Consider the following 139243-nt stretch of genomic DNA (forward strand, 5'->3'; position numbering starts at 1 on the left):
TACTGGTACTGTCATTCCAGGTTACTGTTGCCAATGAATGGGCATATGATGATGGTGCATTCCGTGTAAGTTTTCGCCATATGGGTCGTGTACATTCAACTTCATCTGGATCTATGGGTGTATCCCCGTTATTTGGCTTGATGTGATAGATCATTTCTACGATGGCTGATTCCCTCAGAGACTGGATGCTTTTGTCTATAGTAGTCCACTTGGCCGAATGACTCGTAACATCGTCCTTGTACGGAAACCTTTCTTTCACAGCTGCCAAGAGCCGCCTCCAAAGACTGAGGGACTTTTTCTCTCTTGCAATTGCTTTGTCAATTCCCCCTTCTCTAGCAAGTGATCCCAGCTGCTTGGCTTCTGTACCTTCTAGTTCGTGACCATCGGCCCCATTGTCCCAGCATCAGAGTAACCAGGTGATGATGTGCTCCCCTGGTTGACAGGTAAAATCTTTTCGCATATTTCGTAGCTCGGTTGAGGTTCGAGGTCGAGAAGTTACCTCTTCTTCTTCTTCTTCATCATGTGATGATGACTCCTGATCAGATGCTAGACCTGGTGGTGAACACATTGTTTTTTCATCTTGCTTCACCCTTCTTGCCTCTTTTTTGCTTTTTCTCTTGCGTACAGGGGTAACCGATATTTGTATGAATTGGTCCTCTGGTTTGGCTGCAGTGATTATCACTGTGGTTTGAGTAGCGACTGTACTTGTTGCTGGGGGTGGTGTAGCTGCTGTGCTTGGAGCTGGGGTAACTGCGCTGTCTGTTGCAGTCGAAGTTTGAGCAGCTGCTGTACTTGCCACTGGGGTAGCTGTGCTGTTCATTGCAGCCAAAGTTTGAGTAGCGACTGTACTTGTCACTGGGGGTGGTGAAGCTGCTGTGCTTGGAGCTGGAGTAGCTGCGCTGACTGCTGCTTTGCCCTCAGATCCACTGACATTCTTTTCCTTTTGAAGGTGCTGGATAGTGTTGAACAAGGCCCTGTAAGCATAGGCCAAGCCCCAGCACGTTGCCATGATTTGTCCATCTCTGGTATGGCCAGAATGACCACACACCTCATTTAAGTGTTTTACTAATTCTTCTGGATTTTGCAGTTGTTTGGTGGTGAAATTCCAAAGTACTGGAGGGGCCCACTGACCTAGATACTTGCCCATACTATCCCACACACCCTGCCACTCATGGCTGTCCAGCCTCAGGGAAAATCTCTTGGTCCTCCTACATTGACGTTTGACCCCAGACAAGACCCAAACCTGACTCTGCTTAATTCTTGAAATCAGTCGTGGGCAAAACACACTCTGTACGCTTGCTAGCATGGTGATCCCCATCACGATCAGCAAACAAGTCTCAACAGCATTAAAAGGCCATTCAAAAACTTCAAAACTCTCAAATGTAAATGGTCTGGGGGGAGGACTGGGAGGGTAAAAGAATGTCTCCTTCACAGGTTGAGCTCCTGAGAAGGAGAAAAAAGATGTGTAATTGCTAAGCACTTCTATTACATACCTCCCAAAGTATAAAGGTGGTGACCACACTGGGAACATAAGCCAGATCAGTTTCATGATCAATGATTCTATTGTATTACAAGTCATTACCATAAAGTACAATGACTCAAGAACCTTAGCCCAAGCCCCACACTTGAAAAACACTAATACAGCAAATACCGGCGAAGTAAGATACGATATACTGAAACTGTGAGATCAAGAGGAACAACCTTGAGAGCCAATAAATCAGAATTGTGACGAGTGACTATTAATCTGGACAGATCTGTTGTTATATCAAACCCTCGAGCCCTACGTTGGGTGCCAAAAGAACTGTCGTGGTTTAAACCCTAGCCAGACAGCTTGTTCACTCACTCCCAGTGAGTGGTGCTGGGCTGAGAGAAATCAAGCCCCCCCCCCCCGCCCCGGGGCTCTCCCCTTCCCCGCTCCCAGAGGAACAGGGAGGGGGATCAAAAGAGTGCAACTCCCACGGGTTGAGACAAGAACAGTCCAGCAACCAATGTACAATACAAATCACCACCACCGACAACAATGACAATAAAAAATAACAAGGGAAGAGAATACAATACCACCGGCCAATAAACGAGTACGACCCAGAAGCCCGTGTCCTTCCGGGTAACTCCCAGCTACCCCTCATCCCGGGCATGACGTGCTGTGGTATGGAATACCTCCCTGGCCAGCCCGGGCCAGGCGCCCCGTCCCTGCTTCCTCCCGGCTTCCCCCCCTCCCTGGCAGAGCATGAGCCTCACAAAGTCCTTGGTCAGGGTAAACACCACTTAGCAACAACCGAAAACATCGGTATCACCAGCACTGTTCCCAGGCTGGAAGCCAAAACACAACACTGCACCAGCTACCACGAAGGAGAAAAATGACTGCTACTGCTGAACCCAGCACACTCACCATAGTAGACGAGCAGAACACAAACATACAATAATTGCCTGGGTCACAACAAATCAAGACAAATGCTTGCTGCATATTCCTAATCTACTTTCTTGTAGAGCAACCCCTTTCTGAGGACACCTCTGAAAGGAACGCAGCCTTCACATTCTAGTTATCTTAGAGGAACTAAAAACCATATGTGACCACTTTTAGAGAAACCAGAACATACACATGGGCACCCTCCTTCCAGGGACCTCCTCCTCCCCTGCCACAGACCTGCCAGGGCCGTACCAAGGTCAGTGACTATTAAGGTAGGTTTTTTCAGTTTAGCCTTCTTCCTTAAATGTAAAACCTACCCCAGTGGTGTTTGTCACTTCAAGTGCCTTCAGACAGAAATCCTTCAAGTTGGCGTACGGATCGGTCAAGAGCTCTTTGAACTGCACATCATAGAACAAGTTAGATCTGAAGCAAGGGGTCTTAAATGTGGAAAGTGGCTGCTTTAGCTTGAGCACTGCCACAATGTCCTCCTGGACCTGCTTGGTGGCAGTAGCTGTCAAGGCAACACATGGCGTATTGGGTATGCGAGTGCGCAAGGTGCCCAGACGGAGGTAGTCAGGTCGGAAATTATGTCCCCACTGGGAAACGCAGTGTGCTTCGTCAATTACCAAGTAGGACAAGAGCTTTCGGGACACCAGAGAGTTCAGTGTAGGTTGGAAGGAGGAGGCAGCTGCCATCTCTGGGGTGATGTACAGGAGCTTTACTTGAGGCTTCTCACTTGTTAAGTCAGCCAGGATGGTCTTCTTTTCCTGGGCAGAAAGCTTGGAGTTCAGAGAGCAGGCTTTGATCTTCAGAGCCAGCAGGTGATCCACTTGATCCTAGAGTAAATATAAAATGAAAATTAAATTAAAAGCAAATGGAAATAAAGAGTCATCAGCACAAGAAAGACTACCATGGACACCCAGGTGAGGTCCCAGCTTTCACCTCCAGGATCAAGTCTCACGACAACATACACCTACAGTCTGGGTATTTATAACTTTAACTCTAGATGCCTTTATCTGCAGCTGTGAGCATATCCATCCAACTGCAGTTTTGTGCCTCCATTCCCTTTAAGACAGCCTTTTTGCTGTTAGGGAACACCAGGAGGGATCTATGCAAAATAACTCATTACAACCCGAAGCATGCTGAAACAAGCTACCAGTACAAACAAGTTGTCGGAGGTGGAAAATGAATGTGACCACCCTACAATAACAGAGTGCATTTCACACCAAAGTAACAACAGGATGTCATAAAAACAGCTGAGATAGGACAAAATACAAGGATCACACAAATCACTGCAACAGAACCAAGTTTGCTGATGAGAATCATGCCAGGAAAAACAGTAAGAAAACACGGCATCACATCGAAACACTGGGCATACAAATTCACCTCCTCATCCCTACACTAAGCTGTTTACTCACACTTGACCAGCACATAACATTTCAGAACATATGAATAGTCCTGAAAAACAGGGACCTTATTATTTCACTCAATAACTGGTTTCAGTGATCGATTTCACATACACTGTTCACAAAGTCAGCTCTCAGGCTAATATGAACTTCCCAGACTAAGCTCTTGAAGTCTGGCTACACTGAAATATATCATCATCATTTCAGGCATAGCCACCCTATCTTGATGAGAAGACCTCTGAAGGTTCATCCAGCTCTGTTCCATAACTCACTGTGCTCATCTCAACCTGTTTATCACTGTGACACATTTGGCTTCACCTGCAAATCTTACCAACAGCAATTCTTTTAACCTCCATTTCACTAATAAAATATTGCCTGTGCTAGAGTTTAATCAGAAATCCTCACACTTGGAGGAAATTCACTATTTATAACACCTTCTGAGATGTATCTCTAAGCCTGCTTTTAATGTGCTAATGCACATTGAGACTGCAAAGGAGTTAAAAAAAAAAAAAATCCACAAAACACAGACCAGCAGCCCACCACACCAGGTTATCATGCAATGCTAACAGATGCTTTACAGAAGTCTAAGCAATGCTACAGCTGCTATTATAGGGAAGTGTGTCTCCCAACAGGTGATGAAAAAGTAGAAAAGGTAAAATACAGGTTAAAAAAGATCCACAGATGTGAGCGCTCAAGGAGCAGCTCTGCTAAACCAGCTTCTTCCCACAACAGAAAGACTGTCTGCAACAGAAAGACATTTTGGTGAAGAATAAATTGTGCCTTCAAAGGCAACTTCATCATTCCTGGAGTTTTTACTTTATAAGTAAAACAGCAGTTCTCTTCTGGGGAAAGATCCAGTTTGGTCAGTTTGAGGTACTCTGCTGCTTCTGTATAGCACAGCAGAGGTAAAAGACAACTGGAGAAAATGAAGAAAGCCTCAGTTATAAAAACTACTAGATTATTAAAGAAGAGAAACATCCATTTAGAAAATTGCATATTATCATACCAGAGTTACTCTGCTCTGCAGCTAAGTTGCAGTCTCTTCACCTATCACCAGGGTAAGGAAACATCAAGAGATATTTCAAGACATCAAGAGAATCTGGAGGAAGGCCTACAGCAGAGACTCGTGGACAGAAAGACAAGAGGTAGCTGTGCCTCCAGTCTCCCGACCCCATTCACTGGCATTTTTCTGCAGCTAACAGGAGACAGTTACCTGAATCAGTGCAATCAGAGGTGAAATGACAATGGTGATGCCCACTGCCAGAACTGCAGGAAGTTGGTAGCACAATGATTTCCCTGCCCCTGTGGGCATGCATACAAAGACATCCTTCTCACCTGCAAAGAAAACAGAAGAAAGCTCAAGGCTACTGAGTGGTGGTAAGCTCCCAGGACTCTGACTGGAGGGGTGGGCAGAAGGGCTTTTAATCTGAGAAACAGCATATGTATGCATGTACCATACCAAAAAAAAAATTTAATTTCACTTAATTTTCTAAAAGCACAGCAATAATTTGCATGCCTGCAATGGTTTCCTTCAAAGAATCTCTGATTGCTTTGCAAACATTTAGAAACAGCCTTAGAAAAGTAACAGAAGATATACAGAAACCAAGATAAGGAGAAGTTAAACAAGTTATTCATGTTAATTCTCTTCCAGACGAGCTGCTTTGACTCATCTTACAGACCTGCAGTTATCTAATTACCAGTCCCATGACAGATCTTTACCACATCCTCTTAAAGCTTATCCCAGAAACATACCACATAAGGAAATAAAGGCTGGAAATTTCAACCATGTAGATAATATAATGTGGCTAGTAACTGTCACTGTGCTAAGCAGTATCCACCTGAAATCACAAAGATGCCAGCACATGCAACATTAATAGGCAGGGACACACTGCTGACAGAGCACCGCTTTTGGGCAGGCTGCTGTCAACAGCATGTCTGCAGAGCTGCTGGCAATAGATGAAAACTAAGTATATCCTGAGTTCTGAGTTTAACACTGTTCTGATTTGCACTGTGGGACCTGCCAGGGGAGCTGAGGGTTGGCAGCAGGGTTGGCACATATGAGCTGCCTGTCCAACCAGCAGTGGTATTGTCCTGGGTTTAGCAGTAGCAGTCAAATCTTCTTCTTGGTAGCTGGTGTAGTGTTGTGTTTTGACTTTCAGCCTGGGAACAGTGCCAATAACACCGATGTTTTTAGTTGTTGCTAAGTAATGTTTACCCTGACCAAGGACTTTGTGAGGCTCATGCTCTGCTAGGGAGGAGGGGAAGCCGGGAGGAAGCAGAGACAGGACACCTGACCCAAGCTGGCCAGGGAGGTATTCCATACCACAGCATGTCATGCCCGGGGTGAGGGGTAGCTGGGAGTTACCTGGAAGGACACGGGGTTTTCGGGGTCAGACTCATTTTTCGGCGGGTGGTATCATATTCTCTTCCCTTGTTATTTTCTCTTATCGTTGTTGTCGTTGGTGGTAGCGGTGGTGATTTGTGTTGTACATTGGTTGCTGGACTGCTCTTGTCTCAACCCGTGGGAGTTGCATTCTTTCGATTCTCCTCCCCATCCTTCCAGGAGCAGGGAAGGGGGGGGAAGGAAAGAAAGAGGGAGGAAAAGGGGGGGGGAGTGAGTGAATGAGCTGTCTGGCTGGGTTTAAACCACGACAGTTCTTTTAAAAAAAGAACTGGACTGAGAGGGTAAAAGAATGTCTCTTTCACAGGCTGACCACGCGAGAAGGAGAAAAAAGATGCGTAATTGCTAAGCACTTCTATTATATACTTCCCAAAGTATAAAGGTGGTGACCACACTGGGAACATAAGCCAGATCAGTTTCACGATCAATGATTCTATTGTATTACAAGTCATTACCATAAAGTACAATGAGACAAGAACCTTAGCCCAAGCCCCACACTTGAAAAACACTAATACAGCAAATACCGGCTTGAACTAAGGTATGACATACTGAAACTGTGAGATCAAGAGGAACAGCTTTGAGAGCCAATAAATCAGCATTGTGACGAGTGACTATTAATCCGGACAGATCTGTCGTTATCTCAACCCTTCGTGCCCCATTTTGGGCACCAAAAAGAACTGTCATGGTTTAAACCCAGCCAGATAGCCCGTTCACTCATTCCCCTCCCTTTTCCTCCCTCTTTCTTTCCTTCCCCCTCCCCCCCCTTCCTCACTCCCGGAGGTATGGTGAGGAGAATTGAAAGAATGCAACTCCCACGGGTTGGGACAAGAACAGTCCAGCAACCAATGTACAACACAAATCACCACCGCTACCACCACCAACAACAATGACAATAGAAAATAACAAGGGAAGAGAACACAATACCACCTGCCGAAAAATGAGTCTGACCCCGAAGACCCCATGTCCTTCCAGGTAACTCCCAGCTACCCCTCACCCCGGGCATGACATGCTGTGGTATGGAATACCTCCCTGGCCAGCTTGGGTCAGGTGTCCTGTCTCTGCTTCCTCCTGGCTTCCCCTCCTCCCTAGCAGAGCATGAGCCTCACAAAGTCCTTGGTCAGGGTAAACATTACTTAGCAACAATTAAAAACATCGGTGTTATCGCCACTGTTCCCAGGCTGAAAGTCAAAACACAATGCTGCACCAGCTTACCAAGAAGGAGAAAAATTGACTGCTACTGCTAAACCCAGGACAGGTACATAGGTTGGTACATCAACACCAGCAAAATCATGTTTCTGATAATCACAGGCTAGTTGGGGTTGGAAGGGACCTTAAAGTTCCTCCAGCTCCAACCCCCTGCCATGGACAGGGACACCTTTCACTCAAACAGGTTGCTCCAATCCCAATCCAATCCGGCCTTCAGCACTGCCAGGGATGGGGCAGCCACAGCTTCACCGGGCATCCTGTGCCAGGGCCTCAGCACCCTCACAGGGAAGAACTTCTGCTTAAGAGCTCATATCAATCTCCCCTCTGGCAGTTTAAAACCATTCTCCCTTGTCCTGTCCCTTGCCAAAAGGCCACGATTCAGAGAACAATCATAAACTCTGCCAGGAAATAAAGTTTTCTACTGGTATCATCTCTAACACAAGGACAGGTTGACTCTGAAAATGTGCACATGTAAATAGTTTTGACCTATAAATTTAAACAGTTTTAACCTTATCTGACCACAAGCATGCTGGCAGATGCCTCCAGAGGAAATGTCAACAATAGCACTTTAGCACTTCACATTTCCGGGTTGATGCACTAGTGGTGTTACAAATGCGAGGGAAAACAGGCAGTGCAGAGCCATGGTTGGAGAGCTGATGGGCAGCACAGGCTTGTGCTCTGTGCCACTGAAATGATTTCAGAGCAGAGGAGTGCTTGGAGGTCCTGCACAGTCCAGGTGATGTGTCTCCTCAAAACAAGCACGATACCAACTCTTGCAGGATCACCCCCCCAAGAAGATGAAAAGGCAGACATGTTCCACATCTTTCTGATGCTGGGCCTCACCTCTCGCCACAGTCATAGTTGCGCTTTCCTGCAGGGAAGTCTTGAAGGACTCAAACCCGAAGACTCTTTGCAGTGTTTTTCGAACCCTGCCTTCCAGGCCTGGGGGAGCCTCACCACTCATCCTGGAGAAGCTGTGAACGGTGACAGAAACCAGAGCTAAAGCCCAGCACTGCCACCCTCCTGCGCCCACAGCCTGCCCCATCTGCAGCCGTTTGCATGACTTCCCCCATGTTTGCCCTGCCAGGCTCCTCTCTGCTTTGGAGGCCTCTCCCAAGAATGTCATCTAGGCCCCGCCAATAGAGGAAACCCCAATATGGTTTATTGTGGGACAACCACCCCGACAAGGTACCATGAGGTACAGCTGCAGGGCCATAGTGGTGGTGGGGCCTCACTGCCCCCCACACCCGCCCGCACCCGCAGCTACGGGGGGGGGGTGAGGGCTGGTGTCGGAGAACAACACCTCCTCTTTGCTGGCCTCCCACCTCCTTTTCCCAAGGGAATCCTTCCGCCCCCTCACAACCAGACACCCCCACCCGCGCCCCAACCCCGCACACTTGATCAGGATCCGACAGCTGCTGTAGCGGCGCCGTGCGATGACGTCAGCCACTCCTTAAAGGGCCAGAGCTCACCTTTCCCCCTCCTCTCCCTGCCCTACCGCAGCCCCGCCGCCGCGCCCACCGGTTTGCGCCTCCCGCCGCGAGCGGACGCCGGAGCTCTCCCAGCTGAACATGAGGCCGCCTCAGGCGGAAGGAGGGCGGCGGTGCTACGAGAGCGCGCCATCTCCGCCCGCCGGAAGTACGGCCTCGGAGGGGGGGGGAAGATGGCGGCGGCTAAGCGGAGCGTCTTGTCGTCGTTGGCGGTTTACGCTGAGGATTCGGACCCAGAGTCGGACAGCGAGGCTGGGACGGCGGGAAGCGATGGGGGAGCGGCTACGGGTGAGGGCGGGGAGGGGGCTGGGGAAGGCGCCGGCCCGCCCCATTCCGCTGTAAAGTGAAGGCCTCGCTCGTTGCCCCTTGCCGCCTGCTCATTCCTCATGGTTTAACTTTTTCTCCGTAGGAGAGAAAGGAGGGCTGGTCTCAGTTGGGTACGGAGATGATGACTTCACCCGCCTGGATGGTGATGAGGACGGATATGAAGAAGAGGATGATGAGAACAGCAGGCAGTCAGTAAGTACCTGTGTGCTTCGAGAGCTTGCCCTGATGCCTTTCGTGCGTTGCAGAGGTTTATTTCTTTCTAAAGAAAGCCCCCGAGTTGCAACCCATAATGGAACCTCGAATACCTGACAGTGCGGGTGGGTTTCAGCACTGTCCAAATACTTTGTTCACTTTGCTTTCAAATAGAAAGCATTTGCTTTGAAACCTACCAGCAGCTTGGTGCAGTCTTTGTTGCTTGTTACTAACTGTGTTGATGACATTTGTCTCTTATGGGGAAAAAAGGCTGGAAAGAGTCAACAGCCACACCAAAATAAAATTGCTCAATAAGTGCAGTTAACATAGTATATGTCATATAGTATGATCTTTTAAGAGGAACACACTGGTGCATGGTTAGCTGGAGGATTGAAAAGAATAAAGTTCTGTGATTTTTTTTAAAGATATTCTTTGGTGTGTAACTCAACCCACCCACTACATCAGGTTACCCTGATGTAACAGCATCCCATCTGGGTGTATGGCATGTGTTTAACATCACCTAAATACTGAGATAACTGATGTATTGTGAGACAGGGCATGTACCTCTGCCTGCGAGTGCAGCAGTAACACATAAAAAGGTATATAATTCTGTCATGTGTCTGTAACAGCAAAACAGTAAGTCTGGGGAGGGTTCTTTTTTCCTTTCATTATCATTAAATTTTTGCTTACCACCACATTAAGAATGTGTTATCTTGCCCCTGCTCTAGTTCTTTCCCCTACCATGTAGCTAGAAAATAACAGGTCTGTGGTATGATAACCTTTCCTCATTGAAATTTACTTCATTAGGTCGAAATTTACTTCATTAGGTTGGTCTCTTATGAGACACTCACTGTTTCTTCAGTCTGTTTTCCAAAGTAGCAGACAAGAAGTTTGTCTCTTGTTCTTGCTTTTGGCTTTGTTCTGTTCCTAACTGGAGAAGGTGCAAGTGATAGCATTTGGGGGCTGCCCCTGGCATCTGGCTTAGCAAAGTAGTAAAACTTCTTTACGTCCTTAGAGATTTTTTTTTTACATCCCAAATTTCTAGACCCTTCTTCAATGAGACCACTTTAAAGAAAGTGGTAGGTGTGCTCAAGATCAGCTGTGTTTAGTTAGCATCGACAAATGGGCATGTAAATAGAGTAGCCTTTACTGCACACACAATTTTGAGTGCGAGTTGCAGTGTCCATTATCTAGGAGGTACAAGTTGCTGTTCAAGTAATGGCAGTCAATCGAGTCACTCGTTTTAGGCAGTGGATCTTACGTGTATTTGTGGTTACTGTACAAATCTGTGAAGGTTACATGGAGTGCCCTCCCTCTGGCTTGTTGCAGGAGAGCGAAGTTTGGTTTTTTTGCATTAAGTTTTCTTTGACCAGAATTGAGACCTTCCTTGATACTGCTTGTGCTGGTTGCTAATACTGGTTATGAGTTGTTTTTGGAAAGCAGTGGAAGTTGCACTCAGGTTGTCCTGGGCTTTTATCTAAACAACTGTATGTTTATATTATTTACCTTAACAGTGATTGAAAAGCCTGTCTTTTTCAGAGGCAGTTCTCAGCAATGTCTCTTTGTTGATAGTTGTTTCAGTGATATCCCTGCTAGGTTAGGAGGCCTGGGGAGCTGGTTTAGTTACCTGTCTATAACATGTATGGTTTGACCTATTGTTGCTTTGTTGAAAATTACTTTTATGTTTATAATATAGGTGGGACTGTGGAAGGGAGGGAAATCTCATTTCTGATAAGCACCAAGTTACTTGATTCTGTGGTTCTTTTCTAATTATAAGCTTATTGTTATTAAACTTTGACAGTTAAGTCTAAATTATTGGCGTAAGTGCATCTTTCAGAAAGGTAAGCTGTATAGTAGCTGAAGTGAAGGAGTTTGTCTCAGTGAGATAGGCATGTTAATTAGGGCAATTAAAACTTACCGGCATTGTGTGGTTAATCTGTAGCTTGCCTTGGCAGAACTTGCTCGTGGTCACATGAGCACATTTCATTGTAAACTGTTCCTTTCAGTTGCATGTAATCATCACATTCTTCAAAAAGGGGGGGGGGGGGGGGTAGGAAAAAAAGCTGTAATGCCAAGTTCTTGTTTTGGAGACAAAGTTGAAATTTGTGGCAAAGTTTGGAAGAAAAACTGTTCTGCTGAGTTGTGTGAGCATGAAAAATGTTTTCTGCTCCTCAGACTTGTTTTGAACCCAGAGTATGTATTCCTAGAAACACAGGTAGCTCTAGGTTTCCCAGTGAAGTAGCTCCTAGGGTAGTGGAACAGTAGGCTTAGCTAATATGTGGGACCAAAGCTGGAGCTTGCTTCTCATGTGGTGTAGAATTTGACACAAGGCTGCATTCAGTATTTCAAGCTCTCACAGGGCAGAAATTTCTTGGTAGAAATAAAAATTGAGGTCTGTTACCCGAAACCAATAATGTTTGTCAGTGGTTCCCTTCTGTGCGAGCTCACATCATCTGCAAAGGAGGCTACAAGGGCACTATACAAAAGCCAAAGATGTGTTGTCTGCTGGCAGCACCCGATCCTTGGAACGTGGTGCTATGCCAGACCCTTGCCAAGCCTGCATGTTTGGAGTGGCAGGCCAGCTGTGTCCTGTGTGTCTTGCTGCTGTGTGCTTGGGAGTATAATAGGTCTTGCAAATGCTGTTTTATCTGTAAGTACTACTAAATGGTGGGGACAAGCGGAAGAGACAGCATTATCAGATAATCAGATATGTTTTTCAACAGTTCTGTTGCTTCCTACTGTCTAGTTCTGAGCATTCAGGAGCAGCATGAGTTTTGCAGGGGACACCTGTTACTGATGCTTTTGCCTAAAAAAACCCAAACAAAAACCAGCCCACAACCCAAACAAACACTTCTTTCCTTGGCTGTAGGACATGTTTTCTGGTCATGAGTGGGTGGGGTAAGACTGCCTTCTGTGGAAAGGGTCTTGGACTGCTGCTGGGCTGCTGAATGCCAGCCCTTTGCTGTAAGTGCAGTTACTTGCAAAGCCTGCTCTTTAAGCTTAATCCTGTAAATTCTTGTCTTGTAGGAAGATGACGATTCAGAGACTGAAAAACCTGAGGCTGGTGACCTAAAGGTATTTCAAAGTGTGGTGGTGTTGGGGGGGGGAAGTTCAGTACAAGAAGACTAAGGCTTATCAGCATGGCTTGGTGTTCATTTGTGATCTTCTGTAGCTAGTTTCATAATTTCCTTTTTGTAGTTGTAATGTGTTTTTTTTGACTTCTGGCTTCTGCCAAAGGTAGTTAAGTAGTCAGGCTATGGGCTGAATCATGGTAAAGATCTGCATTCGTGAACTTGGTCATCCTGTGCATTAGATCTGAGGTATGTTTTCTGACAGTATCTCATCTATTTTGCAGTGACCTGGGAGATGTAGTGTTCTGTACAGAATGCTCTTAGAGCCAGTGTTTAGCCAGAATACTTTCTTTGTTTAGAACAACTTAATAAATGACGTTATGCTCCTAAAGGTCATGAAATGTGTCAGAATTGATTCATTTGTCTCCAGCTGCCTTTGTGTCATTCTGAATGAAGCAATTTTCTAAAGGTGGTGTTTAAAGTTAAGAAAGTGAAATAAGATCCGTGGATGGTAGCTGTCATAAACAGTTGAAGTCATCTTTGTCTTGGGATTACGTCTTGTTTCTGCTGAACAACAGGTTTAACAGCACAGAGGAACATAACATCAGGCTAAAAAAGCTGGAAGACAGACACAGACCAAAGCCATTTGAGACTTCATATAAAGACCTGTGCCCAAATTGTTCTGCTGGTTCAATTACCCATGCAGTATAAGTATAAGCAGTCTTGTGGGATACTGAGTGAAGGACACGTGCAAGGGCCTTTATTTTATCCAGCAGCTTCCTCAAGATTGCAGAGAGTAAGCTCTACTGAGGAAACAGAGGACTGTGCTGCAAACTGAAATTCTGTGGAGCATTTAAATTAACATAGGGTTTTGATAGGACAAGATGAAGTCAAATGAATCTGTTGAGCTATTCTGCTAAAATTAGTTTTATAGCAGGACTTCTTCCAGTTTCCACAATGGTTTTAAGGGTTTATAATGATACATACTTGAGAATCTTGGCAGCTGTACTGCAGCTGGTAAATTCTCTTGCATCAGTGTGTGAAATATCATGAATGCCTTTGGTATACAGATAAAAGGCACTTGGAAATGGAATGCACTGTCTCCTTTCCTTGTTGCAAGAACAATAAATTATACCTTTCTTGGAAATGAGGAAGAGGCAGTCACTTCTATCCTTTTTCCACCTCTCTGGGCAGCCTGTTCCAGCGCCTCACTACCTTCACAGGGAGGAACTTCTTCCTTCTATCTAACCTGACCTTCCCCTGTTTTAGTTTGACCCATTACTTCTTGTCCTATCACTGCAGTCCCTGGTGAAGAGTCCCTCTCCAGCATCCTTGTAGGCCCCCTTCAGATACTGGAAGGCTGCTATGAGGTCTTCATGCAGCCTTTTCTTCTCCAGGCTGAACAGCTCCAACTTTCTCAGCCTGTCTTCATATGGGAGGTGCTCCAGCCCTCTGATCATCCTTGTGGCCTCCTCTGGACTTGCTCCTGTTAACAGCTCTATGTCCTTTTTATGTTGAGGACAGCAGAACTGCACACAATACTTCAAGTGAGGTCTCATGAGCAGAGTAGAGGGGCAGGATCACCTCCTTTGACCTGCTGGTTACGCTCCTTTGATGCAGCCCAGGACATGGTTGGTTTTTGGGCTCAAGTGCACGCTGAAGCCGGCTCATGTTCATTTTCTCATTGACCAACACCCCCAAGTCCTTCTCTGCAGGGCTGCTCTGAATCTCTTCTCTGCCCAACCTGTAGCTGTGCCTGGGATTGCCCCATCCCAGGTGTAAGGACCTTGCACTTGACGTGGTTGAACTTCATGAGGCTGGCATTATCCCACCTCTCAACTGTGTCAAGATCCCTCTGGATCCCATTCCTTCCCTCCACCTATGAACCGAACCACACAGCTTGGTATCATCAGCATATTTGCTGAGGACGCATCAATCCCACTGTCCATGTCGTCGACAAAGATGTTGAACAGAATCAGTCCTAACACCGACCCCTGAGGGGCACCACTTGTTACTGCTCTCCTGTTGAGCACTGAGATGTTGACCACAACTTTCTGCATGCAGCCATCCAGCCAGTTCTTTATCCACCGAGTGGTCCATCTGTCAAACTGGTGTCCCTCCAGTTTAGAGACAAGGATGTCGTGTGGGACAGTGTTGAACAGTTTGCACAAGTCCAGGTAGATGACACCAACTGCTCTGCCCTGTCCATCAGTTCCGTAGCCCCATCATAGATGGCCACCAAATTGGTCAGACAGGACTTCCCCTCAGTGAGGCCATGTTGGCTGTCATCAGCTACCTCGTCGTTTTTCATGTGCCTTAGTATGCCTTCCAGGAGAATCCGCTCCAAGATTTTGCCAGGCACAGAGGTGAGACTGGCTGGTCTGTAGTTTTCTGGGTCTTCCATTTTCCCCTTCTTAGAAACGAGAATTATATTTCCCTTTTTCCAGGGCAATGTAGAAAAGATCTGACTGCAAGAACAGAATCAGACTATAATAGAATAGTACTTGTCTGAGTAGGGATGTGCTACAGAAATCTTACCACTGAACTGTGTGGTTGCTGCTTTAACATGTTGCTGACATGTTGCTGTTTCATGCTGCTTGTTTAAAAAGTCTCTTGATTTCGGCTAGTTCTGTGTGCTGCTGTTTAACCCTTCTGAGGAAGAGCTACAGGTGGCTATGGAACAGTGTTTCAGCTTCAGCTCGGAAGCAAAGAAACAACGAATGTATCAAAATGATTTGTTGTCTTGGGTACACACTGCAGTAGGAGCTCTGCAAGAACTGAAAATGTAAATTTAAAGTTGCTTATTTTTTTTTCTTTAAGTTTAAAATGTAATTCCTGGCATGGGATGAAAGATGAGGATTTGAGAAGAATAGCAGGGAGGCAAATCTGAACTTCAGTTTGACTTCCATGATATCCTTAATGGATGTCTTCATACACAACTGAAAAAGGGAGTAGCTTTCTCTTGCCTTTTGGCTTTTATGGAATTCTAGGTAGGTAGCAAGGTGGCACTTGAGGGAGAGGAAGAAGCACACCTTTGCTGCGCAGCATGCTGCAAGGCAGCCCTGTGCTGTGCTGGTCAGAGAGAGGGCATGTTCTGTACAGCATTCTCTGTGGCGCTGACGGAGTTGCCCTAGCCATGATGCTAGGAAATTCCCTTGGGATGGGGTAAATGAAACGTTGTAGAAAGTTTTACTTGGAACAGTTACAAATGTTTCCTATCCTTTTTTTTCCACCAAGGGGCAGTGTTCTCCTTGTTCTTCCTCATTGCTTTGAGCTTGCAGTATCTGACAAGTGAGGAAGGGTTGTAGTTACTGTAAAAACCGAAGTGTGGCACTTGATTATAACTTGCTAACACTTTTGGACAACTTTTCTGTCTCAGCTGAGTGCTGCTGTAGTTCTTGCTCTATTGTAAGACATCACAGACCTGGAAATGTGTTTAAGTAGATATCATAGGCCCCTTATATATGGCGAGGGCTTTTCTAGGATCTGAGCCTGTCTGTAAACAGAAGGTAGATCCTTAAATGCATGAATGCGATAAAGCCATTGCAATTCATCAGGTAATTATAGTAATTTCAAGCCCTGAATATACATTTAAAATTTTTTCTGCTGTTCTGCCTCTTTGTACATACAGTAAAGGAACTACTTTGAGATTTTATCTTGAATAATTGACCAGTTGAGCTAGGCTGTGTGCAGAAGTAGTTCCCTTGTTGCTGGTGCATCCTGCATTTTGGCCTCATTCTTCACTTGGATAGTACCAGACACAAAACCTCCAGAAGGTTCAGCTGGTATCTGTTGCGGGTGCAGACTGAAGACACTGAAAGCCACGAATGATGTAAAAGACTGTCTGCTGAAGTGATGATGGGGAGAAAGGAATTTGGAGCCTGCCTTAAAGAACCACAGTGGGGAGATATTTTTCTACCCCACCTATGGGATTTATATTTTATCTCTGTTTTTTATCATGGTTCCAGGGAGTGTGCTCTTGTTGATTTGATGAAGGTATGTCTGTGTCCGTACAGCCCTTCTTCCTCACTAAAGGTGAAGTCAATATAAAGTGCTAGATGGGACTGCAGCTTACGTGTGTTTTTTGTGCTGAGCAGCAAGTAGCAAAAAGCTGTTCAGGTTCAAACATGCGGATGTCAAACTGCTGTTTTCTGTCTACCCTCAGAGGCATACATGGAGACTTCTTTAACATATCTTTGGGGAAGAGGGTGTGCCAGGAGTAGAAGAATATTTAATCTTCATCAGTCATCTGAAAGAGTTCTCCCAGAAGAGATTTCTGGCCGATTGGATTCACTGTTACTGAGCACCTGTGAACCAGTTCTGAACACTGTGTGCTTGCAGCAAAAAGTAGAATCTTCCTTTTTTTAAGTAGCAAAGTCAGATATGCCACATCCTGTAACTGTATTTGGAAGTGTTTCAAGCGCAGATGGAAAACTAGAGATTCACATCTAGGTAAAACTAGTCCTTTTTCCAGATTTCACTCTGGATGGATGTCCTTAGGCTCTGGAACAGGACATGTTTGTTAGTGACCAAAATCACTGTAAGGGTCCCTGCTTTTAAGTGAGACGACATTAACTGTAAACAACCATATGTCCCAAAGGCACTTTGCAAACAAGGCCTTCTGCTGAGAAGGGAAAAGAAATGGTCAACAGAAACTTTGGCAAAGGCATGGTGTTAAGATGGAATCTCACAGCCTGCATGGGTTCCTTGTGTCTTTTCCTCAAATGATAAAACCATGGATACAAAACAAAGGCTGTGGAAATGGGTCTGAACTTTGGTGCTTTGCTAGCAGTGTTGGTTTGGGATGACAAGGGTTAATGGGCTGTGCAGTGAGTGCAAGGTGCTTGGGCTTTAGCCAGCAGCTAGCTATGGTCACAGCCTTGATGCAGTAACAAGATACAGGCCTTCAGAGCTCACTAAATAGACTGGCCCTGCAGGAAGGAGGAAAACTAATCTTAAATGCAATACTGACCTTGTGCTCCAAGTCCCACGTGAGGGATTCTTTCCTTCAGCTTATAGGGCTGGATGAGTAACAAGCTGCAAGTGTTGATCAAGGATGGAGTCCAGCCCTGCAGCTTGGCTAGCTGGAGTTTTCACCGGGGAAATCATTAACTCTTGAGCCTTGATTGTGGTATCAGGAGCAGCCAGTGCAGGAAAGCTAATAAATTTGCCACTCCCTTAGCAAGTGAATGGCTGGCACATGGCAACAGTTTTTCAAAGCAGGTGGCTACTTTGATGTTTTCTGGTTTTAAGAGTCCCCCTCTGCATCTTGAGGCATTGTATGAAGGGGCAGCCAAACTGGGATAGAGTAGAAGGGTGCCTGATTTTCAGAGGAATATTGTGTTTCTCAGCATGTACCACATCAACTCTTTGTTAAGTTTGGCTTTTATAGATACAGCATGCTTGTGGAGTAATTCTACTGTGTTACAATGTGTAGGTGTGTACTAATGCTTAGATAGAGACTTTTGATTGCAAGGTTTTATTCTTACCTTGCCTGCTTTTAACCTGTTTGTTTAAATACCAAGATTATCTTGATTTAAAGTAAATGAGGTAAAGTGCTAAGTACCAGTAAATGGGGGTCTGTGAATTAATGTAATCCCTGTAATTAACTCTTAGTTTGATAAGACCTGTTAACTTTTCTGAATTCAAGAAACATTCATGAAGCCAGATTCTCAAAATGTGCCTGAACCTAATCAATAAATTTCACCTCAAGTGTAACTGCTTTGGTCTGAAGAAGGGGAAGAAGTGTTTGGGAAAAGTTGTGCTCCAGCACGAGATGGATGTGGACCTGCATGAGTGAGTCCAGAGGAGGCCATGGAGATGCTATGAGGGCTGGAGCAGCTCTGCTCTGGAGCCAGGCTGAGGGATCTGGGCTTGTTCAGCCTGGAGAAGAGAAGGCTTAGGGGAGACCATAGGGCAGCTCCCAGTGCCTAAAGAGGCTACAAGAAACCTAGAGAGGGGCTTTGGACAAGGGCCTGGAGGGACAGGCCAAGGGGAATGGCTTTAACCTGCCAGAGGGGAGACTGAGATGAGCTCTTAGGCAGAAGCTCTTCCCTGGGAGGGTGCTGAGGCGCTGGCACAGGGTGCCCAGAGAAGCTGTGGCTGCCCCATCCCTGCCAGTGTTCAAGGCCAGGTTGGACACAGGGGCTTGGAGCAAGCTGCTCTAGTGGAAGGTGTCCCTGTCTGTGGCAGGGGTTGGGACTGGATGAGCTGTTCTATGATTAAAGCACTGCTGTTCCATTTAGGTGTTCCACAGCAAGCTGTGTAAAAGGAGCTGGCATTAGTAAGCTTTAGAAAGGAATTTTAATCTTTGGTGGTGGCAAATAATGAAGGTTGCTCAGGAAATACCAGCCCTTCATGCTTTCAGTTGTTGAGAGGTACTCTTAAAAATTCTTAGAATATGTTAAAGATGATAGATGTGGAGAACACCTTAAAACTGCAGTACCACCCAAAAACAGTGCACTCTGCAATGGCTGAGGTGGCTAGATCTGGTAGGATAGGACTGGTTTGTGTGTTGTGGAAAGGCACTCCCAATGTCTCACCAGAAACAAAAGAAAAATACTTCATCATGTTCTCTCCTTTTTCTTTTCTTTTTTTTTTTTTTTTTCCATCAAAAGCCCCTTGGCTTTTTGCTGCTCTCTGGGTTAGTATTGGCCTCTAATGGGAGAACTGGCAAAAAAGCAGCTGTGTTTTAAAGATGTGTATGGCTGTGCTGTGTACCTCTTGGTAAGCACCTTTAAAGTGTGGATTGTGCAATTTCTAGGTTTGGGGCTAAGGTTAGATCTCCAGTGGTTTGTTTTCCCACTCATACCTGTGCCTATGAGCACAACCTGAAGCTGCTGGCAATAAGCACTGCAATCTCAGAGGCACTTTTTCTGTATTCTTCCTTCTTTTAAATATAATGGTGGACAATGCTGTCTGCGCTTCCAACTCTATGGGTTTGGGTTTTTCCTTTGTTCTAGGTTTGGCACATGGTTTTCCGTGGCTCTGTGAAGGGAACCAGTTGAGCAGCAGCAATTGCATGCAGAGAGCCTTTAGGGGGAAGTAGTGTCAGCTCAGCTTCTGAAGCTGTCCTCTGTTGGTGTGCCCAGACACTAAACCAGCTGATAACTGGTTACCATTTTTTAACTAGGTGGTTGACCTTAGTTATTGCCAGAGAATATTAGTGGTGGTTAAACAGTTTTACATGCAGGAAACAAAATGGCATTGGCAGCTTAGGCATTTTGCCCTTTGTCCCATGTACTTCTGAGAGGGAGATAGATCACAGTGTTGCTGGTTGCTGAAGCTGGGTTACCTATGTTAGAGCTGCTGGCTTCAGTCCAGCTCTTGAGCTGTTTGGAAGATGAGACATGTCCATGGACATGCTTGTTCCTTCCTCCCCGCAAGGCATACAAGTTGGGGCAGACTCTTCATTCCCTGCAGTACTAAATACCATGGATTATTGACACAGGTGTGGCTTGCCTTTCTCCAAAGGAAGAACCAGGCTTTTTCTGTTTGTCTTTAAACTTGAAGAAAAGTCCTTTCTGGAGCTGCTTCCCCTTGCATATTTCACCTGATAAAGGTCTAAGTTCTTCAAGTCCAGTTCTGTGGTTGCAGTTATTTCTCTTCTGAACTGAAGTAAGCTGTTCTGATTTCACCTGTTGGTGTGTGTCAGAGTGGCTGAGCAGTCAGTACATATGGAGGATTGCCTCAAGCGCCAACAAATAGCTTCTTCCAGCCTCCCTGTTTTGAGTACAGAAGAACCAAAATCTGCAAAAGCTGTGGGATCCATTCATGAGGAGTGCATATCCCTGGGGGGACACATGGCTGTACACCTTGCCTCTACCCCAAAACATGAAGAAGGGTTTTATCCTATGTACTAGGGAGGAAGTGCAAGAAGTTTTTGTCAGCTGTTCAGAGCCTTGCTGCTGTGAGGCTCAAGGTTTCTCGCAGCCCAACTTCACCTTCTACTTCATTCTGCACTGCAACAATCTGAAAAAAGAATAAAACCATCGAAGTCACTTTGGCACCTCCAGCCCTGTCATGTGGTCCTGATTTTTTTTACCTCTGAATTCCTGTTTACTGTAGGAAGCAAAAGTGACTCGAAAGGAGATTTTATGGGCTCTGCAGGGCAAGACATTCCTCTGCAGACCACGGGGGCTTCAGGTGGAGACTGCTAGGAGCTCAGCTACTGCCTGCACTCAAGAGCAGCGGCTCTGAGTTGCTGGTGTGTGCCCACGGACTGTGCAATATTACTTGCATGCTGTTTTGCACATTTACACCACTGTGCCCTGGTTGGTGTCTGCGCTTTGTGGTATCTGTAAAGCACATGCACAGGGTGATCTGCAGATGTTAAACTTGGAGGACCCGTAGTATCAGAGATGGAGAAGGAGAGAGGCAGCAGCCAGCAGAGGCAGGTAGCTCTGGGACCAGGATGCAGGTGTTATTAACTGTACCTCCACTTGGAAAGGGAGAGTTCTGGCACACAGTTCCTTTACTGGAAATTACTCCTAACAAATAATCTTTGTCAAATGTTGAGGTAGCATATGTCAGGTGAGCGGAATCAAGTTTCAAAGAAGCTATTTAAAGGCTTTTATGCCATGAATGCTTCCTTTCTAAAACATTTTTCCACTGAAATGTTTTGCCAGATGTTGGTTGGGTTTCCTGATACTTCTTTCTTTTTCAATGAAATGAAATGAAGGTGGATTTTTAGACTTAATTTAGCTGAAAAAGTAAAAGGTACTGTCAGCTACACATGTTCTTTGTTTTGATAAAATGCTTCAGGAGTGCCTCAGGAGTTGACTCTTTCCTGACTTGTTCTTCCTTCCCTCTTTGCCTGAGTTGATAGTATCTCAATATAGGCTTGTACAGTCTTTATGAAGACTGTACATAAGTGTCACTGAAGGCTGGATGTATTGGGGGTTTTCCTATGGGTGTCTTATTTCTGAACTGCTGTGCTTCTCTGAGTATCTGGATTTGTTATTTCTTAGTTAAATTTCTTATCTTATACTGGGCACTTTGCCTGGGGCTGTGTATCAGAGCTGGCAAACAGGATATGGCTGTAGGAAATGGGCTTGTTTCAACCTTTCTCTTGGGATTCTTCTCTCACAATTCAAGAAAAGGAGGGGTGGAGGGGGGAAATATAAGCACTGTACTTCTGTTCCCTTGCTTTTTCTTCCCTAGATTCTGAATACTCTTGACCCACACTCTGTTTGCTGCCCTCTGTGTGATAGCAGACCAGCATCGGGCAGATCAGGTGAGCAAGAAATGAAATAGTTTGCCATGAACTTTAGATATTAAATGAGAAGTTTCTGGTGTTCTCTTTCCATAAGCACTTCTGATGTTTGTAGAAAAGCAAGAACACAACTGCTGGCATGTTTCTTTAATAAAAAAACCCAAGCACGCGATCCATGGTTTGGAGAGGTCTTCCTTTTGCTGCCTGCATATAAACATTTCACCCACTTCCTCTGACAAGGCCATCTTCACTATCACCTCAGATAACTCTTCTAACAACTTAAGCTAAGTTACAGAGTTTCTTTCCATCATACTCAGCCAAATGAGGCTGTTGATACCTTAGTACTACAGGAGATAGTCTGAAGCATAGAGAGGACGAAGAATTATAAAATCTTCTACTGGCACTTGCTCATATGAGAGAAATCCTTGTAACGACAACTGCAGCAGCAGGGCCACTGGCTCCTGGTGGAAGGACTGCACTGACTTTCTCTGTGTTAGTATCTTTATCACAGGCATGACAGCAGTGTGACTGACCTATACACTTTGTGGCTGTCAGTTTAAATTGCTGTTAAATTTCTTTAGGTGCAAGCAATCAGGTGAAATAGTTGGGGGAGAGAAGAAATTCTGCAATGCAAGAGCAGTCTCTTGGGTGGGGGGGGAGGAAGAGCAGATGCTGAGGGTGCTGTGAAAGCTTCCTAGCTACTGGGTTTTAATACTAACTGGAAGTTGGGAGAAAAATGGAACTGTGGGACAAAGTCTGGGGACACAACTGAGCAGTGGCAAATCCCAGAACCTTTAGGGCTGGAAAGGACCTCTGGAGATCATCCAGTCCAACTCCCTGCCACGGCAGGGCTACCCAGAGCAGGTTACACAGGAATGTGTCCAGACAGGTTTGAAATGTCCCTAGGGAGGGAGACTTCACAACCTCCCTGGGCAGCCTGTTCCAGTGCTCTGCCACCCTCAATGGAAAGTTCTTCCTCATGTTGAGGTGAAACTTCTTGTGTGTCAGTTCATGGCTATTGCTCCTCTTCCTGTTGCTGCGCACCATTCTCCTGGTGGGTGGATGGTACTCAAAGGAGTACCTGGTTTTGAGATATCTATATGCATTGATGAGATCCCCTCTCAGTCTGCTCTTCTCTAAACTAAACAGCCCCAGCTCCCACAGTCTCTCCTCATAAGAGAGATGCCTCCAGACCCCTGATGATCCATATGGCCCTGCACTGGACTCTCTGCTTTTCTGTCATATACTGGGAAGCCCAGAACTGGACACAGTATTCCAGATGCAGCCTTACCACAGTCAATAGAGGGGGAGGATCACCTCCTTTGACTGCTGACCACATTCCTCCCCATGCACCCCAGGAACCTCTTGCCCCTCCTGGCCGCCTGGGCACGCTGCCGGCTTGTAAGCAACTTGGCAACTCTGGCATCAACTCCTCCACTTCTTACAATTTTAATCTTACTCAAAGGAATCAGGTTTTGGGTTTGTATCTTTTCTGCCTCCCTGTTCAACCATTTCTTGTAACTTGACGTGCACCTGCACTAACACACAACTAATTAACCATCTTCTATGAGAAATTGATGATTGAATTGTACCTTTTGGTGGCAGTTAATGCCAACAGTTATGTTGCATGTGAGCTTTGTACTGGAGTTATGGATCTTGTTTCAGGAAGGATTTGGCATGCATTGTTGTAAGTCCATTCTTTCCATTAAATAAAGCTGTTCTGGGCTAGCCTTTCCAAACTTGAATTCGTCAGTCTCAGATGCATATTTTTGCTTCCTTCCTTTAATCTATTCAACATTGAGTACTGTGTTTGTTTGTTTTAATTTCCATGGAACTTGAACAGAGGGTGGTTGTTTTGGTTTGGTTTGGTTTTGTGTAATTGAATGGAAATACTCTGTGCCTGAAAATATGATCTATATTTCACCTTAGCAACATAAAGTATTAAGCCAATATGCAGCACTTACGCATGTACCCTCCCTCCCCTCACTGCTCTTCTTCTTAACTGATTATGATACATGAAAACAGAACCATCAAGCTGGTTCATATCAACCAGGCTCTTACACACAGTGTTGTCCTACCTAGGGCTTAAGGAAAATGAGGAAAGCATTTGTCCCGGGGAAAGAGAAAAAATGGAAACCCTTCTCTTGAATACATACATGAATAAGTAACAGAATAACTGGTTTTTGCTGTTGGTGAGCTGATGTGCAGAATTGTTCTTAGAAGCACAGAAATTGTGACTCATGTTAGTGGTGCAGCTAGGTGTTAAAAAGGTGAGGTTTCTCATTGTTTTTCTTGTTGGCTGGTTTTTGTTTGGTTGTTTTTTTTTAATGCTGTCTCTGCCTGTAGTTTGAACTCTCCAGAGGCTGCTCTTTGTTAGTCTCCAGATCAGGGGAAAAGAGTCTGCCTCCTGCTTGTATTGCTGTCTCAGTCAGCTTGGCTTTGAACCACCCCAGCATCCCTTCACTTCTTTCAGTGCGTCTGTTGGAGCAATGCTGTCTGGCTTTAGGCCCTTAGCAGTGATCTTGTGCAGTCTGGGCTGCAAAGTAGATAGCAGCCAGAAAATCAACTTGCCGAGTGCAAGAGAGAAATAAAGTACAGTAGTGCTTGCTTTAAACTCAGTTTAGCCATTTTTAGAGGTCATCATATAATACAAGATCAGACAAAATGGCTAGAGAAAAAGAATGAAGGTGGGATACATTTTATTGTGCCGCCATTCCTCCCCCCCCCCCCGGTTTTGTATTTCCATGATGGTGTAGAGAATTTTCAGCATAACTAATGTGTCCTGGCTGACTTTGTGCAAGTAGCAAGAGACTGGCTGCAAAAGTGAATTCAGAGCTGCTCCTGTAGAGACTTTGAGGTGGGGCTTGTGAAAACTGTGAGCTATTGGAAGGTGCCACTAGTGAAGTCTTTACCTTGTTACTTTTTGGAATCAGGTTCCAAATGGAAATAAACCCATTATACGACGCCTGTAGCTCTGGGGTACTTGAGGGTTCTAACAGCTTTCATGTACCTACTCTGATAGGGAGATTCAATGTAGAATCCCCTCTGCTTGGCACTGCTTGTGCTTGGTTTTGTGCTCTTCATGTGCGATAATGATACATAGCACGGTGGGATTTGATGATGTAATAATCTACAAAAAGATCACCTTTCCCTGAGTGGATTTAGATAACTTCCCTTCTTAAAATGCAGTTACCTTCCAAATTTTCCATTGTTTAAATGCCTTGGAATTCCTTCAGAAATCTCTCATCCATTATTAAGTATTTCTTCCCTTTCACACCCAAACACTAGAAAATGTGCAGTATTTGTTGCGCTTGTTTCTCCACTTGATGTTTCTCCATTTCATTTAACTTCATATTAGATTAGATCTGCAGAATTTTTTTTTAGATGCTGTGTTGTATTCAACCTGTGTTCCAGGCTTAAATTAGCCTAAGGGAGTGTAGGACAGTTCTTGTTGGGTGATTACTCCACTGAAGGTTTTTAGACTGTCCTTAAGTTGTAGATCTTCAGTAGATGCTCAGAGGTTTGAACAAGACTTCTTAAGTCTCTCATCTGCTAAACTGTACATCTTTGGTCACATTGTTGATACTTGCCTCCTCATAATGTTTGACAGTAGACCGAGTGAATATGAACAAGTACTGTAGGAGGAATTGGTCATCCCTTTGTTTTCTGAAGGCATGTAAGAGCCTTGAAAATAGTCCCATTTAATGAAAAGCTGTGTTGATGTCTTCAGCTTGTTAATAACAGAGCAGTGGGTGTAGGTACCCAGTAATTCATCAGTAAGCAGAATTCATATCCTCTGGGCAGTGAGGTGTGGCTCTAATATGTTAGTGAACTTGTTTTCATTTGCTTGTAGCTGTGGGGTTTCTGATGTCTTAGCTATGGCCTAGGTATGTGGAGACTAGACTTGCTAGAGCAAGTGTGGGCAACCAGGCCAGGTAGATACACAGTGCTTACCTGATAGGACTGGCATTATTTAGTGTAAGTGGGCCACATTTGTCCTGTAGCTTGAGGATTAAGGGATTATTAAGATTGTTAAAGACAGACTTCTGGTGAAACAAACTTACTGATGATTCTGGAAATTCGTAAAATATACTATTTAACACCTCTGACATTTTAGAGGTATTCCTCTAATGGAAGTAACAGGAGAAGTTTTTCTCTCAGAATATTAGTTCATGTTTCGTGAGAATTGTGTGCTCATGGTTGGTGCTGGCTCCAAACGGTTACAGGAGACTTGAAAATGATTTTCTGAGAACTTCACAAATACAGCAGATACCTGTTAACTGGCCAGACAAGACGGTGGCCTTCTTGATGGCATTTAGTACCTATCTAAAGCATATGAATTTGACTGTGCCACTGGGCTGCTTAAGTGCCTGCTTCACAATATTGTTCATTTGGAGCAGGTTTCCCCTTGATTTTGTACTCTCGGGTGGTGAGAGAACAAGTAGGTAGAAGAAGGTGGGAAGGGTAGTGGAATAATAAAGACGGTGCTTGGTAAGAGGAAAGATCAAGAGATGCTCAGGGATGTAGCCTGTCTCTTCCTCTTCCCTCTCAGTCCACTTAAAATAAAACTTTAAAAGATAAGAGAGCAGAATGTAATTCAGTCAAGGTTGGAACAAAGCAAGTTCCTTCGTTTCACCTCAAAAAACATTTGCTTGTTGTCTCAAACCAAGACAAATACTTTTAATTACAGATCTAGCAAGTTCTCCCCTAAAGGGAATAAAGCAGCCTCCTGACCACATACATTCCCTGCCCTGTGAGTCACTGCGTGCTGCGGGGACCTCTGCTTACCTTGAGGCTGTTGCTCTGATCCTCTCCAGCCTTCATACTAATGTGAATTGTCCCCACAACCCGTTAGTTGCCACAGAACTGCCCTCGCTTCTCTGGTGGCAGGCTGAGGCTTGCCACGTTAACACCATGTCAGTGTGGTTGAGCCTCACCACTTTAGTGCTGTGTCTGTGTAGGTTTGTGGGGAACACCACCTAGATTCCCTGGATTCCTGGCTTGCCAGAGAGGGCTCATTCTCTTGGCAGAACTCTTCTGCTATGAAATGTTGTGCTTCTGTTCAAATTTTCTTAGGCTTGTCCTGTTCCTTCTGAACACCCTGGGAGAAGAGGTGTTAATGTGCTGCACCAACTGCAACAGCTTAGAGGATTGGAGCTGTTACTCTACAGTCCCATTTCACAAAGGTGCCTTCGGGCCTCCCAGCTGGCTGTTGAGAAGATGCATGTTCCTTTGAGTACTGCTCGGTTTTGACTGAAATAGCTTTAGCCTTGTATTTCTGTGATCCAAATGTACTTACTTTTTTTTTTTTTTCTTTTTCCATGGATGGCTATAAAAAGTACAGCTGGTGCCACATAAAGAATTCAGTTTTCTGCTTCCAGAGAGCTATGGCTTCTCTGGAAGTTGGTGGTGGGTTTTCATAGAGAATTTGGCACAGCCTGTTTCCAGATCTGCCTTGGTGATCTTTCTGCTTTCTCCTCACCTTATGCATCTCTCACCTGATTGAAAATGGAGTCAAGGAGGAGTTTTAGGGAGCAGATACTGAGCAGGAAGGAGGCAGCATTATGTCTGTGTCAGGTTGAATGAATAGCTTCAGTGTTTAGAGCCACTGAGGAATTTTGGACACACAGTCCAATGAGTCACAAAAGGGCTTTGGGGGGAGGCAGAGGGAAGAGGGCAGTGTTTGCATACAGCTGATACTGTTCCAGAAACTTTATTGGTATTGAACTTGATATCACTTGTGACTATCCTGGGGTCTCTCAGAAGCACCAAAATATTTGAATATTGGTTTTAATATAGTGAAAATGTGTTTTAGAGTTTCTTATCCTACATAGCATCTGCTGCTCAGCAGACTGGTGCAAACATCTGCTGTGCTCCCACAGCTGAAGCAGCCTTAATTTGTATAACTGAGGAGGAATTAGCTGTGTTGAGATCTCCAGGCAGAGCACAGGCCAGGAGAGGTTGCCCTTGAGTTTCTGGTAAAGCAGATCCTGGAAAGCAGGAGCCAAGAGAGAATTGACAGTGGGGTCGTTCTTCCAAAATGGGAATACAGGATCTGCATCACCCTCATGCTCCCTGGCATATTGGTTTGTAGAGGCTTTATGATCCAAAACCCTCAATAGTGCAGTTACAGAAGGGAATCCTGGCACTGTCACACTGGGTGAATCCTTTGGTGTCACCCTGAGGCTCTGCAGGGCCTGGAGTGTGTGCAGGGAGGCCGATCCATGCTCCCCTCAAGTGTAACACTGCCACTCACTCTGGGAGCATTTCAGCTGCTTCCATGTTCCTCTGGGGAATGCATCCTGCTGACCCTACTTAGAGGACTGCCAGTTGCACAGGGCTGTGCTTAGGCATTCCCGGCGCTTCAGCAGTTTTCTGTGGGCTGGATCCAGCTTGTGTTTAGCTAGCTATGCTCTAAAACATTGCGGTGCCCAGGGCAGTCACCAAAAATGAAGGATCTATGGTTTGATCCGTTATGAAAAAATGTCTTCAAGTACAGCTGGTTTTGTGGCATTCAAAAAGAGTGGAGTGTCCAGGAGTCATTGAAACAAAGCCTTCATTCTCTCATTAGACTCTTAACTTTGTTAGGAAACAGCATCCTATTAGGTTTTGACTTTCCATGGTACAAACATTGCCCTATTTTCTAATAACTTGCATTTTATTCCTAATTTTTATTCTGTCTCAGAAGTAATGTGTACATTCCTAAACAAATGAACACTATAGCTATTTAGGCCAGAAGTATACCTTGACTAAAACCCCATCTTTCTTTCCTCTTCTTCCCAGGAACTCTCAGAACTGGAGAAAAGAGATCCTCAGGAGCTAGTTGGTAAGTTCACACAGATGTATTAATTCCTGTGTTTTTTTCAAACTAAACCTTCTAGTATTCCCCTTTGTAAGAAGCATCTTCACCTTGTCCCGACAATGCTGCAGCTGGAATTACTGCCCTGCAATGTTTGATTTCCAGGGAATATTTTCAGTGAAGTCTTCTTCTGGGAGAAAGGTACCGTGCCCAAAAATACAGACTGGGGCTGCTTCACACACGCACACGCACACACACACGCACACGCACACGCACACGCACACACACACATACACGCACACACACACATACACTGAGCTGGGGCTGCTTCCCCCCACACACACAGTGGGCTGGGGCTGCTTCCCTCACTCTTAGCCTCCCCCCCGCCTTTTCTTCTTCCCCTCCCCTTTTTTCTTCCTCCCTCTCTTTCTCTCCCCCCCCTTCTGCATTGCTCAGCCCACAGCAGAAGGAGAACTAGTGTCCTTCCATAGATGGGTGATTCACTGGCATGTTGTTGCCTCCAGTTCTTCCCTCTGATTTGGCTGCTCTGGTGCCAGGAAATCAGAAACCCCCGCGCCCTGGTTTATGCCAAGCAGACTTGATGAGCGTGCCAAAGAATGCAGCTTTAGAGACGAGCACCACTGGTTTATTGTCTCCAGGGGGAAACCATGTCCCTCTGCTCACCCTTTCCAGGTCTTCCCTTGTTTGTTTGGTTTTTTTTTTTTTGCATTGTGCGACCATTATAGACAAAGTGGCACCTTATGCTGCCTGTATCCCTTGTGATTGCTAAAGATGCAGCATACAAGTGAACCTTGAAAGGGACAGGAATTCTTCATCCTGTCTGGTGAGCAGTGTTACTCCCTCAGAGCCCTGCAGCACAATGCTTTACCTTGCCTCAGCTGATGCACACCTCAGTCTGTCTGGGTACAGCCAGCTCTCTGTTCCTATGCTCCCTATTCTTTTGGTTTTTCTCTTCACTAAGAAGATGTGTCTACCCATCTGTAGGAAATAAAACTATGTGTCCTCCATCCATGTCTCCAGCATAGGCTTTGGACTAAGAGCACACAGTTTGCCTTGTGGCACTTCCTGTCATGCTCTGCACTGGTTTTGTACTCTTGGATATGCCGGTCAAATAACCCATCTGTCTTAAACTGAAGCAGGTTAAATGTAGCATTTCCACTTAGTTATTTGCCTCACCAAGAACTGGCAAGTAGATATTCTCCAGTGACTGCTGAGATGATGAATCTTTCCTAGTTCTATCCTAATACAGGCCTCCTACAGGGCCCAAGAACAACTGAACATCTCAGCTTGCTCAGTGCATACGCTGCCTGTACAAAAAACTCCAAGCACCTAGTGCTTGTGCTGATAACATTTTTAACTTTTAGATAGCTTTGGAGGAGAACACACAGGCTGAGCACCAGTGGCAGTGCTATTCAGCAGCAGGGTGCTTGAGCTACAGACCTGACAGTGCATTGGCTCCTACTGTCTTGAAGCTGTGGGATCTGCTTTCTGGCCTTCATGCTTTCTGGACTGCGAATCTGATTAGGGAAGATATTTACTTACTGTGAGCCAGAGCCTGGGTGTGCCTGTAGTGATTAATCGTGCCAACAGCCGACTTCCTGAGGTCTCCACATGGAGATCCTCTGGGCCATGAGCCAGAAAGCACAGGCCCCATCAGAGGCTGCAGCCAGTGTCACTGCCGCTGACTCAACGAAAAGTAAAACTTTGATCTTGGCAGAAATAACAGGATGCACAAAGCAGTTGGATGTTTCCTGCGAGGACACACCTTGTTAACTGTCCATCTGCATTTACTGCTCTATACATGGTAGAAAGTGCTGCTTGGGACTTTGAAAGCACAAAATCTATATAGGAGCCTGTAGCCATATTTGCAAATTCCAGGATTATTTTAATGATAATCTCAGTTGCCCCTTCCTCTAGGGAAAAAGCTGGTGGGAAGAGGCTGTTCTGCTGTCTGTTGGAAAGGAAGCTTGAGGGCATGGATAATTTGTACTTCCTTACTGTAAATAAACCCGAAGGGGTTGAGCTCATAGTTTTGTTCCTACTGATGTGGCATTTCAGTCTGGCTGCAATGTGATGAAATAACTGAGTAATGATGAATGTTAGTGCTCAGCTTGCGAGGTGCACGTAGCCTCATTGCTGACCCAGACTTGAGTGTAGTTATGGGGGGGTTGCAGTAGACAAAGATGTTTTAGTTCTGGTTCCTTGTAAGCCACTAAGAGATGCTTTCCGCCATCAGCATACTGTTGATGATAAATGATTGCTTTCACATGGCTCAAACAAAAGAGCAGATGAGCACCAAGACCTGAAAGTCACATGTCAGAATATTTCATTGGAAGCTCTTGCTCTGCCTCCAATGGTATTTTTGTTTCAAAGGAGCATGAATTGATTGCTGAACATACTCTTACGATTTTGACTTCTTTGCTGGCTAGATGAAGTTCCTGAGTTTATATGAGGCCACAGTTCCCCTCCCCATACGTGTTTTGTTTCTCTGTAGCTCTGTGGGTGATCTGCAAAGATAGAGAGCCTGAGGAATGTCTAGTCTGGAGCTAGGCTTGATTTTTTTGGTTGGTGGTTTTTTTTTTTTAGGTCCTTTCTTTGCCTCATGAAGTCTGAATTTTGTGCTCTTTTTTCCTTTTTTAATGCTTCTGCGGATGCTGTGAGTCTCTTGAGCCATTAATCGGCTTTCCTTTTCCAGAAAGCCTGGTGTGCTGTCTGTTGTGCACACTTCTGCCTATTTGCTACTGTCTTTCTGGATTCCTGAAACTCTAATTAAACCGAAGGCTTCCCTGCCCCATCAGCAGCTGTAACCTTTAACAAGTGTCTGCCTTGTTCTCAGGGAGCTCCAGTTTGCCTGCCTGTCTGCAGGGGCTCTGGCAAGCTTTCCTTCTTCCATAGAGCCACCCGCTTAGTAAATGCCAAAGGACACTTTTTGTTCATTACCAGTAACTGCTGAAGAATTTAACCCCTCAGCAACATTTTGATCAACTAGAATGAGTGGTCGCTCGCAAGCTTTGCATCTCTAAATGATACCATCCTTAGTGCATTTCATTTCAACAAAAGAAATGGGAACTGTAGTAGCACTGGACTTGTGTAGTGTGGATTATCTGTAACCTCAGCTGTGGTGCCCTGTGCTGGAAGGCAGGAGAGTACGCTCTGCTCAAATGCTCTATCTGTCCTTTGGGCCCTTCTGGGCTTTAGTCAAAGGAGCTGAACCTGGGCATCCTGGAACTGCAGGTCAGGCAGCTTTTACAAAGGAATGTATAATGGAGGAGCTGCAAATGTGAATGGCTTGGTTGAAATTGCTCCTCTGCTGGCATCGGGTCTCTTTCATCCTCTACAGACTTGTGACTTTGGGATGTGTTCTCTGTACAAGTTATGGTTAAAAACAATCTCAGCTGATTAAAAGTGGTACAAATCTCTGCTCCAAGATTTGGCTAGAAAACTGCCCTGGTTTTCTCATAATAGCAGGAAAGTAGCTAGCAGTAGGGGGAATGTGATCGTTTCTTTTGCTGGTAACTGTAACCTTTACAGGGCAATCAGGTACTCTTGTTAGTATGTTCCAGCACAAACTGCTGTAGAAATCTGGCAATCTGTGCTGGTCCGTTCTCAGTCCTGCAGAACAAGTTGTTCTTTCTAGTATCAGACTCAACCTTGCTGACACTGTAAACAAAGATCAAAGTGCCTGTTAAGAAGTGTGAATCTAAAGATGAAATGTAATTTCTTGTGGTTAACTCCTGACAGCCTTGGGGAGCCTTCAAGGACCAAGCCTTGAACCATTTTGATTCATGTAGGCAGGTCTTGAAGTAAATAGTACTCAGAGTGATTACCTCAGAAATGGCAATGGGACAGGCTGCTTTAGATTGATCCTGTGATCATCCACGTACACAGCCTGATTCTCCCTGAGAGAGTATCCTGGCACAAGTTTTGTCAGAGATTCCAGGTTATCTGTGCTGTTCAGAGCAGGACTTTAAAGTGCATGTGGAAGACCTGGAATAGTGGAGGGCTCAGTATGTGGTGAATAGTGGAGGGTTTAGAGGTACATTCCAGAAACCAACCTTTGTTCCTCTGAAGATGGTTTGCCTTTGAGGATCTTATCAACAATTGCAGCTCAAGCAGGAAGTAGCTTAGCTTTTCACATTTCTGTTCTGGGGGGAAGAGACCCCTGAAAATAAATCTTTAAGAATGTGTGCCACAGAGCTGCAGTATGAGGTAGATATGAAGCAAGCAAGCAAGCATCCTATGCTTCTTCTGATAATACATGATCTAAGGTTAATTGCTTCTTGCTCAGCACTTTGAGAACACCACAAGTACCAGTTGACAGCATTCCATTCTCTCCTTTCCCCAGCTGCTTTCAAAAATAGAGTAGCACTAGCAAGGATATAAAACAAGTTTAATGATTTGCATGGCTTAAATTCCCTTCAGGATGGCCAGAACTCATGCTCACTTTGTTCTCTATAGCTTCTTTTTCAGAGAGGGTGCGGAACATGTCACCAGATGAGATCAAAATCCCTCCTGAGCCTCCTGGCAGATGTTCTAACCACTTGCAGGTTGGTATAAGTCCACTTTTTTTTTTTTAAAGGCTTGGAGTTCAATACGGGGGGGGGGGGGGGGGGGGTGTTGGGGAACTCTGCCCAGTGTTTTATACAAATAAAAATCCAGCATCAAAGCTGGGTTTTACTATGCTGAGTTTGAGTGCACCATGTTAATGCTTTAGACTTTACAGCATTTCTAGTTCAGGAATCTGAGAAGCTTAAAGCTGTTTTCCAGTCTCTGTGGGTAACTTCTTTAAAATGGCTTGTGATCCCACCAGTAGCTTGAAAGTGATGTTTACTGTGAAGGCTGCTGTCTTGTTACCACAGCGCATTCAGCTCTGTAGGAAAGAACAAATCATTGCTTTTTCTATACGGGCCCACGAATCCCCAAACTGGAATAGTTAAGGCAGCATTGACAGGATTCCTTTTCCACCTACATATCTCTAGATGATAAACATTGAGGGGGAAGGTCAGTAACTTAGAAGCAGCAAAAGAAAACAAATGTGTTTTCTCTCTGATGCACACTCAAATAATGGCAGTATCCAACTTTGTAATAACCTTCTGCTCTGTTCTCTTCCTCCTGATGGGAGGACAAACAAAACATCAGGGGCTGCTGTTTCCTGCCACCCATTTGAATTTTAATTGCAGTTATCTGCCCAGTAGAAATACATGTAAATAATTACTTCTGGAATGCTCTCTAAAGTAAGCCCTTAATGTACAGTGATGATTCAGAAGGACTCACCATCCAAGTTAAGCTTTCTTCTTCACACATGGCACACCCATTTCTCCTCCTGGGCTGTAAGAGGATTTTACTGTTCTGACATCAATGAATTGGAGTGGGTTAGATCTGAGGAATGCACAGATCTTCAGAGAGTAGAAAAAAATCCAATTTTCTTTCTTTTTGACAGCAGTTTACTGTGTTAAATCAAAGGAGAACTTGTCCTCTGTTAGCGGGTCAAACCACTATTAGAGCATTTGGAGCATGGAGATGGGATTGTTCTTTGGAGATGCACAATGTTCTAGGCTGCTCACTGTTTATTTGCTCTTTCCTTTTGTCAGATTCTTTCTCTAATAAACTGTATCTTGAGCTATGCCAAAGGGAGCATTTCTTATTATAAAGTTGACTGCATAAGTCCCCATCTGTGGACTTTATGAACCATATTGCTACCTCCATGGGGAGAGCACAAAAGGCAATACCAATTGTTTCTACTCCCCAAATTCACCTTTTGCAGTTGTTCTTTCAAACCTCATGATGTTTGTGCTGGATGTGGAGATTGTGTAATTTCTTCTTGCTGATTTTATGAGGACCAGATGAAAATTTGTCTTATAAAGCTTTTTTTTAAGGTTGATGAAATAGCAGTTGCATGTCAGCTCTTAACAGTCCTCTTTTATTCACCCATCAGCAAACACCTGTGTGACTCATCTGCAAAGAGAAGCTGATTCCATCTAACTGGTCACGTGTGCCAAAGCAGGGATATACAAGTGCATTGTTCCTAAGAGCTGTTGGCTGCCAGAATCATGGAATGGTTGGAAGGGACCTTAAAGCTCATCCAGCTCCAACCCCTGCCACGGGCAGGGACACCTTCCACTAGAGCAGCTTGCTCCAAGCCCCTGTGTCCAACCTGCCCTTGAACACTGCCAGGGATGGGGCAGCCACAGCTTCTCTGGGCACCCTGTGCCAGCACCTCAGCACCCTCACAGGGGAGAGCTTCTGCCTAAGAGCTCATCTCAGTCTCCCCTCTGGCAGGTTAAAGCCATTCCCCTTGTGCTGTCCCTACAGGCCCTTGTCCCAAGCCCCTCTCCAGGTTTCCTGTAGCCCTTTCAGGCACTGGAGCTGCTCTCAGGTCTCCCCTTCAGGAGCCTTCTCTTCTCCAGGCTGAACCAGCCCAGTTCTCAGCCTGGCTCCAGAGCAGAGCTGCTCCAATCCTTGCAGCATATCCATGGCCTCCTCTGGGCTCCCTCAAGCAGGTTCATGTCCTCCTCATGTTGGTGGCCCCAGAGCTGGGCACAGGACTGCGGGTCTACTCCAGTAGACACCAGCAGCAATACCTAATGATCACACTTGGTCACTGGCCTAACGATCACTGGCTCTCCAGTAGAACTTGGCTCTGCTGATGTTACCCAGGTGTAGCCATGACCCTTGCCTTCTGTGCAGTGTAGCCCAGCAGCGTTTTTTCAGGTGAACGCTTGAGTCTGGAGGTGGGTGTAGTGGTCGCTCTAAGTTGTCAGCAGCCTTTGTGGATTTTACCTGTCTCTGGGCTGGTTTCTACGTCTCTGCAGTCATGGCTATAAAGGGGAACAACAGACTGGGCAGAAAGGATGTGAGCTACTGCCTCATATGTGAATCTTTGATCCCTGAAGCCTTCAGAAAGTGCAAAGATCAATTCCCTTACCCATCCAGACAGTTCATGAAGATACTTTCAGACCTTAAAGAAGGGAGTGGCTATACTAATCAGCTTGCGTGGCCTTAGGGGAGAGGTGGAATCCTTGCTCCATGCAAGGAGGTCACCGATTCAGTTGGTTTGTTTCCACATGTACACTTTTGAAAGTCAGCTGAAATGAGCCACGTTTTCATAAAGGCTCACCCTATAATCTTTCTCCCTTAGGATAAAATTCAAAAGCTATATGAGAGGAAAATAAAAGAGGGCATGGATATGAACTACATCATTCAGAGGAAAAAGGAGTTCCGTAACCCCAGGTCAGTGGCCATCTTCTACTGTGTGACCAAAGCACCACAGAACAAATTCCCATAATTTTGCTCTTTACTGGAGTTATAGCAGAAACAGGATCCCGAGCAAGAAGTACTACTGCTTACGAAAACAAGACAGACATAATATGATGGTAACTGGAAAAATAAAACTTATTTGTGTTCTTTGAGGCAGCAATTAGAGTTGGTGTGGTGGTTAGCTTTCAAATGTACAGGCTTTGGCTGAAGTGTGTTAGAATATGTCTGTTCAGGGAGCTTGATTTTGGGGAAGTGGGAAAAATGTGGTTAATGGCATGCCACATCCATCATAGCAAGTGTAGTTTCCCAGGTTCTGATTTTCCTCTTGCAGTCTGAAGAGGTGACAACCTCTTTCTACTAGCAAATGTGAAACGCTTCTGTTTATTTCTGGTTCACTGGCTCTGTTCTGACTCTTGTCTTTCCTTTGCAGCATCTATGAAAAGCTGATCCAGTTTTGTTCAATTGATGAACTGGGTACAAATTATCCAAAGGTGAGGTGCCATACTTTTGACTGGCAAAGAAATGGTTAAAAGGTAATATACAGGTGTAAGGTTTTACTGAGCCTGCTTGTTTAGAGGTCCTTTAGAGGAATTTTACTCTGATCCTCTGCATAGAAGTGAACATTTTTCTACGGTACTGAGCCTCAGTTCCTTCAACTTTGCTACAGTGATTCTGAACAAAAACTGCTGAAGTGTGGAGATTTATGTGAAATGCTGTGGGGAGAGATAGAAGCTGAGCAGCAGACAAATGCATGACTTTCCCCAGCATCCTTTTGGCTTCAATGCTCTTTTTTCATTCACAACAGAACACGGTCCTATAAAAGGTCTGATGTAGTCTTTGTGTCATTGGGGTACAAGAAGACAGTAGTGAATATCATCAGTGAACAGAAATCCATAAAACATTTTTGAACTGGGCTCTGTGTGTGTGGAAATAGCCCTAATCTGACTGGTTTGGCTTTTTTTTTTCCTCTTTAGGACATGTTTGATCCTCATGGCTGGTCAGAGGATTCCTATTATGAGGCATTAGGTAATTAAAGGAAGTCTTTTTTGTCCTAACTTGGCTCTTTGTGTTTTGTAGTTAATTAACTGCACTGGAGTCTTCACTTCTTTTATAAATAAGAAGTCATCACATGCTTCTCTAATTACTTAATTCTTGTTGGATGTGCCTGAATGTTATTGATGCTGCAACAGGCTGAAAAGCCGTTTCATTTAAATTGGTTTTTCAAGGTTTTCATGTCTTAAATCATTAATTTAGTGCAGTAATGCTTTGATTAAAAAACAGTAGTTAGTTTCTTGGTAGTTTAATTTTCTGTACACAAGGTTTTTATTGTTTATGATGGGAAGTGAGTGAGTTTTTTACTGTTTCTAGTGCTTCTTTTAACTTCTGATCTTCCTCAGCTAAAGCCCAGAAGATTGAAATGGATAAATTGGAGAAGGCCAAGAAAGAACGCACAAAGGTAAATATTCAAAACCAAAAGAGGCAGAGATGCAGGAGTTTTGTTTCTGTCCCTGCTGAGTTTCATTTTATTGCTTTGCTCTTATGAACTGTGCTTATACTTCTTGTTTTTTCCTGATTCTCTCCTTTCTTCTTGCATGTCCTTTTCCAAGCTGCACAGATCAAAGTTCCCTTCCTTACAGGTCCAGTTATCCAGATTTATTCCACTGGATTTCCTTCTGCTTTGTCAGTATTTCGAAACCAGAGGTGTTAAAATGGTGCTCAGTAAGCCAAAAGCAGACAAGATAATGCATAAAAAAAAGCTTGCTTTTTTTGTTTTGTTTCTTAATCTATAATATTTTGCTTGGTGGCATAGCCCAGTTATAGCTTAATTTCCTCACCATATCTCATTGTGAGAGAGTATCTGCTTTATTTGCTTTCTGTTCTCCTTGATATTACTATTTTGCATCTAATTTCTGGAAATGTTTGGCCTATTTTAACTTCAGCTGGGCTTTTCACAAAATGTAAATTCTTATATGCCCCCCCAAAACAACACAGACAAGCTTTGGAAGATTTTATTCCTGTCCTTCAGTGATGTTGCCTTTAAGCCAGTGGCTGGTATTAGAAAACTGTTTAAGGTTAGAGAATGTCATCCCACCTTGCAGAAGACTTTTTCCGTATGCAGTACGTGGAGGTACTTTTTTTTCCTTGCAGTGCATGCTCCGTCTTGTTTCAGTTTTTGCACAGTAACCCAGGTATCTATTACATCCTTGCTCTTATCTGCAGTATTGAAAGTATGAGGGTTCATGCTGCTGTAGCTCTTGTTGCCAGGCTTCCTGTGATGATGCAGTCACAGTGAATCAGGCATGGACTTGTCTTGCATAGAATCATAGAACCATGGAAAAGTAGGGTTGGAAAAGACCTTAAGATCAGCTAGTTCCAAACCCCTGCCATGGGCAGGGACATCTCACACTAAACCATGTCACCCAAGGCTTTGTCTAGCTCCGTCTTGAACACCACCAGGGATGGTGCATTCACAGTGTCGTTGCGCAACCCATTCCAGTGCCTCACCACTGTTACTGTAAAGAGCTTCCTCCTTATATCCAATCTAAACTTCCCCTGTTTTAGTTTGAACCCATTACTCCTTGTCCTACCACTAAGATAGCACCCTAAGGATGGTAGTGAAGAGTCCCTCCCCAGCATCCTTATAGGCCCCCTTCAGATACTGGAAGGCTGCTCTGAGGTCTCCACGCAGCTTCTCTTCTCCAGGCTGAACAGCCCCAACTTTCTCAGCCTGTCTCCATACAGGAGGTGCTCCAGTCCCCTGATCATCCTTGTGGCCTCCTCTGGACTTGTTCCAACAGTTCCATGTCCTTTTTATGTTGAGAACACCAGAACTGCACACAATACTCCAGGTGAGGTCTCACGAGAGCAGAGTAGAGGGGCAGGATCAGCTCCTTCGACCTGCTGGTCACGCTCCTTTTGATGCAGCCCAGGACATGGTTGGTTTTTGGGTTCAAGTGCACACTAAAGCCAGCTCATGTTAAGTTTCTCATCAGCCAACTCCCCCAAGTCCTTCTCTGCAGGGCTGCTCTGAATCTGTTCTCCTCCTAACCTGTGTGTGGGAATGCCCCAACCCAGGTGTAGGATGTTGAACTTGGTGTGTTTCTTAAAAGCAAAAAAGAAGGGGAACTTTTAACTGTACAAACGCATTCTTTAAAGACCAGGATCTTTCTGAGCTATGTTGAATTCCTATGCTTAGATAAAAAACACACTTTTATTGTGTCTGACTTAGAGCTGGGTTGCAGGAATCTTGAATGATCCTGACTTCAGTACGTTTTGGCCTGCGGTCTACATCTTTCTTCCCGCATGACAGCTCAGAGGCCAATGTCCTACATAACATTAAAGCTGTTTTTTAAAAACAGAGTGGCAATGTAAGTTAACGAAAGACTGTGTATCTTAATGACTCGGTTTTTGTCTTTTACCTGTTCTCCTACTTGTCTCTCCCTTCCCAGATTGAATTTGTGACTGGCACTAAAAAGGGTACAACAACAAGCGCCACTTCTACAACCACCACAACAGCCAGTACCACTGTGGGAGGTAAAGAACAGATATGATTGTTCCTGTTAAGCTGTGGTACTGCCTGGATTAGTGCTTCCTGGAAAGCCTGAGGGCTCCTTATTATGTATATAATGCAAGAAAGTATTTCTTCAAGGGCTGATGGACTATCTTTTCTCTAGTCCATATATCCCATGGCTGTCCTTCTGGAATGAAGGACTAGGGCCAGGTAGGATAGTGAAAAGATTTATTAGCAGGTCAAGAAACTTGCTGATACCCGTGGTTGTATTCTTGGGGCTGATACATCTCAAGATATTTGGAAAGACTGAAAATCATTCTCCTGCCTACCTCCTGCCTTTTAAACTGAGAGGAAAGGAGAAAAAATACCAGAGGCTGTTTAGTGTGTCCTGTGCCTGTACCTGAGCAACTGGGATACATGTGCTCTGTTAAATATGCTTTGGGGCAGGGAGTAAACCTGACTCTCATTTGGCTGGAGTTCAGGTGTAGAGTTTTTCTTTGGCTCTTGAGGTGTAAATTTGTCTTCCCTCCTCAACATTTACTGCCAGTGAATGCTGAAATAAATGTGAGGGAAAGTTGTCTAGTCAAGCAGTGGTATGTTAAGGGTTGACAAGACAGGGTGTTAAGAAGGGATTGGTGACCTGTAACATAATGCTAATCCTCCCTTGCTTGATCTAATCAAATACACAGATGCCCAGAAGAGAAAGAGCAAGTGGGACTCAGCCATCCCTGTAACAACAATAGCTCAGCCCACCATTCTCACCACTACTGCAACACTGCCAGGTGTTGTCACAGTGACAACCAGCGCGAGTGGATCCAAAACTACAGTCATATCAGCTGTTGGAACCATTGTGAAAAAGGCGAAGCAATGACCGGTGTGCTGGGCCTGGATTTTTGGACTTAATTGTCATTGCTGTTGTTCTTGGAGGGGAGGGGTGGCTTTTGCCTTTGGGAAAAGTTGACAAGATTCTTTGCAGCAGACCACAGTTCCCTTTGGAAGGAATGGGGGCAGGAGCAGGCACGCCAGCTGTGTGCCTACAGGAATGGACTGCTGCGGAAAATGCTTCTGCCTTTTCTTGCTGGGAGAAGAACTAGTCTGTGTGTGTTGTGCTGGATGAAGCTGGTATCTGGAGTCAGCCTTTTAAACTGCTGTGTTAGGGCCTTGCCCCACTTGTAAGTCTCGTTTATGGGGGGGGGGGGCAGGGAGGGGGAAGGGGCACAAAGCAAACTGTGTGCTAACTCAGTTCCAAGGGTCCATCTTCAGCTGTGTAGCAGAGACTTGAAGTGATCTACATCTGTGAATGTAGATTATTACAGTACTGTCATCTGTACCTGTGTGTGTGTCTGTGTAGATCTTGGTGCCACATGTTAAATAATAACTGTTGAGGAAACTGTGCTGAAATAGTCCTGTGACAGTCTTGCAGGGATGGAGATTTCTGTGTAGAGCCCTTAAGCTGCAGAGGTTCGATTTGTGAGCTCCTTTGCAAATACCTGTGCAGAAAAGACTTCCATTGCTACAGAAGGAGATTGGTCGGTGGATAAGAGGAGAGTGATCTTACTTGTGGTATTGTCCATCTTTATGCTAGATAGTGATGTACTGTGAAATGCACACATGGCAGTTACTGCTTGCTCCACTGTTGTGAAAGAAGTATTTTCAGTTGAAAATTTTATTATATAAATCTTAACTATGTGGCAAAAAAAAAAATAAATCTAAAAATGGAAGTCTGAAAAAAAAAAACCAAACAAAAAAACAAACCCCCACACAACCAAACCTGGTGTTATTGATGTGTCTATGTTTCTCATCTTGGTGGGATGCTTTCCACTAGAGCTGGTCCAGCCTGGCCTTGAGCACTGCCGGGGATGGGGCAGCCACAAATTTTGTTGTGTTCTGGGCTACAGGTGAGTGTGTGATAACTCCATGGGAGTGGGGATGGCAGGAAGGCTGCTTCACATCTTTTTCTAAACCTTGGACTCTGGGTGGGACAGGTGGGGAAGGACATTAAACTGATTCTGAATGAGATACTTTTGTTGTAGGTGTTGTTCTGCAATAGTTGGTAATTCAGCTGTTCTTACTACCTCGTTTGGTTCTTCCCCCTGCCCCACTATTTCTGCATGTTGAACAAATTGTAGCACTCCCACCTGGGCCTTCCATAAAACCATCACCTTTAGAGGCCCACCTCCTGAAAAGGAGCTCAACAGGTGGGTGAAGGGGCTTGTTCCTTGTTTTGAGGTAGGTGAGGGGAGTAACTTGACTGGTTCCATATGTACAGAGAACCAGCTGCTCACCTGGCCTCTTTTTCTTTTTTGCAGTGATCGCTCCAGATTATTTCAGTGGACTCTAATTCTTAGACCATGGTTGTTCAAATTCAGCAGTTTTTCCCATTGTTTTAAATTAAATTTCTACCCCAAGCCTGTTGGGGATTTTTTCCTGCATAAGTAGTAATGGGAAACACAGCTGGAGATCAGCAAAAGCTTCCTAGAATTCAGTGTTGCTTTTTCAGGGTTTATTTTATACCTTATGTTGCTCCTGATCTACATTTTGCGTTTATAAAGCTTGTGACAGATTCCTGAACTCCCAGTCTTCTATGTGGGGATTGTACTGTACTCCGCAGAGGAAGATACATCTCATCGCAACAGGTTGAGGTGTTTATTTCCTTACCTTGGGAAGCAGCTTTTGGGGGCTTCCTTTAAAGGCCAAAGATACACTTGTGGGAAATGCAAGCCATTAGGGAGCTTTAAAGCTCCATAAGGTGACTGTCCTGTGTAGAATGTCTTGTACAATTCCATCCTGTTTAAAAACATGCATGCTATAAATATCTGTTTTAAAGTCCTGTTGAGCTCTTGACATGTGGATGAAGGTACAACAGTAAAACTGCAGCAAAGTGGGCACCAGCTGCTGTGGTTTCTCTTGTATGAGAGACCTCTGGCAAACTTTGGCCATGAGAAGGGTGACTGCAATTGTCTGCTCCTGTGAATAGGGGTGGGAGGTGTGTGTCTGGCCGCCTGGAACAGCTACTGTTATTCCAGTGGGTATCCTTGATATATGTGCTGTCAGAAGGTCTGAAGCTGAGTGAGATCACATATGTCATGGAGATGTGTACAGGTCACAGGAAAGCCCAGAGGTAGCAGCCAGTCCTGTGCCTCCCCTTCCTCTGTCCTGCCCATAACTGGAACTGCTGGTAAGGGCAGAATGGGGGAGTGTGTCAAGGCAGCGTTAATTAACTGATCTTAAACATTTAACTACAGCAGCCACGGAACATCATTTAAATGAAGGTACCTTGTATCACACATCCTGGCATCTCGCCCTTCCATGCACCTTCTTCTTTCTTGCACTGCACTATCCCTCGTCATTCCAAACCTCTGGATTTCTTTGCAGACTTCATGACCAGAGCTAAGAAGTACTGCTCTTTTAGGTCCTACCTTGCTCCCTGCCTGCTGCTCTGGAGCTACAGGAAAACGATCAGCAGGACTTGGTGAGGATGCCCCATCCCTGACAGTGTTCAAGGCCGGGTTGGACACGGGCTTGGAGCAAGCTGCTCTAGTGGAAGGTGTCCCTGCCCACGGCAGGAGGTTGGAACTCGGTGAGCTTTAAGGTCCCTTAAACACAAGCCATTCTGTGATTCTATGGCACATGGAAGAATAAGGAGAAAATTCCCTAACCCAGCTCTGCTGAAGTGTGCTGAGCAGAGATGGCCGTGAGGCACCCGGAGCAGCAGATTTCAAATTTCTGCAGTAATGGGATTCTGCATGAGGGCAGGCTGAGTGATGCCACACTTTGGCAGTCAGCCCCTGAGCTCTCGCAGGAGAGTGTTCACTGCCCGCAGTGCAGAGGGCAACTTGAAATGTGTGTGATTGGTTGGTTGGGGTTTTTCACTCCCTTTCAAGAAGCTGGAGTGGACATGCCAACCATTATGTAACAGACTTGCAGCCAGTACAATAGCTTGCTGCTCTTGTTTATCTTGTGTGTTCCTTCCGGAAGTAATAAATGGATACACAGGTTGGAAACTCCAGTTCCAGCAAAAAGCCTCTTTCCTATCTCCGAGAAGGTGATTGCACTGGTTGCACTTGGCTGTGATCAGTCAGCACACCGGAGACACATGGAGGGAGCTCCAGGTGTGCAAGAATGTCCTGAGGGAAGAAGGATCCTTTCCTGCCCATGAAGCCTCCAAGGGGAGGTTTGACTGGTTGGCTTGTTGGGAATCTGTATGGCTGGGATCGTACCAGGGCCATGTGGCAGCTGCTTGGTGTTGAAGTGCCAGCTGCACTGCAACAGGGATTGCTCACTCTGTGCCTGTTAGCAGTGCTGTAGATGTTCATTCTTGCCTCTCCTCCCACGGGGACACTGACTGTACCCAGGAGGGTAAAACCAGCCCTATTTTCATTATTCCTTTGCCTGAGGATTACAGGCTCATGATCCTTGGAATCTTCTCTCTGCTTACTGCCTTTTTAAGCATGGGTGTCTCCTGGCTTGCACAGGTTTCTCTTAGCTGAAACTCCACATTCGATGTGTGCCTGTGCCAGGCCGGGCTGCACAGCAGACAGAGGAGAGCTTCCATAATGAAATCACCTTTGGCAGGGCTGGTCCTGCTCTCACTCTCCCTTCTGAAGTCTTCTCCCACCTCCATGCCCTGAGGTGTTGCTTTTCTTTCCCGTTTGCTTGTTGTGATTTGGAGATCTGCCCTCCTTTGATGCTGTGGTGAGAAGGGATTTTGTATGTTCAGGACTTGCTTTTATTTTATGTCTTAGCTGTTGCTGTCTCCCCGAAGGAGTGGGTGGGGAAGGGCAGCCCTTGCCAGCCCCACCTCAGACCATAAAATGGGAGCACCTCAAGCTATGTTTTACTTGGATTGCTGCTGTACTGTTCTATGGGAGTTATTTACTCAGAGTACAAAAAATGAAAGAGAAGAAGTCTTCCTTGCCCAGCCTTTGGGTTGTACCGAGGCTTTGCGGAGGGCACAGTGGGCTCCCGCAGGTGGAGGTGATGGTTTCAGCGATATCTGATTTGCTGACCCTGGCACAAGCTCCCTTCCAGCTCTTGGGCATCACAGGGGACAAGAAGTTGCAGCTCCTGCGAAGCCCCTCAAACAGATCGTCCTTGTGATGTGCCCAGAAATTGATCCAAAGGCAGAGGCTGCTTGATCTTGTTGAACAGTGTGAACCAGGACAGCCCAGAGGCATTACCTCCAGAGAAAGAGATGCTGTGCAGTAGGGCTCTCCAAGACTGCCTAATGTTAAATAAGTTGCTATTGGGGTGTGAGATCTCTTCCTTCTGGGGTATGTTTACACCAGCACAGGCATGCATGACTCCCACGGAGCCGTTTTCCATCTCAAGCCTTGCCGAGTGCCACTGTTCCTCTGTTTATATTCAACTTCCTTCCTTTTGTTCTAAGCAGGAACCATGGACACTGATGACTTCCAACATTTCATCTTTGTTTACTTGAAACTTGTCTTTGGCTGGGGCTGGCCTCCTGCTCTCTGTTGCCAATAAACAGCAGAATACCAGGATTTCACAAGAAAAGGTTTTGCCTTTTCTCATGGAAGGCGTCTGTCTGTCTGTCCTCTACCAAGCTTGTTCTTCCTTCTTTGTAGGGAGAAAACGAGCCTGCCTTTTGGTGCAGTGATAAAAGGTGAAGTTACTGGTACTTTTAACCTCTCTTAGCTTTGCGTAACCGCTTGCAGTGGTTGCAGAGCACGACAAAGGTGAGAGCCCAACTCTTCTCCTGGTTTGTGTTTGCAGGCTCCTCAGGAGACCCTCAGCCACATTATTGAATGGGGCCAACACAAAGGGAGGAAAGGTGGGCTGTCTGCTGAAACCTGTCAGACGTAACACCAGTGTGCTTCCAGCCTTCTGACAGCTGGGTATGCCACTGAAGTAACCCTGCAGTAACTTACCTCTTGCTGCTGGCCCATCCCAGGGGAAAATAGGGATCAGTGATGTTCAGCAAAGAGGTTTTCCTTTAGGTGTGTGTTCCTGACAGGAGCATCCACTACAAAACAGACATATAGTTAATGCTGTCTTTGGGGAAAGGCTGAGGAAAAGAACATGGAAGCAGATTTCATCCTGCACTTTTAATTACTTGGGTAATTATATTAAGCACAACTTAGTGCAATAAATTATGTGCACATTAATGTACACTAATAGTGTATTGTTAAGCACTCCTTAAATTTATGCCAGGTAGCAGGATATTGCCACTACACTGTACAGTGCAGCTATGGGATTATTTCTTTTAGCAGTGCGTCTTGTTACGGAATTCAGAAAGGGAATGAACAGGCTCCAGCAGTGGGATCTTGACCCTTAACTGCTCAATGCAGACCTAGAAAAAGCCCCAGAGCCACCTCCAGGCAAACTGCAGTTGCAGGAGAGAAAGAAGAAAGGTTCTCTACAAGCGGGTGTGGCATTTAAAAAAAGAATTAACCCTAAAATCACTTGTAATTATCAGTAATTGCCACTCAGACTGGTAGCCTCAGCAGAGAACACAGTAATTTACTGTGAGCCGCAGAGCAACTTCTTTTCACTCCCAGGTGGAAAACTTCTAGATCAGCAAATCACTGATTTATAGGTGTGATGTCCACCCCATCAGCGGCTGTGAGCTTTGCTTGTGCCATCTGCAGCAAAATCTGCTGCTGCTTCCTCTCTGCAGACCCTATTCTCTGGTGTTTAAAACCACAAATTTATGGTCCAGCAGACAGCAAGTGCAAGGTATGGAACCAACACAAAAACTTGAGCATTTCAAGTATTCTTCTTCAACAGTGGAAACACTTTGGAGAAGCTCCCTGAAAGGCAACACATAAAACAACAATTTTTGTTTTTAAAGAGCTGGGCTGGGTCAGCCTGGAGAAGAGAAGGCTCCTGAAGGGGAGACCTGAGAGCAGCTCCAGTGCCTGAAGGGGCTGCAGGAAACCTGGAGAGGGGCTTGGGACAAGGGATGTAGGGACAGGCCAAGGGGAATGGCTTTAACCTGCCAGAGGGGAGACTGAGATGAGCTCTTAGGCAGAAGCTCTTCCCTGTGAGGGTGCTGAGGCGCTGGCACAGGGTGCCCAGAGAAGCTGTGGCTGCCCCATCCCTGGCAGTGTTCAAGGGCAGGTTGGACACAGGGGCTTGGAGCAAGCTGCTGGAAGGTGTCCCTGCCTGTGGCAGGGGCTGGAGCTGGATGAGCTTTAAGGTCCCTTCCAACGCAAACCAGGCTGGGATCCTGTGAAGTGAAACCTGTTATATTCTTATGACCACTTACTGATATTTTCTAAATCCTCTCTGCTTTGTTGCCTTAAAGATTGGTGGTAGAGCTGTCTTGATACCAGAAAAGTGCCTTTTATCAGCCCTTGAAATGTCTGCTTGAGTACAGGTCAGCTACAGGTCCCTGGGAAAATTCATGCTCTGTTCTGAGAGTTCTCTGAGGGGCTGGGGGAAATGTCTCTAAGAAGCTTGCAAAATGAGTATCCTGGGCTCTTCTGGCAGCAGCTGTGGTGAGTAACCAGGCTGCTTGTGACACCTGGAGATGTTGAGTGGAGCTGGTCCTGCCCTGCTGCTGCAGGGAGGAAGGGGAGAGAGATGGTGTCAGGCAGCCCTGGGGCAGTCAGAGTGTCTGTAGGTGGCACCAGAGATACTTTGCAGCAGACATCTTCCATCTCAGGTGGAGAAAGGAGAACAGCCAGAAACCAAGGCCACTGAATACTGTAGTGGAAGGTAGCTGCTCCCATGCTTTTCTGGTTGGCTCCAGGGTTCCTGATGGTTGTTTTTTGGTTTTTGTTTTTGTTTAGTTTTTTTGTGGGTTTTGTTTGTTTGGTTTTTAGTAATATGGTTCTTGCTTGTAACCTAAATTGGCTTTTTTTAACAGCTTTTTGTACAGCACCCCAGTGGTAGCAGAGGAGAGCTGCGGTGGAGAGAGGCTGGGGCTGATGTGAGCTCCTGGTGGACAGGACCATGTGGAGGAGCAAGGGAGGTGAGCAGACACAGTTGTGTGGTCTGTCTGCTCACATCCCTGACCTGACGTGCTCCCGTGTGTGGACCCTCTGCCTTCAGCCCCTCACTAGTACCAGTCTGCTCTTTTCCAGCTGCCACTGCTGCAGCTTGAGCATTGGAACCTCATGTCCCAGCTCGCACACTGCAGGAAATGTCTGTTGGGGTTTAACAAAACCTGACAACAAACCCCCTTCATTTTCAGAATTTTTGTTTAAAGATAAAAAATTGCATCTCTAAAAGGGCCAGGATCTTGTTGAGGGTGTGAAGTCAAGTGTTCAGAAACCGGGAAATACCGGAGTTATGCCTGAGCCATCCTCAGTTGTGCCCCTACCTGTTTCCCATTTGCTGCAGTTTTTAATGGCACAAGCACATCTTCCTTTTCCCTCAGGCTTAATCAGTTTACACATATTTATTTGAGCTTCATATTTCTTGTAGTGAAAGGAATCTTGCTCCTCACTTTCATTGGAATCAGCACTTGGTCACCACCATCATGAAGTCGATCAGCAGCCTCTGTGGTGCTACACTGATAACAGAGGCAAAAATTGCCCTGCTTGTATTTTTAATCTCCAGCGCAGGCAGGAAATATGTGAGCTTTTCATCTGGCTGTTGCTGTTGTCTGTGTTGAAGTGCAGGGAATGCAGTTTTCCTTGTGAGGATTTATCAGGAAGCTAAAACACAGCCTCCGCTGCTGCATCTACCAGGTATGTGTACCCTCTGCACCACAGGAGGTGTAGCTGAGCCATGACAAACCCCAGGTTCTAAAGCAAAAGGATGCTGCGAGGCAGAGCAAATAATCTCACCTGAACTCTAAACCCTGCTGCTCTTTGGCTGGGGAAGGGGTTTGGGATCCAGCCCAGCAGAAGGGCTGGGTGCAGTTGTGGGATTGCTGCTCCTTGGACCATGGTAGAATGCATTAGGGGCAGCTGTGGGTGGGTCTCACGGTGCTAGAAGGGGTTGCATTGACCCACAAGCCAGACCTATTGCAGATGTGGGGTGGACTGTTGGGCTTGTGCCCTGGGTAAAGCCAGATGTGGATCTGTCTTCTCTGCATTCACGGTACAGAGGCTGGGCTCCGGTGGTTGTCGTGGCAGGAATTTACCTGGTGTTACAGCTAGGAGCTACCTGTGTGCTGGGGTAACAGCCCCGCTCTTGCCAGAAGGAAACGTGGAGGAGAAACCCCCCGCAGACAGGCAAAGGCCAGCAGCTGACGCTGCCCGCACCCCACAACCACCCGCTCAGCCCTTTTCCTGTGGGACGGTGCTTGCGCAGAGGGAGGGTCTGGGCGGCTGCGCGGGCTGTGCCTGCCCATCCAGGTGTGCGAGGGAGGAATGCCAAGCCCTGAGTCACGGGCACCCCTTTCCTCCCCAACTGGGATAAAGCTCGTCCTCACCTGCGCTCTGATCTCACTTACTGCTGCTCCCACCTTTCCTCCCTGCCAGCCCGCGGGAGGGAGAGGCGGCAGCTCTGGAGGCGAGAGGAGCAAGAACAAAGTCGCTATTGGACTGGAGCAAGCAGAAGGCAGCGGGAGGCAGGCAGGATCGAGGTCTGCCGGCCTGGAGGCTGACATTTAAGCGGAAAAAAAAAGGGACAGAAAATAAAGACGAGGGAGGAGGAAAAAAAAAGAAGAAGAAGAAAGAAAAGGCCAAGACTGGAAATCAAGTTGCAGCAGTAAAGCAGCACGTTCCCCCTCTGCCTTCAGAGGAATTTCTTGGCTTGGTGTGTGGGTGCCTGTTTTTCGGGCTGCAGCAGAGGATTTGGACACTGAGTCAGACTCGGCGCTAATGAGGTTTGTGGAATTAATTCATCCAGGCTCTTTAGTGTCCAGCTTGCTTGAGTTTCACTGTGTTGATTAACCGAGGGATGAAATCGGGCACTGGAGGCTCCTTGTACGGGCAGGTAGGCAGGGCATGGAGTGAGGGGCTCAGCTCCCTGCTGGCTTGTTCCCCCTTTTCCCCCTGGATTTGGCTGTCAGACGCTGTCCTGTGCCCCTCAGCCCGCTGGAAGGGCAGTGCTGGAGATCGAGCCAGGCTCTGCAGGGCTGCATGGGCAGAGGCTGCCTCTGCAGGCATTTGGGTGGGGGGCTGTGGAGCAGAGGGTGGGGGTACCACAGTGCGGTAAGGCAGAGCAGAGCCCTTTGGGGAGCCTTTGTTGCAGGTTTCAAAGGTTGCTGTCTCAGCCTGTCCTGCTTCCAGGGGAAAAGGCAGCATTGGAGCTGGCACCTTGCAAAAGCTTTCCTAAGTGGAACTGTGCAAAGGTGGCTCTGACCTGCTAAATCTACAGAGGTTCTTTTGCAGAACATTTGTGAGGGGGGAGCAAGGGCAGAGGGTGACCCTGGAGGAAAAGGCGACAGGGTATAGGTGGGCTGGTGGATCTAAAGTGGATGGGAGATAGGGAAATGTATGGAAAGATTGGTGTGAGGGAGCAGACCAGCACAGATTAGGTGGGGGAAAAGATGCATGAGAGGCACCCATGGAAGTGAGGGAGAAGAAAAGCATCTTATGGGGGCCAGAGCAACAGAGAATGTGGTGGGAGCAGCAGGTGGGGGACAGGAGGGCCCAGGGCTGTGCTGGCATGCAAGCAGGTCCCACAGGCAGAGTCCTGGACTTGCTGCCAGCCCCTCAGCGCTCCCCCTGCCCGAACCAGGGGGCAGAGATAAGACAAGGTATCGCAGCTGGCACAGGGTGCTGTCAGCTGCTCCCTGGCTCCCAGCAGCTCCGTGTGGGTCCCCAGGCTGAGTCCTGCTGTTTTGTCTCTTGCTAGAGGATGCCAGGGGCTTTTTGAAGTCTGGAGCTTGACCAAAGGGCTGAGATCCCTTTCTTGCTGGAAACAGCAAACGGTGACACTTGCATGGAACCTCCCGGCTGCTGAGGCCCACCTGGGGAAGGGGGGGATGGATGAGGGGGGGAGTCAAAATCAAAGACAAATATGAGCCTGTGTTTAAGCAAGGCTTTGATTGGCGAGTCAAGTTTTTGGTAGCCGCCTGGGCAGCTGATCATTTTCAAGTTTCAGCACAGCCCCTGGCAGTTCTGTGCCGCCGCATGTGCCGGGGACGGAGCAGCCTGGGAAGGGAGAAAGCGTGAGCTGTGGTCCTGATCTGTGTCCCTGCAGCCTGCCAGGGGAGGAGAACTGAGTCAGCATGAGCCCTTGTGGCTGCCACAGCACTGTGGGACCAGGGCTCCCGGGGAGACACCCGGGTGCCCTTGTGCTTTACCGACATCACTATGAGCTCTCCCTCAGGACACCAAGCCCCGTGCTGAGGCTGATCATGGTGACCAGCGTGCTGAGAGCACCGTGATGCTCAAGCACACATGGGTGAACAGCTGCTCCTACAGGTGCCTCGCATCTACCAGGGTGTCAGTCCCATATGTAGCCTCAAAGCACTGCTGGGAAGCATGGGGGGTCTGAAGCCATAAAAAAGACAATGCCCACCGGAGGGAGGAAAGGCTGCTCTGGGAGCTTTTTTTTTTTCTTTATTATTTTCCTTGCTTTCCCACTTCCATGTCCCCAACCTGCCAGGTGTCCCCCACATGGCAGCTGGGACAAGGCTCCTACCATGACTTTATGGCTCATCATAACCTGTTACTTGGTTCCACTCCCCAGTCCCCACCCCAGGGTGATGCCCAGTTTCAGCCTTGTCCTTCCCAGCATTGGGAAGGGGTGAGGATGGGACAGGGTCACTCCAACCCAGTCCTCCATCTCATTGCTCCAGTAGTTTCTCTGAAGCATCCCATGGTTTTGGGGGATGAGGTGCCCAGTGTGGGCTTCTCCAGGCTCAGGAGTTCCTGGGATCTTTCTGGAGCAGGTCTGTTGACTGTGCTGAGGTTGCAGGCAAAGGCTGGGGGAGCAGGAGGAGACCAGGATGCTGGAGTGGTGGTCTGGGATGGGGTAGGTTGTCTGTGTGCAGCCATGAGCTGCTCTGCTCTTTTTCCTGGCTTTGCACACTGAACAGCTTTTGTTGTTGTTGTCAACATGAAAATCCAAGCAAACACTGCAGCTTTTCAGCAGTGAAAGTGGTGTTTCCTCTTCCAGAGGACACTTCTGAAATCAAGGAATGCCCCTTGCAGGCTTCTGCACAAACACTGTGGGCTGCTTTCCTGCAGTGCTGCGTGGCAGCGGCAATGCTCTCTGAGCCACCAGTGCCCTGCCTGCCAGCAGCCGCCCAGCTCAACCCTCAGAGCTCGGCGACTCCCAGGGCAGCAGGACTTTAATATCGAGCTGAGGTTTATGGCCTTTTATCTCAGCACTTGAAAAGACATGAGAGCAGTTCCTGTGTCCAAGGCCTAGGGTGTGCCCATCCATCCCCTGGTGACTCTTCCTTGACTCGTCGTTAAAGGAGGATGAATTAGGTCTTTGCTTTGAGGCCACCTTTGAAGGTGGCTGTATGGGCTGAGCAGTCTCTTCCCCCATACTCAATTCTCTCTTTGTGGCCTTTGCCCATGTTGGGAAATGGGATTTGCCGAGTGCCATGGGGATGTCTTGCTGTGTTTTTCCCTTGGTGGGGTCAAAGCACTTCCCTCCACTTTTATCTCACCCCTGATTTTATCTCCCCATGGCTCTGAGGTGTTGGTTACTGCAGCTGGCAGGGCTTACTGGGGTGGAGAAAGGGAAAAAGGGATTTCAAAATCCCCAAAATTGCTTCAAAATATCCCCATCCTCCTGTCTTGGTGGCAAAGGACCCAGTGTTTGCCAGCAAGTGGTGGCATGAGGGCTGTTGCTGAACGAGGTTACAGGCATGTAGAGGGATGATGATAATTGTTAGCCTTGGAGCCAGTCACAGGGACCACCCAAAGCCAAGCCTGCAAAGAGCCTGGGCTGGGGACAGTTGGCATTGAAGGGAGCTTAACTCCAGGGCTGCAGGAGGGAAGCAGAGGGATTTCCTTGATATCAGCTACCTTTTACCGATATGAAAACCAGCATATTGGCTACCAGGTCCCGAGGAACAGCAAAGCTTCCCCAGGTTTCCCCACAGATGTGCTGACCTGAAGTTTCCACATTTCTCACGTTTCAGTGATAGGGCAGAAATCCCCCTGGCACAGCTGAAAACATAAATGATATGCCAGCATCTTGCCATCTATTACCCATGTATCCAGTGACCATCATGGAGAGCAAAGGGAACTGAGCTGATGGCTGCACACAGACATCCTACCCCATCCCAGACCACCACTCCAGCATTTCCTCCTGGCCTCCTCTTGCTCCCTCAAACATCTTAAGAAGAGAGATGTCCCCTGGTGTCAGTGCTATGTTGATTGGACCTCTGTGCCATAATGGACTCTGCATGTGCTCAGTTTCATGCATTCTATGTATTCCCACTGGCCTCAGTGGCTGATGCGGTATCCAAAGGCCTAGTGTGACCCAGTGCTGTTGTGACTACAGCAGGTCTTTCCAGGGGTTTCCCTGGGCCCCAGGTCAGGCTGTTAGTAGCTGAGTCACCGTGACTGGACTGTGTGCTGGTGTCTGCCTGGGAACTCGGACGTCTTTACTGCACATGATACCCCTTTTCCCTTCCCTAAGTGATTTTCCCATTTTCTTCACTTATTTTAGTCAGGGCTTACACAGCAAGAAGCTATAAGACAATTACTTTGAATCCTACATTTCACACTTGCATCTTCCAGAAAGGAGGTGCTTTAGAGATGTATTTACACTGCGTTTTGTGCCTTGACTGCTCCTGTGACTTGCCAAGGTACCAAAGTCACTGTCTGGCACAGTAGCTGCAGAGCTCGAGTTCCATCTTTGTCTCTTTCGTTTACCATGTCCAAATGCTGATTTCTGGATGGCACTGAGTTTTCAAAGTCACATGTGGGTACAGGGGGAATGCTTCAGTGTTTACGATTTGGCCTTTGGATCCACACAGGGGGTCCTGCTGCCCTGGACAGGAGACAGAGTAGCTGCTGGGCTCTCAAGACCATAGATTTGTTCAACAGCTCCAAGTCTGGCATTTTCCACACCTCACCCTCTATTTATTGTTGTTTCAACCATCCTGGAAACTCTTAGTACAATAGGAAATAGCAGAAGGGAGGGGTCTGTTTTGCTTTTGGACAATACAGACAGTCACTTTTTCCTCCTCTCACTTTTTTTTTTCCCTTAACCTGCTGGAAAAAGCAAGGTCTTGTCCTGGTTGGTGCTCCCACATGTGGATGGCACTGGGCTCCAGCCAGGAGCAGCCTGGGCTCTGGCTGACTGCATTGATCCTATCAATGCAGGCACCCTGGCTCTGGACACAGGGGTGCTGTGCTGTGGCACCTGCCCTGCCCCACTGCCAGGGACTTTGAGCCATTTGCTGATGCCTGAGCATAGGATGAACCACTCTTGGTTTTGCCTTCATGCCCTGCCCTGATGAGGTCAGAGGTTGCTTCCAGGCACCAGCTTGCAAGGGCTCTGCAGGAGCTGCCCTTATCTCCAGGACCATTTCCATCTTGGCTCTCCACAACATAATGATCCATGTGTTTTAGGAGGAAGAGGATGGATGTGCTGCCACGGATGTGTGCTGGGCTGCTCTTCCTGTCTCTGCTCTGTGCCACTGGCCTCTGCCAACGAAGCAAAAGTGAGTGCAGCAGTTGTATGACTGCCTGGGTGATTCTGGCTCATCCAGCTCCAACCCCTGCCACAGGCAGGGACCCCTTCCACTAGAGCAGCTTGCTCCAAGGCCCTGTGTCCGGCCTGGCCCTGAATACTGCCAGGGATGGGGCAGCCACAGCTTCTCTGGGCACCCTGTGCCAGCTCCTCACCACCCTTATAAGACCAGTTGTGTGCTCTTCCTCCTGTTTTCTGTCTTCCCAGCATCTGGGGCCCCTCTCACTACCCCACTGCTGTTTTGTAGCCTGCTTCCACTAGCAAACCAGGCAAAAACTCCACTGACTCACCCAGGAACAAGATCGGCCTTCCTCATGCCCTCTCATGGTTTTCTCCATTCCTGACACCCTGATCTTTCCCAGTAGATAACCGCTGTGTGCTGTCGCGGGCAAAGAGCTGCACTGAGTGCATCCGAGTGGATAAGGACTGCTCCTTCTGCACTGATGAGGTAAGACCTTGCAGGAGAGACCAAGGCTCCGCTTCCCACTCTGCTGACGGAGCGATCCCACCACCTCTAGTGGAAGCTGGGACAGGGACCCAAGAGCAGGGTCAGCTCCTGGCTGTTGCTTCTCTGCAAAGAGCTGATTCTGATGGGAAGTGCTGAAACATGGGCTTCCCTTGGCATGGCGAACTGGGAGGAAGGAGATTCTGGGGCAAGCCTGCAGTAATGCAGGGTTTAGCAGAAAAGTCTGTGGTGTGCCAGATCTGAAATGGTGTGTGCAAGGGATAGAGGCAGAGTCTTATTTCAGACAAGCCAGCAACTCACTGATCATCACATTTCCCTGCTTCTGGGGGGACATTGGCTCTTCTGTGCTAGATCATCCCCTTACTCCTGCTCCCAGAGGTTCACTAATGCTCCCAGCAGAGGACCGTGTTTCCTGATAAGTGCCTTTTCCCCTTGCACGAGGGATTTGCTGCTTTCAGTGGCTGTGATGTTGTTCTTTCCCCATTGGCAGAGCTTTGAAGAGCCTCGTTGCAACTTGCGGGAGAACTTGCTGCGGTACGGCTGCAGGGAGGCCAGCATCGTGTACACCAGGGGCGAGATGCAGACCCAACAGGTGGGTGCTGGGGAGACAGCCGTTGCCCAGCTTCTCCTGAGGGGTCCCACCATTCCCAGTGTCCTTCAAGTCCTTCATCCTCCTATAGAGTCTTCAGCAGGAAGAATACAAAGTCCAGATCTCTCTTCATGTAGGGTCTACTCAAAAAAATGCTCTGCTTTTGTTAGCTGATGAACCTGTTGACAACAGACCTGATTGCTTAGGGCCGCATGGCTTTTCAGGCAAAGCAGATGTAAGCAAAATGCCAAGGTCTAGAGGAGGTGCCCAGCTGGGCACGTGTGGACATGGGGGAGGCTGCCGTTGGTCCTCAGCTGTACATGAGGGAAGGGAGTGTGAACATCCTGCCTTTCCAGTTCCCAGATATCTCCCTGGTTCTCCACTCATCCTCATTGTATCTGCATAGAAAGTGGAGTCCATCCCCTTCACATCACTTTCTTCACAGAATTTCAGTATCAACACATCCCTGCAGAGAACCCAGGTGTCCCCACAGGGCATGTTCATGCGGCTGCGAGCTGGGGAGGAGATGAGCTTCAACATGGATGTCTTCCAGCCCTTGGAGAGCCCTGTGGATCTCTACATCCTCATGGACTTCTCCTACTCTATGTCTGATGATCTAGACAACCTCAAAAGCATGGGCCAAAACCTAGGTGAGACCAGAGCTGGAAGAATAGGGGAGCTAGCTTCTGTGCTGATGAAGGTAGGCAGCTCACTCCTGCCTGCAGTGAGGAGTTCTTACTAGCACCAGAGAAAGGGATGCAACTGGCAAAAAGCTGAGAAATGTCTGTTTCAATTAGAATTTCTGATTATTGCTGCTTTGGAGATGGGGGGGGGGGGCTGTCTCTCCTGGTCATGCAGGGATCCTCATGCGTGATGCGCTCTCCTTTCAGCCCAGCATGGGGGCTGGTGCCCTGCGAAGTTGATCTGTGCAGTGGCTTTGGCATCTGAACTGGTAGGTATGGTTTGCACTATTGCAGAAGCTCCAGCCTTGGAAAGGGGGCTACCAAAGGTGGTATAGGTTACTACCGCAAAAAAAGACAAGCCACAAGCCCAAAGGGCTTAGGAGCTGACAGTTTGGGAATCTAGACCTGACCAGTAGAGAAGATGCCCAGGAGCAGCAACCTCACATACATCTCTTTATTCACGTGTCTCCTCCTCTCTCCCTCCTCCTTCCAGCGGAGTTCCTGCAAGCCCTGACCTCCAATTACACCATTGGATTTGGCAAGTTTGTGGACAAAGTCTCATCCCCTCAGACAGATATGAGACCTGAGAAGTGAGTGAGGCCAATGGGTCCCTGGGATGGGAGCAGAGGGGAAGGCAGGCACCATATGTTTCTCCATGGCTTTCTCAACATGTCTGCGGTGCAAGAGCCTCCACTCATCTCTCTCCCTTCACTGCAAATGTCTCCCCTGGCCTCCCCACCTTTTGCTCAGGGCTTGCATTAGCACCATGCCAGTGCCAGCAGTGTCCTCAGCTTTCAGACTCTGCCTGCTCTGCCACAACAGATTGAATGCCTCCTCCTCCATCTCTGCCCTCACCCATTCTACCTCTCAGTGCTTATGGTTGCCAACTGAAGTTAATGTCTTCCCAAGCCTCCAGGAGTCCCCACACACCCTTTCCTTTCACCCAAGCATCCCCTTGCTCCTGCCGGCTGCACAAACCCTTCTCTCCCCTTCTCTCCTAGGCTCCGTGAACCCTGGAACAATGCTGATTCCCCCTTCTCCTTCAAGAATGTTATCCGTCTGACCAGCAATATCAACTACTTCAGCCAAGAGCTCAGGAAAGAGCGCATCTCCGGCAACCTTGATGCCCCTGAGGGTGGCTTTGATGCCATCTTGCAGACAGCTGTTTGCAAGGTGATGGTGGCGGAGGATTCAGGAGCCATGTGGGCAGGGGTCTGGTTTTAACCAGTGGATCTTCTTGATATTGGGTGATGAGCAAAAAGCAGTATGCTGGGCAGCTGACAAGAGAGCCAGGGATCCCAGGTTATATGTTCAGCTGGGAACCTGGGAGGTTGTATGTACATTCACAGCTATATGTCTTGCCCTCCCAGCCACCTGTTTCTGGTGCCAAGCTGTTTTGCATTCCAAATTTTTCCTAGGTCTTAGACCATCTGCGTGTGTATCTCTAGTGTCTGATCCCCAGCACAGGAGCTGCTCGCTGGGCACCCTGCATGTGCTCTTCGCTTTGTCCCCCTTTGTGCCTGTGGTGGTGAAACTCTGCTCCAAAGAAAACAGCCTGCCTAGGCTTCGCCATTTGGCTGGGGGATGAGCACAGCTCCAAACACATCCAGAAAAGTGTGGGTTTGCTCCCTGCACCAGGGGAGGTTTAGATTGGATATTAGGAAAAATTTCTTCACAGAAAGGATGCTCAGGCACTGGAAGAGGCTGCCCAGGCAGGGCTGCAGTCACCGTCCCTGCAAGTGTTCACACACAGTGGAGACAAGGCCTCAGTGCCATGGGTTAGTGCAAGCCTTGGCAGTGTTGGGGTAATGTTTGGACCTGATGATCTTTAAGGTCTTTTCCAACCTAGCTGATTCTATGACTCTATGTATAGTACTGGCACAGAGCTGCTGGGAGACATCCTACACATTGGGGGTGCAGAAGGGGAAGTGGAGACCTGGACTTGGATTCCCAGAGCCCCATAGCTGGTTGCGTTAGCTGACAAGTGGAGGTGGTGCCTTGTCCCTTGGGTTTTCCAGCTCCTGCTAATGCTGGCCTGCCAGTGGCTGCAGATGCTGTGCAGTGGTTTGGGGAGACATAGAGATAAAGGTTCCTTCTCTCCTTCTCCCCTGGCTGTAGGATAAGATTGGCTGGAGGAAGGACAGCACTCACCTGCTTGTGTTCTCCACTGAATCTGCCTTTCATTATGAAGCTGATGGGACCAATGTCCTGGCAGGGATCCTGGCAAGAAATGATGAGCACTGTCACCTAGACACTGATGGCACCTACGTGTATGACACCAAACAGGATTACCCTTCGGTGCCCACCCTGGTGCGTCTGCTAGGCCAACACAACATCATCCCCATCTTTGCTGTCACCAACCACTCCTACAGCTACTATGAGGTGAGAAGACTGTGGCAGTGATGCCATGTGAGCTTATCTTTCCTCCAGTGCTATTGCTCTTCTGCTTGCAGCTCAGCTTTGAGGAGAAAGTGTTCTCCCATCTCTTGTCCCCAAGTGTTAAACCAATAACTTGATACTTTGAAAGGGTGTCACAGTGTGTTAGGGGGCTGCTCTGGGCCATGGGAGGTCTCAGGGTGTATTATTGGGTACAGGAATCTGGGATCCTAGAGTTCTCTCCATGTTGATGTCTGTTTCTTGTAAAGCAGTGGGGACACAGAGCTAGAGAGTAATTTAGGTTGGAAAGGACCTTTGAGGTCTCTGGTCCAAACCCTGCTCAAAGCAGAGCCCACTTCACTGCTAGAGAAGGTTTCTCAAGGCCTTGGCTCAGGGGCTCCTGTCTCTCTGCAGAAGCTGCACAAGTATTTCCCCATCTCTGAGATTGGGGTGCTCCAGGAGGACTCTTCCAACATCGTGGAGCTGCTCCGCACAGCCTTTGAGGTAATGGTGCTCTCTGGGGCTTTGCTCTCACTCCCAGGGAAGGCAGAAGGGGGGGGCACCTCCTGCCCAGGAAAGCAGGCAGGATGCAGCCCCTCTTGGGCAGGACATGGTGTGGTTGCAGGTGTACTGCTGAACATCACTGTTGTGGTTATCTTCTGCCACCCAGCGCATCCGCACCAAGATGGATATCCGGGCTGACTTTGTCCCCAAAGCCATGAAGACAGAGTTCACCTCCTTGATGTACAAAAAGACAGAATCTGGCTCCTTCCACATCACCCGTGGGGAGGTGGTAAGTCTTTGAATGGCCCTTCAGGGAAGGCATGTGTGAGCGACTGAGCTGCATCCCTCCTTCCTTCCTCACCTGGGGTCGGTCTGGCTATGCTGTGGTCCAGCAGAGCTGGTTCACCCCTGTGGTGTGTCCCTTCCCTCAGGGCAAGTTCAATGTGCGTGTGAAGGCGCTCGAGTATGTTGGCGGGCAGCACGTCTGCAGTCTCCCTGAGAGAGACCGGCAGGGAGTCATCCAAGTGAAACCCACGTCCCTGAGTGACAGCCTCAAAGTCACAGCCTCTGTCATCTGTGATGTGTGCCCCTGTGAACAGGTACATGGTGGGGAGGGGTATTACAGACAGATGTAGTACTCCCTGGGCAGCCTGGGGAGGGAATGCATGGCTGGCACGTGTGGGTCCTGTTTGACCCCTCACTGTTGCTCAGCAGAGGCTCAACCTGGCCAAGGAGATATTCGTCACCGCACCAAGCTGGGCATGTTGTCTTATAGCAGAGCTCGGCCTTGTGGGCAAAACTTTGCTCCAAATCTGCCTTTCTAATTCCTGAAATAGTCTTGGGAGCAGCTGAGCCCATTTGGCAGTGTCCATTCTGTCTTCTCTCACAGCAACAAGAGTTTAATTCACCCATGTGCAGCTTTCATGGGGACTTTGTTTGTGGACAGTGCATCTGCCATCCTGGCTGGTAAGGACTTCGTCCAGTTCCATACACACACAGCCCCCTCCCCGGGTTCCTGCTGGTTGCTTCTGGGGATCCCCAGTGACACAGTCATGCTCTGGGTATCCTGCTCAGGACCCTGCTGTCCTGTGCTCTGCTCCTGCTTCTCTCAGCACGATCTCTTCCCCACCAGGCGAGGGGACACATGTGACTGCTCCCCAGCATCCTCACCTAACAATGAAGTCTGCATCCTCCCCGGGGACGTGGAGCCATGCTCGGGCCGGGGCGAGTGCCTGTGTGGGAAGTGCCAGTGCTACTCCGAGGACCTGATGCAGCGCTTCGATGGGGCGTTCTGCCAGTACGATGTCCTGCAGTGCCCACGCACCTCCGGCTTCCTCTGCAATGGTGAGGGCAGCCCCACCGCCCTCGGGAGCTCCCCACCCTGCAATGTGCCATGTCCTGCTCTGTCCTGGTAGCATAGGCAGGGTGTCCCTGGGTTGGTGGCACTGGCAAGGAGGGGTTGAGTGACCAGCGATGGGCTGTGGGGACTCTGTGCTTGCAAACGTGCAGGGAGGGTGCACTGGAGCCTGTTTGCATCCCCTTTGTACCCCAATGAAGGCAGGAGAGCTGCAGGCAGGGCTGGGGGAACAGCATAGCTTTGACCCTGGGCAATTCCTCCTCTTGCATGGCAGATCGTGGCCGCTGCTCCAAGGGTGCATGTGTGTGTGAGAGCGGCTGGGAGGGGCCAGGCTGCGAATGCCCCATGAGCAACGACACCTGCATCGACAGTAGAGGGGTAGGTGCTGCCCTGCCAGCACGGGGCCAGTAAGACCAGCCAGGGCTGCAGCAAACTGCCCTGATGCCCAGGGCCACTGGGAGCTGGCACCCTGCTGACCCCCAGTGCGCTGCACATCTGCAGTTGCTCTTGGTCCCTGATTGTCCCCTCTTCCCTCCCAGGGTATTTGCAATAACCACGGGAGATGTGAATGCGGCAGATGCATCTGTGACAAGGCTTCGCTGTACACCAGCTCCACCTGCGAAATCAGCTACTCCCTGGTGAGGCTCAGCCTGGGATCCTTCTGTGTTTATCACTTCTCCTGTGCAATGCTCTAGGGAAGGAAGGCAAAGCAGACATGAAGGCTCATCTTGGTCAGGAACAAAATCCTGAGGAGGGGTTAGTCTTTCCTGTCCTGCCTTTGGTGGCCAGGAAGGGTCTACTACGGGAGCTGCTTTGTAGCTGTGGGCTTGCTTTGCCCGCAGTTTGCTGTTCACCAACAGCAACTCTTGAATGCCTGTTTATCTGCACACTGGTGAAGGGCAGAGGTTTGAAGCTCAGCTCCTGGCTTGTTCCAGTTTGCCCCAAGACTGTAAAAAACCCCACATTTCATGGTTTGTTTCCTCTGTTTCCCCTTTGACAAATACAGGCCAATCCCACAGTGGGACTGGAGAAAGCTGGCTTAGTCATATTTTGGAAAGGCTACCTAAAACCCTTGGAGAAGATCTAATCACTACCCAGTGCAGGCTGTCGGTATAAGAGATTTTGGAGCTACTGTGCTAGGCTCCTGGGCTTATAAATCCTTCATTAACTGCATGTTCACTGTGATTCTTCTTTTTGCCCTTGCCCTGGCACCGGGGTGAGGATGCAGTGTTGCCTCTCCAGCTCTGCCTTTTGGAGACGGTGTCCTCCCTTGGGCTATCTCCTGACTATCCAACTTTGGTCTCTGCCCAGGGCTTTCAGGCTGTGTGTGAGAGCATCCGGGACTGTGTTCGCTGCCAGGCCTGGGGAACAGGCAATACAAAAGGGAACTGCAGCACGTGCCACCTCCAGCTCCAGATGGTGGAAGAGCTAAAGAAAGGTATCAGGCAAAGCAAGCTGGGTGCAGATACGCGTGGTGTGTCTCCTGTGGGCCCTGCCCCATATGTGTGAGCATGTGGGGCAGCTCCCTAAGCTTTGCCTGGTCCTGATGACTCTGCGACCATTTCCCCTCCCTCTACAGAGGAGGCCAGTGAATACTGCTCATTCCAGGATGAGGAGGATGATTGCACATATCACTACACCCTGGAGGGAGATCCCAATGTCCTCCCCAACACCACTGTCCGTGTCCAGAAGAAAAAAGGTGAGAGGGGACCTGTTGGAAGGGATGTCCACTCTAGGGTCTGATTCAACAGTGACCTGCTCCACAGCAACTCTGATCCCTGCTTCGTCCCTTTGCTGTGCCCTGGGCAGGCTCAGCTTCAGGTAGTATATCCCTGCCCACCTTCCTGGCTCTCACGTGAACTACAGGGAGTGGAGTGCAGCATCTACAAAGACCAGCACCTTTAGACATCGATGCCTTTTCACTGGTAGCATGGGCAGGGATTGATGTGAGAAGCTGAATAGCCCCTTGAGATGGCTGGATGTGAGCAGAGAGGTGGGATAGCTGGCAGAGGAGAGATTGGGATGAGCTCCTAGGCACAAGTTCTCTGTGATGGTGAGGCACTGCACAGGGTGCCCAGAGTTCTCCCTGAACAGCACTTTTCACTGTGAGCATTAAGTGAGTGCTTAACCAGGCTGCTTCAGCCCTCAGACAGCTGTAGTCCAGCCTTTCCCCTCTGTCCCTGCCTCCCCAGTCCCTCCTTGCACACCCCAGGTGTGACGTTGCTGTCACTTGCAGAGTGCCCACCGGGGAACTTCCTCTGGCTCATCCCACTGCTCATCTTCCTCATCCTGCTCCTGGGGCTGCTGCTGCTGCTCTGCTGGAAGTTCTGTGCCTGCTGCAAGGTGAGGGCCTCAGACATTTGTCCCAGCTTTGGGAAAGCACCACATAAGGGCCAAAACATCATGAATTTCCAGAACCAACCCAGCCTCCAGCATGACCACATTGACAGGGGCTGAGTCCCAGTGTTATCCAGCACCTCTGCAGTTGCTGACACAAGCTGTAGTGGGATTTCCCATACCTAAGGGATATATGGCTACAACCAGATTCCAGAGCTCCATCCATCTGTTGCCCACCCATCCCTGCTGATGGGAATCCTCCCAGATGAAGATGTGGGGTTTTTGCTCTTGGCCACACAGTGATTGTGTCTTTGGCATTTGTTTTCTAGGCTTGCCTAGGCCTGCTTCCCTGCTGTGCACAAGGTACCAACCCTTTGAACTGGGGGAAGAGGGATCTGTGGTGTTCACTGTCTTCCTGGATTGGGGATGGTGCTGGGATAAGTATCAATCCTCCTCTTCTCTGAGTTGGAGAGGTGGATCTGGGGAAAAGCTCCTGGCAGAGAGCCTGAGCCAAGGAGCCATTGAGCTGCTGCTCCACTGCTCCTTCTTGCCCCGCAGCCTGGTGTGCCCTACTAGGAATCCCATTGCTGGCTCTCCCCTGAACAGTATCCCTTGTAATACCTAGCTGGTGTTCTCCACACTCATGGACACCCCTTGCCCTCTCCACTGCACTCCACTCTGGCATCCCAACACCTTTGGCATGGTGGAAGCCGTAACGACTCCCCAGAGCAACATCTCTGGTGTTGGGAAGCTGATGGCTGGCATTGTCCCAGTCTGCCCAGAGTCTGACCTTGCCCCTGGCTCTGCAGGTCGCACTGTTGGCTTCAAGGAGGACCACTACATGCTTCGCCACAGCCTCATGTCCTCTGACCACCTGGACACCCCCATGGTCCGCAGCGGGTCCCTCAAGGGTTGCGACACAGTCCGCTGGAAGATCAACAACAATGTTCATAAACAGGGCTTCACCTCCCTCGCTGCCGCCAACCCCAAAGATCTCAGTGAGTGCCACAGCTGAGGAATAGTGCATGGAGATGTGGGTGCCACAAAGGACAAGAACCCTTGGTGGTGACCCCAGGTTTAGCCGCCAAGGCATTACCTCCAAGCCCAAGTGCAAAGAGGTTCTTCCTATATCTGCTTCCATCCTGTGGGAAGCTGAGCAGCACATTCCTGTGTCTAGCCTTGTAGCAGAGCAGGTGGTAGCCTTGAAGACCTCCTGACAGCCTGGCTGCATGGTGGATGTAGCCTGCATGTGTCTTACTCTAATTAGCTCAATGACCCAGCCTTGATTTCACTGCTTCATCAGTCCAGAGCCACCACTGGACACTGTTCCTTTGCTGAATCTGGCAGAGAGCTTCCCAGTTTGCCCTCCAGTTCTTGGAGGGGTTTCTCTGCTGGGTACTAGCAATATGAGATCTGGATACTGAGCATCAATGTGTGTTCTCATGCTTCCAACTTTTGGCTGGGTCATTTCTCTGACCCAGGAAGGAAGGAGTTTGACTTGGGAATTTCTCTTTCCAGTTCCCTATGGGCTGTCTCTGAGGCTGACCCGGCTTTTCACACAGAACCTGCTGAAGCCGGACACTCGAGAGTGTGAGCAGCTGCACAAGGAAGTGGAGGAGAACGTACGAGCTGGGCATGAGGGGGCTTGGGGTGGCACTGGGGCACAGCCATGATGCGGTCTATCTGCAATGCTGAGGAAGGAGGAGTGCCCCTTCCCTGTGAACCCAGATAGCACTTGAAAAAAGCAGTATTTCTTCTTTCTGAAAGAAAGAACAATTTTTAAGATCACAATTGTGAGAATTATCAAAAGCATCTCGTGAGAATTGCAGTTTGCTTCAGAACACGTGTTTTGAAGCTCCTGTTTGGCTTCAGTTCGAAGCTTCTTGCCCTGTTCTGGGGAGAAACCATGTATTGGTCTGCCTGGTGTGGCAGGGTGAGAGGAAAGGACCTGGGAGGGACCCGGCTCTTGTGTTTGCTGGCAGCAGCTTCTGCTTGCTGAACACATCCCTGTTCAGCAAGGGGTATGTTGTGAAAGTCCCTTTTGCTCCTTGCAGTTGAACGAGGTTTTCAAGCACGTCCCTGGCTGCCACAGGCTCCAGCAGACCAAGTTCAGGTGAGTCACTAGGGGAGGAATCTTCTCTGGGGCAAGGTTCCTCCAGGGCCCTGCTGATGAGGGAGTGGACCAGGGGGCTGGGTGTGAAATTTGGGATGCTGGGTGGGAGCATGGGCTGTGAGACACCCCCAGCACAAGCAGGAGCCCGGTGCAGTGCAGTGCATCCAGGCCTGCAGAGCAGAGCCCACCCATCTCTACAGGTGGTCTCAGCTGCATCTGGCTTTGGACCTGAGACTCCTACAGCCAAGGACAAATCCTGGTCACATAGTTCTTAATAGGAGAATTCCCATTGACTTCAAAAGTTTCAACACTATACAGAGTTCCAAGTGCCTGGTGCAGAACAGAGGAGTCTGGGGATGCTGGCACTGAGTGGGGAGTGTTATTCCCTCCCCACAGCTCTGATATGTGATCTTCCCTTTGGGCACATTCCTCATCGCATTAGGAAACCCAGGGCTGAAGGGAGCAGCCAGGCAGGAGGAAACATGTGATAGGGCCATGGGCTCTGCAGGCTGGGATGGCACCCTCAGGGCAGCTGCTGCAGCTCAGACCTGCACAGGGCCGTGATTCTCTGATTCACACCCAGCTTTGTGTCTACAAATGCATTAGTCACTCTGATTGCTGGTTGTTGTTTGTTTTGTTTTTTTTTCTCCTCCCAGGTTACAGCCCAATTCTGGGAAAAGGTAAGAGAAATTTGCAGCCCTCCCCTGTGCTGTTCCTCCCTCTTCATCCACACACACTTGTGGTACTCACTAGCCCCACCAGCTGCTACATGAGATGAGCAACCCTAGCGTCAGCTCTTACCTGGCTCTCTCTTCCTACTGGTCAAAGGCAGGACCACACCATTGTGGACACAGTGCTCACTGCCCCTCGCTCAGCCAAACCAGAGATCATCAAAGTGATGGAAAAGCATGTTTCCCATGAGGCTTTCAATGACCTGAAGGTTTCACCAGGTTATTACACCGTGACCTCAGATCAAGGTAGGGAGCAGAGCCCAGTGCTGCCTCCTAGCTGGGCAAGGAGAGGCGTTTCCCACGGCTCACGGTTGCCCTTCCCACAGATGCTCACGGGATGGTGGAGTTCCAAGAGGCTGTGGAGCTGGTGGATGTGCGTGTCCCACTCTTCATTAGGGAGGATGATGACGATGAGAAGCAGCTGCAGGTGGAGGCCATTGATGTCCCTACTGGCATTGCAGAGATTGGACGCAGGATTGTCAGCATCACCATCATCAAAGAACAAGGTGAAGTGCTGCGACTGTGGCACGAGATGCAGTCTGCTTGTGTTTGGGTGTCCTATGTCCCAATGTATTCATGGTTTCTAAGGCTCAGCCTGTGTATCTGAGCTTCCCCCCCTGATCACAGACCAGAGATTTACTTGGTGACTCCTATCTTAACTTACCTGGATCTAAACTAGAGCATCTTTTAAAGCATCCAAAGGAGGGTTGTCATCCCTGGTGACAGAGACTTAAACATTTGACCATCACAAGTTTAGATGCTACAATTCCATGGAAGATCTAGGGTTGACCTAGATGGAGTCTCTACTAGTCCAGTTCATAGGTTGCTGGAATAAAATAAAACCTTTTTGCTGTTAATGCTGTGCTTGGGACAGTTTCCCTCTGCTTTTCATCTGGTTGTTTAGAGGAGGAAAAACAAGCCAGGAGTAAAGTCTCTAGGCTATGCAATAATATTTCGTGCACACTCCACACTCATGGGTGACAGGAGCTCTGTGTGCACCTGCGTGTTTGTAATGTGATTCTTCATGTATTTGCTCTACACATTTCTTCTCTCCTGCCCCTTCCAGCCAGCAGCCTCATCACCTTCTTGCAGCCAGCCTATTCCCACAGTCGCTTTGACAAGCTGGCCAAGATCCCTGTCCTCCGGGAGATCATAGACGATGGGAAATCCCAAGTCACCTACAGGACCCGGGATCTCACCGCTAAGAATGGCAGGGTAAGGGTGATGCTCCTGACCTTGGCAGGCAGAAATGCATGGGCACTGAGGGCTGGGAAGAAACTGACCCCGGGGCTGCAAAGAGCAGTTTTCAGGCTCAAAGGGGATGTGGCTGTGAGAGGGGAGACCCAGGACTGAGGTTAGCACTAGGGCAAGCATTCTCCTCCATCCCTTGCTCTCTGTGCCTCAGCAACCTGAGAGGCTGCCCCCCGAATTAAGGGCACTGGAAGGCACGTGGGGATTCACTGAGGGGAAGCTCGCTCTCAGAATTTTCTCAAGGGTGCTGTGGGTTACACCTCTTCCTTCTCCAGGACTACATCTTCACAGAGGGTGACCTGGTCTTCCAGCCTGGGGATACCCGAAAGGAGGTGCAGGTGCCCTTGTTGGAGCTGACAGAAATTGACACCCTCCTGCACAACTGCCAGCTCAAGCAGTTTGCCATCGATCTCCTCCACCCCAAGTACGGCGCCAAGATCGGCCGCTACCCCCAGACCACGGTTACCATCGCAGACCCAGGTAGGGGTGGGCAGCCAGGGGGTGGGGGCCCCCCACACCGGACCAGCCTTCCCTGAGGTGGTGTACGGAGCTTCAGCCTTGCTCTTCACCCAAGAAGTGGCAATGAGGAGGTTCCTTCAGCTCCGACTGGTAGATTTGGGCCTCCCTCTAGAGGCATTAGTGGGTATATACAGTGGGTAGAAAGAGGAGGTATGATCTACCTCGCCAGAGGAAATACGAGCCATCTTCATTCCTTTTCCTCGGGGAGCTGAATAAAATGCTGTTAAAACAGGAGAGAGGTAGGAATTGCCATGAGCTGTGCTTGTGGTTCCTGTGGCTGGACAAGCAAAGCTATGTACAAAAATACAAAAGTATTGTCATCAAGTGAGTTGATAACATAAAGGTATTTATCACAGTACTGGTAATAAATACTGGGGGTACAAGGCAGTCCCTTGATATTGGACCAACGAGGAAAGCTTCAGGGGCAGGCACCAGGGGCTGGAGAGGCTCCAGAGAGCTGTCTTCTGGACTTGGTGGGTTTCCAGAAGCAACTCGATGACTTCAGAAGGCTCTGCCCATCGTTTTGTTCTCTTATGTCTGCATAGGGCAACTGCTGAACCGACTGAAGCATTACTAAATACATTTAGACAGAGTTAAAGATTTTCAGAGGAAAGAAGGTGGTCTTTTAATTTCTTCCTACCTAGGCAGTCTGTAATGAGCAGCAGGAGGGTGCAGGACCTGGGGGGTCTGAGCCCAACTCTCAAGCCAGCTTGCTGTGTGGCTCTGTGGGATGTTATTAGGAAGTGCCTCAGTTTCCCTTCCCTATAATGGGGATCTACCCCTCAGAAATGCTTTGAGAATTGCTGCTTGGGGTGGCAGGACAAGTGCTGAAGAGAGGCACACTTTCTTCTTTTTGTCCTGTGGGGGGGGACTAGCACTGATGTGTCCTTTCTTCCTTGTGCCTGCAGAGGTGGTGGATGGTATCCCCTCGATGACTGGCCTAGGCCAGATCTCCCAGTCCCCAAAAGGCCGCCTGAGTGCGCCACTTAACCCCAATGCCAATGCTCTCAGCTCCAGGGAAATCAGCTTCAGCTGGTTTCCTCCACCAGGAAAACCTCTGGGGTACAAGGTGAGGAGTGAATCCCTGGGGAGGGTGAGTCCCATCCTTCAGGTGTTTCACACACAGTCATTTGTGGCAAAAACATGGGGAGAAGATGCCCAAAGGAGGAAACAAGCTCATCCCTTCTGGACCCTCCATCCCTGAGGGACCATTATTGGGTGGATGTGGAATTTGCAGGAAAGATTCCTAGGGGGTTCATCTCCCTTTCCATCACTTACTATGAAATACCCACATCATTCTGGCCTCTCACTTCAAAAGAATAGCACAACACCTTGGGTTTCCCAGAGAAGATCTAATAAGAGATGGGGAATTTCTCACTCATTATGATGGGGATCTGAAGGCATCATGACTTGCTGTTGCTTTGCCAGGTTAAATACTGGATCCAAGGGGACCCCGAGTCAGAAGCCCATCTTATTGATGTCAAAGCACCGTCAGTAGAGCTGAGTAACCTCTACCCCTTCTGTGACTACGAGATGCAAGTCTCTGCCTACAATGCCATGGGTGAAGGTGCTTACTCTGACATCATCCACTGCCGCACTCTTGAGGATGGTGAGCCAATCTACACTTTGTTTCCCACTATGTGGGAGCAAATTGGTGCCGGTGCATCCAGCATGGGCTCAGGGCTCCAGCTGTGAGCTTCTGATGGTCTTGGGGACAAGCACCCAGTGCCTCCCACTGCAACCCAGCTATGATCTGGGGAGCTCTGGGCACTTGTGTGCACTGGCTTCTGACTCACAGTAACCTGAACCCTTTGCTCTTGCCTTTCTAGTCCCCAGTGAGCCCGGCCGCTTGGCTTTCAATGTTGTGTCCTCCACTGTGACACAGCTGAGCTGGGCTGAGCCTGCAGAAACCAATGGGGAAATCACAGCTTATGAAGTCAGTTACGGACTTGTCAACGAGGACAACAGTAAGAGCTCATTTTCTGACCAGGGCAGTTCAGCCAGGCTGAGGAGCTGAAGTACAATTTCCAGAGCCTGGGGTAGTCCCAAGAAGCAGGAGAATTAGAATGGCTCCAAGCATGTTTCTTGAGGGGGTCACTTCTTGATGGGAGGAGCACAGGAAAATCACCATTCAGAATTTAACCCTGCAAAGCCTGGAGCACTCTCATTTCCCATTCACTTCCATAGTGTTTTGCTGCTGCTTTTCATCTTAAAATCTTAGTTCATAGGTCTAGACTCTAGGGCTAGGATGTCAGGAAGATGCTATTCGGTGACACAGCAGCAAAAGGATACCTCTGCTCTAGGCTGACTCCACATTCAGTTTGGGAAGTCCCCGAAGATGATGTCATGCTGTTGGGATCAGCCCACACAGCTTCTACACCTTGTTCCAGAGCCAGGCTGTGTCCTGGCAGCAAACTTCAGTGAGCCTGTTGGCCAAGGATGGGGTGCTGTGGGATCCTTTGTGTCTCGTGGCCTCACGGGTGACAGGCATACTGTATTTGCAGTACCCATTGGCCCAATGAAGAAGGTGCTGGTTGAAGACCCAAAGAAGCGCATGGTGCTGATAGAAAACCTGCGGGAGTCCCAGCCCTATCGCTACATGGTGAAAGCCAGGAATGGTGCTGGCTGGGGACCTGAGAGAGAAGCTACCATCAACCTTGCCACGCAGCCTAAGCGCCCGATGTCCAGTGAGTTACTGCTCCCCCTGGGTGGGAGCAGGAGCACTGCTGGGATGTGCTTCCCATTACCCCAGCTGCTTCTCCATGTCCTGCTTGCTCAGCTCCACCACCCACCCTGGTGAATGCCAAAGGCCAGCCTAAGTATGGGAGGTTTGTGTGGTTTTGAGCTGCTTGTCCAATGGCATTTTTCCCACCTCTTCTCCAGTCCCCATCATCCCTGATGTCCCCATCATTGATGCAGAGGGAGGCGAGGACTACGACAGCTACCTGATGTACAGTGCAGATGTGCTTCGCTCTGCAGCTGGCAGCAAGCATCCCAGTGTCTCTGATGATTCAGGTACGTTGCTCTGGGTTTTGCAAGGTCACTTTTAACATTTCTTTTCCTTAACAGCAGCTTTCAGCAATGGGTTTCACTGCTCCTTTCCTCCTCATGGAGATAGAGAAATCCAAGTCACAGAGATGGTGGAGATCAACCAAAGCACAGTAGCTGCATCCATGGGAACACTTGACTAGTCACAGTGTAAATAAGACCAGTGCCTCCCTTCTTAGCCATGAAGCAAAGAGAAATCCCAGTGTGGGGTGAGAGAGCTTTTCATGGCCCTCCCTGCTCACCTTCCCTTCCTGTTGCCATTTGGCTGGACCACAAGAGCTCCTGTCAGCAAGCAAGTACTGGCAAGTCAGACCTCTGAGTCTCTCGGATGCTCAGGGTCTTGGCCAAGCCAACAGGAGGGAATTCACAAGGTGCTGGGAAGGCACTGACTTCTCTTCCTCCATCAGTTCACTCTCTGAATAAGGCTGGCTTCCTTGTCTTGTACTGGGACAACAATGGGAAGATGTGCCATAAGTGAAATGATGAGGCTTGTCAGTAGGATTTGGAGGGTCTTCCCTGGGGAAGTTCTCCAGGGCCTGGGATCAAGCAGTGAGTCCCTGGTCCTGTCAGAGAGCAAGGTAATGAGACCACTGAGCACACATCGAGGACTGAGAGAACCTCTCCTGAGCAGAGGACAATTGTTGCAAGACTCCTCATAACAGGGGCAGGTGTGTGGTGGGAGTCTGACTCTCACCTTTGTCATGATGGACACAGGGCTGGAAAAGAGCCCTGGCGCTGAGGAACACCATGCACGTTGCATTCCCACCGTCTTCTTTCTACTAGTCACACAATGGTTGCACTGCCTGAACTCATCAGCTCACTTGGCGAGACAGGCTGCGAAGGGCTGCTGTTCCCACTGGTGCCTGTCCCTTCCCTCCCCAGCAAGCACCACAGAGGTGGTGGGCAGCCCACTCTGTATCCCGCAGATCATGCCAACACCAGTGCTTGCGTTGTCCCAAAAGGCTCCAGGTGGAAATATGTGCCGCTGCTGGGAGAAGACTTGGATCTTCGACGCATCACCTGGAGGCTCCCAGCTGAAACCATTCCCCGCCTCTCTGGCAGCAGCCGCTTCTCCTCAGACACCGAGGGTCTCCTCCATGAGGAGGACAGCGACGTGGCTACTGGCAGCCTGAGGAGGAGCGGGACGCCCTGTCCCCAAGCAGGTGAAGGGCAGCTTCATTAAGGCACTGAGTGTCCTGTCTCATCCTGCTCTGAGACAAGGGGCTGGCAACCAGGGTCTGCCCCAGTACATGTCCCCTTCCTCCCCTTGTGTGCCCATCTTATGTTGGCATGATGCACTGTTCACATACTGTAGTCTGCTTCAAAAACTGTCCTGGTGTGTCTGCTCACAAGAGTGTCAAGGTAACCCCCATCTCGGCATGGACTTGGGAGCCTAACAAGTTGCTAGCAAGTTGCTTCTGCAAAAGGCTGGACCTTCAAGGCAGGAGAAAACTCAGATGATACCTCCTAAGTGGCACCTGCAAAGGCAGCTCCTCACCTTAATTAAGTGCCCTGAGCTTCTAGGGCAGATCTGCTGGACTGATCTATCCTGGCCTGCTGCTGAGAAGGGCTGGGAGCTCATCAAAGACCAGAACAATGGAGCAGAGTTTGCTTTTCAGATCCAGATGAAATGGGATCCAGAGTGAGATTTGGAGAAACTGCCTCCATAAAGGGCTGTTTTCCTTTTTTTACCTTTTCTTTTTTTTTTCATCTGAAATTATATACTTGGGCTTGCGTCTAAGAAAGATGTGAGAGAACATGGCAAGAACCACAAGACAGTGCTCCAGTGAGGCCGAGGTCTGGAGTTACCTTGAGCACCATGGGGCTGTCTGGTGCCGTGTGCAGGGCAAAGTCTCCATTTACCTCTTTGCTTCCACATCATCAGCTTAGATGGCTTTTTCTAGATGTAGTGCTCCAGAACAACCTTCCAGAGTGGCTGAAGCTGGGATGCAGCCAAGGCAGGGTGCACCATGATGCCTCCTGCTTCCTTCCCATGGAAACTGGAGCAGCAGCCCTGTCCATAGCCCTGTTCCTCACAGTGTGCTCTCTTTCACAGAACACTTGCTGAATGGCCGGGTAGACCTCTCCTTCCCTGGCAGTAGCAGTGGCACACTGACCAGAGCAACAAACACCAGCTACCATCAGCTGAGCTCACACATGCAGCAGGAGCACAGAGTGATGGGAAGCTCCTCTCTGACAAGAGACTACTCCACAATGCTGATGGGGCATGGTGAGTACCGTGATGATGGACCTGTCCTTCCCTTCCACCCCTATTACTGTCTTTGGACTTATGCCCTACAAGTCTTTTTGGTGTGACAACTGTGTTCACTGCAAAGGGGGCCTATGAACCAGACATCTGTAAGGTCATGTCCTCACCACTTGATGTTTAGGTGCTTTGCTAAGGCCAGCCTGCTACCAGACTAGTCTGGAAAGGGTTTCCATCCCTCATGTGCAGAGTGCTTGGGAAAGGGAGCTACATCCTTATCCTCACACCACAAAGCACTCTGGCAAGTGCATGTGTGTATTCTTACTCTGTCTAGCAGCATGGTTGCCTTTTGGCTCCACAGGTGTACATCAGCTGGAGCTGACAGAAGGTTGTTATAAGACTCTTCAAATCTGAGCCTTAAAAAAATCTACTCTGCAGGAGCCAGCACCTGGCTGAACCTGCTCTGAAGTCTCCAATGGTGTTTTTCTCTCTTTCTCTTGCACCGCTTCTGTAGATTGTCCAGGGACACTCTTCCCTCCCATCTGTGAAGATGCCGGGAGGACAATCCTGCAGCCTCAGGATGTGGGTTTCAGGAGCAGGGCAAAGGTGAAGGGTTACTACCCCAGCACTGGCTGTCGGGACTCTATAATCATGACTGATGGGTCTGCAGGGATTTGCAAGTACATAGGTACAGCTTTGCCCAGTGTCTCTTCCCAGCCATGCATCCCATAACAGCCAAGCCACTGACCATCCATGAGCTGTTGCCATCCATTGCTTGCCCCAAATCCTCTCTCCATGGCTCGCTGTGTGCCACACTGGTGATCTTCCTGGTGCAACCTGAGCCTTCATCACACCACCTTTCCCTTCGCAGGTGACTTCAGCTGTGTTTCAACCCACCTAGGCTGCTTAACACTCACCACCACGGTGCTCTAATGAGCTGACCAGCTCATTGTTCCCATTCTCTTCATTCCTAACAAGCTGCTTGTTCTCAGTCTTACCCCACAGGTCTTCAGAGGAGTCTTGGGGAGAACATGTGCTCCATATGAAATGTCCCTCTGCAAGCTCCTTGGGAAAGTCCATGTCAATGAGGGGTTTCAGTTTTTGAGTGGCACCTGGGAGGCTGCTGTGCTAACATGAGCCCTTGTCCCAGCTGCCCCATACCCTTGATCAGTCCCTGAAGGTGTTGGACTGCTTCAGCTATAGACTAGGGCCAGTGCTAACTGAGCTATATGTGAAGATAACTGTGAAGCTTATGGCAGAGTGGACAGGGTGCTTCAGGGTGAGTGAGGAGGGCCACAGGCAGCACCTGGACCCCTGCTCTGGTTTCTCTACCACAGGGGCACAAAGCTTACCTTAACTTATGCCACTCAAGGCTGGCACCCCAAGGCCATGGGAATTCACTGTAGGTATGCAGAGCCAGCCAGTCCTGGGCTGTGGTGAGTCAGCTTGCAGAGATGACATCTCACCACGCTCTCCATGGACTGTTAGGACCATCCCATGCTTGTGCGTGCTACTCCCTCCTCTCCCCCAGATCTCCACCCTGATGCTGCCTTTTTCCTTCAGACTCCAGGCCGCGGCTAGGGGTTCCCGACACCCCTACACGCCTGGTGTTCTCTGCCCTGGGACCCACCTCCCTGAAGGTGAGCTGGCAGGAGCCGCACTGCGAGAAGGAGGTGCAGGGCTACAGCGTGCACTACCAGCTCCTCAATGGAGGTCAGTGAGCAGGTGCCACTGTCCGCCAGGCACTTGGTGGTGGGAGTTTCTGGAGAATCTGGTCTGGGTCTTCTCCTGGGCAATGGCCTCTGGGTGATTCTGCTTGAGCAGAGGGGTTGGACCAAATGAACTCCAGGGGTCCTTTCCAGCCCTAACCATTCCGGGATTCAGGGACTGGTCCCCAACTTTGCTTTTTCTGCAGCCTTAAGGAAGTGTCTCAGCTACCTCACAGCTCTCATTCTCTGCTTCTGCTGGGGGGACAATTCCTGGGGTTGCTTGCGAAGTCATCCCTCCTCCAAAACCACTTGGAATCATCCTCCACCAGCCCAAACATTTCAGTCGAAGGTTTTTTCCAGCACATTGGACTTGGAGGAAGAATTTGAATGAAAATATTTTTCCATGAAATTTGGGTCAGTTAGTAAAAATGTAATTTTCTTTGGCTGAAAATCATTTTGTTTTCAAGAAGCTGCTGTTTGTGCCGAGCCTTTTTTGAAACAGCCTCTTGTCCTGCTGTCGGTGGTGAGGTGTGATGGAGGTGGCCAGGGATGACTTTTCCAGGTGGTTCATTTGAGATGGAGTTTAAGCAAAAGCCATGGCTCTGTCTTTGTATCTGCAACATGATGCTGACATCCCACTTTGTGTGTCCCAGGAGAGGTCCACCGCCTCACCATCCGCAACCCCAGCCAGAACTCAGTGGTGGTAGAGGACCTGCTGCCCAACCACTCCTACATCTTTAAGGTGAAGGCACAGAGTGAGGAAGGCTGGGGCCCCGAGAGGGAAGGAGTCATCACCATAGAGTCCCAGGTGGACCCTCAGAGCCCACTCAGCCCTGTACCAGGTGAGGTGGATGGAGGGCAGGAGAAGGGTGACACTGATGTCGCTGCTGCTGTCTGCACTGCTGGCCTTGCTGTTTTCCCTTACCACATCCTGAGTTCTCCTTTCCTTCCTTTCATTTAGGAATAGGGCCTTCTTCCCCATGAATCCACCTTCCACTAGCTGTCTAGGTAGCTGTCGTGGTTTGAATCCAGCTGACAACTCAGCACCAGGCAGCCACTCACTCACCCCCCCAGGCAGGATGGGGAGGGGAATCGGAAGAATGTAAAACCCATGGGTGGAGATAACAGTCCAATAACTAAAGCATAATATGAAACTACTAATATTAATGATAAGGGAAATAACAAGGGAGATAATATAAAACAAAAAGGGGAAAAGAAAAAAAACACTAACCAGCAGTGATTCACAATACGATTGCTCAGCACCCGCCAGCTGATACCCAGCCTTACCCAAGCAGCAATCATTCCCTTCTGGGTAGTTCCCCCCAGTTTATACAGTGGGCACGCAGCACTGCACTAGCTACTGGGAAGAAAAGTAACTATTATAGCTGAAACCAGGACAGTTGCTGAGACCTTGCAGCTCGTTTCATAAATGCTGTGTGCAAATCCCTCCCCGGCTCCTCCTCACCACCTTCTCTGATACTGATCTCTTACTCGTGCTCCTGCAGGTTCACCCTTCACGCTGAGCACACCCAGTGCTCCTGGGCCACTTGTGTTCACTGCCCTCAGCCCCGACTCCCTGCAGCTCAGCTGGGAGAGACCCCGCAAGCCCAATGGGTCCATCTTGGGCTACATGGTTACCTGTGAGATGCTGCATGGAGGAGGTATGGTACCAGGCTGTGGAAGCCCAGTTCCCTGCGTAGAGCACAAGATGCCTCCAGCAAACGCAACCACTTGCTGCTTTTTTGCTGTGACCAGCAACAAAGTTGTCTGCTTGCAGACAAAATAGGGGCATGAGCCTGATTCCAGGCCTGGGAGCTGCTGGACCATGCTGCTTTGTGTCACGGCATGGTCTGGTGTAAAAAAAATGTGGTGGGAAGAGGAAGGACCTGTAGCTTGTTATAGTCCAAACCCAGTGGAGGCTTTTTGTTGTGGATCACCACTGTACTAAAATAGGGTTGCCTTAACCCTTAATAGAACTGGATGTGATCATACAGTCTGAGAGCGGCATAAAGCTTAGGGAAAGCTAAGACAGCAGCTAGGGGGATTGTATTTGGAGCGACTAGAACAGACCTGTTTGTCTTCACTTCTGGTATGTCTGTGTGGATTAGGGGAGCCCAGGAATATCTATGTCGAAGGAGACAATCCTGAAACCACCCTGACTGTGCCCCACCTGAATGAGAATGTCCCATACAAGTTCAAAGTGCAAGCCAAGACCACCCAAGGCTTTGGGCCAGAGAGAGAAGGCATCATCACCATTGAATCTCAGGATGGAGGTACAGTAGTACCATGTCTTCTTAGAGGTGCAAAGTTAAGAAACCTCTCAGAGCAGCAAACACAATTCCTGGAGTCCCTTTCCAGCTTTGGTGGTGACTCCGTTTTTCATTGAAGACATACAGACACTGTCAGGTTCTCATGATCCTTCCACATTCAGTGCATCAGGACTGGGACAGCGCTCACAAGGCAGAGCGTTGTCTTCATGGAAGACAATGTTTAATTTATTATGAAACTTCTTGGTTGTACACATACCTGGAGGCAGCTTCTTGCACTGGACAAGTGTAAGACCTTCCCAGTCCTTCCAGTTCTTTCTAAACCTGGCTCTGATGTCAGCAAGAGAAATCTCCTGAGCTGTCTGCTGGTGCTCACTGTGCAGGTTTGAGGGGTTGGATGCTTCTTGTCATTTCCTGAATGCCTCATCCCTTTTTCTTCTCCCAAGGCACTTTCTCCCAGTTTGGAGGACAGCAGTACATGAGAGAGGAAGTGTACAACTTCCCAGCAGAATACACCACCAATACCAGCATCAGCCACTCCTCTCTGGATCCCCACTTCACAGGTAGGGGCTCACTGTCTTCTTTGAAACCCTTGGAGAGCAAAGGATAACTCTGCTTGTCCAAAGGTCTAAGGATGCTTTTACCTCAAGTGTCAAAGGCAGGGAGGGAGGATCCATCAGCAGGATTAATGAAGAGGACCAGATCCTTTCCTGCACCATGTCCCTGCTCTGCCCCAGAGGCAGTTGCAGTCATTTCCTCATGTGCTAGCCAGTCACAGAAGGAATGCTGGGTTTTCAGAGTCCCCCAGGACTATCACTAGGGATCAAATCTTAGCTCTTCATGCAAGATTAGATCTCTTCAGAGCAGAAAAAAAGAAGTGTGATGACCATCTTCAATTACATCAATGTATTTTTCCCATCTGAGTTCAGCGACTCATGGATTCACACTGCAACATGGAGAGTTTAGGAGCTTTTAGGAGCTATTAGGAGATCCATCTTATTGACTGACATAGCTAAGTACTGAGTCACTTGATTTGGAGAGGTTTTTCATCAATTAAAGTGATACTTAAGGAGAAATTTCTGACAGAAATCATCAGGTAGAGCAGATCCTATTCCCTGTGACCTCATACTTAGCATGGTGTCCTGACCACAAAGTTTCTCATTGCAGACAGCATGCTCCTGACAACCCAGAGAGTAGAGAGTGCCAGCAGCACCCTCACCAAACAGGTCACCAAAGAGTTTGTGAGCCGGATCATGACGTCCAGTGGGACCCTCACCAAACAGATGGAAAGGCAGTTTTATGAGGCCTGAGTCAGGGCAGGCTGCCTGCCAGCGGGACGGCAGGACTTTGTGGAATAGTCCAAGATGCTGCTGTGGCACCTGGGAAGCTCCTCCTGTGGGCAGAGACCTTCCATGGCACTTCAAGCTCTGGACCTCTGCTTTGGAGCACAGCACGCTCAAAGCTCTGTCACAGCTGGGTCACCAGGCTTGTGCTTATCCTTCAGGACTTGGCCACCCTCTCCTACTCTGCAGAGACTCAGTTCTGCAGAGTCCACAGTTGATGTCTTCCAGGAACAATCACCACTCACTCCAGTGCCATTTTTCAATGCGCATCCATCCAAATACACCTGCGGAAATTCAGGTGTCTCAATGGCTGCAGCCTTCCCAGATAAATGGAGCAGGATGATTTATTCTCAGACCATCAGTTTTGAGAAGATCCCAGCTGACAACATCCTGATTTATAGTGTCACCATTTCCATCTGTGCGTGCTCCAGGCTCTCTAGCAACTTGTATGTCCACTGGAGTTGGTTATTTTGTTCTGTTTGGGCTTTTTCTATGAAAGCTGCATAGGTCTGGGGTAACCTAATGCTTCGTCCTGCACCTATTTGTGTCTATCCTTCACTGCTAACATTTGGTACCATGATAGCAAAGTATAGCCTTTCATTTGTACAGCATTACTCATGACAGCCTCTGAAGCTTTTTTTCTTTTTTTGCATACATTATTGTACAGTTTTCTCAGTATATATATAAATATATAGAAATGTATTTTATTATTTTATAAAAAAATGGAGGTGGTGAGATCTATGCTCAATGTGGAGGCTACACATGGGACTGTGATTGCTGAGAAACATGAATAACTAAGTTATTAATTAAGGGCTTGATCCAAAGGCCACTAAACGCTGCGGGAAGCCTGTTGATGAGCTGGCTAGCTCTGCCTTGGGCTTTATATCCTCCAGCACTGGAAACTCCAGCAGAAGGCTGCAGCTGAGCACTTTCCAGCAGCAGTATCATGCACAGGAGGGCTGGGAGTTGCCTGGAAGTGAGGGACAGGCATGGCCCCAGCACCTGTGCTTGGAGATGGGAATGGTGCCTGGAATTTCTTGCATGGCTGAGGGGGAGAGCATTGAGATTTTTAGGCAGATGTTTGGCATCTTTCAAAAGCTCTTTTGCCCAACATCAGTGTCCATAAAGGGACCTGTGATCCATCAGTGAACACAAGCGAAGAGCAAGCCTGTGAGCAGCAGGCACTTTCACCAGCCTGAGTAAGTCTCTAAGCTTCCTTCAGCCCTTGGCTTTACCTGTTCTCACAGAGTGCCGGGTGCAGGGCCCTTGCTGGGCCTCATTCCCTGGCTCTGAGTGCACTGCGTGGCCTCTCGCTGCCCTCTGCCAGCTGCAGCTGCCCAGGAGTGGGTGAGGAGCCTGCTGAAGGCAGGGATCCTGCCTGGAGCAGCAGCTGCCACCGTTCTGCATTAGAGCTCACAACTGGAACAGCAGCTGCTGGTCTCCCTGGCAGCAGCATCAGCCTACATCTTCCTATATCTGCCTAACTCCATCTGATGCTGGACCTGCCCCTTTTTGCTTTTGGTGTTTTTTTTTCGTTGCTGGTTTTGGGTTTTAGGGATTTTTTTTTTTTGGGGGGGGGGGAGGTGGGGTTGTTTGGAGTTTTTTGTGTGTTTTTTCCTTTTTTTTTTTTTTTTTAAGTGTGTGTGTTTTGGACTCAGACTTTTGCAGGGCTGACACAACCAAGAGCTCCCTCTCCTCTCGGGAGTGTTCATCTGAGTGCAAGGGCTAGAACATGTTTGAACCAAAGCTGCATGTGGGTAAATAAAGTCCACTGGAGTCTCCAGGGCTGCAGGTGGGGCTGGGTCAGTTTTAGACTTACATCAAGAAATACTTCACCAGTCCTGTGGTTTGGGTTTTTTTCCACTGTGCCTTCAAGAAACACTCACTCATCCTGAGCAGGTTCCAGCCTCCCCGGTTCTTGTCTCACTGTTGATTGGAATTTCCTCTCCAGCTGATGTGCCTCCTCCGGCACAAGGACTCCATGATGCTTTCCCTGTGCTTTGGGGTCTGGGGTAAAACACTGAAAACAGCCTCAAAAGGGGGCTCCATTTTCAAGCACTTTCACTGAAGACCTTCCTGTTATCTAAGAGCACAGCCTGTCAGGTGCTGCTCTCCAGGGGGCTCTATCCCCACTGCAAGGTGGCTGCACATGAACCTACTGCATCACACTACGCCAGTCTCACCTTTTAATTTTCATCTGGTTGTTAGGGCTGATGGGTTTTCAGCCTTTCCAAGGCAGATCCAGCAGCCCAATCGGACAGAGGGTCTGTATCAGATAGCTTCCTATTGCACACAATAAATGTGTTCTCTACAGTCTGCCTCTTCCCTTTCTTAAAAAATAAAATAATTAAAAAATATTTCCCCCCACCCACCCTCGATGTGTCACAAATATTAAGGACATGTGCCAGAAGTAGATATCCAAGCAGAGGCAGTGCCTGCTGCTGCTCCAGAGGCAACACTGGACCCTGACGCCCTGGTCCTTGCTCATTACACCAGTATAAACTGGAGTTCAACTGGTCTCCTCTGCCCCTCTGAAGAAAGGTTGCCCAGTGACTTTGGCATCAGAGCTTGGCTCGACTCAGTGGGTGCAGAACAACTGTGCAAATGTTTTGCATTTATTAGGCAAATGACGCAGACAGACAAATGAATTCCCTTGCAAGCAAGGAAAGCAGCTGCAGCGATGCCAGCCCAGGCGAGGTGGTCGCTCCTCTACAGAGGCAGCATCTTTGCCCCTCCAGAGGGTTTGGTGAGGTAGAAGGTGGCTGTGCCACTGTAGCTCTCCTAGGAGACAAGAGGAGAGTGAGTGCTGGTGCTCTGGGGCAATGGCATGCTGCAGCAAGAGGCTGGGCTCGGGGATGGCAGTGTGGGAAGGCCTGTCCAATCAGCCCAGCCCCAACCCTGGTGCAGTCACACTCCAACAGCAGACACATGAGATGCTTTTTTGGGGACAGTACAATGTCCTGGCCACTGCCTGGACTCTCTGGGTCCATTCTCAGCATGGGGCAGGGAGGCTGCTGGCACATCCCTAAGCTGACCCCTCAGCAGCCCCTTATGGGCTGTTCTCCATCACTTTTTCTAGTCCCTTTTTGACCATGCTGATGCTATTAACCTTCATAGCCTCTGGCAACAGCACAAAACTCACCACTAGCTCTGCACAGTGCTTCCTTGTCTGTTTTTCTCCCAACTTATCCTGTGGCCACTGGTTCTTGTTTTGGAAGATCAGTTCCACACTCACCCCATGCACCTCCTTCACTGTAACTCCTGTTCATATTCCCTCTCTCCATGCCTCTCATCAGATGACACATTCTGCCACATTCACAGACCCCTTTTTCTAACAGCCCCATTTTGCTGGTGTTTCAGCTACTGGTGCATGCCAAGCTGCTGATTTAGAGAAGATTAATGATCACACTGAGATTTTTCCCAGACTATAACTGCCAGTGTTCATCTCAACGTTGCGTAAACTTGGCTGGGATTATTTTTTCCCTAGATAGAGTTAGCCTTCCTGAAGCTCACCTGGCACATATTTGCTCACTTTCCCAATGCAGTAAGGTCCTTGGGCAGTGGACGAGCACCGTGCTTAGCTGCCTCCAAGACCTTAGTAGCATCAACAGCCTTGGGGCTATCCCCACAGAGCTTTGGATGGGCTACACTAATCCCCAGGGCCTCAAGAGCACAGCTTCAATGGCAACCCCAGGGCCATGGCCCTGAGTGTTCCTTTGGGATCTTTAAGTCAATCTCCTGGCACTTTTCTGCTGCTTACCTGGATATGGCGCTGGGCTCTCTCTGCAGCCCCAGCCTCCAGCAGTGTCACTGTGCAGCCTCCAAAGCCTCCCCCAGTCATCCTGCTGCCATAAACCCCATCAACCTCGAGGGCTGCTGCTACCAGCTCATCCAGTTCCAGGCAGCTCACTTCGTAGTCATCCCTGGGGAGAGGAGACACTGATCAGCCCTGTCCTGCACCCCAGCCATAGCCCCTGAACCACGAACAGCTGAAACATGCAGTTTCAGCATGCAGCTTGGTTGCCTCAAGCTGTTCTTGGTGCATCCACTGCTGTAGCAAACTGCAGCAATGCAGCCTGCTGGCGATCCCAGTCCAGCTGCCTGCCTTAGAAGTGCATGTATAGGTGAGCAAGGCTGCAAGCATTCATGACCTGCTGTGCGCTGCTGTAAGCAGCATACATCTGTAACACACATCTGTAACATGCATCTACCTTGTCCTAGCACCCCCCAGTGCAGAAGCTTATGGGGCTTTTCCTAAAATCTCCCACATGCTAAGCCATGAGAGATGCTGGGCAGGACACAGCTCTGGATGCCCCCAGTGCTGCACCAACAGGCAAGGGAACTTAACACCAGTGCCCCTGACACAGTCTGCCCTTCCCCACGGTTGGTGCATCCTCACCTGAGGGAGTTGTGACTCTCCACCATCAGTCTCCCGAACATCCCATAGTCCCTGTCCTGCAGTGCTTGTGCTGCTTGTGCTGTCCGTGCTATCTCACTGATGACATGCCTGGCCCGCCGGTACACCTCCTCACCCAGACAGCTCCTGGCCGCTGCAGAGATACACATGTTGCTGCAGCAAAGCCACCTGGGTCTGTGGGATGCTGCTGGGGGTTTGCATGGCTGCATCCTGCAACCATTCTGTGCTAAAGCTTTACCTGCAGCACACTCCCCTCCTCATGTGTGCACCCACCCACCCGACCCAGGTGCTGCCCCACAGTCTTGGTCTTTGCCATGGGGCACAGAGCTCCGGCTGCCCTGAGGAGCAGCTGGAGCCAAGGGCGGGACTGTCCCTACCTTCCAGGTCAGCCATGGTGGCATCTCGCAGGCTGGTCTTGCCAAGCGCTGCTGCTGCCTCCTCGCACTGCTGCCGGCGCATGGGATACTCGCTGCCTGTCAGCATGTGCCGCACGTTGGAGTTGGTGATAAGCACAGCCAGGCTGGCATCAGTCAGCGGGACGGGGACAGTCTCCAGGGACCTGCAGCGAGAGCTCAGTGCAGGCTGTGTGCCCATCCCCTCAGGCCCACTCCAGCCCTCAGGGGATCCAGGTGAGGCCAGCTCCTGCCTCCACAGATATCAAGTCCAACTGGTTTAAGATTTTGCTCAAGCATTTCACTCCTTCACAATTCTTAGTCCCATAATAGACCCAAATAACTCTGTGGGAAAGACAACCCAGGCAAGTAGCAGAAAGTATGCAGGAGAAAAATTCAAAACACAGGAATTAAGACTCAGGGGTCCCAGCCCTCCAACAAGATTATGGGCTGTGTGCAGGGGTTATCCCCTCCCTGAATGCCTGCATTTATTTCATGTCCATGGGATCAGCCTGTGTCCATGTGCCCGAGGAGGTGGGCATAGCACATTGAGCTCAGTGCTCGGCCCTGACCTGCAGTCAATGAGCAGCGCGTGGCCTTCCTTGCCCATTACAGATATGAACTGGTCCATGATCCCACAGGGCATGCCTGCAAACGTGTGCTCTGCTTTCTGGCACACCAGCGCCTTGGCCACCAAATCACCATCATCTGTGTCAGAGCAGAGAGAGGCAGGTTAGCAGCACTGGGACCTTTGCCCCCTTGTCCTGGAGCAGGGAGAGCAAACAAACATGAAGGATAAAGGGCTGCTTTCCCATGAAAGGGTTGTTGCTAAAGCATCAGCTGCAGGTTTTGCTCCTGCACCAGTGCACAGCATCTGTGCCAGACTGGGTCACCAGATCCAAGTGGATGTGATAATTTGATGCTGGTGTCTCAAATCTCTCAATTTTTGGGGACATACAGATGGGGACATGCTCCCAAGGGAACATCCTCTCATCCCCAGCCAATCCCAGAGTTAGTCCATGGGCTTTAGAGGCATCGGCAGGCCAGGCTGGGTGAGCCAGAGGTGCCCCAGAGCCACAGTGGTGCCAGCTCTGGTGACGGGAGGGTTTGACCTATGCCACAGTGGTGTTTGGGGTTATAGCATCCCCCTCATCCCACCTCCCACCCGGACATGGAAGCGCCTGGGGCCAGGGCTGGGTGCTGCCTTACCAGGGCAGAGCTGCTGGAGGAAGGTGTAAGTAGCCACCTCGAGCGCAGCTGAGCTGGAAAGGCCCCCGCCCAGGGGGATGTCACTGGCTACCACAGCACTGAAGCCTGGCACAGGACCACCTGAAGGAAAAGCAGGAAGGAGGGGGGCTGTGAGGTGAAGTGACAGGAAAGGAGCCCTATCCAATATCCCACTTTAAAACACAGGGTGACCCATGGCAGAGTGTAATCCGGGCACAGACGCCCCCCAACCAACAGGGGTATAAGCATCTCTGCTGGAGCCCAGTCCCGGCAGCAGCACTGTAAGAGCCCCAGGAGAATGCCAAAAACTGGCTGCTGAGCACTGGCCCCATGTGAGAGGGCTCTAACCCATGGGCATCCTGGGCCTTACCCCGATAGTACTGGATGACACCCCGGATGTAGTTGGCCCAGAGAGGCTGCCTTGGGCTCAGGGGGCTGCCTTGGCAGGGAGCTGGGAACTGCACCAAGTGTGGCTTGTCTGCCTCTGCCGAGGTGGTGAGGATGGAGATGGTCCTGTCCTTCGTGGGGGATCCCACCAGCACCGTCCCCAGCTGCAGGGCCTGAAGGAGCGTAAAGGTGGGCTCAGACCCCACAACATCCCTTGGAGCATCCCTCTGGTGCCAGTGGACAGCTGAGCTGGTTCAAACCCACTGCAGGCAGCACCCGACACTTGTTACCTTTAATTGTGCCTATGTGGAGCTGCAGTCCCCACCACACACTCCAGCTTGTCACAGCATTAAACTATGTAATGCCAGACCGGGTCAGTGTTAGCATTGGAATGTTGTGACCAACCCCACCAGCTCAGTACCAGGGTGCTGGTTGCTGCACCCCAGGAAAGTGGAAACCCAGGACAAGGCCGCAAGAGGCTTGGAGGAACTTTTCTTGACTGCAGAGGAAATCAGCTGACCTGCTCCCACTCTCCTTGGCCCTCAAATAATTAGCTGTAGGTTTAAGACTGAGCGAGGGCATCCTCATCGAGCCAAAGGAGGGCAGGAAGCCCCAGCTACTTCAAACCACCTTTGGCGACCAAAGTACCGCTCTGTGGGAATGGGAAAATGTTTGACAGGGTTACAGAAAAGAGGCTTCAGCGCCTCAAGGAGGCGGTCGGAATCACATTCCCCCTGCGATGAGTCAGGAGCCAGTCTGCGAGGATCTGCCCCCGGTGCTCTCTGAGCCCCACTGCTCCCAGGAGTGGTTGGGGGGATGCCGGGGAGAATATCCTGGGGAAGGGGCAAGACGGAGGCCGCGCACACCGCGAGGCCGCAGGAAGGACCCGGAAGGGTGACACCGCGGGCTCACAGCGCCGGGGAGTACAGCCCTTACCATGGGCAGCACGAAGCCGCCGTTGTAGTCGGTGTGCTCACCGATGAGGTTGACCCGACCGGGGGCCCACGCCGCCAGCGACGCCGGCCCCCCGAAAGCCGCTTACCTGCATCCATCCACTGTCTGTGCTTTTGATACTGGCGTGGTTTATGCCCAGCCAGCAACCCAGAACCACGCAGCCGCTCGCTCACTCCTCCCCGTGCTCCCAAAGGGATGGGGAGGAGAATCGAAAAAATGTAACTCCCACGGGTTGAGATAAGAGCAGTCCAGTAACTACGGTATAACACAAAACCACTGCTGCTACCACCAATAATAATGATGATAAGGGAAATAACAAGGGGGGAGAATACAACCGCTCACCACCTGCCAACTGATAGCCAGCCCGACCCGAGCAGTGATCTAGCCCTTTCAGGTAACTCCCCCCAGTTTATATACTAGGCATGATGTGCTTGTGGTATGGAATACCCCTTTGGCGAGTTCGGGTCAGGTGTCCTGTCTCTGCTTCCTCTCAACTCCTTGTGTCCCTCTGTGCTGGCAGAGCTTGAGACTGAAAAGTCCTTGGTCACGGCAAGCATTACTTAGCAACAGCTAAAACAGCTAAAACTGGTGTGTTACCAGTGTTACTCTCAGACTAGAGCCAAAACACAGCACTGCACCAGATACTAAGGAGAAAAATAACTGTTACAGCCAAACCCAGAACAGGTATACATACAGGCACATACGTAGCTCTGGAGCCCCCAGCTCAGGAGGTGCATGGACCTGCTTGAGTGAGTCCAGAGGACGCCACGGAATTGCTCTGAGGGCTGGGGCAGCTCTGCTATGGAGAAAGGCTGAGAGAGCTGGGCTGGTTCAGCCTGAAGAAGAGAAGAGAAAGCTCTGGGAATATCTTAGAGCAGCTCCAGCACCTAAAGGGGCTACAAGAAACCTAGAGAGGGGCTTTGGACAAAGACAGGAGAAGGGGAATGGCTTTAACCTGCCAGAGGGGGAGATTGAGATGAGCTCTTGGGCAGAAGCTCTTCCCTGTGAGGGTGCTGAGGCGCTGGCACAGGGTGCCCAGAGAAGCTGTGGCTGCCCCATCCCTGGCAGTGCTCAAGGGCAGGTTGGACACAGGGGCTTGGAGCAAGCTGCTCTAGTGGAAGGTGTCCCTGCCCATGGCAGAGGGTTGGAACTGGATGAGCTTTGAGCTCCCTTCCAGTACAAACCAGTCTGGGATTCTATGTAACCTTCCCCTCGGTGGCTGTCACGGGCGTTACAACCCCACGCTGCTGCAAGGGGGAGGAAAACAGTCTACTGTGATTTTTCTAAGCCAAACAGTGGTAAAACTTAAATATGCTGCTGCAGTGATGGAAAAAGAGGTGTAAATTTTTAAACATGTATTTAATATATCTAAGGTTGGTTTTAGTGCCATAGGATAGGAAAATTGCTTCTGAAGTGTCTTGTACCAAGAATCAAAGCAGATGCAGAGGTCTGGCTTCCAGGGGAGCCCTTGGCGGCTGGGCAGCCTGGGGTCACACGGGCAGGTTGGTGCAGTAAATGGCTGTGTTGTCTTGACAGGCTGCACCACTCCATCCACAGCCACGCTCCTCAAGGGGCCTGGCCAGGGTGAAAGCCTTTAATCTTTTGATTATGACAAATAACTCTGTGTTAAATCTGTATCTAGATGGCCTATAAATCACCCATACTGCTGATGCATGGGCAGATTGCAGATCTCCATCAGTGTAGTTGCAAGGCTCGCGCAGGGGAGCCTGGGCAGCTTTGCTTTGCATTTAGAGGGTGGAATGGAGAGAAAGTTGCTTGCCAGCAGCGTGTGCTGTGAGCATTGGTCTGACTTTGGGGGTATGTGGTGTGTAGATGCTGTGCTTCTCTCCCTGCACCAGCAGCAGGAGCCCAGGACAAGCCTGCAGCAGTAGCCTGGGTGCTGTGCTGTTGGGTGCTCTCAGGGCCTTGCTCCCCAGGGCTCACCGGCTACTCCAAAAATGACTTTAGTCAGGCCTCTGCCATATCTGTGCGACACTGTGTCTGCTGGGCATCCAGCAGTGACGCTGCCTCTCCATCACCACCCCTCTGCAGAGCCTTTCCTCTTGCTGCTGGTGGTGGTGACAGAGATGGATTTCTCCCTGGACCTGCAGGTGCGGTGACCAGTCGCCACAGTGGTGGCAAGCACACAGTGACCAGGCAGGGCCCTGGCCCCTTGCTTGCCAGGACTGATGGTGCTGATGCTCCTTTGTCTGCAGAATTGCAGCTTCCTGGATGAAAGCTGGCTGCTGCCGGTAAGAGCTTGTCTGTCCCCAGAGCCATCTTTCCGCTGCCTGGCCCTTGCTGGAAAGCCGAGTGAGGAAGATAAGGAATAATGCGGAGGGACTGCCATACAACCTTCTGCCTGGGCACAGCTGGGGCGTTGGGGGGGGGGTGGGGTTGGAATTGGCTCAGGTTCACCAGCATGAGCAAAGCCGCTTCTGCTCTGAGGTCAGATCCTGCCAAGTGCCTGCACTGTTACCAGGAGCAGATCCCAGCATTCCTGGGAGTAAATCCAAGCAAGCAGAGTACCCGGGCCTAAATTGATAACATAAATGAAGATTTCCTATGCTCCCTTCCCTGATTTCTTGACAAAAAATATCCCAATTTCCCTGGGCTAACACAGATTACGCATCAGTTGATTTTGCCCTTGTGAAATACTGGTGCATTTATTGAGAACAGTGGGGATGCCTTCATGTCTTTCAAAAATGAAGAACATTCCTCTGATGCCTTTTTAACACAAAAGAATTCTCAAAAAAAACTCAAGGTGGCTTTGGGGCTGGTTCCAGAATGTGCTGAAGGCTGGGACCATGACTGCTTTTGGGAATTTCTAACAGCAAGTGTTTCCAGCTGAACTGGCCACAGATCAGGTCCCTGGCTAATGGGATGTGACAGTGAGTGCTGCTGCAAATGGCAGCAGCTTTGGGGAGGGGTGGCAGCATCCCTCAGCTGCATGGGGATGCATGGGGTGAGGGAGGAGGGCTTATCACTGAGTTAAGGGTTCACCTACTGCTTTGCCATCCCATCCATCCAGCAGGTTTGTCCCGCCATGGTCAGGGTACAGCTGAATCCCAGGAGAGGACAGGACAAGCAACCACTGATCTGGTCCCAGCTGGGGCACCTGACACTACAGCCTCTCCCTGGCTCCCAAATTCCTGGTTTGGCATCAGTGCCAGAAATGATCCAGAGCAAGCAACTGCCATGCTCCCGCTCACCCTGGTCATGCTCCTTGGGTGTCCTGAGGACATTGTCAAGGCCACTGTCACTGGCCACTCTCTTCCTGATGTGCATCACTAATGAGATGGTGCCATGCTGAGTGCTGGGGATGGAGCTCAGGTAGGAGCACTTGATCCTTCTCTCAGCTTTCCAGCATGATCTGGCCACCACAGCACTCAAAACCTCTCAAAGAGGGATATAAATACCCCATTGAAAGCACTGGGGCTGTCTTGGTGTTTTTCTCCCCATTGGCTCATCCTCACTGGTATCTGCTGTGTGTGGAGTGGCTTTTCCCTGCCTCTGTACATTGGTGAAACATCACTGACAGTCTGAAAACGCTGGGGGGGACGGACATGCTGGGGCCCTGGGGCTGAGCTGGGGTGGCTGAACCCTCAGATATGTGGATGGCCAAGTCTTTGTCACCAAGGTGCTCCTGAGAGCCAGGTGGAGGTGGACAAGGTGGTGCTGGCTGGTGACATCCTTGACAAGATCAATGGCTGCTCACTGAGAAACGCCTACAGCAGGCAGGTGGGTGGGCATGGGGAGCTGTTGCATCCCCCCTCTCCTGCCCCTCATCCACCCTGCTGCTTCACCCACCCTCCCTCCAGGCTGGGGCCATGTTTGCAGAAGCTGAAGAGACAAACACTCAGCTTCCACTTGCTGTGGTGGTGGGGGCACAACACAGAGGTCTCCAAGCTGCTGCTGCTGCGCACCTGAAGGTCCTGAAGGAGAAGGTGCCTCACTTTTAGCTCCAGCACAGCCCCAGCACAGGGATGAGGGGCAGCTGCGGAGGCTGCAGTGGGCCAGGAGATCCTGCTCCCTGGGGAGCCACTGGGCTGGGCTGTGGTCCAGGCATCAGGGCAGCCTTGTGCCTGCACTCTCCCCAGTCTCTGCAGACCTGGACCAGACCAGCATTGGGAAGATGAGGCAATGGATCAGAGACATGCCTGAAACTGCCTCTTCAGGGTTTCTTTTCACGTGCCTGTGGATTATTCCCTCCCTGCCACTCTATTTCAGTATGGTGGCAAAGAGGTGTTGGCCTCGGCCTGGAGAAACAGCAGGCAGCAAGGGTGAGTGTCAGGGCTGGGTCATCCCAGGAAGGGCCTGGTGAGAGAACTGCAGGGAAATATGGTCTCTGCCTGGGATTTTTTGGCCTCCCAGCTCCAGCTTCACTTGGCCTGGGTGGGTATTTGACACCTCCACCTGTGGGGTTTTTTTCCTCTTTAGAAGCATCTCTGCAGCCAGGGCAGGAATTTCACTAAGGAAGAAAAATAAAATCACTGGCCAGGAGCACTTGGAAAACTGTGGGGAGGCTAAACCTGCTTCCAGGGGCGCTTTAGGGCTCAGGTCACTGTTGCTTGAGGCTCTGGGCAGGGGAGGTTGTTTGCAAAATGATTCAAGTGTGGGAGCACTGGGTGATGGAAAAAAAGGGCATCGTGTAAAAAACTCTTGTGCTTGACTGTGCTTCATCTCCTCTGCTTTTGCATAATGTCTCTCTTGTAAGTGTCTTATTAAAATCAGACCTCAGACACTGCGATGATCACGGCTTCTTCACCTCTGTCCCCCATTCAGAAAGTTTTATTTGATGTGAAGGAAGCAGAAGTCCTCATACAGGAACAGACTTCTTCCAAGGTAAGCGAGTAACACCCAAGGTCTGGGTGACTCCTGAGGCAGTGTGGGGATCCTGGCCAGAGTGGTCGTGGGGCCAGTTTAAACCAGGGTTGGGAACAACAGGGACTGAGGGCAGCCTTGGCTCCCTCCTGTCCCTGATGCAGCTCCTGCACTGTTGCCCCTACCCCACCATCTCCTGTATGGGACAGCAGCAAGTTATTTGCCTTCTGCATGGTGTAGGTTTTGCCTGTGGGCCATGGGAGGGTGGATATAGAGTGATGTGGGTCTTGGAAAACAAACCAGTGATGTCCAGGCCAGCTGCGGGGTCTCTGGTGTGGTTCCAAGCTGGGGCTGGGCTTTCAGAGCCATGCTTGCGGCCAGCTTATGGACATGTTTCCATTCTTAGTGCTTCCCTGGAGAGCCCTGATGGGAGCACATTGACGGCCTGCTGTTTGCATCAACTTCTGAACAAGAATACAAGGAAATCGTCAAGAGAATCAGTTAAGATATCACCACAGTGAGGTCATGTAATACCACGAATTGCTGCTCTGGTCCACCACGGGCAAAATGTAACAATTCTTTTTTGTTGAGGGTACCAAGATGAATAGTGTTTTGATGTAGTTTTCTGGTGGGTTTTAGTTTTTGTTGTTGTTTTGGGATTTTTTGTTTTTTATTTTTTTTTTAAGAACTGGCAGAAAATGATTTTATTTTAAGAAACAGCTTCTGGGCATACCCGGATGGTTCATTGTTTCCACTGAGAATTTGGAGGAAACATTGTTTTCGAGGGATGTGATTTTAAAACATACTTTTCCTGCAGGAGCCCAGCCTGCTACTACAGATCAACACCAAATCAAACCTTTGTAAATCCTGTTGCTTGGAATTCTGATTTTTTTAACCTGCCTAAATGCCAGCTGCAATGACTTGCAAGGGTTCTTTCGCGGACATCCCTGCCCGATGTAGCTTGCTCAGCGTCAGCTATGGTGTGGGCTGGTGCTTAACTTTGATCCAGGCCTTTAAAGCAATTCAGTTTACAATGTCATAGAATCATAGAATGGTTTGGGTTGGAAAGGACCTTAAGAGCATCCAGTTCCAACCCCCCCACTATGGGCAGGGACACCTTCCACTAGAGCAGCTTGCTCCAAGCCCCTGTGTCCAACCTGGCCTTGAACACTGCCAGGGATGGGGCAGGCACAGCTTGTCTGGGCACCCTGTGCCAGCGCCTCAGCACCCTCACAGGGAAGATCTTCTTCCATATGACTAATCTCAATCTCCCCTGTTTAAATTTGAACCTATTACCCCTTGTCCTATCACCACAGTCCCTGATTAAGAATCCCTCTCTGGCATTCAATGTAAATGCAAGGAAATCTTTTTTTCCTTGCATGTTTAGCAGTGAGGAAACCATTTGTTTACAAAAGATGTTTTCAGCAGCGCTGTGGTAGATAAGGATGGTGTTAACAGTGTGTTAACTGCATGTTCCTCCCACATTTGGAGTGGCATAGTGCAGGAAAGGGCATAGGTGAGGTTGTGTAGGGGCCACAGGATGGGAAGTGCCTGTTCCTCTACCTGCAGGTTTTGAGCACACAGAGTGGTTTGTCTTATCAGGGAGAGCCCCGGTTACAGCCCTAAGCTCCCCTGGCTCCTGTGGCCCAGCCTCTGCCAGCAGCACCCCAAGTGCCAGAGTCAGGGCTGTTTTCCAACCACCCTTTGGACGGAAAGCAGCACTGTGACCAGGCTGGCCTGCACACAATCACACAGGGATGGTGCCAACTGACCACCCACTCTTGTGTAACTTATCACTGCTGCCACTTCGGCTATTGCACTTTTTGTTTCATGACAATAAATCCAGATGAGCTAGCCCAACTGCTTCCTTCCCCTGTGCCAACTCCAGCCTTACTAGTGCCGCCTGATCCTAAAGAACTGAGGAGAGCCAGACTTGAAGTTTAATTTAAATGTTAATTACCCGTCTTCCCAGATGTAGTCTGAGCAGCTTTCTTCCACCACCACCTAACACAGTATAGCTGTTCCCAGAAGCACTGTGCTGGGAAAACCAGACCTGCCTTGGCAGAGCCCAAAGAGCTAGAGCAAAGGGTTGAGTTTAATCCTCTTTCATCAAAAAAGCTTAGACAGGAAATGAGAATCTTACATGCCCATCCCAGTTTGCCCAGCAGCCCATAGGCTCCCAGGTTGTGTAATTAGCTTTTCCCCTTGCAGGCCATCCATGCTAGCTGCTGTCATTATCTAGGGTTTAGTCACACAGCTGGATCCCACAGAACTGTCAGGCTGCAGCCACGCACCCAGCACCAGGAAGCTGCAAGGTTCACCCTAGGCAGCCCAGTTCACAGCACCATAAAAAACCTCCCTGGCATCTACAGAAAAGGAGGGAAAAAAAAAAAAAAAGCTCAATCCTGGAATTGGGCCTGAACTGCTGACCCACACTCAAGCTTTGTAAAACCCCCAGCAATCCCCTAAAGGCTGCCTGGCATGATCCTGCCAGTGCAGCCATTCCCCCTTCTACCCCCTCCCTAGCCAAGAGCCACAGCTCAAGCCACAGTAAAACCTCCAAACCCCTCTGAGGGCAGCAGGCAGACAAAATTAAGTTATGGGAGCAGCAGTGCAGAATTACAAGCGCCTACTGCAACATGCCAGAGCCAGGAGGAGCAGAAGGCAGCTTTTTCAAGCCCAGACAAACCAAATGACAAAGACTCCTCACATGTGAATGTAAAACATTTAATTTAAAAATGTTGACACTACAATATATAAAATAGCTATTATAAATGCACATAGTGTATTCTATAGCTGCCAGGTTTACTTTTTTTTTTTTTAGGAAACTGTAAGTTACACTGTGGTTAAGACTTGTAGTTTCACCCTCTGAAGAAGTCCACATTTGATCACAGTGATGTATGGTCAGACTAACAGCCCCAATTGTTAAACACTTGGATCAAGTCATAACCAGTTTTATTGCAAAAGGACCCTGTACACATTTGTATCAATTCTAGTACCTTACAAGTTTAGCTACCCAACAAGTCATTAACATACAGAAACATGCATGAGAAGCAAGATAAGATCACCCATCCCTTCTGCATATTAGCAACTTGTCACTCCGGAGCCACATGGCTCGCATCACTGAGGTTTATGTGAACAGTCACTTTTAGCATTCATCCTGAGTGAAAGATGGAATGACTTAAGTACAAATGCAACATATTATAAACAATTTCTTACAAAAAAAAAAAGTCACAAATTAAAACCAAAGTATTTTACAGAATTTACTACAAAACACCATAAAAACAGCCTTCACTTAAGCCCTCTCCCCCCGTATCCTGCGAGCCAACTGGATATCTTTGGGCATGATGGTGACTCTCTTGGCGTGGATGGCACACAGGTTTGTATCTTCAAAGAGACCCACCAGATACGCTTCGCTGGCCTCCTGTTTCAAGAGGACAAGAAGAAACGTCGTTAGAACCGCCCAGGGAGGCACACTCAGCACCGCGGCCCCACAGGCCACCAGCAGTACCTGCAGTGCACCGATGGCTGCACTCTGGAACCTCAAGTCCGTTTTGAAATCTTGGGCGATTTCCCTGACCAGTCGCTGGAAGGGCAGCTTGCGGATCAGCAGCTCCGTGGACTTCTGATAGCGTCGGATCTCACGGAGAGCTACGGTGCCCGGCCTAAAGAACAGAGGGAGCGGGTGAGCCGGGGCAGGGGCCGCGGTACCGCTGGGCCGTGCCGCGCCGGCGGCCTTACCTGTAGCGATGAGGCTTCTTGACGCCGCCGGTAGAGGGGGCGCTTTTCCGGGCCGCCTTGGTGGCGAGCTGCTTTCGCGGAGCCTTCCCCCCGGTGGACTTGCGGGCGGTCTGCTTCGTACGAGCCATTTCTCTTCACTCACCTACAGACACAACCCCGCTTGACACAGAGCCCGTCTCACCGCGGTCAGGCCCAGCACACAGCGGCCCGCTCCCAGCCCCCCCTAGCCCGCCCGTCCAATCCCCTAGAGTCCCGGCAGCGGCAGATGTTGGCGAGCTGCCCCCTCCCCCGCCACCAAGGCGGGCAGGCAGCCAGCAGCGTCCCCAGGGATGAGAGAAGTTACGGTTCCTCCGCCTCCGCGGGCCGGCTGCTCCCCGCCCCAGAGTAAGAGGAATGAGTCACGCCACCCCCCGCTTCCTCCTGGGCGGCCGGGGGGGGGGAAGATGGGCACTGGCCGTGACTCGGGGCACGTAGGCAAGGCCCAGCCTGCTGCCCAGCTCCGAGAAGCACCATGACCGCCAGCGGCCCCACGGCACTGCCGCCCACCACGGAACGCACCCGCCGCTTACCGCTCCGAGAAGAAAGCGCCGGTGACGGTCGCGCTGCGCACCGAAGCCTGTACCGGTAATATCACAAACCGCTCCGCAGCTGAACACCCCCACACTGAGCCCGCTCCACCGCCGAGACTCACGTCTTATACCGGGGGCGGCACACGGCGCGGTGACCTCACAATGCCTGGAAGCAGCGCGCCTTGCCATTGGCCGGGACCTCCGCCGGCGCGGTGGCGTAACGACACACAAAGGCCGTGCTCCGGTTCCTCGGCGCTGATTGGGTGCATGCTCCGCCGCTGATTGGTTGTTAAAGTAGCTGTTTGATTGGGTACTGTGAGGAGAGAAGAGGCCAATCGTCGGCGGGTGTGCGCTCTGCGCGTTGATTGGACAAAACGGGGCAGGATTTGGATCCTACCCTTTGTTGCAAAGCTCCACAATGAGAAGTCAATAGGAGCGGGCGAGGGGCGGGTGGCGCCTGCTTCGGGACCCGCTTCGCGGCCCCGGAATCCTCCCCGCCGGTGCCCGGACCCTCGCCTCGCCACATAAGCGCCTTTCTCGGCGTATAGGCGCCTGGCGGGGCGTCGCGGGGCCGCCCGGAGGGGCGGTGGGTGCTGTGACCCACTCTGGGATCCGCGGCGCTCAGGCCGCGGAGAGCAGCGGCCTTTGGGAAAACTGCGGGAGGCTCCGCTTTGTAGCGACTCGCATGGGGCCTGCGACCTCCCCCCCCCCCCCCCGCCGCGCTTCTTGAGCGTCGGTGGGGGGTGAGCAAAGCTCCGTCGGAGGGAGTGGGCTCTGTCAGCGGCTCTGTGTCTCCCGCCCGGTTGTGGCAGCCTGGGGATGCGTGTTTGGGACTTAGGTTAGTGCTGGGCTGCCCCGCGAGTCTGTGACCCCTGCCAAAAGCTGGGGGGAGCCCAGCTGTTGGCCTGGGAAAGTCTGCCACGGCCGGGAGCCTGGCCTGGGCAGTGGCTGGGGTCAGAGCTCTGTCATTCTGCACCTCTGCTCACCAGCTCCCACCAGCTTCAGGGTTGCCTTCACTGCTTAAGCCAACTGCAAAGTCTCATTGGAAGTAGAAAGCGAGTCCATGTTCTCTGTTGGTACCATCTAGGAAGATAAAAGGCAATTGTCTCGGGGGGCGGGGGGGGGAAGTTGTTGCTTAAGTTTGACCTCACACTTGAAGCAACTGTGGAGGCAGGTCCTGCCCCCCGCAGGATGGTAGCCACAATCAGGAAGAACAGGTCCCAGATGTCCTGCAGTTGTAGCACGCGGAACGTGGAGTGAACACAAACAAGTCACTTGCTCAACCATCACTCCCAAAGGCGTCAGTGAGCTCCGTGAACTGGAGTGTGGCCATTGTCACACAGCCTTTCCATGAGGTTTTGCATCCTCCCCGGATGTGTGAGTTCCCTGGAGCCAGTTCCCAGGCAAGCAAGGATTGCCGCAGTGCAAGAGCTCAGCACATAGGGAGCACATCTCTTGCTTCTCAGCCTCTCAGGTAAGTCAAGCAACTGTGCACCATCATGGTACGACAGGGCTGTCATGTGTGCCAGGCCAGGGCTGCTGGAGGATGCTCTGGCACATCCCCCCTGCTTCTGGTCCTTGTTTGTCCAGTTAATTCTCAGTGTTGTAAAGGAAAATGTGAATTATTTCTCAGAGATAAAAAGCTGCCTGTTGGTGGAATGGCTTGGGAGCTGGATGTGAGTAATCATTTGCATTGTATGTGTTTTAGAAAATAAGAAGCAAAGAATTCCCTTCATCTGAGCCATTGGTGCTTAGGAAAAAGAAATTTAGGAACTGGTTCTGATGCTACCAGTATACCAAAAATTAAATTAAATTCATTATTTTTAAGAGCGTTCTCTGCTGTCACTGACACTAGAAGAATGGTGCATAGTGTTTGTTACCAGTTGCTCCTTAGATATTTCCTGTGTTTTCACAGCAATGGCTGCTTCCTATTCTTATTTTAGAGATAGTTTAGATTAGTCTCTCTTGGAGACTGGAGGAAAGCTGTGCTGCAACCTCTCAGACGAAACAGGCTAAAGGAAAGGTGTACATGGAAATGCCAAAGCAAGGAAATGTCAGCGAAGACCTGTGTGAAGATGGAAGCCAATGCACCCAGGGCACATGTTCCCAGAACATTTTCCTGTTGCTCAGCAGAGCACGTGTTGGGTTGTCCCAACTGTGAAACAAAAGAGAAGTGGAAGAGGATTGTGGAATCAACATTGCTGAGGATTTGAGCCTTCAGTTTCTGAACCCGAGAGCATTGGCGGTGTTGTCAGTGCGATTTGTCCCTAATTAAAGTTTTTTTTCATCCAGTTCATTGCCGAATTGGATTTTGGGTATTCAGGTGTGCATGCGTAGATATTACCTGAAATACCTCTACACGTTATTAACTTACCAGAAGTTGTCCTACTTGACCAAGAGCTGCATAATTATAGAGCTCCAGCCTCCTGTGGGGGGTTGTTAGATGAGTAAAAACATATTGAGATCCTGTGAGTTATCTGAGCAAACACAAGGGAATAAATCACTAATTACCCCAGGAAAAGCCTGCCCACAGTAGCAGTGGAATCTGTGTAAATGGGAATTAAAAAAGTTATTTCCCCCCCAAACCAGCTGCACAGGCAGCACACAGATGGAAGTTTATTATTAACATTGTTCACCCCGTGCATGCTAGTGGAGTTAAAAAGAGGTGTTTGCCTTAGAAACCCTTGTTGCCCTTTACCACACAGCTAGAGGATTCCAGTGAGGGAACTGGTTCTGTGTGAAGCCCAAGAGATCAAAGTCCTATTAAAAGAAACTCGTATCATTTCCTCCCTCAGGAGAGAAGTTAATTTATGGAGGAAGCTCTTTGCATGGGAATTCAGCCGCTTCCGCAGACCTTCCTCCTTCAGGGTGGGGGGATTTTCTCCTGGGGGAGGGCAGAGACCCTGTGCGATCTTCTGATGACACAGCAGCCAGGGGTCTTTGGTGTCACCTACTCAGAGGTAGGTTCTCCACACAGCTCGTTGGGTCCTCCTCCTCCTTCTCTTCCTTCTCCTCGGGACTGGGCACTTCCTGGCCGGTGTTGTCCAGTGGGTGGGGAAGGCCGTGGAGCAATGAGAGAAGTCAACACTAAAATAACCCTTTGGCTGGGACACCGCACTCCCGGTCCACACTCAGTCCCTGTGGTAGGGGAAGGAAGGAAGTGAGGCCACTTGCCACAAATAATTCCCCAGCCTCCTCCACAGCCTTTCATGCCTGCCTGGAGGCGCTGGGCTGGGAGGGCCGTGATGGCGCTCGGTGCTGTCCCGGGGCTCGGTGGCCGCTCCTTGGGGACAGTCCTGCTGATGGAGCCTCACAAAGAGCGCGATCCTGCCCCACCGCTGGGGGGCGTCCTGGCGCGCTGCCCGCGCCCCCTCAGACCACAAGTCCCGTCGTGCCCCGCGCGGCCGGAAGCACGGCCCGCGCCGCCGATGGGCGCCTCTGGGAGTTGTGGTCCCGCCGCCCGGAAGCCGCCGCCTGCCACGTCCCGGGTTGGCGGAGCGCGGGCGCGCGCCGGGACTACAAGTCCCACCCCACCCCGCGCACCGGGGCGGCAATGGCGGTGGCGGTTTTTGCGCCTGCGCGCGGCGCCCTCCGTGCGGACCGCGCAGAGTGAATAATAAAGGTCTGCTCGGCGGCGGCGGAAGGCCGGAGGCATGTCCAAGGGCCCGGTGGCGAGCGGCCCCGCCGCGGCCGGCCCGGCGAGCGCCGCTAGCGCGCTGCAGGCGCAGCCCGAGAAGCCGCAGCACTACACGTACGTAGCGGAGCTCCCCGCCGCCCGCCCGCGCGCCAACACGCGCCTGACGTCAGCGGGCGGCGTGCGGCACGCGCGCACGGAGACCCGCCGACAGCCCGCGCGGCACCGGCTGGAACCGGCCCCAACCGGCCGGCGAGGGGGGGGGGGAGGGGCGGGGCGCGGGTTGAGCGGTTCCCCCTCCCCCCGCGGGTGACGCTCCGGGGCTCCGGCAGCTCGGCCCGACCTGGGGCTCGTGGGGGCCCGGCCCCTGTGGCCGCCATCGCAGGCCGGCCCCGCCGCCGCCGCCCCCTTGACCGCTACCCGCACACCGTGGTAGTGGCACTTTCTCCCGGCCCACGCGGGTGTTTTCTCGGGTGTGGAGGTGCCAGGCATTAAGGGGTGTTGGGGTTTGCGTATCCTCGTGCCGTTGCCCCGGTCCTCGGTTCCCGGAGGAGTCCGGGTTGTCCTCAGGTGTCTGCAGAGGGAGGGGGCAGTGTGAGAAGGCCGGTGCTGCCCTTTGGCTCCCAGGGGCCGAGCCCCGCTCCCTGTGAGGGACGGCTCCAGTGGATCCGTCCCCAGGGTGGGCATACTTCCACGCCTCACATGCCTGTGAGAAATGTCCTCCGTGGGGAACATTACATGAAAATCCTGGGAAGTGCATGTCCTGTTCTCACGTTTCCTCACACTGCTTCTGTGTGACTCTATGGTGGAGGAAACACAAGTTGGTGTGTGTTGCCTCTGTTGCTGGAGATAGTGCCTCCATGAAGGCTTGTTCCTGGGATGTGTCTTCCCTAAACAAAAAACAGAATTTCACTGTGTTGTACTAGAGGTGCACGACCTCCTGGAACTTGTGCTGTATGTGCTTGGCTTGCAAATACTTCTTTGGGTTGGAAGTAGTGGTGGTGATGCTTGGTTCTTCTTTTGCACTAGGGATAGAGGGTGGTTTGGGAGTGAGTGTCATCTTTGTGAGGATGGGCTAGTGAGGGACATGGGTGGAAATAGGTCAGGTGTTCCCTGCCCTTAAAAGAAAAAAGTTTGGGACTGTTCCTTATGAACAAAATGCATGTGCCAAGCTATCTTCCCTTATCGCTTTAGGGTGTTGTCCACATACAGAAAAAATGTACAAATTACCCGTATCTCCTGCTGGTGTTGATGCCCCCACCCAAAATGAGAAGGGCAGGTTCTGAGTGCAGTTTGGGTTGCTTTAGTTTGTGTTTTCCTAAAGTTGCTGATGGATTTCTTCCCTGTTTCCACATTATAGCTCATGGAATAAGGAGAGCTTCAGAGGCATCTATCTGTATAACCAGTGCAGGGATCACAGGCTATATGACATCCTCTTCCTTCAGGCTGTCCAGAATAGTGAGTCTGTGACAGAATGAGGGCTTCTAGGTTCTATGTCCATCATAAAGATCTTGTTGTGATCTTCAGGGAGCTGGCAAGTGATAGAATCCCAGACTGGTTTGGGTTGGAAGGAATCTTAAAGCTCCTCTAGCTCCAACCCCCTGCCACGGGCAGGGACACCCTCCACTAGAGCAGCTTGCTTGCCCCGGTGTTCAACCTGTCTTGAACACTGCCAGGGATGGGGCATCCACAGCTTCTCTGGGCACCCTGTGCCAGTACCTCAGCACCCTCACAGGGAAGAACTTCTGCCTAAGAGCTCATCTCAGTCTCTCCTCTGTCACAGACTCAGGTTACATTTTTTCTGGTGGTGTCTGCAATCAAAGTTTGACAGTGTTATAGGAGGAAATGGCATGAAAGAGTCCACTAGGGCAGTTGCTGTAGTGGTAAGAGAGGGAGCATGACCTGCCTGGGAGCTGAAGTGACATGGACAACAGAAAAGCAATCAGTCAAAAGCGAGGAAGGAAAACACCCAGGTGGCAAGGAGATGGGATTGTAGCAAGATTGTAAGTACACTAGGTAGAGCAAGGTGAAGGTTGGCTAATATGGCTAAGCATGACCATGGAAACAAGGATATCAAAGGTTAGGAAAGAAACAGTGAAAGAAGGAGTTTGAGAAATAGGAGGAGAAGGAAGATCATGACAAGGTAGCTGAAAAGGACAGAAGAGGAAAAAGCGACAGTGTGTAACAAAGGTGATGGTGCTGTTAGCTTCTTTCCAGTGGGCAACCCATGTAGTTTCAGATGGATGCTAATAGCATGTCAGTGAAAACAGTTGTGGAGAAGCTGGAGAACCATAAGTGAGGGACGTTTTGGGGGCTGCAGAGTGCTAACAGTGGGATGCAAGCCATACTTTGAAAGCCTTGGATTTGTAAACTAGGTCACATCATATTGTAAACCTCCTTCTGATAACATATGGGAGCTTACTTGGTGGTTGTTCATATCAACAAGTTGTATGTTGTCAAAATGTAAATATTTCCTTCCTTTTTATTCCTTAAATATAGTTTGTTTCCATAAAATGACATGAAGGTTACAACTTGTAAACTGAAGTAAGCTTAATTATCTGCATACTTTGCTGTTCCCTGGGGACGGGCAATCTGGTGCTGGGGATCTCTTGTGTTAGGAAGTTTTGGTTGTATTTGTTAGGAAGCATTCAATTTTCCAAATGAGTGTTGATTTCTAAACTCTTGGTATTATTTTAATGAGATTTTTAGGTACTTTGAACTGCAGTTCTAGATCTTGTCAGGAAGCCTTTGTGTCTGTTCTAGATGTGCAGCAAAAGAAAATCTGGGGGGGGGGGGGGGGGAATAGAATTAGTGATGCTGTCTCAGACCTTTGCAGTGTTTGTTAGCAGAAGAGGAGCTCAGAAAAAGACCCTTTGATTGTGCTTGGTAGCAGTTGTAGCGGGCAGCTCGGTTCTCCTGGAGACTGAGTCGCTCAGGTATATGCCAGGCTTTGCTATTTAATTATGAATGGTGTGTTCCTCATCTGGGGATCTCGTATCCTGTTAGTAGAACTCAAGTAAGCAATGGAGTGCTCAGCAGCTGCGGTTATGTTCTGTCTGGGTTGCTGCATCAGAAGTTTGTTCGCTGTGGTCCTGTAAGTGGGATGAGATCGCTGTGCTCCTCAGAACAAGGGGCTGAGGCTGTTCCTCGCGTACCTGAGGCCAGTGCAGCTTTGATCTGCTTCGGGGGATGGGCTCTGCAGTGGTGAGCTGGTAGCTTGTAGTGGGAAATAGATTTGGTTTGGGGACACTCTGTCAAACGTCAACTAAGTATTGACTTTGCACTGTGTCTTAGCTCTAGCTGACACGGTTCTTTCTATATGAGTCTACCCCTGATGTGTTATCTGGAAATGTGGGTAGAGGCTGAGTTCAGAGAAACTGAAAGCAAGCCCTCAGTGTCTTGGCAGTTGTAGACACGGAGTACTGTGGCATGCTTTTGTTTTGGTAGTCTGTCCATTTGGCTGTTGCCATCTTCACTGGTTTTCAGTCAGGCTGGAGTCTTTAATTGTGTATCCACTGCTTGGGTATTTATTTATCTGGCAGAATTTAGGTAGGTGAAAGCTGGGCAGTTCTTTGTTCACTGCATTCACCAGGAAGTCAAACAGCTCAATACTATGCAGAAAAGCAAATGTTCAGGTGAAGAGAAATCAATCTATTTAATAAAAAAGCAAAGGATGCCTTCATTCTAGTCCATGCAAAATACACGTGCTCAAAAGCAGCATTGAAGATACTCTGATTTAGGTGATAAACTCTCTGGGACAAAGATTTGCTGGGCATAACCCAGATCATTGTTACTAAACGTGATTCTCTTGTGTGTGCCCATCATGAATGTGAGCAGCCATCCTGTAAATAAACTCCAGTTTTCTGTGTCCCTGCAGGCTGTACATACCCTCACTCCAGTGCTGGACCAGGGTGCCTAGGAGGAAATCCTTTGTACTACAGCAAAATAAGCTTTGTGGTTATGCCTTTGCAGCATAAAATGCAAAAAAAAAAACCTTGTCTTTCCTTTTACATGATTGGAGGAATTGTGGGAAATTCCTGAAGGGTTAGTACCTGTGTAGTGCTAGAACTGCATCCCCACAGCTGGTCATTCGGTTGTGTTAGTGACACCCAGGCTTTATCTTGCAACCATTTAGATGCCAGCCATTCAGAGTTAGAAGAGCTAGTGCACTTGAGTGAAGGGCATCTTAAGTGGGGATGAAAATCAGGTTGGTGCAATGCTTTAGTTATGCTAAATCAAAGACAGTTTTGTATCCGCATGTTTTTGAGTAGTGCCTTGTGTGGTGGTTTCTCGGCCTTAAATAGAAACTGATTAGGACAGTGATGGAAATATAGGGGAAGAAGAAATAAGAACAGGAAGATAATAGTTGGGCTTGGATTACAATGAAGTCTTACTTATCTCAAAATCTTTATGTTAAAATTCTTACTCAAAACCAATGGCACACAAAAATGCACCTTGAGGCATTTGTAGAGAGTAATCCTTATCTCCTTATATGTGGACGGTGTCTTATTGCTAGCGGGGCAGACACAGCATATCCGATCTCAAATGTGCAGACTGACTGTGAAAAGAAAACCAAAAGCCAGATGGGTAGGTAACATGTTTTCAGAGTTTGTTTTTTTTTGTTTGGTTTTTTTTTTCCTGTAAGTGGATTTGCTCTTCTAGAGCCCTTAGTGTCTGAGTAGTCTGTTAGGTTATACTTTTGACATTCTTGATATGGGTGGTCTTCACAACTTAGCAAGTACATTTAGGGTTTCAAAACACTTCTTACAAACCTTTTGTTTTTCTTTTTAAACCACCAGGACTCTTAGATTAACAAACCATTGTCCTAATTCTGCTTTGGTTTTACTGATGACAACCCTTAGATCAATAAGCTGATAGGACTGGTACAAAAATAGAAACTAGCCCTGTTGTTTAAACGACAAATCAAACCAAAACCAAACAAAAGAGCAAACAACAAAAAAACCTCCATGCATTGTTAGGTTTCAGATCTGTTTGGAGATTGTTAGTAAAGCGCAGAGAAAGTCAATACTTCTCAACAAGAGACTTGCCAGTGGTCTACATCACAACCTGTAAATGTCAGCTTATGAGGGAAGTATAAGCTGTTTTTTATTGCTGGTTTTTAAGGCAGTGTGAACTTCACTAAATACATGCCCACCACAAACTGTTACAGGAAGTTGGAAATATAAAGCACTGGAGCGTGAACAGGAGGGGCTGCCTTCACAGTATGTACACTGGAAAATAATGCTCTAGATGCTATCTATGGTCATCAAAGGAGGAGTGTTAAAAGCCTCCGCTGTGAGGGTCGTTGAGCCCCCATCAGCTCAGGACTGCCCTGTCTTGCTGGTTACTGTGCATGTGGAGGCAGCGAGGGTTTCCTCCCTTGTGTTGCAGTGGAGCTGGAGCTGCTTGCTACGTTTACACTTCATAAGTGAATACTTCTAGACATCAGAAGTGACAAGGAATTTGCTCTATCAGTGGCGTAGAAATATTTTGCTGAGTGAAAAGCTTTATGTTCTGCTTTGAGATTTTCAGAATTAGCTTTGGTCCAGCCATGGTTGATATTTCAAAAATCACAAATTCTGTGAAAGAGGAGAAGGACTCACTTATGCAGAATTTTTCCAACTTTGAAAACGGTTGTTTTGATTTTTTTTTTCTATTAAAAAAAAAAAAAGACTATGTTAAGTCTTATACATTGCTTACATTATCATATAGGATAATTTTTGTGGCATGGCATACAAAATTAAATTAATAATACTTATAGAAAACCTTGGAATTTTGAGTTTCCCAGTATACACATTTTCTCATTTTGTAGATTTATGTATTGCCTTATTATTATTATTATTTAAATATTGTTTGGCTTTATTTTAGAGCAAATTCTGTTGGAATTCAGCATTTTGTTGCATTCAGATTTCTTCTTTACACCAGAATAGGTTTTTCTAACTTCTATGAGCAGCTGCAATGTGCAGTCTTCTTTTACAAAGGGTCTGACCAATGTCCTCTGGAAGATCTTCCATTGCATTTCTGCCTAGATGTTTGCAGGATGTTTCTGCCCTACACCAACGTGTCAGGAATGTGTCAGGACATCAAAATTAATCACGCTGATTGTGTGACATATTGGCATCAGCTGTCACTGGTAGACTGTATTAATACACCAGGCTGTGAACTGGGGCAGCTGGAGAGCAGGTCAACTTTCCCTTCTGTTAGCCCTGTGTTTGTAGCTGTGATTTCTAAGACAGGAGCAAAATAAAGAACTGAAGCAATAATGTCTTAAATTGCAGCGTTGAAGCTTGTGAGAACCTGCTTGTCAGGACCCCAGGAGCTAAGTTCGTTTTCAGAGGATGCTGAGGTCATGTTTTGTTCTTCTGTTAACTTCTTGCTTTTTAAAAACTTTATAAATATTTTTGAAAATGAGAGACAGGGCTAAAAGAGATGGTGAGAAGTTACCAGTTGTGTGGTCCATCCCTTTCCCTCATGGAATCACTGATGTCTAAACTGAGTCTAAGATTTTTTTTTATTTTTTTAATTGTTGTTGCTTTTTTAATATTATGTCAGTTTCCTCCTTAAAATCTCCTTAAATTAGATTTTGTTAAAATCATGGACTGTGAGAGTAAGACAGTCACAGAAGTTTCCATCTTATAAAGTCTTTATATACTCTGTAAACTTCTTGTAATGTTCAACACATCACTTGCAGATCAGGTACAAAGCTGAAAGCTATGCCTTATGCACATGCACAGCCAACCAGGCAGCAATTCCCCTTGTGTCCTAAATGAATGAATTTCTTAGCTATCTTTTTTCCCTCTACTTTATTGAGAGTTTGTCATTTGTATCAGGGCAATCAAAACTACGAATCCTCCTCACCAGAAGGGTGTGTAAGGAGATGCTAAAGGCTTGTACTTTCTCAAACTCCACCTGGTGATGACAGCCAATTTAGATGCTTGTGATAATTTTCTCAGCTATGTCTTGTGTATTTTGATCAGTGCTTGATGCAGTTAATACCAGTTTGACATTTGAAATATCAGTTGGAATGAATGTTCCCTTAAAATGAATACATACAATTTCTTCTCTTCTTGGCTTCATTGCAGGCTGTCTTCATACACCCTCACCCTGCAATAGTGTTCTTTTAGGTAAACCTAAATTGTTACGACAAGAAAAGTCCTGGGTTTTCTTTGAAAGAAATATTTTAAGTATGAAAATGCAGTGATGGCAATAATAGTGCTAGTTCACTGAAATGCTTGATACTGGTCTGGTTCATACCTCTTGTTAAAACTCAGAGACATTTAATTGGATATAGTTGTCAGAACACTGGCAGAAGGGAGGGTTATACCGAGTTTCTGGTTGGGCAGGAAAAATCCAGGGCCATCCCTAGCTATCTGTTGGTCAGAAATTTCAAATACATTTCAGTAGAGCATACTGGCTTAGTAAGAATGGTGGCACTGTTAAATACAGTTAAGAAATTAAGGTTGGATTGCTTTTTATCATTGCATGCCTAGAATTTCTTCAGATTAATAAGCAGTCATGCACCTATGGAAAGGGAAATAGATTCTTCAAACTATATCTGATTAATATCTGCAAAAATCATAATTAAAGTGAGTATTGTTTTACTTGCTATCCTTTGTCTTCAGCATGTCACCACAGTTCAAAAAGAAGTTGTCAGTCCACACCCAATATGCTCAGAGGTGATTTTTCTCCTCTAATTTTCAATAGACTGTGAGCTTTCCTTAATAACACGTAAATATTCACCATCATAGCAGAGATAAAACCAGCTGATGCCCCAGGGCAGTCATGCAGCTTCACAGCAACAACAAACCAAATAAAATGGCTTGCACATATAATATATCTTCAGAGTGCCACCAGATTTATTCAGGGATTGATTAGTCAAAATGAAAGATGAGAAGTTATAGTATAGCCTGGGATCTGACTGCATTCCCTGTGGTGGAGAGCTGGCATACACCCAGTCGTCAGGGTCCCTGTCTCACACATGGTCTGATGTTGGACATGTAGTGGTGCTTCTTTGGACCAGTCTGTGTGCATAGACTTTTTATTCTGAGGGGTGCCTGCCTTATGGAGTGTCAAGAAAGCCTGCAGGGCTGTAGCAGCCGCAGATAAAGTCTGATGTGAGTGCTGACTAGAAAAGAAAATCAAATGAATAGCTAACGTTAATTTTTCAAAATCAACTAGTAAGAGCTGGCTTTTATCTTTGTGCTGGCGCGTGTGTTATGGGAGGCAGGTTCATGCTCATTAGATAATCACTGTGTTTTATTTCAAATTCACAACAGAAAACATCTGTTCACAAATGTAAGACTTTCCAAAGAGGCTGCTGCAAGTCTAGTTGGCATTTCACCTGAGAAGAAGCAGATGCCATTTTGTTTTCAAATATAGCTTGGTCTGGATAAGAGCACTATAGACCTGCCCCTTCTTATGAACTTTTGGTTTTCTGGTATTGGTCCAGTGTAAGTATAAGACCTTCATACAGTTCATGCACTGTCTTGAAACTGTTGTGAGAATGAGGCTGCAATTTAGCAATGAGCTGTTTGTTAAATCATGAAGGTTCTTGGTGTGGCCAGGAGAAGGAGGGCTACTGTGCTCTATTTCTGAAGCACCTCTTGTAAGACAAGATGTTAAGGGTCAGCTGCCTAAAAATGCTCATAAAAATCTGTAACTGAAAGCCTCAGCTATGTAGTGTCTTGTATGGAAATAATATTTTTTCTGAATTAGCCTTTACAAATTCTTGCATGTGGGATATTTTGTTTTGTTGTAGGGAACTAGCAGAGTGAGTGACACAAGTTTTAAAACAGCCCAGCTCTTTTCACAGCCTTTACTACTGCTTCTACAGTTGCTGGTCCTGTGAGGGCTTTGTTAGTGATTGAATTGGTGGGGAGAGAAGTACAGCATGGAGAACTTAACTGGAAGCTGGAACATTTAATTTTTACAGGCCAGGACATCGGCATGTTAATCAGACCTTGATTCATTGTAGTCTAGTGCAGCAAACCCAACGCATGTTTAACTCTACTCAAATTCCACCTTCCTGCAGACTTTCTCCATGTGTCTGAGGCCACAGGCACTAATACAAGGATAGAAAAGCACCATCTATCCAATCCAGTTAATATAAATCAGAAAAATTTAACTGGACATAAGCTGACCATAATAGACAGGTCCGTGGATAGATGTTTCTGCAAAGTCATTAGCAGTAAAATATTTAAGTGCTCATATTTAAACACATGCTGATATATTGTACTGGCAATTAAACCAGGTATAAACCTGTGTGCAGCTGTCTGGATGCAGTAAGCTCCACCTGAATTTTACTGAAAAATAATTATTTCCTTATAATTCTGTTTTCTTAGACTTAGCACTTACACAGGTGCTGTATGGGAGGATTAATAGTGGCTGAATAGTTTGTAGAGCCAAAATCAGCCCAGGGAGTGATGAGGGTTGGCCCAGCTGGGAGTGACCCATGTTTGAAACCAGGAAGGTGTGCTTTAGGTGTTTGCATAAACGAGTAGTGTCAAATTGAAAATATGACCTTTAAACTTGGGGGAAAATGGCTTTCTATTTAAAACATTGCATGAACTGTCTAAATACTTGGTTAATTTTGAGGTCATGTCACGTAGTACATATTCATGGCCAGTTAATTTGGGAAGGGGACAAAAAAGATCAAACTCAAGGAAATCTAAATGTAAACTTGGGGCTTTATGCGGAGTTCTGGATCTTGCTGAATGGCTTTTAAGAAACATCTCTGAAATGTAGTGCAGTGAAATGTTTGCATATGCCTGTGCTTGGAGTGTTTTAATTAAAAAGGTGAAAGCTCTGTGTAAATAAACACTTGTGTTTAAAATGGGTTTTGTTGGTATGGCTTGGCCATGTGCATTTCATGGTCCACTGACACAATAAGGTTGTGCTTTCCAAAGAGCACACCGCCAGGAAAGTGACTGAAATCGGTTTATTCCTCAGGTTTGAACGATACAAATTGTGGCATGCCTAACCCCAGGGATGCACAGCTCAAGGGAATTCTGACCAACCACCTTTCGCCTGACCCCTGCAGGCTGGAGCTCAGTGGAACTGGCGTCTTGGCTGTTCACAAATGTGATAAATATTCATTTTATTAACTCCAAGCTGAAAGCCTTGATTTTTCTTTCCTTATCAAGACAGCATCGCTGAGCTACTTAGCTACAATATCATATTTATCTCAAAGCCATTTTTACTGTATTTGTGGAAACCATGTTTTGCCTGAAGCTGGTGCAAGGCTGTCTTCCTGTGATGGGCTGGCACTATGCTGTAGTGTCTCGCTGTGTTTTTTCTTACTGTGGTGTAGACAAGACACAGCTGTTTATGTCTGACATTTTTCTTCTAATTGAAAAATGTCCTGATCATTTCTGATAGTTGCCAACATGTGTTATTTTTCGCATGAACTTTTACAGTCACTGAAAGTTATCTATGAAGTAGTGGCTATGTGTAGTTCTTTCCTTTTTGCTGAATTGAATTAGATGCATTATCCACCCCATGATCTCCTTTGCAATACAAAACCAGAGTTACCGTAGTGATCAGGTTCCTGTTGGATATGACTCTTGTGTGTTATCATTCATTTTTTGTAATCTAGCAGTTTGTATTTTGGCTTCTGCAGTACCCTTAGCATTTATTTGGAAGCATTCAGCTCAGCTTTACTTGCTAAATTGATCAGATGCCTAGGACCTGCTTCAGTGAGTCCAGAGGAGGCCACAAGGATACTGCGAGGGCTGGAGCAGCTCTGCTCTGGAGCCAGGCTGAGGGAGCTGGGCTGGTTCAGCCTAGAGAAGGGAAGGCTCCTGAAGGGGAGACCTGAGAGCAGCTCCAGTGCCTAAAGGGGCTGCAGGAAACCTGGAGAGAGGCTTTGGACAAGGGGCTGTAGGGACAGCCAAGGGGAATGGTTTTAAACTGACAGAGGGGGTAGAGGTCTTAAGAAGAAGAGGGTGAGGCACTGGCACAGGTTGCCCAGAGAAGCTGTGGCTGCCCCATCCCTGGCAGTGTTCAAGCCCAGGTTGGACAGGGCTTGGAGCAAGCTGCTCTAGTGGAAGGTGTCCCTGCCCGTGGCAGGGGTTGGAACTGGATGAGCTTTAACGTCCCTTCCAACCCAAACCATTCTATAATTCTGTGAAAAAGAGAACTTGTGAATGATGCCTGCCTATTTCTGTAGTGAAAAGTGGGGGAGTCATGGGCTATGGATGTGAACAGTTGACATTTTGGTCAATGAGTTATGTGAACTCTTAAAAAAAATCAACAAAAAAACCCACTAAACACAAACCCAGAAACCCCCTCTGCAGCCAAATAAGCCCAACTCCATGCATCCCTAATGAGTCTCTCTAACTCACTTTCTTTGTTTGCCCTTAGACTGACATTATTGTCAAGCTCTAATGGAGAAGGGGAAATGGAACAGCTTTAAAATCACATGGTGCTGTCTGCTGTGTGACCTTTTTGCAGTTGATGGTTCAATTTATTTAGATGATAGAGAAAACATTGGGGCATGTGAAGTCTGTCTTCTTGACAGATGTGAGCTAACTGAAACTTTTTCCTCATCCTTTTCTTCTTTCCCATGTTCACAGTCAGCCTTTGGTTTTTATGAAGTGATCTATGTATTTTTCTTTGAGATTTAAATGCTTTCTGATCTTTTCAAGGTTTGCAGAACTGTACCTGGCTGTTGAGGGTATGGAAAGGCAGATAGTCTGATAGTTGTTGAGATATGCAGAGAGAGATGTTTGTGTTTTTGTGTCAAGTGATGCATGGCATATGAAAAAGCCTTGGTGTGAAGTCTGAGGGTTTGGTCAGGTCTGTGAGGTTATTTAGGAAAATACCATGAAATATGTCAAAAGGGGACGTATCCAGTAGTGGTGAGGCACAGTACCTGAAACCTGTTCAGAACTTCTCCTGAAATCATGATGAAATCCTTTAAGACTGCTGCTAAGGGTGTTTGTTACTGTTTGATATTCAGCATTCATTCATGTGAGACTCTGTTTCAGTATTCAATTACATCTGCCAGCAAATGAAAAATATTGTTTATTAAAAGAGACTTGTCTTAACTACAGCTTTTACTAGAAGGATGCTGAACATTTCCTTGTAGAGGTTTCGGCAGGCTGTAAACCAGGCTGTCAGTAGCTTGTGGCTGTAAGTTGAGGGATTTGGTTGCTTTGTGCCTACCCCTGGGAACAAGAAACTACAACTCCTGTGAAGTTAGATTGGTTGTTTCATTCCTGTGCTCTCCAAACCTAAGAAATCTTGGGAGTTGAAGACTATGTTCCCTGTCAGAGAGCTTTGAAATGCCAGCGTTTTGTGACACATCCTGAGAATGCTGGTATGCTTACTCCAAATTATTTTTGAATGACCCTGTTCTTTAACCCCCCTCCCCCTTTTTTTTTTCTTAATATTCCTCTTTGGATTCAATATCATCTTTGCCCTAAGAGCAAAAACTCCTCCTGAGCAATGTCAGAGCTGCATATCATGGGGTTTCATTATCAATAATGATATGTTAAATGAAAAGAGCATTAGTAGGATTTTTATTGAGTATCCTGTTGGAATAAGTAGCTTCTGTCATGCACTGCTGACTCATTTCAATTGGAATACCACAGTTCAGTAAAAGAAAAGAATTGAGTCATGAGTTTCTTATGTAAAGTGTGTCTGATACCATCTTCTGCAATAAAATTTTATGAGGGTGAAATGAATTAGAGAGCTGATTTAAAATGGACAGCTCTTTTCCTCTTGAATTGAGATGGCTCTTCAAGCTTACGAATCAAATAGGAGTTTTGGAAATAATTTCTATAGGTGAAGCTTATTGAAATAGAAACGTTTGTGCTTAGAGTTAGGTATTTTCTCCTGGGTTTTGCACTGCTGCCTCCTTTTTGGGCAGTCTGTTGGGTAAGCCCTACCTGATTCAGATAATCTTATCTGTGTTCACTCAAACCGTTAGTATAAACTTGAGAGCTAGGATGGTGATTTTCTAAATTCCTTAATTTTTTTTGTTTGTTTGTTTCTAAACCGAATTAGGATAACTTTCTCTGTGCTGCTGTTGGTAGAGATCGGTGCCAGCAGGAGCTTCCAGCACAGGAAAGCTAATGCACAGCTGTCGAGCAGTGACCTCTGTCATTCAGGCTATGCTTTTCAGGAAGAGTGTGAGGTGAACTGGGATCACCTGAAACCATACAAAGCGGTCTATGGCCTTGGGTAGTCTGAAACAGCAGGACAGAACTGATGAAAAAATGCCAACAGAAGTCCCCAGCATTCCCATGTAGTACTGTGCTGGTGAAATTGTCTTTGTCAGTGTGATCTTGCACTGTGAGGAGGCAGGTGGGACTAAGATATGAATGGTAATAGCAGAAGAGCATTTTCTTCTTGATACTTGAAATCTTATCAGGACCTTAAACCTTTGTTTAAAATAAAAAACACAGAACCAAACACTGTATTTGTAGATTTCTGTGTTAGATTTGTCTCTGTGGGCTGTTATGGAGAGTGCCTACTACTAAGAATTGTTACACAGCCTTGAACTAGTAATTTCTAGTATTAGTGCTCGTAGCAAAATGAAGTGTCCACGTTAGGCTGGGCTTTGCAGAAACAATCAGAGCCTGTGCTGTCACAGTCTGGCCTGGGCCACTTCTCTGGGTCAATTTCTTGTGACCAAGAAGCTGCAGAGATGGAGCCCCATGGCCAGCACTTTGAGCAGGATGTGCCTGCTGCTGTAGAAGGTGTCTGTGGTTTGCACCGAGGTGCCACCAGGCACAGCAGTGGTACCACTTGCCTAATGCAGGCCTTCACTAAGGGTGCTGTAGCAGTTTCATGGTTTAAACACACCCCCATGTGTATGGGAAATCCAGGTGACAGATCTCGCTGTTGTCCTACATTTACAAGCAGTGCCTTACTCTGGATTAACCAAACAATTATCTAGTGGTTTTCTGTCTGCTGCAGGAGGTTCAGATCCTGTCAGTGAGCTTCTGTGCTCTCTTTGGGCCCAAGAGTAGTTTTGGCAGGAAGGGGATTACCTGGGAGGAGTGAGGAGGGCTGCAAAGGAGAGAAGCTTGCCTTGGGGCCTACCTGAAGGCTGCAAATAGTGCAGGAGGTGTCAAAAGTGAAGGGGGACCTGGCTTTGCATTACGGAAGCAATGAGGGTTTGGAGAAGTTGGTTTTAATTCTTTTGTTTCCGTTCTCCTTGGTATTGTTCCTCTCCCCGATCTTCCTGATCCTTCTGTTACAAAGCAGAGATTTCTCTCTTGGCATCAGCATGCATCTTCCAGCACTTCCAGGGAGTTTTGGGTAAGGCTTTTAATGAGGAATTTGGAGCTCAGCTGTCTTTGTGCATTACCAGGACGTTTTCCTGAATTGAGCTCATGCCACTGTGTGTGTGGCTCCTGTCAGGTTTGGCAGGACATGTACAGCCCTGGGATGTGGCAGGATCCCAGTGTTCTCTAGTACGAGCTGCTTGAGCCCGTGGGTTGACCAGAGCCACAGAAGTAAAGCTGCCACAAAGCCACAGCAGGCAATGAATGTGACCAGGACTAGGCTGCAATTGTTGAGTTTAAAAATGAAGCTTCTGTGTTAGAGTTTCTCCTTGGTTCCTCTTCCCCTACCCCCACCTTTTTGAGTTCGTTCTAGTTTGGTTTTAATTTTTTTTTTTTTTTTTTTTTTTTGAGTGGTGTTTGGAAGTACTTTTTTTTCTCCCTCACTTTCCCATCTCCTTTCCTGCAGCTCCTGGAGCAGCTCAGTCCCTCCAGGGCAGAGGGGGAGCTAGCTGCCATTATCCATTACCAACTGCTGCCCTGCCCTGGGGAGTTTGGTCCTTACTGGTAATTAAAAACAGTTAATAGTTCCCCCACTAGTGTAAATTATTGCAGAGATAATGACTGACCCTTCCAATATTCTGTCCAGAGGAAGTGGAATTTCAGCAAAGTATTCACAGTTTCACAAAGTGGTTTGTTTTTTTTTTTTTCCCCTAATACTTTGCTGCTCTTGTCAGTCTCCAGGAGTTCAGAAATCTAGTCTAAGAACCTTGCCTCTTGTTCCTCTAAGGAAAGAGGCTTTCATTTCCAGTAGTGTCCATCCTGCTAGGCAGCCTGGGGACTTTGATATGCATTGTTCTGGTGAGCCTTGTCCTATCTGTTTAGAATTGCATTTATCTTTGTTTAGTAGGACTCATAAATGATCACATTTCCTCCAGGAATTTGAGTGTTGATGTTAATGTAGTCTCAGAAGACAATTGTGCTACATGCTTTCCATGTTAAAAAAAAAAGGGGGGGTTTTAAAAATGTGGCATATACACACACATTGAAAGAGAGTGCTTGTAAAGTAGACCAACATAGAACTGATTAGTTTCACCTCTGTGTTTTTTAATAAATACTGAAGTAACTCCTGTATAAAATAGGGGTACAAATTATTCTGCCCCACATGGGGTTTGTAGTTTCCTGAGATCTGTAAGAGAGGAATGAGAAATGCCGGTTATCATTGCTGAATTTCCTCTTACCATGCAGACACAGTGTTTTGCTGATACGCCGGGAAGTGTGTACCAGCTCTCAACATGTTTTCAGTTTTTCAAGGGTCGTTCAAAAATGTTCAGAAACTACTGACACCAGAAGGATCTGTCATTGTCATGACAGTGCTTTCTATGTTTTTGTTTCAAGCCTGTGCAAAGAGGCTACTGAAATATTAATAGCTTTGTGAGACATAACATTGTAGTCTAGGTATTCTTTCTAGGTTCCCAAAACACATGTGATGCATGTCTTTCATACATTTTAATACAAAGTGGCTGGTTGAGTGGTCTGTGTTCTCCCAGAGGAACCAAAACTCACTTAATGGATCAAGAAAATACAGGGCTATAAGGCAGTTTACTATTTAGGGTATTGCAAAGGAGGGTGATTTAAAATGTTTTAGTGGCTTGAAAAAAAAAAAACACAAAAAAACCCCAACAAAAAATAACACCCAAAGAAGTGGTTGAAAGGCTTGAAATGACTGACTTAATGTGACAACTGTCCTTGTCGTTTGTTGGGTCTATCGCAGAGGCTGTCATGCACAGTTAATGTGTTTTGCTGAGCTCAGTGGTACCTGTTTGTGGGACTCACTTTGAAATTAAGAGTGAGAGATGGTTTATTTAAGAGACAGCATTTAAAGAATGAGTTTCTGATGAAGCAAATTAGGTGTTAAACACTTCACAGGTGAGCCATTTACTTATGTAATTATCATTTACATTATAATAAATGTTTCTCCAGGGAGTTTAGCCAATCATGAAATGCAGTTAATTTTCAAATGCTCTTCAGCAACAGTTGACACTCCAGGGACTGAAATCCCTAGTCAGAGTGTGCATTTTTAAACTCTCCTGCTAAAGGTAAGCCGTTTCAGCTTAGTTAATTTTGCAGTTGTTAAATTCCAGGGATTTTCTTAAGTGTTTCTTGCATGTCTGTCACTACAAGTTTGGAATGCTGGGCTTGATACCCAGGTTGTGTAGGCCTGCTATCTCCGCTTAGTTTCCAGAGCACTGAAGGGGTTCATGATGCTGTTTTTCAAATGAAGGCCAGGACTGCAGCTATGCAGCCTCAACACAAGAGGTGCATGGACCTGCTTGAGTGAGTCCAGAGGAAGCCACAAAGATGCTCCAAGGGCCTGGAGCACCTCTGCTATGGAGAGCTGGGCTTGTTCAGCCTGCAGAAGAGAAGGCTCCAGGGAGAACTTAGAGCAGCTCCCAGTGCCTAAATGGACTATAAGAAACTTGGAGAAGGGCTTTGGACAAGGGCCTGTAGGGACATAACATAGGGGAATGGTTTTAACCTGCCAGAGGGGAGATTAAGACAGGCTGGAGGGGCCTTGGAGCAACCTGATCTAGGGCAAGGTGTCCCTGCCTATGGCCAGGGTTTGGAACTGCATGAGCAGTTGTTGGTCCCTTCCAACACAAACCAGCCCAGGATTTTATGAAGACTCACTTCATACAAGATGGCAGAGTTTAAATGCTCTTGGTTTCTCTGATTGCTACTGATACTGGCTGGGGCATGTAGTCAGCTGTTTTGCAGTTTGAATGGTTTAATTTTATTGTGGCATTCAGTTTTCAGATGAACTGCTTCTGTGGTTGGAGTAGGGATCTCCAGTTGAATGGAGACAGCCTTTTAAAGGTGGAAAGTAATAAAGTGATGTTATTAGCCCTCACCCATCCCAAACAGACCTATTCCTGTATACCATCTCCATTTTTTCAGATATTAAGCCTTGGACCTCAGTGCAGATCCTGTTTTCCAGCCACACTGGTGGCAGAGGACAGATGGGCTGGGGTTGAACAGGGCTTACAGCAGCTGCAGAGGCTCTCCGGTCCCCAGTGATTGCAGAGCAGCAGCAGTGGAATCTGCGTGTCTCGCCTGTTTGGAGGTTGAAGAGGAGGAAGAGCTTTTATCCTTTCATGCTTGCAAAATCCAGTGTAGGAGGTCTCTTGCCAGTGATATTCACCTTCATGGCAAGCAAAAAAAAAAACAAAACACTTGGGTCAAGTTTGTGTGTTTTCCTGTGGCTTTTTCTTCAGCTAGGGTAAGGAGGAAAAGAAGCTTTATTTACAGATGTTGCTTTCGGAATGCATCCAGCATGATAGTATTATCTGTAAGCACATCTTTGAGGATCAGACATCTTTCCATTCATTTAGATACAATAGAAAAATTGTCTGATATGAGAAGGAATACTTGACAAATTCCTGTGCTCTGTTTTCTTGCCTTGGACTACATATGCAGTTCAAAATTAGTACACATCTGCTGTTTTATCATCCTGCTGCTTCCAGCACAATACTGGCACTTTGATTTTGACCAGCAGATTTTGTTACTTGCTGTTTAAGCTGACCTCTAAATGTAAGAAATCAGAACTGTTGTGTTCTTTATAAATACAGGACAGCTAGTGGTTTTGGGGCAGCAAGGGTTTTGTAAGCACCTGTGTTTTGTAACACAGATGACAGTCAGATCATTATGTTGATCTAAACCTTTTTGTAATCCTCTATGATCTGGGTTTAGAGACTGTTATTAGTGTCACAAATAAAAGCCTATGACTTTTTTAGTTGTTGGGGTAAAAGAAGACACATACTTTCAGAGAATTGCATATTAAAACTAAAACAACGTAAACATGCAGTAGTTTGAGGATAGTTATCCCACTTTTCAAGACTGAGTCCTGAACTCACAAGAATGCAAGAGACGAACTTTGATTAAAATTAATTTCATAGTCAACCATGTCGTGAAGAATATAAGTTAAACCAGGAGCACAAAGCATGTCTTTAAAATTCTTTCTCAAGAATGTAAAGCTTTAAACATGGCTGCAAGGAAGTGTATCTTGTTAGGGTTTTTAAAACTGAACATATAGGAAGGAAACCCCTTTTTACCCAGATAGGTCTCGGATTTAGAAATGGTTAGAGTGGTACTTAAGAGTTCCGTTTTCTCACAAACTATTTTCTAAGCTCATGAAAAGCTTCTTCAAAATAATGCTGATAGATCAGATATCCTGATTTCAGCTGTTGCTAGCATTCATATTTGTGTTAACTAGCCTGGTAACTGGTATGTTCCCACCCCAGACAATCAGCAGCTTCCCCTATTGAGCACAAAAACAAAGGAGGGTGTAAGAAGGACAGCAGGCATCCCTGTGACGGATGCAGCTCTGCTTGGCCTGAACCCTGCAGGGGTCAGTTGGATATTGCTTCTGACCAGCATCCTGTCCTGTTCCTAATTTCTTGCTGTTGGATTTCTGTCTGCAGTTACCTGAAGGAATTCCGCACAGAGCAGTGCCCTCTTTTTGTGCAGCACAAGTGCACTCAGCACCGGCCCTACACTTGCTTCCACTGGCACTTTGTCAACCAGCGTCGTCGCAGATCTATCCGCCGCCGGGATGGTACATTTAACTACAGCCCTGACATTTACTGTACCAAGTATGATGAGACCACAGGAATCTGCCCAGAAGGAGATGAGTAAGTAAAGACTGCACCCTGCTTTTTAGGCACTAGGCTTTTGGTATCGGTCCAGGTGATAATTCCAGCCAGTTCTCGTAGAGATGAGGTAAGTCAGCAGTAAAGCAGCTTTGTAACCAACATAACATGAAAACAGATGTGAATTCTGTAATAGCAACCCGTGCGCTCCAGGCCTGCTGCAGAGGTGGTACTAAGGGTGACTTAGATGGGAATTCAGCTTATTCATCATTCACTGTCCCTGACATTCTCATCGAAGTTGAAGTGGGAAAAAGGGATTGGTGATGAGTGGGCTCAGAAAGACTCTGTTCCTGTAAGTCCCTGGCTGTCAAATGATCACTCTTGGTCACTAGCAGGGTAGTTTAGTTTTTCACAGGTTGAAGAAAGAGGAGGAGCTTTGTTTTCTAGCCTGCCTCCTGAATTATCTATCCCCTTACTTTTTAAATAAAATCATATATGTCAGTAGTAAACTGAACTTTTAAGAAGCTAGTTAGGGAAATTACAGGTACCCAGAATAAGGCAATATGAGAAAGAGTTTGTTTTATTGTGTCTTCTCTCCCCATGACTGCAGGAAGTTTAGCTGGAGCAGACATGCAAGGATTTCTGCTATGCATGTGGTACAGTCCAGCAATTAAAGGGTTAACTCAGTAATATAACTTTAGACATGTAACAGATATGGAAGAATAAATAGTGTAGCCAAACTGGCCAAATATAGAGAATGTTTTATATAGAGATGCTATAGAAAGATGGAATTTCAGTTCCCTTTCATGGTGCCAATATAAACATACAGAAAAATGCTATTTGTCAGGAAAACAATGTTTTTTTTTTACCTCATTAAGTAAAGGTCTTGTGACTCCAACAGAATGGAATAATCACCCAGCCTGATGCTTCGGTTTCAATACTTTCTTCTCAATACTTTCTTCTTCATTATAAGAGAGCTGGAAGGGACTGGAAATAGGATATTTGAGGACTTTGGCTTCTAGATTACTGGTTCATATCTGTCTGAAACTCAGTGAATGAAAACTGTTGCCATCTCAGAACTTTTTGCTGTCCTTCATTTAATTTCTCAGTGTAGCTTGTTCTGCCTAAGAGGGGAAGCAAAACAGAAGCTAAAACAGTAGTGTTGTAATTCTTCCTTGTACCATGCTCTGCATAAAGGATACATTTGGCTATATATAGCCTGTTGCAGCCCTGTAGGACTGCATTAGCAGGAAACAGTAACAGCACAAAGTCTAGGTGGGCTGCTGAGGAAATGGTATGTGCCATGTGCACATTTGCTCTCCTGAGACCTCACTTGGAGCATTGTGTACAGTTCTGGTGTCCTCAACATAAAAAGGACATGGAACTGTTGGAACAAGTCCAGAGGAGGCCACGAGATTGATCAGGGGGCTGGAGCACCTCTCATATGAAGACAGGCTGAGAAAGTTGGGGCTGTTCAGCCTGAAGAAGAGAAGCTGCGTGGAGACCTTAGAGCAGCCTTCCAGTATCTGAAGGGGGGCTATATGGATGCTGGGGAGGGACTGTTCTTTGGGGGCTGTAGTGATAGGACAAGGGGTAATGAGTTAAAACTTAAACAGGGGAAGTTTAGATTGGATGTAAGGAGGAAGCTCTTTACTGTAAGGGTGGTGAGGCACTGGAATGGGTTGCCCAAGGAAGGTTGTGAATGCTCCATCCCTGGCGGTGTTCAAGGCCAGGTTGGACGGAGTCTTGGGTGACATGGTTTAGTGTGAAGTGTCCCTGCCCATGGGAGGGGGGGTTAGAACTAGATGATCTTAAGGTCCTTTCCAGCCCTAACTATTCTATGATTCTATGTGAAGTCCCTTCAGTCACAGCTAGTATATTGGAACACCTTGACAATGTCCATGCTCTTTTCCATACCCCTGACAGGCATTAGACTAGAATAAGAAACTGCTGCTGTCTTAGTAATCCAGTTGTCTTTTTAGGAGGGGAAACCATTATACACCATGTAATGACAGGTTTAGTGGTTCTGTGTAGTGCTGGAAGACGCAGCATAAGAGAAAGGGCAGAGATAGCAAAGGTGGTGTTAACTGTAGCATCTTGTAGCAGCAATAAGTCTTGTGGGAGTGTTCAGTCCATTACCCATGTGACCAGACTTCATCTGTTCTTTCCCTCCTTCTGTACTTCAGATGTCCCTTCTTGCATAGAACTACTGGAGACACGGAGAGGAGGTATCACTTGCGCTACTACAAAACTGGAATCTGCATTCATGAGACAGACTCCAAGGGAAACTGCACGAAGAACGGAGTCCACTGTGCGTTTGCTCATGGGCCCCATGACTTGCGCTCTCCGGTATATGACATCAGGTTAGTAGAGGTTGGGGATCTGCATGAAAAAAGTAACTTCTGTACCCCAATGAAAAGTCAGATGATCAAAGGACAGTACTGCTTCAGCATGAAATGCTTAGTGTTGGAGTGATGATGATATATCCCTTCCTACTAAGGCAAATCTACAAAATCTCCAGGGAGGATGTTCAAAATGGGGGAAGGGAGCATACTGTAAACTACTTGTGTTGTGGCTTGGAGTCTGATGGGAGGGGTCAAAATAATACATCTGGAATGAAGAATGTCTGTTGCAGTTGTTTTTTGAAGATATTCTGGCAGAAATGCATGAATGAAATGCATCCACTTAGGAATTACGATGCTCCAGTAATCAGTTTTTATACACATTTACCTGTCTTGTCATCTGCTCTGTCTGTGTGTTCATTTAACTCTCTCCACAAAGGGAGCTTCAGGCGATGGAGGCTTTGCAGAATGGTCAGACCACATCTGAAGGCAGCATAGAGGGTCAATCTGCAGTTGCTGCTAGCCATGCTATGATAGAGAAGATCCTCAGTGAGGAACCAAGGTGGCAAGGTGCGTGTTGCTTGGGGTCTGTGGGGCTGGGAAAGTCTGGTGTTTGTGGAGTGCCCACTCCTGTAAAAAGCTCTGTATAGTAAATACAGATTCTGGTCGTCGTTCAATTAACTGGTTGCTTCTTTTGTAGATACAACATATGTCTTGGGAAATTACAAGACAGAGCAATGTAAGAAACCCCCCCGACTCTGTCGCCAGGGTTATGCCTGTCCCTACTACCACAATAGCAAAGACAGAAGAAGAAGCCCAAGAAAACACAAATACAGGTAATGTGTTCCTGGATATTCTGTTTTCTAGCTGAGTGGTGAGGGGTAGTAGAAATATGTAATGAAAAATCTAGGATTTTGTTTACTAGGTAGTTTTGTAGTGTGTCTCCAAGGCCTGTACAGAGAGATGGGATGGACTGCTTCTGCCTGGGAGAAGGATAGCAAACTAAACAAGGAGTTTTCCTGTATATAGGAACCAGTCTCTAGTAAATGACTTGCAAATCATGTTACAAGTCTGATTTTTATAGCAAACAGAACCTGTGTCTGGCTTCCCCTTACCATATAAACTCCTGCTTTTAGAAAGCAGTGTGGAGGAAAGGAAGCAACAGAAACTTTTGATCGCCGTCTAGAAACAAACACAGTCATGTTTTCATGGTAAAGGATGCGGAAGCTGCTTGTTGTGTGTGCCTGGTGATGGGGATCATGAGACATGGCATGACCAGTAGTGTAGCTGGACATGTATTCCTGACCAGCTGCTGAAGACTCTGCTTTGGAGGCAGCAGGGTTTTCTGTCAGCTCAGCTGTCGCTGGATTTTTTGGCATGCTGTGTCTGCCTGAGTGCATAGGGAGTTACAGGCCCTCATTTCCTCCAGCATAACATTGTGGTCTCAGTGAGGCTTTTCCATAACTCCGTTTTGAAAAGCATAAGAGCAAACCAGAAAGCCAGGCGTCTGTTGCTATCTGCTTCCCTCTGCTGTTGTTTGAGGGAATGGTTAAAGAGCAGGGGAAGTAGGTCATGTCAAAAACCAAGAACTTGGGGAAAAAGGACGGTTCCTGGCTGGAGGAAAGAAAATGGACTTGCCTTTTCCTCAGTGACCTGACTCAACCTCTTTGCCACGTGGCTGTAGTATAACCCTGGAAACATATCACTGTAAAGGTATTTAGTGTTTTAGGATTAGCCAATTAACTTGTTTGCTTTCTATGAACGTACAGTTCCAATACAGAAACCAGACCCAGCATCTCTGACACTCATCGCATCAGCTGCTAGTATTGTTATGTTGGTTCAGGTTGTATTTGTTTTCATATGGAGAGTTAAGCCATGTTTCTTTCATTGGAGAGTTGCAAGAAGGGAAATAAAATGCAGCAGGATGAGGACTGGGGAAGCAGCAGCCAGCCAAACTGTACAGCTGAGAGTGGGCAGCCAAACCTGCCTCCTATTTGAGAAATCCTAGAATGGTTTGGGTTGGAACGGACCTTAAAGCTCATCCAGTTCCATCCCCTGCCATGGGCAGGGACACCTTCCACTAGAGCAGCTTGCTCCAAGCCCCTGTGTCCAACCTGGCCTTGAACACTGCCAGGGATGGTGTGGCCAGAGCTTCTCCGGGCACCCTGTGCCAGCGCCTCAGCACCCTCACAGGGAAGAACTTCCTAATGTCTCATCTCAGTCTCCTCTCTGTCAGTTTAAAGTCGTTCCCCTACGGGCCTTTGTCCAAAGTTCCTCTCCAGGTTTCTTGTAGCCCATTTAGGCACTGAGAGCCGCTCTGAGTTCTCTCCAGAGCCTTCTCTTCTCTAGGCTGAACCAGCCCAGTTCTCCCAGCCTGTCTGCAGAGCAGAGGTGCTCCAGCCCTCAGAGTATCCTTGTGACTTCCTCTGGACTCGCTCAAGCAGGTCCCATATACCTTTTATGTTGGGGTCCCAGAGCTGGGCACGGTGTTCCTTGTGGGGTCTCACCAGAGTAGAGAGGAAGAATTTCCTTCTTTGGCCTGCTCAAAGGAAGTAAATTTCAAAGCACATTTGACTTAATTAATTTCTCACCTAAATTACTTCATCACTGTATTTTTTCTAGGTTTTGTCTAGGCAATCTTGCAAGCGTTCAGAGGTGAAAAGCTTCATCTACAGCCTGTACGCTGTCATGGGCTCTCAGACCTTAGGCAAGCTGAAACACTGTCACGTTCTCTGAATCTGATGCATTCTCCTGCTACTTTTATTTACACAGGTCTTCACCATGTCCCAGTGTGAAACATGGAGATGAGTGGGGAGATCCCAGTAAGTGTGAAAATGGAGACTCATGCCAATACTGCCACACCCGCACAGAACAGCAGTTCCATCCAGAGGTACGGTAACCTCCTTGCTCTGTTTGGTAGCTGACTAGAAAAGCAAAAGCATTCCAGTCTTCTGAAGTAAGTTAATGTGCTAGCTGGGAGAGTGTGTAGGCTGCCTGCAGTATGGTCCTGGGATATAGAGAAAGTGCATGTTGGAAGTAAGCTGAAATTCAGCTGCTTGGCAGGGGTGTCTTTTTGTTATGTAGACCATATGTGAGGAGGTAAAAAGGAGCAATCTCATGTATGAGAGGGGTCATTTTAAAAGCATGATGTGGGTTTGCAGGTGAGCATACAGCATCTTTTTCCTTGAGGAAAAGTTCTCGGTTGATGATGGTTGTACTAAACCATAGATACCCACAGACTAGTCCTATAACTCACCAAGCTTTTAATTGTTAGCATGCCCAGAGCATTCTAGTATCATTACAGAAACTGTAATTAATACCTTGTCCTAGTCTGCTTCATGTTACAGTGTTGAAAAGCTTTGTTGGCTGTGGATCGACAAAGTAACCATTGTTACCATCTGTCAACCTGGGGGGAAGGGAAATAATCCATTTCCTACAATCATTGTCAATGGTTTGTTATTTTCCTTGCAAAGAAGTGGCTGTAACATCCTGTGCTGTCATCTGTCAGCTCTTTCCTATTTTTTCCCATTTGTAATATCCATGGAGCTTTGAGTGGGACTGAGGGACATTATGGCAAAGGGTGACCTTTGGGTGAGCTGACATGTGATGGGTTGATCTTCAGGTGAGCTCCAGCTGTGATGGGCATATTTTGGTGTTTCTGTAACTAGCTGGGTTTTCCTTTCTTTGAAACAAAGCACTGAAATTATCACCTGAACTCTGCTGGCTTTTGCACCTCTTATCTATGTTCCTGTCTTGGTGTTGAGTCTCTTCGCAGTACTTTTGAGATGCTGGTCATTGTTTTATTCCTGTTCATGTCTTGGTTTTGTTTTTTTCCCCATCCGTAGATCTACAAATCCACCAAATGCAATGATATGCAGCAGTCTGGCAGCTGTCCCCGAGGACCCTTCTGTGCCTTTGCACATGTAGAACGTACGTGGGCTACTTCTCTCACCATTCATGGGTATTTGAGCTATGAAGAGCTTATGGCCAAAATAGTTTAAAATACAGGGCTGCTAAACTAGAGCTGCTGTGAAGGATTTCCAGAAACAAAGTATTAACTTTGCTAATTCCTACAAAACCATGCTAGGTGCTGGCAAAGCTGAAGGCTACAGGTAGTCTGTAGGACTTAGCCCTCAGCTCTCACTGCACTGTCTCTTGAAGTTCCCTCTTACTTGAATGTCAGCTCAGAAGGAAGGAAACAATGAAAGCTTCTCCTCTTCTGTATGGATGAACTGTATTTAGCTAAGTTGCGAAGTGTTGTATTTTAAAAAGCTGAGGATTAAACTGCTAATTACAGGTATTGATCCATTTAAAAAAGAAAATACTATTCTACTACTTATGAAGTTTCACTTAGAGTTTAAATGTTTAAGTCAGGTTGGAGAAATAAAATACGCAACTTTTTCCCTCTGCTTTTCCTTAAATCCTCTTTTCTCAATAGCTCCCTGATTTGTAGGGCATTATTTCAATCCTCACTTGCATTATCTGTAAACTAGTGATGCTGTTTTGGTTGTAGGTGTTCTGTGTTCACATAGGTACTAACATTCATAGATAAATAGTTAGCTTCTGATCCTATGGCTCCTACTCGTTTTCTGCACTCCAGATCTCACTGCTGAATTTGCAGCAATTAGGGCAGGTTACTCAAAAGCCAATAGACTGGCTCTGGTACTCACTGTGTGGCCTTGAGCAAATCTCTTTGTTGTTTGATTATCCTTTGTAAAAGGTGGAATTAGTGATTGCTCCCTTTGTCAAGGAATGGTGAGAATAAATTCTCTAGAGGTTATGCAGTTCCTTTTATAAGAAGCCTTGTCAACAAGCAGTAATTATAGATAGAGCTGTGGGCTGTAATGGCCCAGAACACAGTAGCGCAGCTACACAGCAGGATCCAGAAGGCTTAAGAGAGAATGAAGTCTTGATAAAGAAATAACGTCTAGCAAACTCCCTTGTGTATAACATAATATCTTTGTTTAGGAGATGCTTTTTGGTAACAAGATTACTGCACTTGATACTATACTACTTTAAAGCCAGAGGAACATTCTGTAGCACTTAGGTCATTCCAACATGGTTATTTCCCATGCTATTTTATGGAATTGTATCTTTTAGTCCTTTTTAGCAACTTGAACACTGAGGGACTTAACTAAAATAACAGTCATCCATTTACTATATCTGCTCTTAGCATGAGCTTTACTGATTATTAGCATGAAATCTGTTGAAACCAATACTTTAAAGATATTGGCATACGGACATGGTGTCAGTGACATAGTTTTTGTAAAGATGCTGAGTTGTGTTAGATAAACACCACAAGTTTTATAGCATCTCTACCTTCCAAGCCAATGACATTTTCATTTTGTGTATGCCTTCTTATGTATGTTACTTTTTTGAGGTAATGGTTTGTACTCAGCAGTGATAGAAAACTTTACCTCCCTCAGCTAATTGTAATGCACGCATCAACTTTTGTGCCTAGCAATGAAGGAAGCTCTGCTTAATTCAAGACAGCTGAATGAATAACACACAATTCATGCAAGGAAGATAATTTTGGAGCAGCATTAATGGACTAAAGAGCAGCACAATGTACAAGTGACAGTAATAATGTAAGGAATATTAGACAGGTAGCAGCCATTTTCCAGATGAGGTTTATCTTTGCTTTCATACTTTATAAGTGGGTGCCTGTGGAATTTCTTCTCTCGAAAATATCTAGGTATTCTTGTTTCTAAATGTCTTGTGCTCTACTGCAATTGTACAGCTTTGAGTAACGCCCCATGTGCTTTTATTTCTTCCAGAGCCTGCACTCAGTGAAGATTTACAGCAATCCTCAGCTGTGTCAAGCCCGACACAGACAGGCCCTGTGATGTACATGCCGTCGGCAGCTGGGGATTCTGTTCCAGTCAGCCCTTCCAGTCCACATGCCCCAGACCTTAGCAATGTATGTAGCACTGTGGGGAAGCTTCTTCTGTATTTTATAGATCTCAGCTTCTCTGAGTCATTTCTTTCTCCCAAAAAGAGAAATCTTAAGTATTCAAATGCCAAAAGGATATGGTATTTTTCTTTTAGATCTCAGTTGCACACTTCTTAGAGGGATCTGTTTGCTTGGAACATGCATTTCAGTGGCTTTAGTATTGTCCTCTCGCCTGTAAAATTTGTAAGCCTTCCTTTCTCTGCTGAGTTTGTTGATGCACTTTTCTGAAAGTGAAATCTGCACATGAAGTCCAACCCCTTCCTGGCTGGGGGTACATATTGGTCTTAGTATCTAAGCAGTCTAATTAAAGGCTGTGAGACATTATTACTTCTAAAGTACATAGCCACATTTGTTTACATTTGAGTTTGTTTACATATGTAATCTCAGAGGTTTAGCTTGTGCATATTGTGTGTTGCATTATAGGATATCCTCAATTCCCTCCCTCTCCTAGAAGTAGCTAAACTCTGGAATATGTTTCAGTAATGCCCCAGGTAGCTGGTAATACTTTATTTGTACATACAAGAGGTGGGGGAGGTGGTTAGGGGCTCTGGAGCTCAGGTGGTCTTTTCATCAATTCTCCAGGGTACAGGGGAGGACCTAAAAAAAGCTAGGAGGATTACCCAGGTTAATAACTGGTTAAAAGGGTGGTGTTAAACCCTTCAAACCAGTTCAAACCAGTTAAAACTGGTTAAAGTCAGGGGTGTGGGTGTCTTGAACATGGGACCCAAGCTTGTAGGCCAGGTATACTGGGGGCTGGTGGACCTGTAGAAGGGAAAGCAGTTTTGGTAGGGACCAAAAACTGCAGGGACCAAAAGACAGCAGGGACCTAAAGAAGGGAAAACAGTTTTGGTAGGAGGCTTGCCAGACTGGTCAAAGAGGCTTTAAACTAGGTGTGTTGGGGGAGGGGAGTATCATTCCATTCCAACACACCCAGTCAGTTGCCAGAACCTATAATAAATGCCTGGAGCACTGTAGAGATATCCCAGCTGCTCCAGCCAATGAGCTGGCTTCAGTTGGAGCTCGGCCCAGATGCCTCTATACAAATGCCATAGCATGGGGAACAAACAAGAGGAATTAGAGATGTGTGCACGTCTACGGGGGTATGATATAATAGGCATCGCAGAAACATGGTGGGATGGCTCCTATGACTGGAGTGTTGGAATGGAAGGTTACAGGCTCTTTAGGAAAGACAGGCCTGGCAGGCGGGGAGGGGGAGTTGCCGTTTATGTTAGGGGTAGGCTGGAGAGTATGCAACTCTGTCTGGGGACAGGTGAGCAGTCCACAGAGAGTTTGTGGGTCAGGGTTAAAGGGAATATAGCTATGGGAGACATTACTGTGGGGATCTGTTACAGACCGCCTGATCAAGGAGAACCTGCAGATGAAGCACTCCATAGACAGATAGGAAAAGCCTCACGCTCGCAGGCCCTTGTTCTCATGGGTGACTTCAACCACCCTGACATCTGTTGGAAGGATGGTACGGCCCGGCACAAGCAATCCAGGAGGTTCCTCGATTGTGTGGAAGACAGCTTCCTTCTGCAAGTAATAGAGGAGCCAACAAGGAGAGGTGCCATGCTTGACCTCATGCTCACCAACAGGGAAGGGCTCGTTGGAAATGTGATGCTCCAGGGCAGCCTTGGATGCAGCGATCATGAGATGCTCGAATTTGAGATCCTCAGGACAGTGAGAAGAGCGTGCAGCAAGCTCACTGCCCTGGACTTCGAAATAGCAGACTTTGGCCTCTTCAGGAACCTGCTTCGGAAGGTTCCATGGGATACAGCCCTAGAGGGCAGAGGGGCCCAAGACTGTTGGTTGATATTCAGGGATCACCTGCTGCAAGCTCAGGAGTGTTGCATCCCAACCAGAAGGAAGTGCAGCAGGAGGGCCAGGAGACCTCCTTGGATGGATAAGGAGCTCCTGAGGAAAATTCAATTGAAAAAAGAGGCTTATAATAAGTGGAAGCAAGGACAGGTGGCATGGGAAGAGTACAGGGATGTTGTCTGAGAAGCTAGGGACCAGGTTAGGAAAGCTAAGGCTCAGTTAGAATTAAACTTGGCTAGAGGTATTAAAGATAACAGGAAGGGATTCTACAGGTACATAGCAAATAAAAAACAGACAAGGGAGAACGTAGGCCCCCTCAGGAAGCTCTCGGGAGAACTGGCTACACAGGATTTGGAGAAGGCTGAGGTTCTGAATGACTTCTTTGCCTCTGTCTTCACTGCCAAAGGCTCTGACTGCACCACCCAAGTCTTGGAAGGCAGATGCAGGGACTGTGAGAATGAAGACCTTGCGCCCACTGTAGGAGAGGAGCTGGTTTGAGACCATCTTAAAAATCTGAACATGCACAAGTCCATGGGTCCTGATGAGATCCATCCGCGGGTCCTGAAGGAGCTGGCAAATGAAGTTGCGAAGCCGCTGGCCATCATGTTTGAGAAATCATGGCAGTCAGGTGAAGTTCCCGATGATTGGAAAAAGGGAAATATAACCCCCATTTTCAAGAAGGGGAAAATGGATGACCCGGGGAATTACAGATCAGTCAGTCTCACCTCTGTGCCTGGCAAAATCTTGGAGCAGATTCTCCTGGAAGGCATGCTAAGGCACATGAAAATCAACAAGGTGCTTGGTGACAGCCAGCAGGGCTTCACTAGGGGAAGTCCTGCCTGACCAACTTGGTGGCCTTCTATGATGGGGCTACAAAACTGATAGACAGGGGTAGAGCAGTTGATGTCATCTACGTGGACTTGTGCAAAGCGTTCGACACTGTCCCACATGACATCCTTGTCTCTAAATTGGAGACACATCAATTTGATGGATGGAGCACTCGGTGGATAAAGAACTGGCTGGATGGCCGCACACAAAGAGTTGTGGTCAATGGCTCAATGTCCGGCTGGAGACCAGTAACGAGTGGTGTCCCTCAGGGATCGGTGTTGGGAGCGGTCTTGTTCAACATCTTTGTCGCTGCCATGGACAGTGGGATTGAGCGCGCCCTCAGCAAGTTTGCCGATGACACCGAGCTGTGTGGTTCGGTTGATACCCTGGAGGGAAGGAATGCCATCCAGAGGGACCTCGACACGCTTGTGAGGTGGGCTGATGCCAACCTCATGAAGATTAACCATGTCAAGTGCAAGGTCCTACACCTGGGTGGGAGCAATCCCAGGCACAGCTACAGGTTGGGCAGAGAAGAGATTCAGAGCAGCCCTGCAGAGAAGGACTTGGGGGTGCTGGTCGATGAGAAAATGAACATGAGCTGGCAGGGTGCACTTGCAGCCCAGAAAGCCAACCGTATCCTGGCCTGCATTAAAAGGAGTGTGACCAGCAGGTCGAAGGAGGTGATCCTGCCTCTCTACTCTGCTCTTGTGAGACCTCACCTGGAGTATTGTGTGCAGTTCTGGTGTCCTCAACATAAAAAGGACATGGAACTGTTGGAACAAGTCCAGAGAAGGGCCACGAGGATGATCAGGGGCTGGAGCACCTCCTGTATGGAGCCAGGCTGAGGAAGTTGGGGCTGTTCAGCCTGGAGAAGAGAAGCTGCGTCGAGACCTCAGAGCAGCTTCCAGTATCTGAAGGGGGCCTATAGGGATGCTGGGAGGGACTGTTCATTAGAGGCTGTAGTGACAGGACAAGGGGTAATGGGTTAAAACTTAAACAGGGGAAGTTTAGGTTGGATATAAGGAGGAAATTCTTTCCTGTTAGGGTGGTGAGGCACTGGAATAGGTTGCCCAGGGAGGTTGTGAATGCTCCATCCCTGGCAGTGTTCAAGACCAGGTTGGACGAGGCCTTGGGTGATATGATTTAGCGTAAGGTGTCCCTGCCCACGGCAGGGGGGTTGGAACTAGATGATCTTAAGGTCCTTTCCAACCCTAACGATTCTATGATTCTAAGATTGGAGATCTTTAAATGCTGGAGGTGTGGCAGCATTCATACAGAATGCTAGAGCACACCATTTTTGCAGAAGGTTTGGGTTTTTTTCAGTTAAGTCTTTCCTGTTTGCATTACTGTTGATAAGGTGTGTAACCTTATCAAATGGTTGGTTAAGGCTTTGAGAAGGTAAAATGACATGAGTTTAACTCATTTGAAACCAGTCAGAATGAAGTGAATTCGTTTAGGATATCTACTTTGTCTTATTCCCCCTCTTTGAAAGGATAGTTTGACTTCATTAGTGCAAAGCCAACCTAACAGTTCATCATACACCTGAATTTGATTCCTGCTAGAATCCCAAACAGGTCTTGAAGTCTGGGCATATTATATTCTCTCACTGAATAACACTGGAAAACAGTGAAAACAAAAATGCTTTTATCTTAGGAGTGTATCATCTAAATTCTCTGAGAACTGCAGGGAAATTGAAGATACCTTCCACTTAATAGACAGTTTAGATCTTTTCTATCATAACTTCTTGGTCTTTCAAACAGTCTTTCCTAATCCTTGGATATATGCCAAATGGCAACACATGTCTTTCTGTGACTTCATCGCTCCACGGGGCATCTGCATGTAGCTTGCAAACAAATATGGCTTTGCTGGTGATCATTTTCCATGATGAATTGTTAAGAGAAAGAGGTCCCTCTAGCAGCCAGCCTCACATGGCCTGTTCTGTTTTGTATTTGTACTGTAGGTGTGGAATAAATCAGGAACTCTGCCAACTAGCCCCACCTCCACCACAGTGAGTAGTATCTTTCTGACTGTAGGGAAGTGTGGACAGCAGAATGTCTGTATCAAAATAAAATCAAAACATTTGTAGGATGCTCCTTTTTAATGCCAGCCCAGACTGTGCCACATTTGAATCTGTGGTAGTAGTAGCTGTCTAAATGATGTCTGAGGCACAGTCATGCTTGCCAGTGCAGGCAAATAATTTCTTGTCCCAGAGAAATGGGATATCTGCATTGATCCAGGTAGGCACTTTCTCTAAAATTCATCTTAATCTCCTTTGCTGCTGTCTGTGGCTTCATCTACAGTGCAAAACTAGCCTTGTTGCATGAGACTGTGATCCCTGGTTTTAGTCCTAAGAATGAAACTGTTGGAAATTCTTGAGGTTTTTAATGCAGCTGTTGATACTTGCTTGTACTTGCATGAAAACTGTCAGATTTCCAACTAGAAAGCAAAAGATACAGTATTACACAGCTCAGATGTGCTTGGTTGTTCTGACTGCCACAGCACCTTTCCAGGTTTCACACTACTACTATTCAGAGTGCAGACAGAATCCACTGTACCCTAAGGAAAGCAAAGAGTGTTTCGGTCAGGTTTGGAAACTTGATCAGTCACATCTGGGGCCTCAAAAAGAATAAACTAGAACGTAGGTTGGATTTTCTAAGACTGCACTCCAGTACAAAATAATGACAATAAAACCATAATTGTGGGACTGTATAAATCCAGTATCAAAGGAGTCTTTTCCTGGTTTATAATTACCGTTTACTGGAAGCTTGTATGCTTGTGTTGACTGTCAGTATAATCGATGCACAAACAGTGAAGTGAATGAGCTCTTCTATGGGATGCCTCTCCCAATGACTCTCTTCAAGTCATTGCTGCTGCTGGCTGAACTTTCTTGACATTTGTTCCTTCTATTAGATTCTTTGTAGGAACAGCAGTCTTGGAAGCCCATCTAATATATGTGGGTCTCCTCCTGGTGCCATTGGAAAGCCACACAGCTTGGAGACCATTGGTTTTCCTCCAGATTCAGTAACAGCAGCTGGCAGCTACAAGAAAGCACCGGGGTTTGAGCGAGAAGATCAGGTGGGGGCCGAGTATTTGAAGAATTTCAAATGCCAGGTTAGTAGGGAATATTGGCTGGAAGAGTTGGGGGGAATGAGGAATAATGAGAAATTGCCCAGTCTAGCTTTAATGTATTTTTTATTTTTCAAGAAACAAAAATGAGAAAGCACTGTTCTCATTAGCAGTTTTAAGGTCTTTGCTGTTGCTTTGAGCCTCCATTCCAGTCTCTTCCATCTTCCACCTGTTGTCTGCCTTGCTGCCATCACACGTGCAGTTTGTAGAAGTCGAGCTGCTGCTTGTTTTCCTAATTCCCCAGCACTTCTGTCGTATGTTGACCCTGGGTAGCTTCCCACATATCACTTCTTGCTTTCTTTTTCCTTATTTAGGTCCTTGCCAGGAGTTGCTGTTTCTTTTGCTGTATTGTCTCATGGAAACTCATCCTTCCTTTTATGTCCTCATTCCAAACTCTTACCTTGATCTCTGTGACTTGGTTTGTCTTCTGTTTTCACCATTTATTTCGCCATTGTATTAAAAATGTCATGTTAGTTGTCTCTTGCTTCTCTGGCTGTATCGTGATGATCCTTGACTCTCCTGTGGCTTCTGTATTAAATTTGAATTCCTTTTTCTCATCTGAAGAACCCTCTGCATTCTTACCCAACCCACATTTCTTAATGACATTCCCCATTACCCCTTTCAGATATCCCAGTCTTGCCTTGCTCCTTCCTCAGTTTTCTCTTTCTTGGTGTCACACCTTACTCAGACTGCTCCCTAAGTCTAGAACAGTTTCTTCCATCTCTTCTGCCACTCATGAGCTTTTCCACAGTCAACTTTTTGTTGTGAATTTCCCTTCTTGATGTTACAATTAATAGTTTCTCTGCACCCTCCCTTCCAAGTCAGCCGAGCTCAAGTCTCAGTTTTTGTTCCTCACTGGGTTTGTAATTGTAACAGAACAGCATCTCGATTTAGGGGAAGGAATAGCTACTATTATGAAGAAGTGCCTGTAAAAGTGTTTCCTACATGTTCTTGGAAAAAAAACAAACAATAATATATATATTATATGTATTTTATATATATTATATGTATATAATATATATATTATTCCTTTATTTCTATGTTTTATATATAATATATTTTTATATATTTATGTTTTCCTTTTATACATTTTATTATTATATATATTTTTTATACATTCATATATATATTAAAAAAAAAAGAATAAAAATACCTGGTCTGTGCTGCTTAAAACCCAAAATGACAAAAGTGCTGCTTTCAACCTGGCTACATTTAAGCTCTTGTCTGTAACGTTAAAGAAACTAGCCTTAATAAGCTTATACTGCTGCATTAGTACTGCACTGCTGTGAGAAAAAAGTAGAAATATCTGTCCAGACAAGATGTTGCATAAAATGGTTGGATTTAGAAGCATACTCTAAGGGTTTTGTTTTATTTATTATTATAATCTTGGGAAAATATGACCAAACTTTGCAGCAGTACCAATCTTGAGCACTATTAAATCTAATTAAAATGATTTATTGACAAATAGAGATTAAGCTATATGCATGTATGTTTTCTTATAAATGTTTCCATTGTCTTGCTTAATGTGGATGTGGCTTAGGAAATTGCAAAATGGTGCAATGTTTCTTTGGGGTTAAAGAGCAGACCATGCTGTGATCCTGGCACTTCATGTGGGCACAGCAGCTTGTAGCGGTTGTTTAGAAACAAAAGAAAAAACACGTGCTCACTCTGCCTCTGCTGCAAAAGACGAATGAACTCCAAGCCTAAGGACTGAGAGAACCCCTGTTCCCTGCCAGCAGAGGCAGGGTGCTAAGAATGTCTTGCTTTGGAGAAAATAGGCAGCAAGCCTAGCCAAGAAGAAAGAGGATGGAGCATGAATAGGACTTTTAAAAGGAGGGCCAGATGACAAGCATTTATGTCATATTTAAGGCTGTGATACAGAGCTACTGTATTCAGGTAGCTTCTTAGTTATGTGGCTTTAATTAAACAAAACCCTGTGCTAAATGACTGAAATAGTTATTAAGATACAGACGGAATCACAGTTGCCTTTATGCTAGGCTTCTACAGACAAAATTAGGTGTCTCATAAGTATCCCAATTTAATTTTCTTTTAATCTATAATTACTTACTTTTAAAATCCTCTCTAATTCCGTTTGGCTGCAGTGGGTACCAGAGAGTCTTATATAGCTTGTGAATTAGACCAATAATTAAGCATTTTGCTCACTCATTTGAAAACTTAAGAGGCACTCTGGGACAGCTCTGCAATTGGCTTGTCATTTTACCTCTGTAGAATTAGTACTGATAGTTTCTATCTTACTAGAATGAAAAATGCACCTTCTGTATTTGATTCTGCATAGTTTATGGTAAGGCTGAGCCAGTAGTTAAAGCTGAAAATACTTTCCCTGAGTCCCAGAAGATTTAGCAAGCTGGAAAAAAGCTGGCTGCACTGGGAGGACTTGTGTGCCATGACCAGGAGGTGTTCTGAAGACCTGACACACAGAGCAGTAGGTTTGTTCCATACTGGTCAGAAAACCTCCAGCTTCACTCGTAATTTATGTCCCTTGTTTTCTTTCCTGGTTGCCAGAGAGTGAGCTGGAGAATTTCAGCCTGTCCTTTGAATGTCTGTCTTGATGTATGCCCTTTTTAATGTTACTCTGAGCTAAAGGAGACTGGCTTGGGGGTGACAATCAGTTTGCTTCATTTTTCACTTGTGTTACATGAATTCAAAGCAGCAGGAAATGGGACTAGCTCAGAAATGAGTTTGCTTTTTCTCCTCCTTAAAGGAAAAAAAATACCTTCCAGTAAGACTTCACTGCGCCAGAGACAATTAGAGTCAGCTGGTAGGAAGTCTTTCAGGGGGAGGAGAGGGGCATGGCTGCATATATGCCTTTGCATTAGGTGCAGAAGTCTCTTGATAGTGCATCTTGTGGTCAAATGAGTGACAAACAAGGTAGGGATGTGTTGGATAATCTAGCAGGTGTGTTATCAGACACAGACAGATGCACCAACATAACACATTTATTGCATGCAAAGGAAGAGGAGCCTGTGGTTGGTTCAGTGGTAGTTTCCTGCATGTAAACACACTGTATGTTGTTCAAGGAAGTGTGAGAAAGTGGCACCTACTGCAGAGGATCTCTGTGTCTGTATCTCAGCTGCCTGTTTGCCAGGCTTTGACCTCCCCATCTGCCCATTGGCATACAGCTGAGCAGAGAAAATAATTTCCTGAAGTACAACCAGGAGACGAATTCTTCGGTTGCTCTTTCGCTTGCCTGGTTATGTCATCCCTGTCCAGCGATCGTTTATTCTATTCATAAGGGAGTTTAAGCCAGATAGTCAAGGTGCATTATTTCAGGTTAGCATGGGGTCTCTTGTTGCTGTTGTACATCATCTATTTGTGATGAAAACGATCTAGTGGATGTTATGCCTTGAATATGTCTGATTTCAGACGTGGGATTTGCAGAGCAAGTCAACAAGCAGCCCTGACTCAGCGCTTTTGCTCCCTCTCTGTGCCCGGAGGGTGTGGTTGATCTCCCTGTGCCTTGCACGTGTTGCAACATGGGACCAACAGAGCAGGGCCAGCAGAACAGACCTTCACAAACTGACAAGCTCATGAGGCAGCTTTATTCACAACTCTGGTTATTGTTGGATGTTGTGAGGCAAGAGGGTTGATACCCATTTAGGATATAGTGCTGGAAGGTCCTTAAGCTGAATTTTTAGACAGGATAGTGTAATTCTAAATATCTGTTGGCGTTCATGCAGTTTTGCAATTCAAGACAGCCTTAACTTCATGTTTTATGAAGCTGCTAGCGGATGGGGGAAGACTTTTTTGAAATCAGTTTTGATGATGTTGCTTTTAAAACTGGTTCGTTATCGCTGTTTTACTGTGGAGCCCTAGCTGGGATCTGGAAGAGTTTGAGGGAAAACAGGGTCTACCCACTTTATTTTCCCAAAGCTGAAAAATGTTTACATAATTTAAAAATATGGTTTGCCTCCCACTGTTTTGGGCCCTTTTTTAGATGCTCTTAGGACTGAGGAATTACAGCAAGGCAAAATAATTGATTTTGCGGTTTGGTTCTTAAGATATGCTTTATTCTAGCAAAGGACTTAAAGAAGCATTGAAGGTGAACGTAATTGTGAGAAGTCTTTGCATAACTCTAGGGTGATGACTTGGTATATAGCAAGCAAATTACTTGGAGTGTTTTTTGTGCTTTCCTACCTTCTGAATTACCTAGTGCCCAGAGCAGGCTGTAAGAGAAGAGGGCGCTGTGCTCCCCATGGCTTTTCCAATGCCAGCAGTCAGCTATTTTAAATTTTGCTGCTAATCCCTCTGCTTATCTTTTTTTCTGTTTCTTTACTGCAGCAAGCAAAAATGAAGTCCCACTCACTGGAACACAGGAACCAGGAGCAACCTTTGTTACAGCCCAAGCAGGTATGGTAATGCTGGCAGGGCCCTGAGCCTAGCTCAGTGCTCAGGCCACCACAGTAAAGGACACAATGACTCTGCAGGGAGTAAATAAGTGTCCAGACACCATTAGGGATGCTCAGCTTGAGGAATTACTTTATGAAGATGGGATGATTTGCTGGCAATGCAGGACCTGTGTGAATTCAGGATAGATTCATAGGCCTATAACCTGATGGAGAGAGTCTCCAAATTACAGAAAATTGAGGTGGATTGGATCTTCAGAGTCATCCAAGTTCAAGGATTCAGCAGATAATTTAATACCAGGTGCTAAGATGTTTGCTGAACTAAGTCTGAATGAGTGATTTTGTGCCCCATGTCTATGACTGCGTGCAACCTGCGTGGGTCACAGGAGTTTATTCTGGGGCAACCTGAAAGATGTTTGTAATACTAGGGACAGGGACAGACTGGGATGGAATGGAGAACAGTTGGCAGAAATTAAAGAAAAGATATTAATCTCTTCCCCCACCCCCAGCCCAGTAGTAGCACCAGCCATCTGTCAGGTTGGAAGCAGGCAGGAACAGGTTTGCTGCTGATCTGTGGCTTGTTGCTGCATGTTTCTGAAGGGATTCTTCTATAAGGATGTTTTATTTCGTACCTCTTTCCCTTTTAAAACTCTTGTTTCAGGACATACTGGGTATTCTCCCAGTGGGAAGCCCACTGACATCCAGCATCTCCTCTAGTATCACCTCCAGTCTGGCTGCAACGCCCCCAAGCCCTGCTGGCACCAGCAGCATACCAGGCATGAATGCCAATGCCCTTCCCTTCTACCCAACCAGTGACACCGTTGAGTCTGTCATAGGTAACTTTGCCTTTTTTTATTTATGCTAGTAGGGCTTCCTCAGACATGGACCACAGGTATAAGAATTGCAGTAGCATGGGTGTTCCAGTGAGCTGCAGTTTTTCATCTCTGTCATTGATGGCAGGTTCCCCAGGCTGTAAGCTTTTTCTCTGACTCTGACACATCTGATGTTTTCTGCAGGTCATTATGGATGAAATTCACCCAAGGGACCAACAGAAGGCCTCTGAGCCACTTATTCAGAATGTCAGATGGTGTAAAGGGCTTTATTTTTGGTTGTCAAAGTGACAAAGAGGTCTTTGAGTAGGCAGGAAATCACAGGGGCATTTTCCACAGTAACAACCCCTTACATTCTAAATGATGATTTGATAGCAAAGATGACCATCAGGTAGATTATAAGGATTTGCCCTTCATAGAGTGTAGGACAGAGGCTGTAAGAAAAAGGAGAAGAGGAGAGTCCAAAGAGCAGAATTATTCCTCTTAGGTACAGGTTTTTTTGGTCACCTGTTTTTCTTTTTGTTTGTTTTTTTCTCTCCTGCTTCTCCCTCCCCTCCTGCTTTTAGTCTAATGTTTCTGAGGTGAAATTACTAATTTGTTAAAAACAATAATAGAGCAGATGAGGGGGCATGTGTGGGATGAAATTCTATTGATCATGATTGGTGATGAGGCATGTTCAAATAGATGTAACATTTGCAGGCATTCATAATCTTTATTTTACACTATCTTTGAATCTCTGATGTTTTTCAAGTGTTCCCTTCTACTGGAATTTCTTTTCTGAGTGGGTCTTCAGCAAATTATGGACACAAGCCAGATCCAGACATGTGATAAGCCAGTGTTACTGCATATTATGGACAGACTCGGAAGAACAGTTTGGGGAAGACTTATGGGAACTGCTGTTTTCATATATTTAGGAATACTTTGAGATGAAAAGAACCGGATCAGACAAAAGAACCTAAACTCAAAAGCTGCCCATGACACTTCTGCCAAACCATTTAAGAACAGCATCACACAGGGCGGAGAGTAGGGCCGTGCAGACTGACAAATAGAGAGCAAAAGCTCCTCTGCATGTAGGCTCTTTGGGCCATCCTATCTCTTGAAGTTGTTGGTCCTTTATAACATAATTGGTACCTCTGTGTCTGGCAGAGTCTGCCTTGGATGACCTGGACCTGAATGAATTCGGAGTGGCTGCCCTGGAGAAGACATTTGACAGCAGCACAGTGCCCCACACGAGTGGCATCATGATAGGTACATGAAAGCAACAGAGCTTTCTTTATCTTCTGCCAAGCAGTGTTGCCCAGTCACCTCAGTGGAGCCAGCCCAACAAAGCTCTAAAACCAGTCCCAAAATAACATCAGTTAAAACAGCAACTATAACAAACTCTGGCAACCACTGAGAGTCTTTGAAGTGAAAGCTTGCCCTCATTAACTAGCAGAGCTGAGTTCTTCCCATTGGGCCCAGGTGTCTTGGGGATGTTTCTTGAAACTGAATGGGTCTTGATATGTTTTTTTTTTGGGGGGGGTGGGTGGGTGTTAATTGGGGGTTGTGGTTTTTTTGTTTTTTTTTTCTTTGGTTTTTGGAAGTGTGTAAGTAGACTCTAGAAGGTATCTGATACCTTTAAAAACAGGCCAAAGTATAGTGATTTGCATCTTAAGTAGAAAACTCTCCCTAGCAGTAACAGGAAACTCACTGACCTGTAATGCTATCCATTTGTCACAGAGTGTCATCATGGTCTGCTGGTTTGATCCCCGTAATGTCTGTCTCATTTTAATATGTGGAAGTATTCTAAGGCCACTTCTACCTGTGTAGTTTCTGGCTACCCTTGCTGTGTAAGACAGGTTTTTGAATGGGAACTACTTTTGGTTGCCTGAAGGTTTACAAAGGAACTATACTCCTGGAGCTGTATTGAAGTAGGAAGGGACTTACAGAAGGAACCCTGAAGAGTATCACTTCTGCTTCCCTGTCAAAGATAAGAGTGTGATTGGAGAGTTTACTGTACATGTCTTCTGCTGCTACCCATCTGCAGTGGCTTAGAGAAGCTCCATACTGCTTTTTCCTCTGTTCACGTCAGGTCAGGGTGTTACCTGGCGAATATCTAAGGGAGACAAGGAGAGAGTGGGGAGCAGGGCTGAGATCTCCCTCAAGCTGTGTGTGGCAGACAGAATGACCTCTGGGTAAGGGAAGTGTGATGTCTTTGGAGGTTTGGCTTTTGTTTGTTTGAGGCTGATGGATCTGGGCACTCAAGTGTGTCTAAAATGACTGAAGCTTGTTACTGATTTTTAGTGGTTAAGATCATGACCTGACCAAGCATGATAGTTGTCTTACTGCAGATTGTTTGGAAGTGTTAAAGGCAGAGGAACACGTTTTAGGACTGAAATGTTCATTGGAAAGTATTTCACCAGATGATAGCAAAATTCATCTTCTCTAGACTGATAGGGACTGAACTCTCCTCAGAAAACCTTTTGTTGCTTTGGCTGATGAAAGAGTAGTCCATTGAACTCTGGACAGTTTCAGACTATGTGGGTCATAGGGTGGCAGCCTTCTCTTAAAGGCTGAAAGGGGAATGGAGTGTGATGGGAAGCAGAGGGAATTCTGAGGGGCTTAGGGAGGAGAAAGGGAATCCAATGCCTCCTGCTCTGAACTCCTGCACTGTGCCCATACTTCATGTTCATACATAGCCATCCTCTCTGTGTGTTCTTTGTCCAGGTGGGAGTTTGCTGCAAAGTTCTGCTCCTGTAAATATCCCCGGGTCACTTGGAAGCTCTGCCTCCTTCCACTCTGCCTCTCCTTCTCCACCAGTCAGCCTCTCATCGCATTTCCTTCATCAGCCCCAGGGACACTTAAGCCAATCAGAAAGCACGTTCCTGGGGACATCAGCTTCTCATGGATCATTAGGTAAATGCACAGTGTGTGTGTCCCCCATGTACATGCCTGTGTGTGCCATGTAAGTATTTTCTTTTAAGTTAGCTTTAATTTTAATGTATTGTTTCACTGCTGCCATTTGTATCTCTTCTCATGAGAACAGCTACAGTACTAGGAGCTGCTTTACAGAAAATCAGCTAATGGCTTGTGAACAAGGGAGGAATTCCCTCTGCTTCCCATATTTCTAGGCTGAGAAGAAGGGGCAGACAGGTTAAGTGACTTACTGTGGTGATGATGGTCAAGGAAAAGAGCTTTGCCTTTTCCTGCCAACAATGCTGTGCTGAGACTTTGCTTCACATAAAACTCAAAGTTGAATCGTCAGCTTTGTTTATATAAGGTGGGAATTGCAGTTTGCCCTTAGGACTGCTTGTAGATCAGATTGACTTCTAGGAGCGCTAGAGCAGGCTTGGGTGATTTATTTTTTTTCTCTCCTATTTGGTACTCTGCAGCTCTGCAATATGGACTTTGCAAAAAGTTAGTGTTTCAGCTTCAGCCTTTTCCCCTTTGTGCCGCCTTCCACTTTTGAGGATATGTTTTATGAAGGACTGTGAAGGGATGAGAAACTGCTTTAAAGCTCCACAGCTGTATCAAGCACAACTGGGAAGTGAGGGGCCAAATTTTATTATCTAGACACAGGCTTACCTCGGGAAATAAAACTAGGCTCAAGTCTGCAGTGACAATAGCTCTGCTCATTTCTGTTAGTTC

At 47.5% G+C, this 139243-nt stretch overlaps 6 protein-coding genes across 22 annotated transcripts in view; 3 read left to right on the forward strand and 3 right to left on the reverse strand.

The window, feature by feature from the left end:
• Positions 1 to 2440: 2440 nt before the first annotated feature.
• Positions 2441 to 73888, reverse strand: LOC134171476 (ATP-dependent DNA helicase Q5-like). 3 transcript variants are annotated; one of them, XM_062633735.1, is made up of 5 exons: positions 73881 to 73888; positions 8893 to 8976; positions 8264 to 8394; positions 5027 to 5148; positions 2441 to 3243 (listed from the first exon to the last, which is right to left on the reverse strand). In XM_062633735.1, the coding sequence occupies exons 3-5, from the start codon at positions 8382 to 8384 to the stop codon at positions 2695 to 2697; spliced, it is 792 nt and encodes a 263-aa protein (XP_062489719.1). In that variant the 5' UTR covers positions 8385 to 8394; positions 8893 to 8976; positions 73881 to 73888; the 3' UTR covers positions 2441 to 2694. The 3 variants fall into 3 exon arrangements, with proteins under 3 accessions (XP_062489719.1, XP_062489718.1, XP_062489720.1); XM_062633734.1 differs by lacking the exon at positions 73881 to 73888 and having other exon boundaries at positions 8893 to 9027; XM_062633736.1 differs by lacking the exons at positions 8893 to 8976; positions 73881 to 73888 and adding an exon at positions 8816 to 8860 and having other exon boundaries at positions 2442 to 3243.
• SAP30BP (SAP30 binding protein) lies at positions 8977 to 40551 on the forward strand. The gene is given in 12 exon segments (XM_062633737.1): positions 8977 to 9028; positions 9031 to 9198; positions 9320 to 9429; positions 12457 to 12504; positions 28498 to 28540; positions 32993 to 33081; positions 35673 to 35764; positions 36222 to 36282; positions 36766 to 36817; positions 37189 to 37247; positions 39241 to 39325; positions 39992 to 40551. Coding segments are annotated over 12 exon segments (1026 nt in total). The 5' UTR covers positions 8977 to 8991; the 3' UTR covers positions 40174 to 40551.
• On the forward strand, positions 46436 to 77948 carry ITGB4 (integrin subunit beta 4). Of its 10 annotated transcripts, none has more exons than XM_062633728.1 (41): positions 46436 to 46985; positions 53711 to 53802; positions 54194 to 54279; positions 54788 to 54889; positions 55332 to 55536; positions 56063 to 56159; positions 56571 to 56742; positions 57688 to 57951; positions 58360 to 58449; positions 58616 to 58738; positions 58881 to 59048; positions 59339 to 59415; positions 59582 to 59793; positions 60081 to 60184; positions 60346 to 60444; positions 61118 to 61244; positions 61386 to 61505; positions 62043 to 62149; positions 62473 to 62506; positions 62953 to 63141; positions 63662 to 63765; positions 64198 to 64256; positions 64913 to 64936; positions 65085 to 65233; positions 65314 to 65493; positions 66054 to 66202; positions 66514 to 66718; positions 67666 to 67826; positions 68186 to 68366; positions 68587 to 68724; positions 69262 to 69444; positions 69641 to 69772; positions 70768 to 70968; positions 71862 to 72035; positions 72526 to 72699; positions 73575 to 73724; positions 74374 to 74562; positions 75226 to 75381; positions 75829 to 75993; positions 76434 to 76550; positions 77155 to 77948. In XM_062633728.1, the coding sequence occupies exons 2-41, from the start codon at positions 53721 to 53723 to the stop codon at positions 77295 to 77297; spliced, it is 5592 nt and encodes a 1863-aa protein (XP_062489712.1). In that variant the 5' UTR covers positions 46436 to 46985; positions 53711 to 53720; the 3' UTR covers positions 77298 to 77948. The 10 variants fall into 10 exon arrangements, 9 of the variants coding, with proteins under 9 accessions (XP_062489712.1, XP_062489713.1, XP_062489710.1 ...); XM_062633729.1 differs by having other exon boundaries at positions 54197 to 54279; XM_062633726.1 differs by lacking the exon at positions 46436 to 46985 and adding an exon at positions 48881 to 49047.
• A 1976-nt stretch (positions 77949 to 79924) lies between these two features.
• Positions 79925 to 84788, reverse strand: GALK1 (galactokinase 1). The gene is made up of 8 exons (XM_062633738.1): positions 84690 to 84788; positions 83737 to 83926; positions 83349 to 83468; positions 82712 to 82847; positions 82125 to 82306; positions 81730 to 81880; positions 81091 to 81253; positions 79925 to 80111 (listed from the first exon to the last, which is right to left on the reverse strand). Exons 1-8 carry the CDS (start codon positions 84690 to 84692, stop codon positions 80040 to 80042), a joined length of 1017 nt encoding a protein of 338 aa, XP_062489722.1. The 5' UTR covers positions 84693 to 84788; the 3' UTR covers positions 79925 to 80039.
• Positions 84789 to 92242: 7454 nt separating this feature from the next.
• LOC134171480 (histone H3.3A) lies at positions 92243 to 93982 on the reverse strand. The gene is made up of 4 exons (XM_062633739.1): positions 93842 to 93982; positions 93273 to 93414; positions 93043 to 93196; positions 92243 to 92955 (listed from the first exon to the last, which is right to left on the reverse strand). Exons 2-4 carry the CDS (start codon positions 93398 to 93400, stop codon positions 92827 to 92829), a joined length of 411 nt encoding a protein of 136 aa, XP_062489723.1. The 5' UTR covers positions 93401 to 93414; positions 93842 to 93982; the 3' UTR covers positions 92243 to 92826.
• Positions 93983 to 97273: 3291 nt separating this feature from the next.
• The window catches only part of UNK (unk zinc finger), a 49788-nt gene continuing 7818 nt past the window's right edge, over positions 97274 to 139243 (forward strand). Inside the window, exons 1-14 of one of the 6 annotated variants that reach the window (XM_062633742.1) lie at positions 97274 to 97592; positions 116188 to 116397; positions 118542 to 118718; positions 119137 to 119267; positions 119398 to 119533; positions 121470 to 121587; positions 122543 to 122627; positions 124475 to 124617; positions 129257 to 129304; positions 130207 to 130407; positions 134722 to 134790; positions 135448 to 135622; positions 136763 to 136864; positions 138323 to 138511. In XM_062633742.1, the coding sequence (XP_062489726.1) occupies positions 97495 to 97592; positions 116188 to 116397; positions 118542 to 118718; positions 119137 to 119267; positions 119398 to 119533; positions 121470 to 121587; positions 122543 to 122627; positions 124475 to 124617; positions 129257 to 129304; positions 130207 to 130407; positions 134722 to 134790; positions 135448 to 135622; positions 136763 to 136864; positions 138323 to 138511 (1882 nt within the window). In that variant the 5' untranslated portion in view covers positions 97274 to 97494. The remainder of the gene's footprint in view (positions 97593 to 116187; positions 116398 to 118541; positions 118719 to 119136; positions 119268 to 119397; positions 119534 to 121469; positions 121588 to 122542; positions 122628 to 124474; positions 124618 to 129256; positions 129305 to 130206; positions 130408 to 134721; positions 134791 to 135447; positions 135623 to 136762; positions 136865 to 138322; positions 138512 to 139243) is intronic. The other 5 variants (XM_062633740.1, XM_062633743.1, XM_062633741.1 and 2 more) reach the window with 5 other exon arrangements.

This window comes from Pezoporus occidentalis, unplaced genomic scaffold (genome assembly GCF_034315485.1).
Source record: "Pezoporus occidentalis ecotype Australia unplaced genomic scaffold, CSIRO_AGI_Poc_V1 ctg400, whole genome shotgun sequence".
Lineage (NCBI taxonomy): Eukaryota > Metazoa > Chordata > Aves > Psittaciformes > Psittacidae > Pezoporus > Pezoporus occidentalis.

Bases quoted from the DNA above. Each gene is read 5' to 3' on its own strand.
- LOC134171480 (XM_062633739.1), bottom strand. From the start codon at position 93,400: ATGGCTCGTACGAAGCAGACCGCCCGCAAGTCCACCGGGGGGAAGGCT. The intron at 93,197-93,272 runs GTAAGGCCGCCG...TCTGTTCTTTAG, and splicing joins AAGAAGCCTCATCGCTACAG to GCCGGGCACCGTAGCTCTCC. The intron at 92,956-93,042 runs GTACTGCTGGTG...CTCTTGAAACAG, and splicing joins CAGCCATCGGTGCACTGCAG to GAGGCCAGCGAAGCGTATCT.
- LOC134171476 (XM_062633734.1), bottom strand. From the start codon at position 8,993: ATGTTCAGCTGGGAGAGCTCCGGCGTCCGCTCGCGGCGGGAGGCGCAA. The intron at 8,395-8,892 runs GTGAGCTCTGGC...CACCGTTCACAG, and splicing joins CAGGGAGAGGAGGGGGAAAG to CTTCTCCAGGATGAGTGGTG. The intron at 3,244-5,026 runs GTAACTGTCTCC...TATTTACTCTAG, and splicing joins CTCTGATTGCACTGATTCAG to GATCAAGTGGATCACCTGCT.
- ITGB4 (XM_062633724.1), top strand. From the start codon at position 53,700: ATGTGTTTTAGGAGGAAGAGGATGGATGTGCTGCCACGGATGTGTGCT. The intron at 60,185-60,345 runs GTAGGTGCTGCC...CTTCCCTCCCAG, and splicing joins CCTGCATCGACAGTAGAGGG to GGTATTTGCAATAACCACGG. The intron at 73,725-74,373 runs GTCAGTGAGCAG...TGTGTGTCCCAG, and splicing joins CTACCAGCTCCTCAATGGAG to GAGAGGTCCACCGCCTCACC.
- GALK1 (XM_062633738.1), bottom strand. The intron at 82,848-83,348 runs GTAAGGCAGCAC...GCTCTGACACAG, and splicing joins CCTCCAGCAGCTCTGCCCTG to ATGATGGTGATTTGGTGGCC. The intron at 80,112-81,090 runs GTAAGCAGCAGA...CTTGTCTCCTAG, and splicing joins GAGCCCAGCGCCATATCCAG to GAGAGCTACAGTGGCACAGC.